This window comes from Oryza glaberrima, chromosome 6, assembly GCF_000147395.1.
Source record: "Oryza glaberrima chromosome 6, OglaRS2, whole genome shotgun sequence".
Taxonomy (NCBI): domain Eukaryota; kingdom Viridiplantae; phylum Streptophyta; class Magnoliopsida; order Poales; family Poaceae; genus Oryza; species Oryza glaberrima.
This window is the reverse complement of record NC_068331.1, coordinates 3,675,552-3,813,595: the sequence shown is the minus strand read 5'-3', so window position 1 is coordinate 3,813,595 and position 138,044 is coordinate 3,675,552. Positions and strand designations below refer to the sequence as shown.

Here is a 138,044-nt window from a genome sequence, read left to right as displayed (position 1 = left end):
GGCATTAGCTTTATAGAAAGCAGAGATTTGTAAATTTCTCGTATGATATCGGATGAAGTTAAAGTTTATATGAAAATTGTAGAGCTCGACGATATTTACAACTTTGTAGTTGATAACTTTTTCATTAAAATAATTGATGGGTCCTAATATTTATATTTATATCTGTATTTAGCCCCTTCCCGTGGGTTTTCACTAATCTGAAAATTAATATTGATTATTTGATGCTCTAAATAATTTTAAATGAATGTGTGGCTAAATACAAAATTATAGATCTCATCGATCCCTATAACTTTGATATAGAGTTTGTTTCTATCGGAGGTCTTTTAAAATATAGATCTGAGAATTTATAAAAATAAATCTAAGACATTCTAAGAAATATTTGGACCCATAAATTATTTTCATGAAAAAGTTATCAACTACAAAGTTGTAGATTTTGTCGAGCTATACAATTTTCATGTAAACTTTAACTTCATCCGACATCATATGAGAATTTTACAAATCGTATACTTGTTATGTGTTGCAGAAAATTTTACATTTAGAGGGCGAGATGGACCTAAATGCAAATATTTCTAAACCCCGTGCTGCCACATCACATAAATCGCCCTAATAGAGAACGGGAGGAGTATATTTTTGCAAATATTTGAAACGGTAATTTTTTAAAATCTTATAAAATAATATAAATATAAAAAGAATTCGGTCAACCACTCACCGTTGTATTCGGCCCAACACGGGAATCTTTTTCTGAACCCCGGCCATCAAAGAGGCCTTTTCAGCCCAATAAGTTAACTAATTTTGATCTGGATTTTACAACGATCTATTTTATTTGTTTTGAAACAATTTTACAACGATTATTTTGCAAGGAATTTTACAACGATTTTGAGACAAGACTGGGCTGCGAAGCAGGCCACAAGCTTCCCTCCGGGAAAAAAAAGAGCAGACTATAGGACCATAGCAATATAGTACTCCCTCCTCCATTCTATATTATAAATCATTGTGAGTTTATATTAAATAGTTTAATTAAATTTATAGAAAAAATGTAACAATGTTTTCAACACAAAACATATATACTAGATTTAATGAAACAAATTTGATATTGATGTTAATATACACTTTTTATTTATAAATTTAATTAAGTTTAAGGAAATTTAACTTTAGGACAAACCCAAAACTTAAGCAATTGCAAATTACCGCTAGAATATTGCAAGAGCTGTCATTTCAATGGCATTCTTGCAAAATATAAATAACTGGTGGCAAATTTTCAAATGCCCCAAACTTCTTATAATATGGAACAGGGGGACTACATTTCAACCCAAAAAACATGTTTAGAATATAAATGACCAGTGCAAATTTACAAATGCCTCAAACTTATTATAATATGGAACGGTGGGAGTAAATTTGAAACCAAAAAGCAGGTTTAGAATGCACCAGTTTCATTACAAAGCTAAGCACAAAACCATACAGTGCCAGTAATGTCGGATCGAGTGCACCCATCTGACAATAGTCCTTACGACACAATCTCATTCAGATTGTCAGATATTTTGACATTGTCGATGACTCGTGTCCCTCTCGCTAAAGTTTCGAAGAGCCCTGTTACGTAGTCCTTGGTCTTTACCTTGACATACTGCCTTGGCCTCTTCTCGTCATCCACCAGCTCCGGCACCGGCTCCAGCTCCTTCTCCGGATCCAGCGTGTAGAACATCGCCAACGACACCCGCTCCCTCTTGGCATTGGTCACCACCCTGTGCACCGGGCTCTTGAACAAACTATTGCTCATTATCTGCATTCATCGGGCAAAAAGAAGCATACAACAAATGTTATATGATGTACTCAAAATTTATCTTTTTTTTTGGGTCTAGCTACAACTTTATGCGTAACATGGTTCAGATTCTCAAAAACAATATTTTAGATATATTTGAGTTTCTCCCAAATTTGGTTGAAACTCTGTTCGGATCGCTTTAGAGTCAACTAAATTTTTGGTTTGAAATTTTAATTTTCCACGGTGGTGTTGCTAACAAGGATGCAGTTTCCATGGGCAACAACCTGTAAGCAATTTGCAAATATATACTCGTACCTCTATTCCATCCCCAACGTTGATGAGCAGAGCATTGGGGACGATGGGCACGTCATACCAGACGCCCTGTCTCAGCAACTGAAGCCCACTGACTGTATCATCGATGGCGACAATGGTGATCACCGATGCGTCAGAATGCGGCTTCAGGCCGAAGACATTGTCCGGCCTCGGGCAGCGAGGGTAGTAGTTGAACCTCGCGTAGGTCATGGCTTTCTCGTCGAACATGTCGACCAAGTATCCCTCGCTCAAGCCGAGCAGCTTGGCCAGCTTCTTCAGCACAAGGCTGGTGATCTCCCTGCACCTGACAGTGTACTCACGCAGGACATCTCTGAACATAAACAAGAAATTTCAGACAAACTGTATTGGCAAAACTTGACAGATTGACAGATTGACAGATTTTTATCATGCATGAAGATTGTGTTAGATGGATCTCCCTCCCCTTGAGCCCAACGGCTCAAGGGGGCCTTGACCCGCGCCCTGATCGGGGGCGCCCAGCCCAATGGCTGGTGGGCCCCGTCACACTGCGCCATATAAAAGGGGGTGGAGGCCGGGGCGGCACACGGTACGAGGTTTGCTGCCGCCGCCAACTCCACCCCACAAACCCAAATCCGATCGAGAGGGGGCCGCAGCCAGTGACGAGAAACGCCACCGCCGTCCCACGCCTCATTGCCGGGACATCTACGACCGCCACTGCCGCAGCCGTCATCGCCGTCGACCTCACCGGCACCGCATCCATGACAACCACGCGCGACGACGACGACGATGTCCAGCGCCTCTTCCTCTACGAACACCTCAACCGGTCGGTATCTAAACCCTCTCCCTTTCATCTACAATGTCGTTCTTCAATCCCAAATAGAACCACCCGACTAGATCTAACCTAGGTGATCCTAGTGCAAAGTCTAACAGATTGCAGATTGAGAAGTGGATTAATCATGGTTAGGAAGAAGATCTGTGCCTGAAAGGAGGAGGCTGTGTTGGCCAGAGGCTATGGGCTATCCGGGATTCAGGCTCAACGATGAGGTAGAACCGGTCGCACCAGTCCAGGATCTGTTTCTCTGACACGACCATGTCGTTGCCGTACCCTTCGATCCTGAAATCCTTGCCGTTCACCAGGTTGGAGTACTTCTGCTTCTCTTCCGGTGGGAGCTTGTAGAATCCTCTTGTCACATTGATCATCTCACTGAGAAAGTTCTCCTCCATTCCATGTCCAACAGCCTGGAGAAAAATGATATAATCAGATATCAAATCTTAATAACCCTGCACCTTATAGTACCAGAGGTAAAAAAAAAAATGATACTCCATCCGTTTCAGATTATAAGTCGTTTTGACTAACTAAATTTGTAGAAAAAACTAGTAATATATTCAACACAAGACAACTATATTATAAAAATTATATTCAATTATAGATTTAATGAAAATAATTTGATGTTATAATATTACTAAATTTGTCTATAAATTTGATCAAATTTGGAACAGTTTAACTTTAACTAAAGTCAAAATAACTTATAATATGAAACGAATGCAGTGGTACTTTTATTTACCATTGGAGGCAGACAGCCGGCTGAGGTCGACGATGGGGATGGGCTCAGGCATGTCGGAGCCGGCGATGGCAGGGCGGTCTTGCTCGCCGACCATGTACTGGCTCGGCGGCTCATGGACGCCGGCGGCGAGCTCCTGCACAATCGGTGGTATCTTGACAATGTTCCAGTGGTGGCCGTCAGCCATGGTTGTCTGAATGCGCAGTGCTTCTGTTTAGTCAGGTGATTCCTAGCCAGCCGGTTTTTATCTTATTTCGACATAGTTTTTGTGGCCATGAATGATGACAGAGTGAAATTGGTCAGGGTTTAGTCAAGATGAAAGATTTTATGTAAACAAGTTGGTAGGTCAGGGATGTGGGAAGACATGGTAGTGCCACTCATTAGTCAGAGAGGATCAAACACACGGTCCTTGTCATGATAGACACATGAACGGACCCATCGAATAAGCGAAACGGCATATTTGCAAACGAATAGTAATTTGTGAATAAAATTTTTATATACGTATTTTTAGCAATCTAAAATAAAAGCAAAGGTTGAAAAATAAACTTCGATAAAAAATCTTTAAATCAACTCCAATTTAAGATTGAAAATTCAAAATTTAGCTAATAAGCTGAAGTATAAGAAAAAGACACTCCGGCAGTAATATGGTATGGGTCGTTGAGCTTCACATCACTGTCAAATGTTTGTCTGCCGAGCCCATTGGCCTTGTTTGGCAGCCAGTTTTGCTGCAGCTGCAGCAGTTGAAAATCGCTGTAGCTTGCAGCCGTAGCTGCTGCCAAAAAATCTTATCCGAACACACCCATTATCAGCAGGGAGATTTTGCAGAGACATGCAACAATTACTCCCGCCTCCCAATTTTATTTTACTTACTACCTCCGTTCTAAATTAGTAGTCGCTTTGGCTTTTTTTTTTTGCAATGTTTGACTATTCGTCTTATTTGAAAAATTAGTGCAAATGTAAAACATGATAAGTCATAATTAAAGTACTTTTGATAATAAAGCAAGTCACAAACAAAATAAATAATAATTCCATAATTTTTTAAATAAGATGAATGATCAAACGTTACAACAAAAACTCAAAGCTATAAGAATTTTCGGACAGTGTTTTAGCAAATCTCACACTAAACTAGGAATCACGGCAAAATACATTGCTACCCTCATTATTTACATTCTAATTATCTTTCTTAAAGCAAGCATTAAAATTTTCTTGTGAGAGTACTGGTACTAATATGGCTATATCGATAAAAGTAGGAAAAAAAAAACATCTCCAATGTAGTTATAGTGTAATTACATTACAATTATACAATAATTACAATATAGTAACACTATAATATTAATGTCTAATTACAATACCATTAATAATATTATAGTTACATTTGAAAGTTTTTTTTGTTAAAAAAAACTTGCGACATGCTTTTAGCAATTCCCTCAAGGAAAAAAACATATTTATTTTCCCAGGAATACTTGCTACTGAAAGCTGCTGAGCTTGCAACAATCATGCTACTAGTACAAATCAGATCTTCAGGGAGTCGATGTATCTCTCTCTTCGAGAGAATTTTCCAATGATCCCGGCCCTGAACTCTCCGACGCTAACTTTCCTGTATCTTGCAGGCCGATTCTCATCCAGCAAACCAGCCGCCGGCCCAATGTCTTTCTCATCATTCACACTGTAAAACATGGCCAGTGAGATCCTGTCCTCCTCGGCGTTTGTCACCACCCTGTGCACTGGGCTCCTGAAGATGCCATTGCACAATACCTGCACATAAATTTTGCATCCAAATATGCATCAGGATTCAGAAACCTGGGTTTATCATCATATTACAGATGTTTCTGCAGATTCAGAGAGGAAGTATTTTGGATGCTAGATGCCAATTACCTCCATGGTGTCACCTAAGTTGATCAGCAATGTATGGGGAGCGACCTGAACATTGTACCACTTGCCATCCCTCTGAATTTGCAGGCCACCGACATCTTCGTCGACGAGAAGAATCGTCAAGAGGGAGCCGTCGGAGTGAGGCCTGACACCGAACACAAGGTCAGGCCTTGGACAGGGAGGGTAGTAGTTGAATCTTGCAAGTGCAGGAGCTTTGTTGAGTCGGTCGAAGAAGTAATCCTCATCAAGCTCAAGAAGCTTGGACATAGCCTGAATGATATCGTCTCTTATTCTTTTGGTTCCTGATGCGTACTCGTTCAGAACATCCCTGCAGAAGAAAAGGCTCTCTAATAGCTCAGTAAAACCATTTCTCGATACATCGTCAAGTTATTCTTTCTGAATTCAGACAACAATTCTTGTTACTTTGCTAGTGATACATGAACAACAAAAAACACTATCTTTTGCAAAAACAAAAAAAAGAATAGGAAGAAATTCAGACGTGTGTAAACTGGAAAGTAAAACATCGATCACTGTAAGGTGAGTAGGTGACCTGAAAGATTCAGGATGGTCAGGCCAGAAGGCAAGATTTCGCTCCTCCGTGGGTTCAACTCTGAGAAACAGCCGATCAGACCAGTCCAGGATCTGATCTTGGGTTACCACCCGGTCAGTTCCATACCCTTCCACCTGGAAGTTCTTGCCGTCGATCAAGTTGCTGAATTTTCGCTTCCGTTCGATCGGTTGGTTGAAGAACTCTCTTGCCAAGTTCAACACATCATCCATCAGAGAGGCTTCTACTCCATGGTTGGTAAGCTGGATCACACACAGCAAGGAAAATTGGAGAAATTGATACAAAGTAGCAAGTTTTTTATGAAGCAAAGTAGGATCACTGTGTTAGTAGCTGACCAGGAAGAAGCCCCAATTCTGCAGAGCCGCCCTGAGCTTGGCAACCTCGTCGGCGCCGGCTAGCCGGCTAAGATCAACGACGGGGATGGGCTCCGGCAGCTCGGCGGCGACCAGCTCGTCAGAACGGTCTTTCTCCCCAAGCACGTACTGACTCGGTGGCTCCTCGACGCCGGCCGCCGCCAGCTCTTGCACTATCGCCGGCGATCTCCATGACTCGTCAGCCATTAGTGTTCTTGTTCTTGGATCTTTCTTTGCTTAATTTTCTTCTTGCTTGAAAATAAAAAGGAGATCTTTCAGCTCATTTATAGCCTGCAAATATGTTGAATTGGATATACTTGGATGAAAATGGATTGACAAATTAGGCACGTGAATGGAATCTGCTTCTCAGCTACTATTCAACAGTAGAAGAAAGGATGCACAAAGCACAATGTACATGGTGGAAATAAAAGACACGTTGTAGATAAGATGTAGATGTAGATTGAGCTGAATAAAGGGATAGGTATTCAAACTGTTTGACATCGTGGAATCGAGCACAAGAAAGGGAACCTTCAAATTTATTTTTTGAAATTAAACCGAAGGTATTCAAACTGTTTAACATTGTGGAATTGGGCAGAAGAAAGGGACTGGTATTTCAAGTAGTTTGACATTGTGGAAGTGAGCTAGTACTGACTCCTGAGTTCTGAATGCCTGAATGGGGGAAAACAAGTTCCATTGCTTACCTTTTCTTATCTCCTTCTAGATATTTCAACTGGTGTAATATGGTGACACAAGATCTGCACCAGATAAACTATCTCTCGGTTTCTATCAATGGTTAGTAACAGGAGTAGTAACCTGGAGAGAGCTGCTATTCTGCTCGAAATCAACACAAAGTCAATTAGTCACTCATATCAATGGACAGAACACAATTCCTATCGAACAAAAGAAGATCAAACATAATAAAAGAAGATAAAGATGCATTATTTTCTAAAAGAAGATCGTTTTCGGAGTCTTGTCTCTGTGGTGTTGCCGACGCTTAGCGGGGGTCGTTTGGTGCTAGGCTTCACCCTCAGCGGTTTGTGCTTGGGTGGTAGCGCGTAGTGTGTGGTCATGCACCTTGGTGCATTATGATGTTTTTTCTTGTAACTTTTACTCCTTAATACATTCGGATGGCCTCCTTCGGCCTTCCCGGCGAAAATTATTTTCTAAAAGAAAAAAAAAAGATCAAGATGTGTAGATCAAGGGAAAAATCGAAAAACTCTGAAGCTGTCAAATGATTATGCTTGCCTTTTAGATGGTCCAACTGAAGTACTAGAATTCACAAGGCTCAGCTAAATGATTCTTGCCTTCACTTTCTTGCTGCCTTGCAAAGTGGTGGATGCTTCTCAAATATCAAGTACTAGCAGTCTTGCATCTGGCTCAGTTTCTTTCCAAGGATCTAGAAACAAGCAAAGAAAAAAAGTTAGTTGATTAGTCACAACCCATAACACTGACCAACTGTACTTCAATGAGTTATCTTCCACAAGGTTAGAATTTTAACCTAGCATGCAGAGCTCATCAAACTGTTTGGAGAAGTAGTACAAGTGCAAAACTCATCATTCATCCTCAGCAAACACAAAATGAAACCTCACAATAATATTTTTCTTTTCTGATAAACGCTACAGATCTGGATGGCATAATTACATGAGTATGCAACCATGTGACTCATACTCTACAATAATTCTTTTTTTCTGATAAACTTTACAGAGTACATATCACAATCACTATTTACTTTAACTGGCATAGTGACTCAGATCTTCACTGTGTCAATCACTCTTGTCCCTTGCAAGAAATGTTCAAAGAGCCCTGCAAGGTAGTCCATAATCTTCACCCTCTTGTATCTTGCCGGGTGCCTTTCATCGATCAGCTCAAGTGCTGGCTCAATCTCTTTCTCAAGATTCATAAAATAAAACAACACCACTGATATTCTCTCCTTTTCAGGATTTGTCATAACCCTATGCACTGAGCTCTTAAAAATCCCATTGCTCATTATCTGTACAAAAAAGAATGTGTAGTTCAGTGAATCAAGAACTTGGAGATGCATCATGGCACAACTTGAACATACTGGTAGAGACAAGCTCACAGTAAGTTCACCCACACACAAAAAAGGGGGAAGCTCACAGTGAGACAGTGAGTTTTAGCAAGAGCTAAGATAGAATGATGCAATGGTGACAAGAAAAACAGCATTCGTGGACAGATATATTTACCTCCATGTGATCTCCTAAGTTGATCAGCAAGGTGTGGGGTTTAGTTGGGACATCATACCAGACACCATCTTTAAGAACTTGTAGCCCATCAACGTCGTTATCAACCATAAGAATTGTAAGAATGGTTGCATCCGAATGAGGCTTGATGCCATAGACAAGATCAGGCCTTGGACACTGAGGGTAGTAGTTGAATCGAGCAATAGTGGTAGGCCTGTCAGAGAATTGTCTGACAAAGTAATCCTCGTCGAGTTTCAAGAGCTTTGCCATTGATGGAAGGAGACTGTTTTTAACTCCATCACATTTTATGAGAAACTCATCCAGAACATCCCTACATAAGAGTCAATTCACATAATGGGTTGGTACTGGCGAAAGTGTTTTATTGACATAATTTGAACTATAAATTTTGGGACAGAGGGAGTACTAAATTTTTGTGACACGTTGCAACCATAAACTGGGCCTTATAAGTTGTTTACCATCGCCGTAAACAAATCGTAAAACATCTCTGACACTGTGTTTGTGATATTACCTGAAAGATTCAGGATGCTTGGGCCAAACGGAAAGATTTCTCTCGTCTGCTGGATCTACTTTCAGATACAATCGATCCAACCAATCCAGGATTTGGGTATCAGATTTCACCTGGTCATTTCCATACCCTTCTAGCTGGAAATGCTTGCCGTCAATCAAGTTGGTGTATTTTTGCTTCTCTCCAAGAGGTTGTTGAAAAAACTCTCTTGACACATTCATCATGTTATCCATCAGAGCATCTTCTATGCCATGGTTAGTTACCTTAGAACACAATTGCAGATATAGAACATAAGCCACGACATCATGTTATTTACAGAAGCCAAGGCAGTTCAACAAAAATCTATCAAAGGTACACTGTGACTACTTATTACCATGAAAAGGCCCCAAGACTCCATCGCCTGCCGGAGTTTCACTGCCTCATTGGCATCGCCATCTGGTTGGGACAGGCGACCAAGGTCAACAATGGGAACTGATGCAGTGGCTGCAATGGTCGGTTGGTCTTCTCGTTGCACAATGTACTGTCTTGGCACAGCTTTGCTTCTCATGCCAGCAAGCTCCTGCACAAGTAGTGTTGATCTCACATCCTCCATGCTCCCTTCCATACGGATGTAGCTCAGGTACTGTCTCGGGACTTAGGTTGTTCAATGCTGTTGAGTTGATACGGAGAAGTTACTATATATGAGTCTGAGACCATGTACGAAAAAAGAGTAAAAATACTGCCATTGTTGCACAAGTGGTCATGTAATGAAAACAATTTATACCTGGTATAAAAAAATGCTGCAAGTTGCAACCAAATTGCTGAATTAACCAAAAAAAAAAGGCAATTTGACATTTATGGAGCAGAGTTAGGAACTGCCCAATAGTGGCTGACAATTAAGATTTAAATTCAAGCTCAACATCTGATTCCCTAACTTCAATATAAGCACCTAGAGCGCAGCTGTGTACTAGCCTGGAGTTGGCAGGCTGTTTGTTCTATCCTTAGGTAGTTGGGCTAATTTCTGGTGGCACAGCAACCTTGTTTGTTTATTTATTACTTGTAACCTCTCCTTGGTCTTAATTTGGGCGGCATACTTTTGCCGGACGATGAAAAATATAAGCACCTAGAAGAATAAAGATTCAATATACCATGTGAATCAGAAAACCACTCCATGTGTTACACAACATACAGCATGCCAACTTCAACTTGGGAGGTTGAGCAACCGATGATGCACAGCACAGGCCCTTAAATTTAAGCTTGTGATAACGTCCTTTCCAGAATAACTTAACATCTTGAAGGAGCATATTAACTGAACCTGGCAATCTCGCTTCTTTTTTATTTGTAAGTGGCGTATTTCACATCAAATTCTATGACACTCTTGTTTCTTTTTAATTTGAAAGTGGTGTACTTCATGACAATCTTGTTTCTTTTTATTTGAAAGTGGTGTAGTTCATGGCAATATTGTTCATCTTCTACTACTTTGAAAGTGGCATGGTTCATATCAAATTCTATGCAAGGAACCCTAATACTGGGTGCTGTTTTTTTTTTTTAAAAAAAATGAACGATTCTTGTTCCTACAGGATTTTTCTTCCTGTTTTTTGGATTGCACAAAATCAATCCTGAAAACATTGCACATTCGCACAGTACTAATCCCAAATAAATTTCCCCCAAACTTTTCAAAGAACAAAAAAAATTTAACCGAAGCTGCTTTAGCACAAACCTATCTCCCCGATTCCCCATCTGCGTAAGAAGATGGGATCGAGGCAACCGCGCCTCCTCCTCCGGTCACCGCCGCCATTGCCGCGAAATGGAACCGGTTGCTCGCCACCGCCGCCGCCGCCGCCGCCATAGTCCCACACGGCCACCACCTGCCGCCGCCGCCGAAGCCCCCCGACCCGACCTCCATCTCCGACGATGCTCCTCATTGCCGTCGCGCGGCCCAACTGCCGCCGCCGCGAGCCCGCGAGAGCCCAATAAGTGGTGGGCTTGCGAGTGGGCTTAGATGGGCCTTCCGGGCCGTCAATGGCGGCCTTGGAAAGAATGGCCCATGATCAAAACAGGCCTTTTTCACTTTTCAGTTCGATCTCCCCGTTCTTCACCAGCTCCGGACTCCGGTGAGCTTTTTCTTTTTTTTCCGGCAAATCCAACCTGAGATTGACGAAGTGTCGAAGGCACTACAGATACCTCGCTGTCGACGGGTACGTCGCCTACCGCTCCCATAGAGAGTCGAGCCCAAAAACTAAGGTGCTACTGAGACTCTTGTAACCACTAAATTACATGCTCTTTTGCGGCTCAGATGAGCTTTTGATCCAACCAAACCTGAAACTTTCCATCTCGAGTAAGATTTCATGACCATTTGATATTTTGATCGATGGATTTCTCTGCCCTGCAAAGGGACAAACAGAAGAAGTTGCAAACATCAATAATGAGGCGTTTGTACGCATCCAATCCACAACGATAATATCTCTATCGATGATGCAGATAAGGGAGATCGAGAGAGATCGATCGATAGCGATGCATAGATTGTGATCCTTCACAACGAAGAGTGGCGGCGGCGGCGCACTGGTGGACGGACACGGCGGCTCGCCGGACGAGGACGTACGCCGGCGACGCGTCAGTATTGCAGCCCCTCCTCATCTGGAAGGCTAGCTCGGCACGATTCTCTTATATTCCATATGGTATTAGTCATACAAGAACAAAAGATATGGCTTTCACATCAAATGTGGAATTTAGCTTAGCCGGCCAAAAATGGCATGCATGATTAGATCGAGCTGGATTTTTTTTAAAGGAATAATTATTTTGAGAACACAAGTGCACGTGCGTGCGATATTTTGCTTTTGCTCCTCAAATACCACTCAATTAATTATAAAAAATTCTAAAAATATATTATACAATACAACATTGATATAGTTGACCTACACACAACGAGAAACAGAATAACAAATTCAGCTACAAATAGTACTATAACTAAATTGTCGACAAGTGATACCCGCAGACATTTTATGAGGGTATTAGGGTACGTTGGAGCAAGGATCTACTTGATACGACATCAATCACGCATAAGACAAAGATTATACTGGTTCAGACCCTCATAAGAATAGCCATAATCCAAATTATATGGGATTATAAAGTAAACCACAAAGATTACAGTACAGAACGCTAGAACCGACAAGTACCGATTAGACCTTTGTTGAGATTGACTCAACGAGATCAACTGGCGGCTTGGCTTTGAGTCCTCTGATTGCTTCCGCTATGGCTGGTGGTAAGGTTATGATTCGATGATCCCGTACCCCTAAGGCCTTGTATTTATACCCCTAAGTGCCTTGGCCTCCAAGTAGAACTCGGAGAGGACTTTACATGTACGAGACCACAAAGTCTGTATCCCTTATGAATAGGAACCTTCTGTTCGGGGGAACAATTTCCTTGTACTTTAGCCAAATTCCTTATGATTAAGATAACCTTACAATATACTCCATCCGTCCCACAATATAAGAGATTTTGACATTACACTTGTACTGTTAGACCATTCGTCTTATTCAAAAATTTTTGAAATTATTATTTATTTTATTTGTGACTTACTTTATTATCCAAAGAACTTTGAACACAACTTTTTATTTTTTATATTTGCACAAATTTTTTGAATAAGACGAGTGGTCAAATAGTACAAGCAAAAAGTCAAAATCCCTTATATTATGGGATAGAGGGAGTACTTGAGAGTATGCTGTATTTGTACACTACGTAACCCCAAGGATAGGAGGTATGCCTTATCCGTAACTCCGACTTCAATACAAATGAACTCACTATGCTTTTGAGACGAAGTTTATGAACAAATGATGTCGTGCTCATCTAACCGTTCTCATTCCAATGAGAAGGTATCGAGTATGCGACAACACCTTCACAAAGAAAGGACCCATTATGAATTTGAATTGAAGTAAAAAAGAACTACCATAAACTGACCGCGAAAATCACACCGACAACTTCTCTCTCTTCCTCGAAACACAAACCGCCGGATGTGACCTATAAATTCTGATTGCGAAAACCATTTGGATTCCGTTTGCCCAAACTTTTCCATCTTCGTATGTTCTTGAGCTCTTGTAACTCCACCCGTCCAAAGAAACCCTAACCCTTGCATCTTCTCCCATCCTCATCAATCAAACGGATTTGGGAGAAACCACCGTCAACGTCGTAGACATGAAGAAGATGCAGATCGAAGGATCTTTGCTAGGGAAGAAAAACCTGGATAGATTGGAAGGAGGTACCGACCCTAATCCTACCTTAGGACAAATCGTTAGTCTTGAGGGCTTTGTTCAGTGCGATTTTTGCCTCCTCCTTTCGAATTTCTCTTTATTTTGAACTTTTACGGTATCCACCTACTACACCTTAACCTGAACTCTATTGCTTTCCTTAGCACCTTCGTCCATCTTTGCAAGGCGTACCTTGGGGTACAACCTTTCTTAGATCTGTTTAGGCATTTCTATGAGCTTCGGTGGACAGAGCTCGTAGAATCTCCGGCTATTGTAGTTTTTGTCTCCGAGATGGTATGAGGGTGGAATACATCCCCTTCAACTGCCACTCCTCATGAGGCTCGTGGAGGTCGAAATGGTTCTATCTCCACGTAGAACACTGCTCTCCTAGCCTTGACATCCTGAGTGAGAAGCTTGAAAAGACCCCCTCGTGGACGTCAAAACCTTCTTTGACCCCCCCCCCCCCTCCTTCAAATTCTTTGTAGACAAAATCCTTGAACTCCGAGGAAAGGGGTTGTCGGGGTATGAAGTCGCTAAAGACTTCATATGTCGTCATGTTCAACCACTTCAAGCTCGCACTCACCCCGTGTACGAGTACTCGGGAGTAGACGATGAGACACAAATCTCGGTTCGGGGTATACGTTCTCGTAACCCTCCAGATTCTCATGTGTCCCTACTTGATGTTTTTTGTTTCACAGAGCTGGACGACAACGCGATGGCTCGCGAATAGGTCACATGTTGATCGACACCCCTCCAGCCGTTGAGACTCTCCTCACCCCTATTCCCCCTCATCTCCCCCCTCCCAAGACAAAGATGTCGCCATCAACATAAGTGATCTCAGACTACCCTTACGTCTTCTCATGACAATGTTCGAAGAAGTGGTAATCTGAATTTTTTGCAGGCCCTACCCCTGATGGGACGTTATCGGCACACTTGTCAACCACAAGGGCAACGCTTCCTTGAAAGAGAAGGCGACAACGGAGCAGGCGACGACGGCAAGCGCCCCGAGTGGCAGCGAAACCAAAAGCTGGAGTAGTAAGGCCTTGTTTAGTTCCCAAAACAAAAACTTTTCACCCATCACATCGAATGTTTGGACATATGCATGGAGTATTAAATGTGGAAAAAAAACCAATTACACAGTTTGCGTGTAAATTACGAGATGAATCTTTTAAGCTTAATTGCGCCGTGATTTGATAATGTGGTGCTACAGTAAACATTTGCTAATGATGGATTAATTATGCTTAATAATTAATTCATCTCACAGTTTTCTAAACATTTGCTAATGATGGATTAATTATGCTTAATAATTAATTCATCTCACAGTTTTCTGGCAGAATCTGTAATTTGTTTTGTTATTAGACTACGTTTGATACTTCAAATGTGTGTCCGTATATCCGATGTGACAACCAAACCCAAAACTTTTCCCCAACTAAGCAAGGCCTAACCTGGACAGAGCTGCTATTCTGCTCGAAATCAACACAAAGTCAATTAGTCACTCATATCAATGGACAGAACACAAATCCTATCGAACAAAAGAAAAGATCAAACATAATAAAAGAAGATAAAGATGCATTATTTTCTAAAAGAAAAAAAGATCAAGATGTGTAGATTAAGGGAAAATTCGAAAAACTCTGAAGCTGTCAAATGATTATCCTTGCCTTTTAGATGGTCCAGCTGAAGTACTAGAATTCACAAGGCTCAGCTAAATGATTCTTGCCTTCACTTTCTTGCTGCCTTGCACAGCTCGTCAAACTGTTTGGAGAAATAGTACAAGTATACAACTCATCATTCATCCTCAGCAAACACAAAATGAAACCTCACAATAATAATTTTCTTTTCTGATAAACGCTACAGATCTGGATGACATAATTACATGAGTATGATACCATGTGACTCATACTAGTAATTTTATTTTCTAATAAACATTAAACTCTGCAGAGCATAGATCACAATGACGATATTTATTCTGACTGGCATAATGAGTATGAGAAGGTGTGACTCAGATCTTCACTGTGTCGATGACTCTTGTCCCTTGCAAGAAATGTTCAAAGAGCCCTGCAAGGTAGTCCATAATCTTCACCTTCTTGTATCTTGCCGGGTGCTTCTCATCGATCAGCTCAAGTGCTAGCTCAATCTCTTTCTCAAGATTCAGCAAATAAAACATCACAACTGATATCCTCTCCTTTTCAGGATTTGTTATAACCCTATGCACCGGGCTCTTAAAAATCCCATTGCTCATTATCTGTGCAAAAAAGAACGTGTGGTTCAGTGAATCAAGAACTTGGAGATTCTTCATGGCACAACTTGAACAGACTGGTACAGACAAGTTCACAGTAAGTTCACCCACACACAAAAAAGGGGGAAGCTCACAGTGAGACAGTGAGTTTTAGCAAGAGCTAAGACAGAATGATGCAATGGTGACAAGAAAAGCACCATTCGTGGACAGATATATTTACCTCCATGTGATCGCCTAAGTTGATCAGCAAGGTGTGAGGTTTAGTTGGGACATCATACCAGACACCACCTTTAAGAACTTGTAGCCCACCAACGTCGTTATCAACCATAAGAATTGTAAGAATGGTTGCACCAGAATAAGGCTTGATGCCATAGACAAGATCAGGCCTTGGACACTGAGGGTAGTAGTTGAATCGAGCAACAGTGGTAGGCCTGTCAGAGAATTGTCTGACAAAGTAATCCTCGTCGAGTTTCAAGAGCTTTGCCATTGATGGAAGGAGACTGTTTTTAACTCCATCACATTTTATGATAAACTCATCCAGAACATCCCTACATAAGAGTCAATTCATATTATGTATTGGTACTGGCGAAAGTGTTTTATTGGCATAATTTGAACTATAAATTTTGGGACGGAGGGAGTACTAAATTTTTGTGACACATTGCAACTATAAATTTTACTGTCGCTATAAAAAAATGTACAACATCACTGACAGTGTGTTTGTGATATTACCTGAAAGATTCAGGATGCTTGGGCCAAACGGAAAGATTTCTCTCGTCTGCTGGATCTACTTTCAGATACAATCGATCCAACCAATCTAGGATTTGGGTATCATATTTCACCTGGTCATTTCCATACCCTTCTGGCTGGAAATGCTTGCCGTCAATTAAGTTGGTGTATTTTTGCTTCTCTTCAAGAGGTTGGTGAAAAAACTCTCTCGACACATTCATCATGTCATCCATCAGAGCACCTTCTATGCCATGGTTAGTTACCTGAGAACACAGTTGCACATACGCAACATAAGCCACCACATCATGTTATTTACAGAAGCCAAGAAAGTTGAACAAGCCAAATCTCTCAAAAGATATTTACTCCGGTCCAGCAAAAAGTAGCTCGAGGTACCGGTACCTCACGGTATCAAATCGTTTTCGATCGTTGGATCTAACAATGCCCATCCTATCTAGTTAGATCCAACGATCGGAAACGATTTAGTACCGTGAGGTGCCGTTACCTCAAGGTACTTTTTGTTAGACCGGAGCAAATCTCTCTCAAAAAAATTTATTGTTACCAGAAAAAGGCCCCAGGTCTCCATCGCCTGCTGGAGTTTCACCACCTCATCTCTATTGTCATCTGGTTGGGACAGGCGACCAAGGTCAACAATGGGGATTGCTGCGGTGGCTGCAATGGCCAGATGGTCTTCTCGTTGCACAACATACTGCCTTGGCACAGCTTTTCTGCCCATGCCGGTAAACTCCTGCACAAGTTGTGTTGATCTCACTCCCTCCATGCTCTCTTCTATATGAATGTAGCTTAATTAGGTGTCTCAGGACTTAGGTTGTGCAATGTTGGGTTGATATGGAGAAGTTATATGAGTCTGAGACCATATGTATGAATAAGAGCACAAGACTGCAATTGTTGCACAAGTGGCCATGTAATGAAAACAATTTATACCTAATGAAGAAAGTTGCAACCAAAATATTGACTTTTTTTTTTAAAAAAAGAGAGGCAGTTTGAGATTTATGGAGCAGAGCTAGGAACTTGCCAATAGTGATTGATAACTAAGATTTAATAGTTTGGATGGCATACTTTTAATAGTTTGGATGGCATAGTTTTGCCGACCAGCAAAAAAATATAGAGAACTTTTACGGTACAATGTACTAGTATATACTGGCAATATATAGAAAGGCATATTAAGAATTTGATAGAAAATAAAATAACACTTTAGTACCTTTTGGTTCAGATTGAATCTAATTGGGAGTACCTGGTCCTGGATCTTATTGTGCACTAGGGGAGGAGCATCCTGAGCGCCATTTGATGACGAAACACGTGACGATAGCACGATTTGATGATATAATAATGAAGAAAAGACAAAATTACCCTTTCAAACTTTATACTGTAATCTAATTAACTAAAAAATCAAATCAATCTACACCGCTAGATCATATATACTTGCGTATATACTAGCAATATATTGTACCGTAAAAGTCCTCAAAATATAAGTACCTAGAGGTGTAGTATCACAAATGTGTTACACAACATACTACATGCCATGATGCCAATTTCAACTTGGGAAGTTGAGCAAACGATGATGCACAGCACAAGCCCTTAAATTTAAGCTTGTGATCATGCCATTGCCAGAATAACTTAACATCTTGAAGGAGCATATTAACTGAACCTGGCAATCTTGCTTCTTTTTTTTTTTTAATTTGGAAGTGGCATACTTCACATCAAATTCTATGATAATCCGGTTTCTTTTTTATTTGAAAGTGGGTATAGTTCATGACAATCTTGTTTCTTTTCTATTTCTTCAAATCAAATTCTATGCAAGGAACCCTAATACTGTACTAGGTGTTGTTTTCAAAAATTGGACGATTGTTGTTCTATAGGAATTTTCTTTTGTTTTCTGGATGGATTCACAAAATCAATCCCGACAACATTGCCACAGTACTAATCCCAATAAATCTCACCGTTCTTCACCGGCTCCGGTGAGCTCGATCCAAAGCGGAAGCTCTCCATCTCGAGTAAAGATCGATCCATCACCATTAATTGATTGATTTCGCCTTATCGGATCTCTGCAAAGGGACAAACAGGAGCAGTTGCAACATCAATAATGAGGCGTTTGTATGCATCCAATCCACAACGATATCTCGCGATGATGCAGATAAGGGAGATCAAGAGATGGCGATGGACGGACACACGGCGGCTCGCCGGACGAAGACGTACGCCCGCGACGCGTCAGTATTGCAGCCTAACTTACTTCCCGCTTACTAGTCACATGTCAGACATAAGTTAGAGGATCCCAATCCATTGCATCCCTGGCTCATCTGAAAGACGATTCTCTTATATATTAATCATATATACTATCATAAGAGTGATTTAAAACTCTCGAGGAGATATCTCCTCGTTATTTGCATATACCACTCAAATAGTTATAAAAAAATAACATGTGATATATCGTTCAATCTACAAGTCGTAACGAAAATAACAAATTAAATTACAACTAGTTAACGTACATGCGCAGTTAAATTTATTTTTTTTTTGTAACGTTTAAAAGTTATATTTGATCTTGCATGTTTGATCTTGTTGAGTTTTTTTTAAAAAAAATTCATAATAATTTAAATGATAATATAAACAACAAGAGGACGTTCCTCGAGAATCTTTATATTACTTTAAAAAAAGCGTGGTGGTGGTGGTGAGTCCTGCACAATCCAACGGCTCACGTTTTTTCTAGGATCCTCCCGCACATCCAACGCTCCTCCGTCAGCCCCCGTCGCTCCGCAGCTGCAGCCCAACCTAATCTCCTCCTCTCTTCCTCCCTTTCCCTCTTGCATTGCCTTCACTGCCGCCGTCATCGTCGCGTCTCCTCACCATCGGGATCAGACGTCGGCCAATCCCTCCTTGCCTCCATCCCCAATCCCCTCGCCAGCTCGCCCTCTTGCGCCTCCGCCAAGCGCATGCCACACCGGCGCCGCCTCGCCAAGCGTCACGACCTCCGTCCCCCGACGCCGCCACAACCCCAGGCGCCCATCCTCCGCCGCTCACCGTCGATCCCTCGTCATCGCTCCACCTCCACAGCGCAAATCCCCTCCCCGGAACCCCCTCCCCTTCCCACACACCACTCCCTCCTATCGACGCACCTTTATGCACGTCTCCCCACCTTTTGCCCGGTCGCCCCCGGAACGAATGGATGGATGCCTCCACGCTGCCGGTCATCGAAGCGCCCTGGCCACCTCCGCCATCGCGTCTTGCCCGTCTCCTCTGCGATCAGCCGTCCCACCCGGCGTCGACGCCTGGAGAGGCTCTCTCATTGCTCCTGTCGATGGCTGCCTCTGATACATTAGCTATGATATTGGTCCCGTCGATGTCTGCTACATCACCTATGATTTTGGGGTATGGAATAATTGATTTGTCTTGTGATGGTTGGGGATTCAGGTTTTGGATATTTTTTGTTTTCATTCCCTTCAGGCTAAGAAAGGAAGAAGTTTGTACTTATTCAGTGTTTCAGTATGTTGTATCTAGAACTACAAATACAGGATATGGTTGATGATCTGCAATTCTTCTTCACTATATACTGTCTGTGTTGATCTTTTAGATTGCCCAATTTGGTATTATCAGAAAATGCCATGAAGCCTTATATGTTTCTAAATTATCAGAAAATGTCCTTCAAAAAAATATTATGAGAAAATGAAATTGTTGTAAACATGTCTGCTCGTTTTCCATTGCCAAACAGACTCCATTTTGGACTCTTTTATTTAAAACAATATAGTATGTATTGTCCTGGTTATTACAACAAATCACTTGTTGCTCTCAAGTGCGAGATTTAGCCATCAAAGCTAGATGGAGTAAAAACATTTTGTTGTTTCCACCATCCTCTGCTTTTGGTAGATGGAGTAAAAACATTTTGTTTTTGTTGGCGGCATGCCATGAAGCACCTTCGGCCAGACCTGCCGAAACCACGGTACAAGCAAGGATTCAAGCCAAAGACGCCAAGACCATCCGGGCGAAGCCCCATGGCGAAAGCCATAAGCGAAGGTGGCGAAGGCTGGAAACCCGCGTCGGTACTCCGCAAGTAAAGGCGTCTCGGGCGAAGGTATCTTGGGCGAAGGGCATACGGCGAACTACAAAGACTTCGCCATGACGAGTTCGGCATCAAGGAGGCCCGGTAGGCCACCCCCGACCTTTAAGGCTCTTTCGCCCTAGACCAGGCCCAGCCTATCGGCCCATTAAAGGCCCATATATGCAAATGACACTATGTACCCATGTAAACGTCCCTCTCATAAGGGCAACCATGTAAAATCCCCTGTAAACCTAAACCCTAACAGCTGATATCCTGTAATGAGGCTATAAATAGACCCCTAGGGCCATGTAACGGGGGAATCTCCAAAAAATTTTATCAATCAATACATTTATTGCTTTTCCAACACAGTTGAGTAACCACGTCCTTCGACGTATGCGGTTGTCGTTTCGACAACAGCTTTAAACCTTCCTGATGGTTAATAAAGCTGTTTTTTGGTGATCCATTAAGCTAGCAGCACTTACGGTTCCCATGGACTGAAGATGCTGATTAAGTTTTCTCCCGCTCGCTGACAACACAGGTCTGGCTTTCCCTCGGCCAATCTTCCCCAACCTCCATCTCCAAGGTAGCATCACTATTTTCCCTTTCTTTTTATTTTCTTGTGTGTTAGCTCCTAGCCTCCTACAGACAGCTTTGGAATCTAGAGGCCCTATGGCTGTGTATCTTATGTTTACTCGATTTCTGCTCAAGATGTTTCCTCTTTTATTTTTAGATTTTAGGATTCCTGGTACCCTTACTGTTTTAGTTTTATTCAAGATGAAATTTCTCTCTTTTATATGCTCACAACGGATTACTACAGATTGAATTCCTGACACATTCATAGTTTGTATTTACAGACTGTTCCTTCATGGCAAGGAAGTGACGGTGTAGAAGTTGTAGAAGTGCAGGGAAAGCTAGGCAAATCAGTTGAGAGACCGAGCAGCTGAGCATTAGATGGATTTTGGGCACTACATGCCTTTGGCACTTCTTAAGCCATAGCCACAGTATTGATCAAGGAGCAGCCAAGCGGACTGTGGCTTAAGGTGATGCCCTCTGTACCTAATAAAGAACTGAGCTCCAGATTTGATACAGATCTTTTATTGCATAAAAATACTTCTGTATTCAGTTTGATTTCATGGAACATATGGATCAGGAATTACTATGTTATGCCAATTGTCGAATCCAGTTTTTTTTTTGGGTGCAAATTTCAGTTTGTCAAACCTTTTCTCGTTCTTTTCATGCCAGAGCAAGAAAGCATATGAGATGTGGATAAACAAATACATACACAATAGTATTTTGGTGACTTTATTTGGATGTAATATATCTTTCAATCCTAAGGAAATAGGATCTATTATTCTTCCAGCATTTACCTTCTTTCACATATAGTTAAAGTTTATTTTTTTTGTGCCATTAACTTGTGAAGGTTTAGAACTTAGAAAGTTAAGGTTTTCTTGATCAGTAGGCTGCCTTGAACTTCATAGATGGCATGACTATCCAACTTTATTATCCTAAACAATAGTATTGATCTGTTTCGAGCATATCCTGGTGGCAGTGAACAGTGTAGGAGACAATGTGCTCAGCTAGGCGTTCAGCATAGTATTGAGTGTAAGTTGAATAGCTTCATGTTTTGCATTCAACCTATTTGTTGTATTGCATCTAAGTAGTGAGTGTTAGTTCTTTATATTTCTGAAGACTAGGGTATGGATTATCTGGAGATTGTCACCAAAGTTTAGCATCTTTTTAAGTTTATAATCGATTCATATGAGATGTGATATCTTTGTTCTCTTTTTCTATGGTAGGGGCTAACAAAAGAGAGTGGATTTCATCCTATTATACTTGTGCTTAGCATCAGCTCACAGCATTCGCTGCAGTTATCAACAACTGGCTAAGTAAGGGAGAGCCGGCGACGCGTGACAAGCTCACGAGGAACAGGCAGCAAGTGCGTGGTGTGGGCTGCACGGCGAGGCACACAGTTTGCTCGAGTGGGCTGGCGCTGTGAGCTGCAGGGATGCGAGCTGTGGAAGAATGGATGACGTAGGACTGTGAATCCTGAATATTGGTGATGGTCCAATATTCAATGTAATCAAATGATGTTCAGTTTCTCACAAATTTACATTTTGTATTTTTCTTCTGTCAAACCAGATCGAGCTGTATAAGAAACAAAGTAAGGCAGATTTTTTTTGTTCAGAAACTTCTTTGCAGCAACTTACAATGTCGATACAACATTGTCTTTCTGAAACTTTTGTGTTCTCGTTGGTAATGTATGAAAAAATATATGAAGAATGGACATAGTTATTGTTTTTTTTATATCAAGGTTTTCTGTTGCAATCAAATTATACTTAATGCTTATATAACATCATTTTACCTGGTGATTTGAAATTGATGCATATTGTTTTCCCGTCGCAAGGCACGGGCACCCAACTAGTTTAGAATAGTTTCCCTACTATAAAAACCAAAGATATGGTTTTCACATCAAATTTGGAATTTAGCTTAGCCAAAAATAGCATGAATGCATGATTAGATCGTGCTGGACTTTTTATATTATAATTATTTTGAGGGCTCAAGTGCACGTGCGTGCGATATTTTGCTTTTGCTCCTCAAATACCACTCAAAATGTTTGACACCGTTGTCTTTTTAGTACGTGTTTGACCATTCGTCTTATTCAAAAAATCTAAGTAATTATTTATTCTTTTCATATCATTTGATTCATTGTTAAATATACTTTCATGTACACATATAGTTTTATATATTTCATAATTTTTTTTAATAAGACGAACGCTCAAACATGTGCTAAAAAGTCAACGGTGTCAAATATTTTGAAACGGATGGAGTATTACAGTACAGCATTGATACAGTTGATCTACACAACGAGAAAAACAGTAACAAATTCAGTTACAAACAGTACTATAACCAAATTTATACCTTCTTCGTGAGACTTTTCATATAAACTTCAGGTTTTTCATATTTTCGTATTATGACATATATTTAGAAATGTTTTGATGATATGCAAAGCAAAAAATATTGTTTTTTAGACAGAAGGCCAACGGCCCAGCTTATATTGAAAGCTAGAAGTTTTATATCACTAAGGGTTACCCAGTTCAACAGCAGCGCAAAATCAGGAGAAGTAGTTTTACTTACATCAGCTTTTTATAGTTGAAAACAGAGATGGCACGCAGGCCAAAACAAAAGTAACAAAGCCATCAGAGCCAGGGCAACATATCATCTAGAGATGGCAACAGGGAATTTACCGTCAGGGGTCACATCTGCGTCCCTGTCCTCGCGGTGAAAAAATTTCACCGTCCTCGCCCCCGCCAACCACGATGGGCAACATTTTGTCCATCCCTGTCACTATGCAATGAATTTATCCCCCACGGTTATCTCCGTCACCGCATGTTCTCACCTTGCTACGTCGTTGTCGGAGCTTATGGGGAACATAGAAGCCATAGAAAGTAGCCAGCAAGGGAGAGAAACGGTGCGGTAGCAGCAGAGATGGGGAAGGTTGTTGACTAGGGTTAGAAGTTATATATATATATATATATATATATATATATATATATATATATATATATATATATATATATATATATATATATATATATATATATATATATATATATATATATATATGGTTATTGGGCTTCGATTTTATAGGCCAAAAGAACTCATAAAGTCCAAAATAGGTCCTTAACTACAATGCACGCGGGTCACCGCGGGGGACGGGGACGGGGACGGGGAGTGGTGCACCGTCCCCACCCCCGCCATCCTCGATGGTGATGAGTTTTGTACACTGCATGTTCTCACCTTGCTACGTCGTTGTCGGAGCTTATGGGGAACATAGAAGCCATAGAAAGTAGCCAGCAAGGGAGAGAAACGGTGCAGTAGCAGTAGAGATGGGGAAGATTGTTGACTAGGGTTAGAAGTTACACACACACATATATATATATATATATATATTTATTGGGCTTCAATTTTATAGGCCAAAAGAACTCATAAAGTCCAAAATAGGTCCTTAACTACAATACACGCGGGTCACCGCAGGGGACGGGGAGGAGGACGGGGAGTGGTGCACCGTCCCCACCCCCGCCATCCTCAATGGTGATGAGTTTTGTACCATTGGATTCCCCGTGGATGGTAGATATCAACCACCATCTCTTAATGTGTGAATTCACTATGAGGAATCGGTGATCGTGTCACCACCGTGGGGAATCGGTGATCGGATCACCATTGCCATCTCTAATATCATCCCACACCAAATCTCAGCAACTGCGCAACAGCCATAATCTTCTCTTTCAGCTGCTCCAACTGGTTCCTTGGCGCCTTCCTTAGTCTACGCCACTATCTTAAAAAGAAAATCACTTAAAAAATCAGCGTAAGAGACGTAGAAGGGATTTTCTTCTTGAAAATCATGTCATTCCCGGTAAGCCAAAGTATACTAGATTTATGTCATGGCATCCCAACAAACTCTTCAAAAAACTCTTGAAATGAAGAGGAAGGGGCTCTCCAATCTAGTGAAAACGATGTGATCAGCATCCTCTGAGCAAGCAAAAAAATAATAATAATAATAATTACTTTGGTTGTAAACTGATTTAATTTCCCCTTATGTGGAGATCGTAAAAGATATAATTTTCATACCAAAGTGAACTTTATTTTCAACATCAACACAGTCGATACAGCACATTATTGATAGATTATTAGACTCACGTACGTCTCAACCACCCTACTCCAGTAAACACCAACCTGAACATCTATCTATTCCACATAATTTTTTAGATTAAGCATGCAGGACACGCGATTAATTAGCTAGATTCTTCCACACATCAAGCGCTGGTGGAGACGGCCGCCTCCTCCGGCTGCTGCTGCTGGTGCTCGACCTTGACCTTGAGGAAGTCGATGGTGCGCTCGCCGGCGGCGAACGCGTCCCAGAAGCCGTCGCCGAAGGCCTTCGCCTTGAGCTTCTTGTACATCGCCGGCCGCTCCTCGCCGACGAGCTCCTCCGACGGCGCCAGCTCCTTGTGCGGCTCCGGCTGGTAGAACATCACCACCGACATCCTCTCCCTCTCGCTCGTCACCACCCTGTGCACCGGCGCCATGAACACCCCATTGCTCATGATCTGCAACACCAAGCAATGCAAACAACTTAAATTTTTATTCAAGCAGATCTTTTTTTTAACTCAAATAGATATAAAAAATTAAGAAAATAGTAATATCAAATGGGATGACATAAATTTATAGAAAGACTAAATTTAATCTAGAACTAGAAAAGAAAAGAGAAATAATAAAATCAGCTAGTAAATGTAGATCGAATTTAAACTTCCATGTTTACGCATGGAGCCTCACTGTAGTGCTATCTACTGGTAGTAGAAATCAATTTAAAGTGTTAATTTCATTTGATTGAAGAGCTCAGATCTATTTATACCCACCCTAGTTAGCGGTAGTAGAAACGTGGAGGAGTATTAGAAAAAATAGATGCGAGGGCATAATCGTTATTTAGCAGTGACTAAACTTTTTTTTTCTTCTCTTTTTTTGGCTTTTTCGATGAAATATGAGCGATGCCAACACAATAAATGATCATATATCGATTTAGCCAGGAAAAACATAAATGACAAAGTAACTTCTAATCATTATAATAGTAAATTACTAATTATCCTTTATAATACTGATGGTATAATACCACCACTAGAAAGCACTCTTATGTATTACTAATTATCCTTTATAATATCACTCTTATGTATTATTATTATCAAAATCTATCTTACCAGATTTTATGAACTTTTTATAACTATTACCTCAATCTCGTCGCCGGCGACGACGAGGAGCTCGTTGGTGAGGACGGGAATGTCGAGCCAGCGGCCGTCCTTGAGCAGCTGGAGGCCGCCAACGTGCTTGTCGAGGAGGAGGACGGTGAGGACGGAGTTGTCCGTGTGGGGCTTGAGGCCGTACACGAGCTCCGGCCGCGGGCATGGCGGGTAGTAGGTGAACCGCGCGTACGTCGCCACCTTCTCTCCGACCTTGTCGGCGAAGAACTCCTCCTCGAACCCCAGCGACCTCGCCGTCGCGGCGAGCACGCGCCGGAACACCCGCTCGCTCCGCCGCGTGTACTCCTCCAGGAGTCCCCGGAGCGCCGCCGGGTGCTCCGGCCAGAACTCCAGCCGCCGCTCCTCCTCCGGCTGCACCTGGAGGTAGAGCCGGTCGCACCAATCGAGGATCTGCTCGTCGGTGTCCACGCGGTCGATGCCGTAGCCCTCGGGCTGGAACCTCTCGCCGCCGCCGCCGCCGTCGTCGGCGGCGACCACGTTGCTGTACCTCTCCTTCTCCTCCGGCGGGAGGTGGAAGAACTCCCGCGTCGCGGCGAGGATCTCGTCGAGGAACGGCTCCGGCATGCCGTGGCCGGTCACCGCGAAGAGCCCCCATGACTGGAGCGCCGACCGGAGCTTGGCCGCCTCGCCGCCGTCGTCCCCGCTCTCGGCGGCCAGTCGGCTCACGTCTATGGTGGGGATGGCGGCGAGCTCCCGCTCCGCCGCCTGCACGGCGCCGGTCGCCGCCACCGGGCGGTCCTTCTCCCTCAGCACGTACCTGCTCGGCGGCGCCCCGAGCTCACCGGCGGCGGCGAGGTCTTGCACCATCTGGCCCTGAGCTGGGTGCACCATGGTAGCTAGCTTAGCTGGATGTGTCTGTGACTGTGTGAGTGTGTGTTTGCTTCACTGACACGAATGAACTCTACTCATTAAGTATTTAAATAGCCTGGAGCGAGCTCTGCGATTTTTTTTTTTGATTACACGGTACACGCAAATCGTTAGCATGAGGTGTAGATGGAGGACAACACCACACAATTTCTTCTAAAACTTTGAGTACGTAACTATGGATTTTTATCCTTCGAGAGAATATCCTCCCATTATTTGCCTCTTATTATTTGCATTTTATCTAATTAGTTATCAAAAAAATCTAAAAAAGTTTGATACCATAGATTGATATGGCATATATCACTTCACAAACATGCAATATCAAATTTGACTTCTACAAGTTGCAACCAAAAGAATAAATTAAATTAAAAATATCTATATATCGTGCATTCACATCTATATTTGTTATTTTTTTTACAACTTGTAGAAGTTGTTTTAACTTACATATTTGTGGAGTGATATATTTCATATTAATCTATCTTTCTAATTTTTTTTTTATGTCTATTTAGGTGACATGCACAAAACAATGGGATATCCCTCCAGAGATGAAATCACTTTCCCATGTAAGGGGATATAATATTTGTTGGGACAGAAAAGCTTATCTCACCCATCAGCTCTTGTTGATATTATATTGCAGTTTGTTTAAAGTTATTTTCCAGTGTAGAATAATTGCCGGGTGATCTGTGCCATGATCCATACTGATCGTGAAATCGTCTTAAATAATTTCAATGGAACAAGGAAACACGTGCCAGGATTGCATTGTAGTGGCTGTGAATTGTCTACTTTGGCTGCAGCAGATCAATGCAGCCTGGCCTTCATTTTGTTTGCCACTGCACAAGATGACGATATTGGGGAATAAAACAAACTATAAAGGGAAAATTGGAACCATGCCATTATAATTTTGCAAAATTTGAGATATATCATCCTGACCCACATGTCATTGACTCATATGGGTCCTACATGTTATTGAGATACTGATGGCATAACTCAAACTTTGAAAAATTATAATGGCATGGTTCTAATTTACCCAATTATAAAATGAAGGATACAAATCAGGGTTGGATGTGGGGATGCCAATGAGAGGTAATAGTTGAAGAAGAAAAGGCCTAAACTTTGAACGGAAGTTTCTCTAGCACCCTGAATTTTGGTGTCAATAGATATGCATCTAACAATGAGCTTCACCAAACACAAGCTCAGCCTTCATAATTTTAAGTTTTCAACAAGGTGGTTTCTAGTTCACGTTTCTTCAAAAAGAGGGAACAAGAGTATAGGATTTTTTTACCACACTACTTCTAGACTTTCTGGCCGTTGGTAGGACATACATATCTTACGTGGATTAGTATAGTTTAGGATATTACTCTTTAAGTTTCTATTCCACTCTTATATTACTCATCAGAGTATAAAGGTCTCACTACCACAAATTAAAACACCTTATAGGTACCGATTTATTTAAAATCGGTATCTATTATCGTTTTTCACATCTGTAGAAAAATAAATATAGATAAAAATCGGCACCATACATAATGGTATTTGGTACTTCTGGTTGTCTTTATTAGATTTGGAATCCATTTGGAGATGTGCTTCATTGGATCTCACGGATTTGTCAATTTGTTTATGGCCTGCATGGCTCATGCGTAGATTTGCTGATTGGGGGCTGGTGCCATGTTGATTCTTTAATATTGTTCGATGGGATTAGCTCGTTAAAAAGGTTGAATGTGACATGGTAATTTAAGTAGGACTGACCGAGTGAGGACAAATTTTCTGTAACGCATGTACTCCCTTCATCCCATATCATAAGAAATTTTGATGGATATGATACATCTTATTACTACAAAGATATATACTTCCTCCATCTCATATTATTAGGGATTTTAGGTGGATGTAACATACGATATGGGACGAAGGGTGTAGCTTATTAGGAATAAATCTGTTGGACAAGCTTAATTACTGTGAGATTTCACTTCACTGTAAGTTTTTGAACGATGAACAAGACAAAGTTGTTGAATTATTCCGGTGGACCAGACGGATGAGATGATTTCTTCGGTGATGCGGTTGATGATGCTTTGCAATGGGGTAAATTGAACTCATATGGAAACTCACTTTTGATCAAATTATTTTCCTTCCAAATTTCCCAATTGGTTAGGATGGAGATTGATGTGTAACTCCATCTTTCTTTTCCTTTCCTTAATTTGCCGTGTGGGTGTCACCTCTGCTCCACAATGTTGCCAAGCAAAATGATGGCTTCCCAAATCGAAATCTCTAATACGCGATCGGTCGCCGGAATCTCAGCGCGGCGATCAGTGTTCATTCATTTTTTTTTCTAGGCTCGTGCACCTGCTCTCGTCTTTTCCACCGCTTTTTTTTTCTGATTTCTTTTTTTTTCTGTTTTCTCATGTGGTTTCCTTTTTGGCACCGCATTACTTTCCTATTTTAGTAAATTTTTGCACCTAAAGTTTGTACATCTTAAATTTACACATCTAAAGTTTACACATCTAAAGTTCATACACCTAGAGTTTATAGACCCAAAGTTTATAAGTTAAAAGTTTATATACTCGATTCAAATTTGAATTTAAATTCAAATATTTTTTATATATAGTACACGTAAAGTTTACACATCTAAAGTTTATCCATCTAAATTTTATAGATTCAAAGTTTATAAGTCAAAAGTTTACATATCCGATTCAAATTTGAATTTGAATTCAAATTTGAATCGGATATGTAAACTTCAGATCTATAAACTTTAGGTGTATAAACTTTAGATGTATAGAAATACTATATATAGAAAATATTTGAATTCAAATTCAAATTTGAATCGGGTATAATTCAAATTCAAATTTGAAACGGGTATATAAACTTTTGACTTATAAACTTTAGGTCTATAAACTTTAGGTGTATAGAAATACTATATATAGAAAATATTTGAATTCAAATTCAAATTTGAATCAGATATAATTCAAATTCAAATTTGAAACGAGTATATAAACTTTTGACTTATAAACTTTAGGCCTATAAACTTTAGGTGTATAAACTTTAGATGTATAGAAATACTATATATAAAAAATATTTGAATTCAAATTCAAATTTAAATCGGATATATAAACTTTTTACTTATAAACTTTGGGTCTCTAAATTTAAGATGTATAAACTTAAGGTGTATAAATTTTAGGTACATAAATTTACTAAAATATGAAAGTAATGCGGTGCCTAAAAAGAAAACCAGTGGAGGGAGGGAGGGGGTAGGGGGTGGCGAATCTGATCGCTACCCCCATTGCCAGGGCGATCGATCGCCCATTAGGGCTGCCCTTCCCAAATGGCTGGTAGGGGATTTTTAAAAAGATATTGTGTGTCTCCAGGTTTCATCCTTACTTTCAAACTAAACTACTATATTGGTATTCAATTTTAAAGTTTGATAAAATAAATCAGAAGTCTTATATATTTTTACCAAAGGGAATAGTACTATACTACTCCCTCCAGCAATAAAAGCGTAGTTTGACCATTCGAACATAAACTTTGATCATAAATTTCACTGTTATTGTTACAAAGTCGTAACCATAAGAGAGTAATTTCAAACATGATCCAATAAAATCAATCTTTTATGACAAAATCTAAATATTACTCAAAATTGGACGGTCAAACTACGTCTTATATTTCTAGATGGAAGCAATTAATAAATCACACATATGTATTTGCATGGCTAAATTTATACAGAAGTCTTTGATTAAACACATCTAATAATCGATTCATCTCTTTCCCACTTTTACAACTTTACTCAACCCTGCCCGATAGGTCCTCCGGTCTCGCCGTTTCTCAACTCCCTTGGGGCTGGATCACCGGCCGGTCACAATATATTGCTGTCAACTGAAGCAGCAACACAGAGAGATGAGAGCTGGATCGCTGGAGTCAGAAGAAGCTCCATGAAGCCAGGAATGCGAGAGAACGTGGGACATGCATTGCTAATAGAAAAAAAAAAGAAAAAGATGACTTTAGAAGGCTTCAAATTCTAAAATTAATGACCGTGATAGTTTCTTCTATATTATGTTCCTAGTTTTTATTTCACACAGTACAGGAGATAGTTTCTTCTATATTATGTTCCTATATATCTGTAATTAGGTTTGCATAGTAGCCACTCCTTTTTATTTGTTCTCAAAATGTAATGAGAACCCTTGAGAGCATATGCACCGTCTATGTGATTCAAAATGGTTATTTTTTTTCTTTTTTGGAAACTACTAGGCCATGTAAATCGTTATGTCTACATATTACCCACAAACCTAAAAACCAAAATTCTTATCATATGGTTAAAATCTAATTCCTTATTATTATATCTTTTACTTTCTCAAAAGGCGCAGTAGATCCGGCTCCTCTCCTAATTGAAGAAGCAAAAGGAGACGAATTCTAATCTTTTGAGTGGATATCCACCTGTTAGTTGTATGTGAACTAAATGGTTATAAGATTTTTTTAAAAAAATCAACAAAATAGATTAGTGTGTAATATTTCACTCTATAAATATATAAGTTTAAATTCGACTTCTAAATTTGTAAAATAATAATAATAAACTCTATCTATTATTCATATATTTATAGTCAACTTTTTTCTTTTTGCTACAACATCTAGAATTCGAATTTGAACTTGCATATTACATATATAGAAAAATTCATAACCATTTAGTTGACATTGGACGTTCACTCGAATGATTAAAAAAGTTTCCTGAAGCAAAATCGTCACCGACCCACGATGGTGCACAGTGAGAGTAGAACTATAAATCAGTGTAGCAAATACTGTGACTGGTCAAAAATTACAAAACAAATTGTAACATTTGGTAAACTCTATTCATCTTTCAAAGGGATATCCCCTTGTTTTTTACATGTCACTTAACATGTGATAAAAACATTTGAAAAAATTAATAAGATAGATAAATATGTGATATGTTACTACATAAACATGCATATTCAAATTCAACTTATATAAATAGAAATAAAAATAACAAATTTGACTCTGAATATAACATGTAATTTGCAATCAATTTTTTTCTAATTATATAAGTCCAATTTGAACTAGAATGACAAATCACATATTAATGAATCTTGCCAATTTTTTCATAAATTTTTAAACGTGATGCACACAATGAGAGTTTGTCCTCTTGATTGACAACAATCCATCTCTCGGTATCTTGTTACTTTTAAAGTAACGAAAGATTTGAACCATCCATTTTAGATCCATCTCCATGAGCTCCATGGCTATAAGTACTCATGCAAACCACGTCGATTAAGCAGAGGCTCAACAGATTGTCACACAGCTGATCGAGCTAGCTAGCTACCATGGTGCACCCAGCTCAGGGCCAGATGGTTCAGGACATTGCCGCCGCCGGCGACCTCACGGCGCCGCCGAGACGGTACGTGCTGAGGGAGGAGGACCGCCCGGCGACGACGGCCGGCGCCGTGGCCGCCATCCCCACCGTAGACATGAACCGCCTCGGCGAGCCTGGCGACGCCGACGCCGACGTCGAGGCCACCAAGCTCCGGGCGGCCCTCCAGTCGTGGGGCCTCTTCGCGGTGACCGGCCACGGCATGCCGGAGCCGTTCCTCGACGAGATCCTCGCCGCGACGAGGGGGTTCTTCCACCTGCCGCCGGAGGAGAAGGAGAGGTACAGCAACGTGGTCGTCGCCAACGACGGCGACGGCGGCGGCGAGAGGTTCCAGGCCGAGGGCTACGGCGTCGACCGCGTGGACACCGACGAGCAGATCCTCGACTGGTGCGACCGGCTCTACCTCCAGGTGCAGCCGGAGGAGGAGCGGCGGCTGGAGTTCTGGCCGGAGCACCCGGCGGCGCTCCGGGGACTCCTCGAGGAGTACACGCGGCGGAGCGAGCAGGTGTTCCGGCGGGTGCTCTCCGCCACGGCGAGGTCGCTGGGGTTCGGGGAGGAGTTCTTCGCCGACAAGGTCGGCGAGAGGGTGGCGACGTACGCGCGGTTCACCTACTACCCGCCATGCCCGCGGCCGGAGCTCGTGCACGGCCTCAAGCCCCACACCGACAACTCCGTCCTCACCGTCCTCCTCCTCGACAAGCACGTCGGCGGCCTCCAGCTGCTCAAGGACGGCCGCTGGCTCGACATTCCGGCGCTCACCCACGAGCTCCTCGTCGTCGCCGGCGAAGAGATCGAGGTACATCTATATGCATCAGGGATGGAAATTTCGGACTGAAATTTCCGCCGGTCATTTCGGACCCTCCGATACAATAATATTATTTTGACCGAAATTTTTTAATTTTTTTTGAATTTTAGTAATATTTATTTAAATTCAACTAAATTAAATTTTGGTTTAACCCTGACATGCATGCGCCACCTCGTGTACTATGAATCGAACAAAAAAAATGTACAGATCATGAGGCTGCTTTGGTGTGTGTACAGATCATGAGCAATGGGGTGTTCATGGCGCCGGTGCACAGGGTGGTGACGAGCGAGAGGGAGAGGGTGTCGGTGGTGATGTTCTACCAGCCGGAGCCGCACAAGGACCTGGCGCCGTCGGAGGAGCTCGTCGGCGAGGAGCGGCCGGCGCTGTACAAGAAGATCAAGGCCAAGGACTTCGGCGATGGCGTGTGGGACGCGTTCGCCGCCGGCGAGCGCACCATTGACATGCTCAAGGTCAAGATCGAGCAGGAGGAGGAGGCGGAGGAGGCGAACGTCTCCAACACGTACCTTTGATGAAAGCTGAGCTAGGCGTACGTGCATTGCAGGCTCTCGAAACATTGCATGATTAAACTGAAAAGTGATACAAATTGGATGTTCAAGTTGCTGTTTTATTTGGGAGTGGATTTTTATCTCTCGAGAGGATATCCCCTCGTTGTTTGCATGGTACTCAAATAGTTATGAATTTTTTTTAAAAAAATAGTAGATATATTAACATGTGATATATCATTCTACAAACATGCAAGGTCAAATTTAACTTCTACATCTCACAAAGAAAAAACAAATTAAACTACAACTAGTTAACGTATAGTTATAGTCAAATTTGTTTTTTTCGTTGCGAGATGTCGAAGTTGAATTTGAACTGTAGAGTGATATATCACATGTTAATACATCTTCTCAATTTTTTTCTTAACCATTTGAGTGACATGCAAACAACGAGGGATATTCTCTCGAGGGATAAAAAATAGTTTCCTGTTTTATTTAAAAATAAAAATTGGATGTTCTGTTATATATCGGTTGTGTCATGAACGATGAAATAAAGCTCACATCGAGTAAATCTAACAGTGGATTTCACTATCCTTCACGCGGTCTCGTTTGTTATTTTTATTTTTAAGGGGGTGTTTAGATTCATGGGTGTAAAGTTTTGGTGTGTCACATCGGATATACGGATAAACATTTGAAATATTAAATGTAGAATAATAACAAAACAAATTACAGATTCCGCATGTAAACTGTGAGATGAATTTATTAAGCCTAATTAATTCGTTATTAGCAAATGTTTACTGTAGCACCACATTGTCAAATCATGGAGCAATTACATTTAAAAGATTTGTCCAGCAATTTATACACAATCTGTGTAATTAGTTATTTTTTTCGTTTATATTTAATACTTCATGCATGTGTCCAAACATTCGATGTGACAGGGTGAAAAATTTTGCCAGGAGATCTAAACACCCCCTAAATGTGTATTTGATCCTTCATGCGGTCTCGTTTGTTATTTTTATTTTTAAATGTGTATTTGAACTTGTCTATTTATGGACAGATATGTCACGTACTCACGTACTAGCCTATATTATCTAATTGTTCTATAGTTTTTCATAACTATTTGAATAGGCATCCCGGAGACCTGAAACAACGTCCCATAACCATAAGATTTACCATGCTTCCTACTCCCTTTATTTCATATTATACTTCCTCCATCCTAAAATAAGTGCAGTTTTGCACTGTTTATATTCAACGTTTGACTATTTATCTTATTTAAAAAATATGATTAGTATTTTTATTGTTATTAGATGGTAAAACATGAATAATATTTTATGTGTGACTATTTTTTAAAAAAATTTATAAATTTTTCAAATAAGACGAACAGTCAAACGTTGGATTTTGGAACAGAGATAGTAAGTCGCTTTGACTTTTTTCTAATCAAATTTTGTTAAGTTTGACTAAGTCTATAGGAAAAAATTAGCAGTGTTTTATATAGCAAAATAATTTAATTAAATCTAGCATTGTATATATTTTTTATAATATGTTTGTTTTGTGTTATAAATTTAGTCAAACATAAATAAATTTAACTAGAAAAAAAAGTTAAAACGAATTAAATATGAAACGGAAGTAGTAGTAGTTAGGACTTCTCTCTCTCTCTTTGAAGTACAAAAGCGTCAGAATCAGTTGCTTAGCTTAATAAAGTACTCCTACTCCATATTATTTGACCTTGACGGTACGCTAATCGATCCATTTCACGCGACTTGTTGACCCTGCAGATTGTTTCAGTCATTTTCTAGTCGAAAATATTTGCCGGGCGATCTGCCATGATCTGTAGCGATCGTGATCGTCTTAAATCATTTCAATGGAAAGGCAACATGCTACCATTGTATTGCAGGTACAGTAAAAGCATCTACTTTGGCTGCAGCAGACGTAGCATGCGCTCCATTTGTTTGCCACTGCCCAAGAATCCAAGATAACATGCGTTAATCTTATGAGTTGAAGTGACAAATAGTGAAATGAAGGCTTCAATTGATGGCTGGATTTGGAGATTTCAACTAAAAAATAATAGCTCAAGATGAAAAGGCCAGCATATCCCCTAACTTCAAAGGGAAGTCCATCTAGCACCGTAAACTTGGCTTTGACAATAATTTCACAAGAAAACTCCACAAAAAATAAGCTCAGCTTTCATAATTTTTGTCAACTAGTTTTCCTACACTTGTACTAAGTATGGTGATAGGATCTAACAGCGTTTGAAATGATGATATATCTATTTTTCATTCACAGAAGCCGCTTGGTGTATACAAAATGGCAAAAATATACAGCGTCACCTCTTCATCAGGGCACCACCGTCAGAACCAGTCCTGCTGCTAACTCATGCGTGGGAACATACTTTCTCTGCAAACGGCAGTAGAATTACTGTATTAGCAAAGAAGTATCGCCATGAATTGTCCAGGGTAGGATAATGGATTCAGGAGGAGGGCTTTTACCTTGTCTAGAACTGCCACAGCACAAACGGTCGTCATCAACATAAGTAGTATTCAGCCCCATCATCCATGAACCTACTGATATGTCATCATGGGCATAGCTCTGTAGCGATGCACTGCATATCGAAGAGAAACAAATTGCTCAAATTTTGGTCAAATTTTGACTGCATATACTCCTATATTGACTAGAGATATCAATTGGTTACTGTTGTATTATTGATTATTGACAAAGAACATCTGGACAGTGTTCCTGCATCATCAAGATCATCAAATAGATGGCAGATGGCTAACATTTATATATCAGTTAGTCAGAACAGCATTTCAGTGGCCGGTTATTAATTCATAAATGCTAAAGACAGCATTAGTAACTTATATGAAATCCAGCGAATATAGCCTGTTTTCTGTAAATCACATATACAAGAGAAGACTCATGCAACAAAAAACTAATTTGTCGTTTGACCACCAAGAAAACATCATCATAATTGCAATATATATTCTGTATTAATTGAACTGATGCACTGCAATTGCTCAGAGGGGCCTGGTTGGTCACCAAAACTGGTTTAGCTTAGCATGACTCAAAGATAAAACAGGTGGATGCGCACCACTTACCTGTTTATGTTAATGTAGCGTGCCAAATTGTTAGAGAGGATAAACAAAGCACCAGAAGCATGGCGAAAATACCTGAGAATTAAAAATCACAGTGAACGGAAAAAAAGTGATACACTAGAGAGTTGAAGGAGCCAGAGAATGAAAACGCTGAAGAAACAGCAGAGAACACTTCTCATAGATACTAGTATCACCCAGGAAACACATCTATTTAAACTAGGCGTATTCCTTCACCAAACAAATAGAAATTACAAGCACAATGCAAATTAAGTCTAAATATAAAACAGATGGGCTTCACCAGATCTTTAAGACTCGTAAACCATTTGTGAATCAAGGAGAAACCGCTATTAGCATGAAAAGGAGTTATAATGACATCATCCGCTGCAAGCCATGCAAGGTTATACGAGTAGTTGGTAATATGAAAAAAAAATCATTCTTAGGTTTGCATTGAAGGCTGAAACTCAGTATCAGGAGGTTGAAATGTTTGTAGCCTCAATGCAGCATTAGACTCAGAAATCCAAATACTAAGAAAGAACATGAGATCAGTGCTTCATTCATAATGCCCATAAAACATGTAAGAACACCACTAGACACATAATTATTGCTAATCACCCAACACTAAGATGGATCTTAGGATAATAGACAAATGGCAAGGACCTTGAATATGTTAGTTTACTCACGTTTTTGAATCTCCAAACTTCCACCATTCAGGTTCATACCATTGTTGACCCCTGAAATTGAAGTTGATATCAAGTGGCTTCAATGACGGGTTAACAAAGGGCAAAGCAAGCCAATGTACTGAATGCAATATTATCCCTGAATACAACAATGACGCAATGCAATTAAGAGTGTGCAAGGTACATGTTTTCTCAATATCAAGCAATGGTAGCACCTAAGGTAAATAATGGGACTTAACAATTCAAAAACTATGATTCCTTGATTGGACCAAACATTCAGATGCTCAATGCATTCTACTACATTTACATAGCTTTGAAAGATGGAAGGATGTCAGCATGGAAGCATCACTGCTAAATGGATCCGCAAGGAAAACAATGGTACCTCCTCTTATGAAATGGACGGTCTAGTTGGTGTTAAACATATGCCATGCATGTTGTCTAAAATCTAAATAAATAAACACCTACTGATGATGGGAATGAAAGCACATACTCTTCACTTACGACACCTCCTGATTTCATGCAACCCATGTACAGTCCTTGGCTACTTCGACGGGCTTCAAGCATCTCAATTAATCCCGCTAATATATAGATTGCAATGAGTCAAAACATTAAGCCGAAATAAGCCATAGGTGTAATGTTTCAACAGAAAAGGAATTACCCAGGTCAAGGTTAATGTTGTCATCGACTTTCACATAGAACTCTGCGTCCCAAGCTTCAATTGCTGCACTGAAGAAAAACTTAACTTTGCTTGGTAACTCCTCTGCAGCTTCCTCATGACTTTCCTGTGTGACAATTTATTGACTATTTATGTCAAATTCAGTTCTCCATAAAGTGCAAGCAGTTTGTTCAAGATTTGACAATGTCACAAAAATGATTTTGATCTAAGCTGTATATCCAAATGTCAAATTAAAAACCGACATTTAGATGAATCAGGACAGTGAGTTAACTTAAAATAGGTACTGAACTGAAGGCCCAATACGGACGAGAATGTAAGATAGTCTTCCATGCCAGAAAACAACCAAGCAAAGCCAAAAGTCTTCTGCATGTACTACACTACTAATTTTTTGTGAAGGACAAATTGGAAAAATGATATTAAATGTTATCAGATCCTTACAAGAATCAAGAAATCTTTCGTCCGACGATTTTCATCATCGATGTTGCGGTCCAAGCTATCACCTCGATTTGCACTAAAGGACCAAACAGAACAATTTCAGTAGGAAAACTAAACATGAAGAAAAGCCTGAGAATGATATGGGGCGAATGATTGTCTAAGATGCTAGAGATGCTACATATAAGAGATATGGATCCAGAATAAAACCTCCGACCAATGACAAAACGAATAACCACACCCTTCTCCTCAAGCTTCTTCAGAGCATCACCTGAAATTTACAGTGAGGAAAAAGAACAATTACTCCTATAGTTGAAACCTTATAAGTAACATAGTTTGCATCAGCAATAGCTATTAGAAAAACAAAAATAAAGCTGCACTCCAACCAAATGTTATCAGGGCGCACACATTTTGTCGCCGTAAACTGGAAACTAAAAGAGCAAGAACAGCGAACCTCTCGGCATCCATGAGCCACGGAAGGTGTTCCTCTTGAGCCGGGAACCAAAACCAGTGTAAACTCCAATAACAGCAAGGAGCTTCTTCTTGTCAGAACTACCAGTAGCAGTTCCATTCCCCCACAGATATCCCTCGTTCTTCGCCTTCGTAAGGTCCATCTCTGCCTCCGCAATCTTCCTCCCTATCCCACTGCCACCAAACAACCCATTTCAAATCAGCAACTAAAATTCTGAATTCTGAATTCTTCTTCAGAGAGAGAGAGGGGAGAATTACATGCATCCTAGATTCCTCAGCTTGTCCTCCACCGACAGCACCTTCGGAAGCTGCAATTTAGGCGATACCATCACACGAACTGACAAATCAAGCGAAAAAAAAAAACGAGAAGTGGGTGGAGAGGGGGAGAGATCCGCACATTGCCGGAGCTCTTCTCGAGGAGACCAGACAGGATCATCCGCGTCTGCGCGTCCTGCCACAGCCTGCAAAAAAAAAATCAACGAAACAATCAGAACCTCCACGGAAATTCCCCGGATCTGAGCGCGCGTACGTACCGGCCGGCGACGTAGAGCCACGCGAGGCAGGAGAGGAAGGCCATGACGAGGGGGACCCTCCCCGAGGAGAGCGCGGCGGCGGCGGAGGCGGAGGAGGAGGGGGGGGGCTTGAAGCGGCGGTTCTCCCGCCGCATGGCGCTCGCCAGCGTCTCCATGGCGATCTGGTGGCGATCTCCTCTTCCTCCTCCCCCTCCCTACCAGCCGCCGCTGCCGCTACTAGAGAAGAAAAGCTTCGGACACACTGCAGCTCGCCTCCACCACTCGTAGGCCGACAAGAAGACGACGAATTCGGCCCAAATTTAACTCCATTTTTGCGAAGAAGATAAAAACGGGCCGAATTCAGCCCCAAATCCCACGCCATTCGCAAAATTGGGCCGAAATCAGAGAAAATTGGAGTAAGAGCCCGTTCACTTTGATGCCAAAAAAAACCTTACCAAATTTTGGCAAGTTGCCAAATTATATAGTTGCCAAAATTTGGCAGCAAACTAAATGTAGCCACTTTTTTTGGCAACTTTACCAAAATTTAGTAAGGTTGAAAATGGCACCAAAGTGAACAAGCCCTAAGTCTAATTGTCTCCCTCTCATGCTTATGAGTGAATCGCTCCCCTCAACCGTAAAATTGGGTATAATGTCTCCACTTCAAAAGCCGGTGCACACCAACATAAACCACTTCCTGAACCTCCAAAATAGTCAATTTGCACTGGTTTTTAAGATGGGAGAGACATTATCTGACAAAAATAGACTTATCCGCAAAAGAATCGGTTTGCTTTATATGGAAGAAATGTTATATCCGGTTTTGCGATTAAAGGGGCAAAATAGACTTATGGTCAAAATTCTACGCTGTGCTAATTTGGGCTGATTTAAGCCGAAGCCTACGCCGTTTGGGCTTGCCCGATGAGGCCCAACTCGCCGAATGCCCTACGAAACCAACCACACGAAGCCCGCGAGTTTTCCGTCACCTTCTACACTCGACCTCGCCGCCGGCAATGGCGATCCTCCTCCTCCGCCGACGCATCCACCGCGGCCACAAAACCCTCCTCCCGCGCGCCTTCTCCTCCTCCTCCTCCTCCTCCTTCTCCGGCGAGGGTAAGTTCCCGTCTCCAACGTCTGACCCCGCATCCGCCGATCAGCGCACCACCAAGCTCTCCTCCCACTTCGCCGAAATCCGCGGCCACCTCAACCCCACCCCTCCCTCCTCCCCGCCGCGCCGCATCCCCGCCTCACCGCCGCCCGACGATGTCCGCCGCAGCCTCCACCTCTTCCGCAACCCCCATCCCTCATCCGCCGCCGCCGCGAACCCCAGCCCCTCCTTCGCCGACGTCTTCCGCGCCAGGCCCGCCCCTCCGACCGGCCGCGCCACCGGAGCGGACGCCTTCCCCTTCAGCGCGCTCCGCGAGAGCTTGAACAAGAACCTGGGAACGAACCCCACGGCGTCGGCGGTGCCCCTCCCCGGCGCCGCCGCCGCCAACCCGACGGACTGGAGCTCCATCCTCTCCTCGCGGCAGAGACACGACGGGATGCCGCTGCCGGAGTCGGTGTTCGGGAGGGAAACGAGGGGGAACGCGAGGAGAGGCCGTGACGGCAAAGTGGAGGAGCAGCAGTTCATCCGGTTGTACAGCTGCAATGAGCTCGGCAAGAGGCTCAGTGAACTGCGGCCACCGGTGGGTAAGGATGGGAAGGAGTGGTTCTCCGTGGAGGAGCTGAGCCGGCGACTCAAGAAGCTGCGAGAGATGGACAGGGAGGAAAGGGCTCTGCAGTCCGGCCTGGGCACCGACGTGCTGCGGGATGCGATCGTGACGCTGCAGACCAAAGATCTGAAGACGAACAACTGTAATGATACATCGTGATTTTGCTGTTCTTGTTTAGTCGCCATTGGTGAATGCCTGATGAAACTGATGGATAACCTTTTTGTTACTGATGATGCTGTGGTTACATTTGGTTTGCTAGTGGCTGCAGCATCGGCTTTGATGGCCTTTGGCTCTCAGGCCACACCGGCGTACTTGCTGGGGAAACCGCAACAGGAGTTGGTGGAGAGGGTGAGCTGGAAGTGTTGTGCATTTGATGCATTTTGTTGTTTAGATTAGATGATGTGGTGCTGAGAATTGTCAGTTGATCTTTGCAGTACTTCCATCCCGATCATATGTCATCAGCGGAGAAGATGAAGCAGGAGCTCCAGAGTGTAAGGGATGAGTTCAAAATGTCTGAGAATGACTGTGGTTCTGCACGGGTTCAAGGTAATTTTTGTTTCTTCTGTAACCATAGAACTGTAAGAAACTGACATCTTAGTTATGAGGAGCTTTATATGTGATCATGTTCAGGTCTTTATGATCTTACATGAGAATTTGTGCTCACATCAAACACTCACTTGCCATCTATTAAAATTCATTACTCAAAAGGTACACGGTAAAGCACTGATATGTGTTGACTGGTGCAAATTTATGAGTAAGTTTCTTTTGACGTGTATTTGTTCCCCATGAGAAATGACAACGTGGTGTATACTTTTACAGTAGGGGTAGTTTTAAGGCTCAATTTTGTGTATTGAAGGTGTCGTGCAATAGGAGTTATTTGTTAATACTGATATTTAGGCCATCTATGTTTGACAATTTTTGAACTTTTTGTTGCAAACTTCTGCTGCCATTTGTTTAGTCACCATCTAAGTCATGTTCCATGCTTGGGTATGTTATGTTGAGTGTTGAGTGTGTGAATAAGCTATGTAATATGCACGTCACGTTTTAAAATCCTGAACCCAGTGGTTTAGTTATTACGAGTTTAGTTCTATAAGTTTTGGCTTTATATCCAAACTAGCTAATCTTGTCCTCTAAATTTCAAGTTCTCTTTTCCAAGCTTCTTTTTTAGCTCCCAATCTGTAATATAGTTTTTCTTGATTCAAAGAATTGAGTTCAGATTCATGATTTTTTATGATGCTTCCATAATAGATAGATTTCTCGGTAATTGCATGTGACTTTGAGGTGTTCACATTGGCTTGAAAAGTTCAGGCATACAACCAAAGGAACACACTAGGACAATTGCATCTCTTTAAGATTTCACATTCCTTCTCTTTTTTACCCAGAAAAACTTCCTTTGTTGTAATTGGTTTCAGAAAAAGGGAAACTCTGTCAGCAAGGCTTTAGATGAGCTTTTATCTCCATGCATGTTTATGACTTTATGTAAAATTTCCTCTTCCCTTCCACCTTTCTGGCTTGTAAGTACCTATTTTAGGCTTGTATATCTGCAATTGATGCCCGTCTATGTTTTGCAGTGGCACAACTTACCACAAAAATCAAGCATTTGTCAACTACTCTGCATAAGAAGGTGATCTTACATGACCATTTTCATACAGCATCACGGTTTACCTTGCCATAGATAGAATTTGCCGGGCTCGCCTGATTTTCTTCTGGTGAAAGTAATATGGGAACTTGACGTGTAATTCAGGACAAGCATTCCAGAAAGGGACTTCAAGAGATGGTGCAGAGGAGGAAGAAATACCTCAAATACTTGCGCAGAACCGAGTGGGATTCATACTGCCTTGTTTTGTCGAAACTGGGGCTTCGTGATGTGCCGGAGTACAAGCCTCCAGATTACAAGAGCAAGAGAAGCAGCAGCAGCAAGACCAAAGCCAAGAGAAAGATCAAGAGAAAAATGAAGGCATAAGATCTAATGGTAGATTTTTCTTCCCGTTGATTTGGATTTCGTGACTAGAAACCAATAGACAGAATAGAAGCCCAGGATAAGTGTAGATTGGTCTCCTGGTCACTGGGAGTAACTGTGTTTTATTTTGGAGTTGAGCAAATAATACCAACAATCAAGGTTGCGTTTCACGGATCATATTTTATAGAAGAAAAATGTTTGAAATACTTAGAATGCTCCTGATCTACTGACGATGATTCGTGATCTCAAATACTAATTTTTTGTTGATTCACTCGTATACTTTACTTCTACTAACATTTTTGTCTCATGGTAACTTATCAAGGGCCATCAATGTAGAGCTTGTTTATTTTGTTACCAATTCTAATATTACCAAATTTTGGCAATATCATATTTTGGTAAGTTTTACCAATGCTAAATTTTAGTAGCTGGATGTATTTAGCTTGATGTCTTCCAAATTTTGTTAGTGTTTTTGTTTGAGGAAAGTTTCAGAACCACCATATTTTAGTACGATGGAATTGGTAAGGTAATGGTTAGTTTGTTAACATATCAAAATTTGGTAGTGAATTTGTTAGGCAAGGTTTGGGTGGAGAAACGCCTAGGGATCTTTCGGCAAGCTCTACGAGGTGGTGAGGCTAGACAACCTAGATTCAAAGCCTCACCCTTTTAAATTATGAGTATTTGATATTAGGTCCTTCGCTAATATTCGCCGCGTCCTTTTTTTAGGCAAGGTTTGGGTGAGAGAATTGGATGAACAATCTAGTTACTTGCAACTTAAACCCAACATCCTGCTGAGTCACCTGCCTCCCTGCTAACTTCATCCCGCCTGCTGAACCGCATATGCTATGCACGCCGCCTTGTTCTGGTATTCTTGTCGAGCTCCGCCGCGGCGCCGCCGGCGCCGTGCATCCTCGGCGGCGATCGACGGAGATGGCGCCTCGGCTCAGCGTGAAGAAGTGCCTGATCATCCTCGCCCTCGCCGCCGCCGCGGCCATCGCCGGCTTCTTGTCCGTCGCCGCCGGCGCGGCTCGTCGCCGTTCTTCCTCCTCTTCTCCGGCGCGCCGGCTGTCGACTGGTCTCGCCGCGGTGCGTGTGGTTTTCGTGCACGCCATGGTGGAGAGTACGTTAGTGTGATGAGCTTTGTGCTTGTCTTTTTTTTCGTGTGTCATCAGGAGAGGGCACGGATGGCGATGGCGAGGGCGTCGCCGACCGTGGAGCGGGAGCTCGACGCGGCGCGAGCAGCGATACGCCGGGCGGCGGCGGCGGCGCGGCGGCGTGGACATGGTGATCTCGCCGGCGGCGAGGGCAAGAGCAGCAACGTCAGCTCGGCGAAGTGGCTGAGCTTCTTCGGCGACGCGGACCACGCTCGCCTGGAGCGCGTCTACCGCAACCCGGCGGCGTTCTACAGGTATAGTATATAACTGAAATCTGTCCGTACGCCGGCGCCGGCGACGAGCTGACATGTACGCCGCCGTGTTCTCTCCGGTGACGGGGAAGCAGGAGCTACGTGGAGATGGAGAGGCGGTTCAAGGTGTACGTGTACGAGGAAGGCGAGCCGCCGATCGCGCACGAGGGCCCGTGCAAGAACATCTACGCCGTCGAGGGCCGCTTCATCGAGGAGCTCGAGCTCATGGCGCCGCCGCCGCCGCCGCCGTGGCGCGCCGGCGGCGGCGGCGGCGGCGACGGCGTACGGACGTGGGACCCGGCGCGCGCGCACGCCTTCTTCCTGCCGCTGAGCGTGTCGCAGATGGTGCAGCTCGCGTACCGGCCGCTGTCGTACGACCTCTCGCCGCTCCGCGCCATCGTCGCCGACTACGTCGCCGTCGTCGCCTCCCGCCACCGCTTCTGGAACCGATCCGCCGGCGCCGACCACTTCATGCTCTCCTGCCACGACTGGGCAAGTGCAAATGATTTTTTTTTCCTTACTTTTTCAGAGAATTTTTTGTCCCAACACCAAATGATTTCTTTACAAATTCCGAAACATGTGCATATACTCCATCGGTTTCATTTTAAGTGCGGTCATGATTTTTCGCGTCCAAATTTAACCAAACATAAGTCACGAGTAAAGTACTATTTATATTTTATCATCTCTAAAAAATACTAATTATAAAAAAAAATTAAATAAAAATCTTATGGTTGCACTTAGAATGGAACAGAGGGAGTAATAAATTCAGTACATAGTGTGGAATGAAAAATAGAATAAAATGAGGGGGCATGGAAAGATCCGAAATTCTGGAAATTCGGGAAAATTTTATCCGTGAACATTTGAAATTTGAAAAAAGATCTGCCAAGTTCAACAAAATAAATGAACTTCCGAAATTTCCCGAATTTCGAAAATTTCAAACCGAATTTGATGTTGCACGTGCGTGCGTAGGGTCCGCACGCGTCGAGGGGGCACCCGGAGCTGTACGCGAACGCCATCCGCGCGCTCTGCAACGCCAACACGTCGGAGGGATTCCGGCCGGACAAGGACGTCAGCATCCCGGAGATCAACCTCTACGACGGCGACATGCCGCCGGAGCTCATGTCCCCGGCGCCGCCGCCGCCGCTGTCGTCGCGGCCGTTCCTGGCATTCTTCGCCGGCGGCCGGCACGGCCACGTCCGCAACCTCCTCCTCCGCCACTGGAAAGGCCGCGACCCGGCCGTCTTCCCCGTCTACGAGTACGACCTCCCCTCCATCCCCGTCTCCGTCTCCGGCGACGGCGACACCGACGCCGGCGGCGAGGGCGGCAACCCGTACTACTGGTACATGCGGCGGAGCAGGTTCTGCCTGTGCCCGAGCGGGCACGAGGTGGCGAGCCCGCGGGTGGTGGAGGCGATCCACGCCGGGTGCGTGCCGGTGGTGGTCGCCGACGGGTACGCGCCGCCGTTCGCCGACGTGCTGCGGTGGGAGGCGTTCTCCGTGGCGGTGGCGGTTGCCGACGTGCCAAGGCTGAGGGAGCTGCTGGAGCGGATCCCGGCGCCGGAGGTGGAGCGCCTCCGCGACGGCGTGCGGCTGGTGAAGCGCCATTTCATGCTGCACCAGCCGCCGGAGAGGCTCGACATGTTCCACATGATCCTGCACTCTGTCTGGCTCAGGAGGCTCAACCTTAGGCTGAACAGTCACTAACAATCTCTTGATCAGCAACCAAAGTAAATATGCCATTGAAAAAAATATAGGTGTAGAATCATCAGTTGCATTAGCACTCCATTTTTACTGAATACAACTTCATTAACCAGTTCTTAACATGTTTCTTGGCTTTCACATCTCAGAATTCAGAGGAAAAAACTTAGTATACTCCTTTAAATCACTTTGACCACGAAGTGTCTGAAAAACTTCCACAAACCATAATTGTAACTCCCTTACTAGTAGAAATATAAGAGGGAGTAGATAAAAGAGTATAAGATGCACGAAAAACACAAGATTAAGTTGAACTTGACAGAATGTAACACGGCTCAAAACTCAAGAGGTTCATCAGTAAGCATAATATCTCATATACCAAATGCAAATGTCTTCAGTTATCATTGTAGGGAATGTACCAAATCAGAAAGGAGCCAAGGATGGTTAGCGCCAACCACAGTAACAGCACATATAATGTATAAAAGGTATTGAAATCAGGAAATTCCATCAAACACAAGGGGAAACTCCTCTTGTCCTGAAATCTGCGAATTCCGGTCTTTTTGCCTTCTCATCCGATCCCCCAAACATCTGTTCTCGGAGGATTGTGTGGTCATCTTATTCTGTGAAATAGGACATGACGGTTCTAGGCTAACTATGATATCAAGATTAACAGTATTGACAAGCCTGACTTTGCTAATCTGAAGAACAATAGATAGATGGTGCTGGAAGATTGCTTGATATTTCAGCAGCTCACTACCTTCTCATCTCTCCATAGTATTGTGTTCTTGATTCACTGGGTTGCCAGATGGAAAACCAGTGGCAGCTAATACAGTAAGCCCAACAATTTGGCCAGTCATTTCACACCTATAAATTTTCAGCCGATTGTGATATAGACAATTCTACAACACAACAATCATCTTTTTCTAGGTAATCTAAATGCTGAATTTGATATATCAATGGTTGTTCGACACTTTGACTGTATAACAGTTGCAGGTTATCTTGCTAATACTAGATAGAAAAATTACACGACAATTTGGGTTGATTCTCAAATTAAACCATGGTAGAAAAGCACTGTCAGCAATTCTGCCAAACTATAATGACTCCTATCAGGAATTCAGGATCACAACTCAAACCAATAAATTCTAGGGATAGAGAAATACACCACATCCCAATACACGAAGATTAGCCCTTTGTGTTTCTGTCAGAAGCTGCATACTGAATTGGATGTCCAAGGTTTTTGGGCTCTATAAATATACTCCATATAATCACTAAGAAGGGTTCTTGCTGATAAGAAATAGGAAGATAACACACAACAATCTGGATCGATTTCAAACCATAGCTGATGGCAGCTCTTAAAGAAAATTTATACTAAATTCATCAACTGTTTACCATCACATGGATTAAACATCAACCGAATTGCGAGAACAAGAAGCAAACCATCTCAGTAGATCAAGCCTCAGGCGCCGGCTGCGAGAGGCCGGCCTTGGCGAGCAGCTTCCCCATCGCCTCAGGGGAGCACACCTGGTACTGCACCTCCCCGGTGCCGGACTGCAAGAACACCTCGGCGAGCTCCAGCTTCTCGGCGGTCAAGCTGGTCGAATCCATGGTCTTGCTAAGCACCTTGAGCGCGAGGGCAACGGCCTCCTCCCGTGTCAGGCCGTCGCGGTAGTCCTGCTTGAGCATGGACTGCGCCGCCTGGCTGTTGGCCCCGACGGCGGCGGCCTTCCAGCCGCTGTAGTTGCCGGAGGGGTCGCTCATGTAGAGCTGGAAGCCGTGGTGCTTGTCCCAGCCGGCGAAGAGGAAGGAGACGCCGAAGGGGCGGAGGCCGCCGAACTGGGTGTACCCCTGCTTGGTGTCGCAGAGGGATTGGACGAGCTGCTCGACGGGGATGGGCTCCTGGTAGGAGAGGGCGTAGCGCTGGGCGTGGAGGCGGGCGGTGTTGAGGAGGATGTTGGCGTCGGACATGATCCCGGCGACGGCGCAGGCGAGGTGGGAGTCGATCTTGTACATCTTCTCGGCGGAGCGCGAGGTCTGGAGGAGCTTGGAGGTCACCTTCTTCTCGCCGACGAGGACCACGCCGTCCGCCGCCAGGACGCCCAGGGCCGACCCGGCGTTCCCGATCGCCTCCATCGCGTACTCCACCTGGTAGAGCCGCCCCTCCGGCGAGAAGATCGTCGTGCGGCTGTCGTACCGGCGAGACATCGCGGCGGCGGCGGGTTGTTGCTGGGGATTCCGGCGGCGGAGGCGGAGGCGGAGGCGGCGAGAGATCTACTACTACTAATTCGGTTGAGATTTGAGGTTGTAGGTTAAAAAGGTTAAAAAGGGATTTCTTCCGGGGTCCAAGTAGAAAAACGACAGCCCAGATGGGCCGTCTGACTCTGAAAATGGGCCAGGCCCAGAGATTGTACCATGCCAGCAGGGCCTGCCAAATCGGCCCATTATCGTGAGGGCCCAGAGAACAACCGAGGCAGCAACAGAAATTTCCCCATGGTGAAGATAACGAAGCTACACGAGAGATCAAGCAGATGAACAGAAAAGATGATGTTTTACTTGGATAAACTAGTGTACGAGATTGACTCCTTGACACACCGAATGCACATTAATCGCACACATGGAATGCAAGCAAGGAGAAAAAAATGAACCTCACACTGAGACCAGAAAAGTGTGAGACCTGAAAACGGAGTGAACAACTCTAGAATTGCTCAGCGAATCAGTTGTTCCTCATAGAAAGCTATTTCCTGAGACAAACAAATGTAACTCTTCCTAACATTGATAATACTAATAATGAGATGGTAGCAGATATGTTGTGCACCTCACAGATACACAAACACCCGGATAATCAGTGCTTCAAAAGATGTAAGTGAAACAGTTAATTTGCTTTATTAAACAATTGCTTCAGTGACAGGAAATGCCACCATATGTAGCAAGCCGCAAAAACAAGTTTGCAAGTCATACATACTGGAGATGCATGGAACGATGGAAAACAGTATATGGACAACTATAACTGAACCAAAAATGTTATATCATTCTTGGATAATTTTAGATCATAAAAATTCCAAAAGTTGTGGCAATCTCTGCATGCTTCACATTTAGTATCTGTGGGATAGCTTCTCCTGCTCCTTGTAGTACATTGCATACCTGCATAGCCATCAAAATAGACCAGGTTATATTGTTTGTGATGCTGTCAAGAAAACTGATAGTCATCAATGTCAAGAAAACAGTGCTACTGCACACAAAGAAACACAAAAGAAAGTCATCAATTGTTTACAACGTGAATATTATACACACTCCACCATGTTCCTCCATCCTTGGATTGAAAAGAAGGCCTACTTGCCTTTCCCTCACGAAAGGCAAAAAGAGTGAATGCTGTCAGCGACTCGGTGTTCTAAAAGTTAGCGGGCGCCGGGTAGCCGCCGTGTTTAGCAATTAGATGGTGCAATAGGCGGCTAACATACCTAGAGTGCTCTTGTGTTCTTATTTTAGTGATATATTGTCTAGCATGTAATATGTTGCTAATCTCTTAAGAGTACCTAGGCAGCACTAGGAACTTAGAGGCCAGCCCTGCCAACCCAACTCCTCTTTTCAATTCAAGTTCTCAAAACATTTCAATCGTTAGGCTCATTGTTTTCACTAATTCACAATACGAGGTGAGGGTGTCCTGGTATTAGGAAAAACAAGCATGCCTATAACTGCCAGGAAAAAAAAAAGGTAACTTATCACTCATAGTACTTTGTTGGAAGAGCACTAAGAACCATGGAGCACCATATGATAAGATGCATCAATGGTCGAAACATAGCATATTGCATCTACTTAAGACAACTTCCCACAAATCCTATGGTACAAGGAAAACAAAACACCATTCAGATGGTCTTTCTTCAGGCTTCAACACATAGTGAGTTTACAACGCCAACAAGCTGTAACATGCAGTTTAACAAGTCCACATAAAGGTAAATCACTGAATAATCCATGTTTGAAAAATAGTATAATAGGCTAACTGACCATTCAGGTATTCATCCGAAGACATAATCTAGTTTTGCACATCTCAAGCTATAGGGGCATAGATTCTTCAGGAGACGTGTGAGTACCAAAGCTATAGGTGGCGCTCAAAACATTCAGTTTGGAAACAGTAACAAAGCCAATCAATATTAGAGGCACATTCAACTAAATAATACAGTACAAGAGAAGTATTTAGCCAACATGATTGCCGCAGCATCATGAACATATAGAATACCAAATCAATTTGGGTCTGGAACTCTCGATTGAAGCAGCAAAATGTTGTGAGAACAAATACAAATATAAGCTCACAGCAAATAATTTGCAGCGAGTCCACTGCTCCAAATTCTGCCTAACCTAATTGGGTCGACGGGGCACACGTTTCCCGAGTCAAATGACAACCCGATGCAACGTTGACACGCATCAATTCACGCGAAATCTGCACAATAATTCCGACGAAATGGGAGCAAATACAGAGAAACTCATCCCCGCATCGCAGACCTAACGAATCAACCGAAACCGCAACGAGAAGACCGATCCAACCAGAGCCACCGAAGCCTAACAACCCTAGATCCGCCCAGATCCACCGAAACCGCATGCGCGCGAGAGGAGGGGGGAGTGGAGGGAAGAGGATGGGGGAGGCGTACTCGTAGGTGCCGACGATGGGGGCGAGGAGGAGCGTGGCGGAGATCCAGTTCTCGGAGACCTTGTGGTGGATCTTGGTGGTGATGTCCTTCCACAGCCCCGGCATCACCTTCTGCTGGAACGGCGACAGCGCGTACACCACCGCCTTCATCCGCACCGGCGTCTTCCCCATCTTCCTCTCCCTCCCTCGCCGCCGCCGCCGCCTCGGTGGTGTGCTCCGGTGCGCTCGCCTCCGATCACCTCTACACGCCGATCGATCGATGGGCTTCTGGATTGTTCGTCAGCTAGGGTTCGGTATATAGATGGATAGAAGTCGTCGTGTGTTGGGCTATTGGGCTTTGGCCCAATCACAAACTTGGCCTCTTGGGCCTGGCCCAATTACACAGCGATTTTTTGAGTAAATTTCAGAAGAGCGAATTCTAATCTCTACCATGGCGAGAATGCAAACAACCAAATCGTAGATGTGAACTCTGAAGACCTTGATAAACGATACTGGTAGACCTAACTGTGCAGATGCGGTTTGGTAGCATGATTGTTCACTGGGAAAAAGAATTATATTAGTTTTTCGAAATCATTTTTAAAATGTAAGGTGTTTTGTTTTTGTCTTGAGTTAAACATCCTCAAGTTTAACCAAGTTTATAGAAAAACACCAAATTAATTTAATTATACCTACTATTGAATATGTTTAGAATGTTGCTATCTTTTTTTCATAAACTTGGTCACCTAAGACACCTTACCACTTGGAACTTGGCATTGATTCGCGTGGGAATTACAGTCAGTTCCCTATGAATTTCTGCATAGTTCTTGTATTCCAAACCTAGCATTAGAGTTCTCACTTCTTAGGATTGTTAACATATTTGTGAAATCCCTTGTTGCCTCACAAACAACTCAACAAGGTTGACCAAAGCTCACATGCAAATATGCAATGTAGACAAACAAGTTGCGTGCAAGGTAAGAGGCTAACATCCAATGGTATGTACAAACACTGTTCTTTCAATCCTTGCATCACTGTCAGTGGTTGCAAAATTGCAGTTCAAAGAAACCTTCTATAAATATCAATTGATTAAGACCATATCATGGTCAGTTGGTCACCATATGGTGTTAAAAAATTTGGGATAGATTGTCTTTATTCCCTCGATGACACAGCAGCTTATTGAGTTGACCAATGAATCAATCACCCACACAGATAGCACCCACATGACCACATCTACATCCCTAACGAACAGGAAGGGCACAGAATTCACAGGCTCTAAGCTGGACCAGACCGGAGAGCATGATCAAGATCCGCTATGAGGTCGTCGGCATCCTCAATTCCAACCGATATCCTGACTAGATCGTCGGTCAGGCCGCGCTCCTCACGAACCGCAGAAGGGATGCTGGCGTGTGACATGAAGCATGGCAGGCTAATGAGCGATTTCACACTTCCTGCATTTAGTTTTAATTTGGATTAGCAAGCAGGAACTGAAAACTTTGATAAGAAATGACTGGATCGGTTATATTGGCGCAGTTTCATCATGGTTTCTTAAAAACAATGACTCCTGATGATGTATGACAGCAGAACATTGAGAGAAGCAGAAATATGGGTTTGTCTGAATGCTCACCAAAGCTAACTGTTACATTGAAGTACTTTGTGGTCTCAACAACATGTTTTGAGAGAGCTAATGAACCAGTTAGGAAACTGAGAACTGAACCCGCTCCCTTTGCCTGCAAAAGGAAAGGGAAATGTTACAATCAAAAGTTATTAGGATGTTCTGAATCCAGTTCCAAGATGTCAATCCAAGGAAATATCCTAAATAGATAACTATCTAAAGCCACTTAATGTAAGGCAATTTGAAAACTACTCCAAAAAACAACCTGGGAATAGTGTAGAGATCGTCCAGGATGATCAGGAAGTCCTGCGTAGTTCACTTTCTTTACTCTTGGATGAGAAGCTAGAAATTCAGCAATCTTCTGAGCATTAGCCTGCCAATAATATAGGGGTGGTCCGTCTCTTCAGTTGAATAGATCACATTAATGCATATGTAAACATAAGGGTTTTGGAAACAGAAATATAATTAACAGAAGGCAGACTACAAAGTCTAATAAATTTTGTCGATACTCGATATGTATATTGAAATACATGTTATGGCACATGAAAGAAGTTACACCTGCTGCTTCTCCACCCGCAAAGCCATGGTTTTGATTCCTCTCAAACAAAGCCAGCAATCAAATGGTGCCAAACCTGATCCTTCAGCATTTTGTAGAAATGCAATCTCTTTAGCCAAGCTGTTGACAAATGAAACAGGTATTACATCACAGTTTCCATCAGCTTCAATTTTTAAAAGTCTACCAACTTCAAGGAATATTGAGTAGATGTATTCAGCAAGAAAAACAAAAGAGAAAGGAATTGCCCATTAGCATCCACCCTGGATATTCATGTCTATTCATGCCACCAGCAATAGATAGGAGAAGTGTAAAGTGAGGTCCATTTCAAGAAAAGTAGAAAAGGAGGGTAGTGAGAACTGAAGTACTGTTTGCCACCAGACACCAACATAATATTGAACAGCTTATAGACATGAAATGGGATAGATGAAATGGAGAAATTGCAAAAGAGTCAATATAATCGTTGAATGAAGAATTTAGAGCACACCTTTCACCCTTCACCGCAAGAATTCCAGCCATAAGATCGCTATGTCCAGCTATAAATTTGGTTGCTGAGTGCATAACAATATCTGCAGAGGAACAAGAGAATTATAGATGAAACTCTGTTGTCCTATGGGGATGCAAGGATGCTTGAAATGGAAACCTGTTGTTCTAGATAAGTAAATATACAATTATATACCTGCTCCAAGTTCTAGAGGACGGGAGAGCACAGGAGACATGATGCTGTTGTCTACTAAAACAAGAGCACCATGGTAATGAGCTATCTCTGCTATTTTCTGTGAAGCAACAAAAACAGTGGAAGGAATAAGAATACTACCTTAAAACCAAGGTGAAAAACATCTGGATGAAATAAAAATCTAGATATACGCTTCATGACCACCACATACATCGACCAAATCTTACCTTTATATCAGTAATTTGTAGACGGGGATTGGTGGGACTTTCAAGCCATACTAGTTTAGTCAAGGGCCCAATTGCAGAAGTTACCTCACTAGTTTTGGTTGTATCAATTCGTCTGTCACAAGAAAAAAAAATCATATAACGCTTGTAAGTGAGAATAAAGAGGCAACAACAAAATATAATCTTACTAAAAATATGGAGATAACACTAACTTTACTACAATCCCATGTCTCGGGGCAACTTGTGAGAGCAGACGGTCTGAGCCACCATATATGTCCTCTCCAGCAACTATTTCTTGTCCTGAGAATCATAGGTTTGACAAATAATTATATTCACAAATGCATACAGGATTCCATGGCAAGAACATGAGAAATATGGAACAGCAAAAAACATAACAATACCAGACTTAAGGAGGTGTGTTACTGCAGCTAGTGCTGCCATCCCACTGGTGAAGCAGAATGCCTGATCCGCCTTCTCAAGCTTAGCCATAAGGCTGAATATGTCCTCAAAATCATGAAACAATCAAGAAATGCATTTTTTTTTTCACCAGAGTAAAAAACGGATGAGAAATTGAGCTAACCTTTGGAGAACATCACGTGTAGGGTTACCACTTCTAGTGTAATCATAAGGTCCATTATCGGTTGCTGAAGGCTGCAAATTAACTTGCAGGAGTTAGTGTACTTGGAAATAGACAAGACAAAGTGCAAATTATGAACCACCATAAACTTAAAAGGTATAATTTAGTTCTTCACAACCAAATTGAATTGCAGATATTCCCACACTTTTTATCATTCTTAGCTGCATGTCATGATTCTTGTATAACTAGAGAATAGAGATCATTAGATCAATTAAGAATCATTTACATTATCAAGAAAGATAAAAAAGAAAGCACCACGTTCATTTTGGAGGCCCAAAAATTAACACATTAAACGGAGAAAAAGAAAAATATTTACACTGTTAGATCATGGTGGGTCCAAATCATAACAGTGGAGATTGATTGATATAATTGTATTAAGAACAATTATATCTATAGAAAGAAATAGAATTCTATCTTTAAAATCTATTGTATATAAAGTACAATGGTGTCAATAGAAATAGAAGCTAAAATTTGCATATTGGATCCTATTTTGCTTCTGAAATCTAGCTCTGCGCAATTTGCGCGGGAAAATCCACTAGTTCATGTGATTATCTATCCAAACATTCAATAGTTGCATTACAGTGGTATGCTTAAGGACAGCCAGGACAAAATGGCACAATAAACAAATCAAGATGCCGTAATTTGACAATTACAACGGACTCAAAGGGTCTAAAAAACTACAAAATCAGAAAACCAATTTTGTATGGCCAGCATTCGCACACATCAACAAATAGGTGCATTGAACTATTCACATTTCCACGAAATTGGATTTGTCTTCCAAAATAGATAAGTTCAAAACAGTTGCCTGCTGCCAATTTCCCCATAACTGCCTGACTGACTATCCATATCCTTCTCCAAACATTTCAAAATGAAAACTAGAACCCTAAAATGTTGAATCCTTACACACCACCTAATACGAATCATCAGCTATTCAGACATTACCGCAACTCTTCGTCTAATATATTGACGTGCGATCCTTTTTGCATGTTCACAAAAAAAAAAAAGACATTACCGCAACCTCATCACAAGCATTAACATGCATACCATTACAAAACAGCAATTGTAAGTGTATCACTACATTGACAGAACAATTGCGGAGGTATAATCCTCACTGGCTGCCACCATTTCTATCCCTAATTACCTGCTTAAACGTGGCCGTCTGGTACAGCGGCGTGCTCATAGACCCGAACCCATCGAACGAGTTCTCGAAGCTCGTCAGTATCGTCGCCACGCTAGGCTCCTTCATCTCCACATCTACACCCCCAAAAGCAAACACCACTCATCAGTTCCACCAAAACCACAACAAAAACCCCAAATCCCACAAAATCCCCCCACAAACCCACCGAAATCCGGAGCGGCGACGGCGCCCAGCGCCTCCGCGCCGACCGCGGACGCGCTCAGGTCGCCGCCGCCGTGGGAGTCGGCGATCGCCGCCGGCGCCTCCATGCGGCGAGAGAGCGTGAGGCGCGGGTGGTAGCTGAGGCGGAGGAGGGGTTGCGCTGAGCTGCCGCTAAGGTTCCGGGAAGGGTTCGGGGTGGGGCGGAGGTGGAAGAGGCGGCCGAGAGAGGTGGGGATTGCGGCGGCGCCGGCGGCGGCGGCGGCGCTCATGGTTGGCGATGTGTCGGAAGCGGGAGTGGATTTTGTTTGGTATCACTGTCATGTCGCTGCTTATTTTAAAATGATCTGGTAATTAATTCTTTTGTAAATCTTTAGGATTTGACATACAAAATACAATGCGGGTAATTAGTTACCTGATTTGTTTTTGCGCAACGATGAATCAGCATTTTTAATGTATTTAAAATTCTGATTCATCATTTCTCCAAATAATAATCTTGACTCATCATTTCGCCAAAAAAATCATAATTAATTAATACAGAATTACTGAGGATCGAGGGTTCATAATACCGAGCTTGCCGGTTACCCCGGGTGCAGTAACGGTGCCCGGGCTGTAATCTCACCAAATTTAAACAAAATTTCAAAAAAATGATTTTTTTTAATATTTTTTATTTTGATTTTCATGGTTTGTCGTGGTTACCACGCCTACCTTGTCCTCGGAAATTATAGATTTATAAAAGCATGTTCTTTTTAAAATTGTGTGATTGAAAAACAATGATCAGATATGTAGATCGAAATTCGAAAACTGTATTAATGTTCTCAATTTCTCTCATCAAAGAGTAAAAAGAAAAAAAAAACAGGGTATGTAGTATTTGCGGGTTAACCAATTAGTGCATTCATAAATATGGTATATCTGGACTAGCACCTACAATGCATTATCTATATGCAAAGTTCTGTAGGTAGGGATTTTTTTTTGGTATATTTGCCACTGAATCGATTAATGATCGTATCTCTATGATCTGTGAATGCATTGTATATTTATGTGCATACAATTTATTTACCCTTTTCAAATTAGGAGGTTGCTTCATAACTTTTGTTTCTTACAGAACTTATTATTTTTCATAAAATACAAGTCGGATACATACACACCATACTCACTGCCACCATAGTAAAAAAACAGACCAAAGGTCGCCCCGATCTGGTCGTCGGTTCACATGTTCATCGGTCAAACCGCCGGTTTTTTATTTTATTAATATTATATTTGATTTGCATTATTTTAAATATAGAATCATCACAAAATGGTGAAAATATGCATAAATAAACTAGTATTTCTATTATTATATGGCCACAACATAAAAAAACAAATGCGGTGTGGTAACATAATAGATTCATAATGCTATATTGTTAGGATAAATTAAAAATCGGTTCGATTTTTAAAAAACCTCTACCAGTTCATCGGTTCTAATAAAAACCGTCTGGTTCACTGTTTTTTACAGGTTTGATTGCAGGGGCGGTCTTTTTGTTGAACCGAGCCACTAAGGTCGCCGGTTCCGATTTTCCCGGTTCAACTGCCGGCCCAGCCCGGTTTTTTTACTATGACTGCCACACATTTCCACATGAGTTGAGGACCCTAACAACGAAACCATGCGCAGTTCGCTTCATAGCATATTTGTATGTGCATAGCTAGCTGATTTTTTTAGTAAAAACAACGTATTTGTATGTACATAGTTGTGTAACATACTTGTGTAGGAGTAGTTTGTATATTTAAAGTGTATAAACTTTATGGTATATTTATTTGGCAATGCTCCGGTGTGCTACTGGTACAGTAGAAATAATTTGAATCGTTCATTATTAATGGTAATTTGGTAATTTATTAATACAATGATTATGAATAACTTTATCATTTATATTTTTGCACGACTAGATCGATCCGTGGTCATTCATTGCACTAACATTGCTCATATTCCATCGGAAAAGCTAAAAAAGGAGGAAAAAGAGCTTCATCTGCTAAATGACGATTATACTGACTGCACCTTCTTTTTATAATAATGATCTTCCACGTTTCTACTATCGATAACTGCAGGATCTTTGTAGGAAGGGTGCTAGGCCCCATACCTTTCCATTCGTTAGAGTTTTGATTAATAGATCTAAACCATTTACACAATTTGTTGCTGATAGTGAGACGCCAAAGCTAAGGATCACACAATTTGTGTATGATGCATAAAAAGTGCAAAGCATTAGTATAGGATCTCATCCAGATTCAATGAATGCATTGAGGAAGGAAAGTTTTCCTTTGTGGTAACTGGTAAGTGATAACAATGTCCAGATTGGGATGGAATAAATCCATATTACAACTGATGAACCGAAGCTCTCATGTTCAAAAGTCTACTGAAACTTGAAATACCTTAGTATATATGTAGATTGTAAAATCAAAGGTGTTTTTGATTATTATTCTATGATGAACAATTAGGCATTAGAGATTATTGGTTTTGTTATTTGGAATTTATTCACGAAGTGGTTTTGGAGATGATTGGATTTACAGGTGATCGCAGGATTCTATCATTTTATGTGACCGGTCAGACCGGACTCTGGTAGCCGGTCAGACCGGCGGTGATCGAGCGGTCGGACCGGCCAGCCCACGGTCTGACCGGCCGACACTGTGTCGGTTTCGGTTTCGGGTTGTTTATTTGGATATCCGAGTTTATTTCATGATTATGACTTCTAGATGGATACTATACGTATGTAATACTATTGTTTGCTGCTAATGAGTCAAGTTAGAGATAGCTTGGTCTCGGAATATGGTTTCTTTGTTTGTTCCATGTGTAGGTGACTCGATGTCTCGGGAGAGTATTTGCGGTGATGGACCGGGAGTCGGCTTGGGGATAAGACGACGTCCGTGGTGGTCAAAGATCATGCGGGATACTTAGGCAAGAGTTGATGCACGTGGTTGATGGAGATTCCATATGGCATACGATGGAATTATTGTGTGCGTATGGGATGCGGAGTTAAATTTGAAATGAGTCCAAATTTGGTACAATTGGTTATGTAAAGTTTCTTTCTTGTACTAGTGGGTTTCCTAAGGTGTTTAGGACTCCTAGTATGAGTTTGGTTCGTGGCTTTAGGCTGCCTACCTCATGTATAAATAGAGGGGGAGCGTGAGGCTTCCCTGTATCGCTTTAGAGAGCAATAGAGTTGAGTTTTGAGTTAGGGTTTCGAGTTTAGTCGAAATTTTTGTAAGGAGTGCTGTTGGTGCACTTTGTAAACACAGAGAGAATCAATAAAGTCGTCATCCACTTTAAGAGTTCTTCGATTTGTGTTTACCGGGTTTCGGCGGTCTAACCGGTGATCTACCGGTGGCAAGCGGCGGTCAGACCGGCGGAAGCATGGCGGTCAAACCGGCGGCGACGACAGCAAGCGGCAGGCGATCTCGACGGTTAGACCGGTAGATCAACATCGGTCAGACCAGCGGCTTCGCTTCGGTCAGACCGGCTAATCTACGTTGGTCAGACCGATCTCATCGAAATTGAGGGTAACTTTTATTTCCGCTAAAAGTTTTCGGTTTTTGGGTATACCAACCATTCACTCCCCCTCTGGTTGGTTTGGTTCTTGTGATTCGATCCTACAAGTGGTATCAGAGCCTTGTTTTCTTCTTTGGATTTTTATCGATCTAGAGTTTTTGCCACGGCTACTCCCGCTAGGTTTTCAACTAAGCCTCATGTTTTCGATGGAACAGATTTTTCTCATTGGTGTAGTAGGATGCAATCTTATATTATGGCTGAAGATTATGATATTTGGAGAAAAGTTTCTCATGCTTATGTGATTCCTGAAGCTATTAATACTGCTGCTGAAAAAACTGCTTTTGAACAAAATTGCAAAGCTCGCAATATTCTTTTGAGTGGTATTTCTCATTCTGATTATGATCGTGTTGCTCATCTTCAAACTGCTCATGAGATTTGGGTTGCTTTGAGTAATTTTCATCAAGGAACAAATAACATTAAAGAGCTTCGTCGAGATCTTTTTAAAAAGGAGTACATTAAATTTGAGATGAAACCTGGAGAAGCTTTGGATGACTATCTTTCTAGGTTTAATAAAATTTTGAGTGATCTTAGATCTGTTGATTCTTCTTATGATGCTAATTATCCACAGTCTGAGATTTCTCGTCACTTTTTGAATGGTCTCGACATGTCTATTTGGGAGATGAAAGTTACATCTATTCAGGAGTCTGTTAACATGTCTACTTTGACTTTGGATTCACTTTATACTAAATTGAAAACACATGAGATGAATGTTCTTTCTCGCAAAGTTGATTCTAAATCAAGTGCTTTGGTTTCTTCTTCTTCTTCTTTGGATGTTGATACTTCTTCATCTAAGTCGTCTTTTCTTGCTGTTTTTAATGTCACATCCGATGATCAACTCGAACAAATCGAGGAGGAGGATTTGGCTTTGGTTGCTAACCGTATTACTCAAGCTATGAATAATGCCAGGAACAGGAAAAGAGGTGGTCCAAATCGTTGCTTTGAATATGGTTCAATTGATCATCTTCGTTCGCATTGTCCTAAGCTTGGGAGAGGCAAAAGAGAAGAAAAAGATGGTGAGAAGACCAACAAACAACAAGCCCAACAACAACAAGTCGAAGGGTTCTTTCCAAGGGAGGAAGACGGAGAATCTTAGGAAGGCTTTTCAACAAGTTTGCGCCGCCTTCGAGCCACTAAGTGATGTAGATGGTGAAAGTGGAGATGATGACAAGGGAAAGAACATCTCCGATATTTGCTTCATGGCGCGTGGTGAATCTGACACAGAGTATGAAGATAATGAGGTGAGTGCTTTTGAGGAAGCTATTAATATTCTGAGTGCAAAAAATAAAAAGTGTGAGAAGATGTATAAAAAACAAGAATTTATCATTGAATCTCTTAAATCTGAAATTGATAGGTTAAAATCTCTTATTCCTAATGATGATGATTGTGAAAATTGTGAGGTTTTAATGAATGAGATTTCAAAAATTAGAGATGTTAATGTTGCACATGATTTGAAAAATAGATCTTCTCTTGCTTGTAGTTTTGCTTTGCACACACGCACTTTGGATGAGTTGTTTTTAACCAAAAAGTTGTTACAAAAATATCAAATTGCTTTTCATGCTAGTTTGATGTTTAACATGATTTCTGCTAAAAAGTTAAAACAACCTCATGATGTTTTGGATTGCTCAACATGTAATTTGAATAAGATGAAACTAAAAGATGCTTTAGGTCGTGTTGAGTACATGGAAGATGTTGTGAAAAACAATGAAGTGCTTTCTTGCCCTAAATGTCGTAAAAGCAAAGGTGTCATGGTAGATTGTGAAAATTGTGCTAATTTGGAAAAAGAGGTTTCTTATTTGAAAAATTATTTGCTAAGATTTTCTGATGGTAAAAAGAACCTCAACATGTTTTTGGATCAATCAAAGGTTAGCACACATAACCATGGTTTAGGTTTTAATCCTTATGCTCATAATTCTAGTCATCCTCCTGTTGTGTTAGGTGTTGGTGCTAGAAGTGGTGAGATTTTGATTAAACATGATAATAATAAAACTGTGTTTAAATCTGCTGGTATCACGTCTACTATGAATGCATCTTCTTCAAAATCTAATGTTGTGCATGCAAAACCTCCTATTTTTGATTGTGTTGCTAAATCTTCTAGTTCTAACAATGTGTCTAAACAACGTGAAAAATATACTTGTTCTTTTTGTGGAAAAGATGGACATATTGTTGGTTTTTGTTTCAGATTAGCTCATAAACGGAAAAAGGAGAGAGAGATTGCTTTTGCAAAATCAAATTGGCAAAAATCGGGATTTCCCTCGAGGAAACCGGTCAGACCGCAGTGGGTCCCGCGGTCAGACCGGCGACCGGTCAGACCGGCTGAACAGCCTCGGTCAGACCGGGCACCGGTCGGACCGGCGGTACAGGAGCGGTCAGACCGGCCCCCAGTCAGACCGGCCACTGTACCTCGGTCAGACCGGCCTCGGAGGAATTTTTCTAAAAATTCTAAAATTGATTTTGCACGTGGATATATGCCTATTGGATCTTCTGGTCGTGTGTCTCAGTACTGGATTCCTAAATTTTTATTATCATCTAACCCCAGTACTGAGGCTTCGACTTCTGCTTGTGTGTAGGCTTTGGTGGCAAGAAAGGAGAACGTGTGGATCGTGGATTCCGGTTGTTCGCGGCACATGACCGGTGATAAAAATTGGTTCTCCTCCCTAAAGAACGCATCTAAGACTGAATCAATTATCTTTGGTGATGCTGCTACAAGTGCCGTTCTCGCTACAGGTTTGGTTAAGGTAAATGAAAAATTTGAATTGAAGAATGTAGCTTTGGTTGAGGACTTAAAGTACAATTTGCTTTTAGTTTCGCAAATTGTTGATGAAAATTTTGAGGTTCACTTTAAGAAAACTGGAAGTAAAGTTTTTGATTCTTGTGGTGATTCTGTGTTGAATATTTCTCGCTATGGAAGAGTGTTTAAAGCTGATTTTGAAAATCCTGTTTCACATGTGATAACATGTTTGGTTGCTAAGTTTGATAAAGATGTGATGTTTTGGCATCGTAGACTTGGACATGTTGGTTTTGATCATCTCACTAGGTTAAGTGGTTTGGATCTTGTTCGTGGTTTGCCTAAACTTAAGAAAGATCTTGATTTGGTTTGTACACCGTGTCGTCATGCTAAGATGGTTTCTACTTCACATGCTCCTATTGTTTCTGTGATGACGGATGCACCGGGACAGCTATTACATATGGACACTGTTGGTCCAGCTAGAGTGCAATATATTGGAGGAAAGTGGTATGTGTTGGTTATTGTTGACGATTTTTCTCGATATTCTTGGGTTTTCTTTATGGCAACTAAGGACGAAGCTTTTCAACACTTTCGTGGTTTGTTTCTTCGATTGGAGCTTGAATTTCCTGGTTCTTTGAAAAGAATTAGAAGTGATAACGGTGGTGAGTTTAAAAATGCTTCATTTGAACAATTTTGCAATGAAAGAGGTCTTGAACATGAATTTTCTTCTCCTCGTGTTCCTCAACAAAACGGTGTTGTTGAAAGGAAAAATCGTGTTTTGGTTGAGATGGCTAGAACGATGTTGGATGAGTATGTTATATTTTGGGCTGAAGCAATTAACACTGCATGTTATATTTCAAATCGGGTTTTCTTGAGATCTAAACTTGGAAAAACTTCTTATGAACTTCGATTTGGACATCAACCCAAAGTTTCACATTTGCGTGTTTTTGGTTGCAAGTGCTTTGTCTTGAAATCTGGAAATTTGGATAAGTTTGAGGCACGCCCTACCGATGGATTGTTTCTTGGTTACCCCGCACATACTAGTGGCTATCGTGTACTTATTTTGGGGACTAACAAAATCGTGGAGACTTGTGAAGTTTCTTTTGATGAGGCTAGTTCAGGTACTAGACCCGAAATTGCAGGTAGACTGTCACAGGTTCAGGGGGAGGATGGTCGTATTTTTGAAGACGAGAGCGACGACGACGATGATGACGAGGTCGGCTCGGCCGGTCAGACCGGGCGCCAGGCCGGTCAGACCGGCCCATGAGGAGCGGTCAGACCGGCCAGGGTCGTCAGGTTCGGGTATTGTTGATGCTGATCGAGATGGTCCTCCAGAAATTACTACTTCGACCAGTACTGATACAGAACGTGGATCAACTTCAGAAGTCGCTGCTCCTTTTCACATTCAACGACGACATCCGCCGGAACAAATTATTGGTAATATAGGTGAGCGGACTACAAGGTCTAAGGTAACGACTCATGATGTTTGTGCAAATTCTGCATTTGTTGCTTCTTTTGAACCCAAAGATGTATCACATGCATTAACTGATGAATCGTGGATTAACGCCATGCATGAAGAACTTGAAAATTTTGAGAGAAACAAAGTTTGAACTTTAGTTGAACCACCTTCTGGACATAATATTATTGGAACCAAGTGGGTTCTCAAAAATAAACAAAATGAGGATGGTTTGATTGTGAGAAATAAAGCTAGACTTGTTGCTCAAGGTTTTACTCAAGTTGAGGGTTTGGATTTTGATGAAACTTTTGCTCCTGTTGCTAGAATTGAGGCAATTAGACTTTTGTTGCCTTTTGCTGCTTCAAAAGGTTTTAAATTGTATTAAATGGATGTGAAAAGTGCTTTTCTAAATGGTTTTATATAGGAGGAAGTTTATATCAAACAACCACCAGGTTTTGAAAATCCTGATTTTCCCAACCATGTTTTTAAATTGTCTAAGGCTTTGTATGGTTTGAAACAAGCTCCTAGGGCATGGTATGATAGGCTTAAGAACTTTTTGCTTGTGAAAGGTTTTACAATGGGAAAGGTTGACAAAACGCTTTTTGTTCTTATGCATGGTGATAATCAACTTTTCGTTCAGATTTATGTGGATGATATTATCTTTGGTTGTTCAACTCACGCTTTGGTTGTAGATTTTGCTGAGACTATGTGCAGGGAATTTGAGATGAGCATGATGGGTGAGTTATCGTACTTTTTGGGATTGCAAATTAAGCATACACCTCAAGGTACTTTTGTGCATCAAACGAAGTATACGAAGAATCTTTTGAGACGGTTCAAGATGGAGAATTGCAAGCCAATTTCAACACCAATTGGTTCTACAGCTGTGTTGGATCCTGATGAAGATGGTGAAGCCGTTGATCAAAAGGAGTATAGAAGTATGATTGGATCTTTGTTGTATCTAACTGCTTCTAGGCCAGACATACAATTTGCTGTGTGTTTATGTGCGCGCTTTCAAGCTTCTCCTCGTGCTTCACATCGTCAAGCGGTCAAGCGAATAATGAGGTATTTGAATCATACACTTGAGTTTGGAATTTGGTATTCTACTTCATCTTCTATTTGCTTAAGTGGATATTCAGATGCTGATTTTGGAGGTTATAGAATTGATAGGAAAAGTACTAGTGGAACATGTCATTTTCTTGGTACATCATTGATTGCATGGTCTTCTAGGAAACAATCTAGTGTTGCTCAATCAACTGCTGAATCTGAATATGTTGCTGCTGCTAGTTGTTGTTCACAGATTCTTTGGCTTTTATCTACTTTGAAATATTATAGTCTTACTTTTGAGAAAGTACCTCTCTTTTGTGATAATACTAGTGCTATTAATATTGCTAAGAATCTTGTTCAACACTCACGCACAAAGCACATTGATATTCGTTTTCACTTTTTGAGGGATCATGTTGAGAAGGGAGATGTTGAGTTGCAGTTTTTGGACACGAAATTGCAAATTGCTGATATTTTCACTAAACCTTTGGATTCTAATCGCTTTGCTTTTCTTCGTGGTGAATTGGGCATAATTCATCCTTTTGGCATGGTTTGAGGGGGAGTTTGTACCTCATAGTTTTATCAAGCAAATAATATGACAATGAAAAAATTGAGAAAAGAGAGCTTTGTTTATGCATATGGTATTTTCTTGTGCATGCTAGCAATACTTTGAAGGTTTATTTGTCTCTAGCATAGCTTGTATGTATTCTAGTCTTTTCATGAGATTTAGATTTTGCTTTTAAGGGAGATGATGCATGACACTTAAATTCCATACTTGAATTAAGAAAATATGCAATGTTGATGCTAGCATATGGTTTGATTTATAAATGCTATATATATATATGCTTTATTGACTTGTTATTCCTCAAATAGCTTTAATTGCTCATTGTGAAAAAGAGAATAAAAATATAAAAAAATGAATACCGAATCCTTGGAAACAGTCTTGACGACAAGGACGTATTCGATGTGAGCAAAATAATGGGTGCCGAATCCCTGGAAACAGTCTTGACGACAGGGATGTACCCGGAATAAAAGAGAAAAATATGAGCACAAAGGCTCAAGAAAAGAATAAGTTGAAAAAAAAATTCTCTTGGTTATTTTGTGCTAAAGGTTATTTGAAAAAAAGTGATAAATGCAATAGGTATATGTGTTTAGTGTTTATTCTTCAATCTATGTGCTTGTTAAGATGTTGCATTATAAATTGTATGAATCATGAATTTTGATTGTTGATTCAAACTTAATTGTAAAATCTTTGGTTCATGGTTATACTTTAATGCATGCTTGTTCTGTTATAGATGGGTTCATCTTCTTTTTATTGCAACACATGACATGATATGCTATATGTATGCTAAGCTCTTGAACATTAATAAACATAATTCCTATGCTTGATGAAATCATTGTCAAAAGGGGGAGAAGTAATGTTAAAATTTTTGGATTTCTGGAGAAGCAAAGTGAATTTTTTGGAGAGTTGTTGAGAAGAGCATGTTTTTGGTTCAATTGGGAATTTCTTTCTTTTAAAAAGGGGGAGAAGTTTTTTTTGGATTTTTGAGCACGATGTGTACATTTGTACGAAGTGTGCTTTTTACCAAACAACAAAACATTTTTATGAGTTTGCCAATGTGTTCATCAAGGGGGAGATTGTAAAATCAAAGGTGTTTTTGATTATTATTCTGTGATGAACAATTGGGCATTGGAGATTATTGGTTTTGTTATTTGGAATTTATTCACGAAGTGGTTTTGGAGATGATTGGATTTACAGGTGATCGTAGGATTCTATCATTTTATGTGACCGGTCAGACCGGGCTCTGGTAGCCGGTCAGACCGGCGGTGATCGAGCGGTCGGACCGGCCAGCCCGCGGTCTAACCGGCCGACACTGTGTCGGTTTCGGTTTCGGGTTGTTTATTTGGATATCCGAGTTTATTTCATGATTATGACTTCTAGATGGATACTATACGTATGTAATACTATTGTTTGCTGCTAATGAGTCAAGTTGGAGATAGCTTGGTCTCGGAATATGGTTTCTTTGTTTGTTCCATGTGCAGGTGACTCGATGTCTCGGGAGAGTATTTGCGGTGATGGACCGGGAGTCGGCTTGGGGATAAGACGACGTCTGTGGTGGTCAAAGATCATGCGGGATACTTAGGCAAGAGTTGATGCACGTGGTTGATGGAGATTCCATATGGCATACGATGGAATTATTGTGTGCGTATGGGATGCGGAGTTAAATTTGGAATGAGTCCAAATTTGGTATAATTGGTTATGTAAAGTTTCTTTCTTGTACTAGTGGGTTTCCTAAGGTGTTTAGGACTCCTAGTATGAGTTTGGTTCGTGGCTTTAGGCTGCCTACCTCATGTATAAATAGAGGGGGAGCGTGAGGCTTCCCTGTATCGCTTTAGAGAGCAATAGAGTTGAGTTTTGAGTTAGGGTTTCGAGTTTAGTCGAAATTTTTGTAAGGAGTGCTGTTGGTGCACTTTGTAAACACAGAGAGAATCAATAAAGTCGTCATCCACTTTAAGAGTTCTTCGATTTGTGTTTACCGGGTTTCGGCGGTCTAACCGGTGATCTACCGGCGGTCAGACCGGCGGCAAGCGGCGGTCAGACTGGCGGGAGCACGGCGGTCAGACCGGCGGCGACGACAGCAAGCGGCAGGCGATCTCGACGGTTAGACCGGTAGATCAACACCGGTCAGACCGGCGGCTACGCTTCGGTCAGACCGGCTAATCTACGTCGGTCAAACCGATCTCATCGAAATTGAGGGTAACTTTTATTTCCGCTAAAAGTTTTCGGTTTTTGGTATACCAACCATTCACCCCTCTCTGATTGGCTTGGTTCTTGTGATTCGATCCTACACAGATATCCACGCGTGATGCCTCGAAGGATTTTAGGAGCCTGCCCTAGCTGCCATGCAGCTGCAGTTCTGGCGATTTAACAAGAACAGTTTAGGTCGGGTTAAATTATCCTAAAGCTTCAGGTTTGCAGTAAAGCACCATCGAAATACTCCAAGTTACAAGTTAATTACAAGAGTCTTCAGGTTGGTAAAGGCTTCAGGAGCAACTAACCAATTTACCAACAGAGACAAGTGTTCAGAACTGGAGACCATTTTCTTTTCTGAAGGAAAGTTCAGAACTGAAGAATGTGCAGGACAGCTCGCAGACAGTGTTTCGTTTCAGTGCTGTACACTTGATTGCCAATTGCTTTATTGCTTAGAAATAACGACCATTGCCTAAACATTCCATTCTAGATTCTGAACAAGTCATCGGAATCCAATGGCATTCGTCAGGCTTCTCCAGAACCAGCCAAGCAGTCATAATCAGGGTGTTCTTCACTTCTTCTAGACCAATTGACCAGAGATGGATGACTGGGATAGGCTACATGCATATCCTGAAAATGGGACAAGGATGTGGAAATCAAATGAATGGTGCTGCATTAATTTGACTGGGATTAATGTAGATTCAACAATCTGACTCTTCAGAGTGGATAGATGATGACTGCATCCACAGTATTCCATCCTTCTTGTGCTACATTAGCATGATCTAGCATTGATCACCATCATTATATTCAGAGGTAAAAAGCTTCAGACTTTTTACTAGGCTCGACAAAAGATTAAAACTTGCTATCTGAATAAAGTGACGGGGCATTCTATCTACTACTAGTCTACTACTACTGTAACTACAATCTTTATGCTTCAGACATGGTTGATGATGATAACACATGCAGATCAGATCATCACCTTTACTCACTCACAGGTGGAATAGTACTAGTACTTACAGACTATTAAGAATGATTAGGGGAGATGAGAAAGTTGGAACAAGAATCATTGTGCAAAAGTGTAAATTCAGAGCTAGCATAGCAATACTAGCATGCAAGCAGGGACAAGTTCATCAGAGAATGTCGGTAAACAGCACTGCACCCTGCTGCTCAATGGCCCTGTGCTGGTGCTTGTCTATTGCATGCACAGAAGATGCTTTACCCAATTCTGACTTTTGTGTCACTTTCATTTGTTGTTGTTTTTCTTTCTCTGCAGCTTCCTCCCCCACATTGTACTCAATCAACCATACACTGATCCCATCTCGTTTTCTTGACATTGTTTTGTTTATTCAGTTAATCATCTTGCCAACTCACATGCAAATTATGGGCAGGAGAGAGAGGAGACAACTGGAGTTAGGTAAAGATGGGGATTTTTGCATTCTAGACCCTGAATTTTCTGTTTCATTTTCAGGATGAGAGCACGGTTGTTTCAGTAGGTTCAACCGTTGGATTTAGCCCTTCCAAATCGTCTGTTTTCTTATTAAAATGTGTACATGGAGTACGGATATGTGCAATCACTCCATGTTTCAATGGGAATGCGATCTGAGAATAGGAACTAGTTAAATGGTGTAACAGGAAGATGAAAATGTGCGGAAAAAAAACAAGAACTAGGGAAATAATTTCGATAGAAAAGTAGTGTGAGAATGAAGTTGATGTGGAATGATTGAAGTATTAATTCTTTTAAAGTGTTAACTGGGTGGTGGAGAGAAATGTCATTGTCACTACTTTAAAAGCACCAGATGCATGATGAAGTGCAAAAGAGAGTTAGCAAAAAATGTATCCCTTCCTTCCTAGCCAAGTTAAAAAGTCCCTCTTAACAAGAACCACCAACCATCAACGATTATACAATGTCTACTTCGTCGCATAACTCCTCTACAAGATATGTCTTTTCTTTCTACGCAAATTTCAACAATTTTGTTGGTGTTCATACATCAAGCAAATGATCGCGGAATGTAGGGTCTATTTTAATGCACGCGCTTCATCGATTCAATAGATACTAAGCTCATTGTTAAAAAAAAGAATATACACATTTGAGATATTTTGTGAGTCGAATACTATTTATGCCAAAAGGAAATCCATAACTCTTACACAAATATTACAACCATTTTTTCATCCATCCACTTTGTATATCCTAAAATTAAAAGGACTTATCTGCAAATTTTGACAAGGAAAGAAGTCCAAACACTTGCATACTCCCAAATGGTGAAACGTGGAGCACTTGTCTGCAAAAAAGGCATGGAATTGGGAACTGTGAAGGAAAAGAAGAGAGAGAAGAAAAAAAAAAGAAAGTAGAGACAAGCCAATCCTACTCAGCAACCACAATCATTATTCCACTCTCTCCAACTGACGGCTACGGTGGTCTACTAATAAAGAAGCAGTATAGTGTTTAAGCAACCCATGGCCATGGCCGGATTAAACCAATTAATTAAGCAGCTAATCTCCGGGTAACCATGGGTAATTAACAACTAACCCACCTGCTAATCTAATCTAATCTAATCTTCCTCCTGCCGCTTCCGTATTCGTTGTCTCTCTCGTGCGTCACGGCTTCCTCTTTCCATGGGTGTCAGTTAATTAATCAGATAATGACCTATCCGTTTTGGTAAACACCTGGTTACCAGCTTGACAGAATGGCAGTGTTTCAGACACACGATAAACTTCCTTTTTCTGTTGGATGATGTTGATTTCTTTTAGGTGTCCGTGATCTTGGCTACTTTTATTTTTTTTTTTGGGTAGATTCGTATCACAAAGTTGTGTAAATTGTGATGACGTGGTAATATTTCCGGCAACATTTTCTTCGGAGTTTACGGTGTTTGAAGCATACGGAGCACTTCCCTGAAAATCAATACATCTCTCTTCAGAGTTCAGACTTCAGAGTGTTTGATTAACATTCAGAGTTTCCCATCACAATAATTTGTGTAAATTGTTGGCAAGATTTTCTTCAGAGTTTACAGTGTTTGACTAATCATTTCCGAGGAACATTTTCTTTGAAAAAAAAAACTTATTCAGAGTTTCAAGTGTTTTATTGACTATACATTCAGAGTTTGGAGAAAAACAATTAAGCAAATGAAAAAAAAATTTAGCAGCACATTCTTTATTTCGTTCTTTGATAAGTATCTAAAAAATTCAATTCATTTAAGCGAATATTTATCTCCACCGACGATAGCAGCAGGACGAGCCAATAAAATAAGAGGGCGGTGCAAAGAGGTGGAGGAGCAAAATTAATCAGGGCAATTAGACAACTGAAAAGCGAAGCTAAGGCGCGCTAATAATTGACCCCGGACTCTCTGATAGTACTACTTAATTAACTAATCGGAGCAAGGAAAATAGCAAACTATAGTTTAGCTACAACCACATGCGAAGAAGAAGATAGGAGAAAGGAGAGAGAAAATCGTGCTACAGATTTATATTCAGCTATAGTATAAGTATAATAAATTAAAGTGACACTAGATGATGTGTCAATTTTTAGAAGCTACAAGATAGCTATAGTATTAAGGGTCCGTTTGGTAGAGCTCTAACTCGTAAATTTAACTCTAGGAGTTGCATCTAGAATATAGTTATGAAGCAGCCAAAAATTCAGCTTCACCTCTCTAATTTATTTTACGAGAACACTCTACTTAGCTTCAGATGGAGCTGAAACTGTTTGGCCAAACTTAAGCCGTAACAAAAAAGACCCTAAGTTTAAACTAATCCTGCGCTAATCTTGTACGCTAATCCGTCTCTGGGCTGTGCATCCAGCGAGCGCCGTGCTTTGCTGTGCTGTGCGAGCAGTGAAGTGTGGCGGCTTTGTTTAATTGGGTATCGCGTCCCTGTCCGGCCACCGGGTGGTGGTTCGCGTCCGGGTTGGCCGAGCTGCGAGAGCGACCTCTCCTCCTCCTCTTCTCCTCCTCTTCCTCTTCTTCCTCGTCTCGTCTAGTTCTACATCGCCTTCCTATCGCCTCCGCTGCGGAAAGGCTCTCCCTTTCCGAGCTCTTCCCGAGCTCTCCTGCTTGTTCTTGGGGCCGGGGAAGATTCTTGCTGCTCTGAATCAGAGGTGGGTGCTGATACCTGCTTGCTCTTCTTGTTCTTGTTCGTCTTAATCCGAGCTCGTTTGGATTGGGAGAGAGGGCTAGCGTTGTAGGCGGATTGATTTTTGTTTGGGTTGTTGGGTAGTGGCAAGAACGTTTGCTTTTGGTGATTTTGGCGGCTCGAGCTCTGTTGAAAGTTACTTTTTTTTTTGGGTACATGGGGTGTCGTGAAAGTGAATGATAATATATTGTTTGTTTGTTTGTTTGTTCATTTGTTAGTTTGTTTTCCCGAGTTGAATTTGAAATTTTGGATGTTATTAATAGTGGTGTTCTTGCCGTTCTGACGGTTGCTGCTGGGCTTGTAGTCTCTGATTTGTGGCTGCGAAATTGGATCCAATCTTTTTTTTTTGGGGGAAAATTGGTGAGTTTTGGGATCAAATTAGGATCTTGTGAGAATATAAGCAGGTGAACTCTTGCATTCTTGCCCGCTTCAATCCCCAAAACTTGTGTTTGCTGCTGTCCTGGTATTTTTGACAAAGTTCTATTCTGACGTTTGAATTGTCCATTGCTTGGATTTAAAGCTTGGAATTTTTCTTCTTTTTTTTTCTCGAATAATATTCAGCTTTTAGGTGCTTTGCCGGAGAATTCGGACGCGATTCTTCCCTTGGCCAATCCCATTGAGAGATGCCATTCATGTTTCTGTCGATCCATTTCTTTTTTTGTTTGTTTTCTCCAGTAACCTTTCTGCAATCACAACAGCTCTACTTTTTTTCTCTATGTGGATGTCCTTGTGAATTTGCTCTGTAGGTGAGTAGTGTCTGCCTTGCTGGACATTGATGTGATTGATGGAGCATCTGTTGCCTAATCATTTTAGCTCAATTTGATCTGAGCTGGCGTTCAGTACATTTTGAAAGTTTATCCGTCCAGAGATTTCGGCGCTGTACGTTGCCTGTTTAATCACTTCTGTATACAGCTCATTTGGATCCAATTCCTTTAGCTGATGCCATCTGGATCCATTGTTATATCCTAAACAGTTTGTGATACAACTGTTTCGTTGCTGTTTGTTATTTCTGGTTGATGAATTTGAAGTGTAGATTTATTTGGATGGATCAAGATTTATTTAGAGCAGATAATCTCATTTGTAGTATGTTTGGTTCTTTGCTGCATATTCAGGTCAAGTAGTATATCATCTGTGAGTTAAGGAGGATGGCAGGAGTTGGCACTCAGCCGACGAGCCTCAGGAAGTACCTTGGAGCCCTCAAGGACACCACAACTGTGAGCTTGGCAAAAGTGAACAGTGATTATAAGGTCGAAAATTCTATCAATCCTCTGAAGAATGTTTGGAAATTCTCATGCTCAATTGCTTACTGTTATATGCTTTACTCCGCCGCGGGCTTAGCATTGTCTTTTTTCAAAACAGGAATTGGATATTGCAATTGTGAAGGCTACAAACCATGTTGAGCGTCCATCAAAGGAGAAGTACATAAGAGGTGGCATATCCTGTCTCTTAGCTGAAAGCTTGAAACACTAGTGCCAGTTCATAGCTGCATCTTTTCACTTGTGTTAATCTTTTTTAATTTTCATTGTTATATATAATTGAATATATAGTGTAGAAAACAATGAATTGTCCTGCTCCTGCTTAAAATTCAGTGATTTTTTGTTATGTAGTTTTTGTTGAATGAAATGGAGTATTATATTGGTTGGGCACTAATTTACCTTCAGACTGTCAAAACTTGCCTCATATTCATTTGTTTATTGGTTTGCAGAAATTTTTTATTCCATTTCTGCTTCAAGGCCACGAGCAGATGTAGCTTACTGCATCCATGCCCTTGCAAGACGTCTTTCCAAGACACGCAATTGGGCGGTATGTACCTTTTCTATAAGACTTTAGTGTTCTAACTAGAATGTAGTAGTGCTTCTTTCTGTCCAAGGAACCATTTTACACCAAGTATCTTCTCGTTCTGTCTAAGGAGCCTTTTTGTAACATTTTAAAATTTTGCATTTCTCTGTAGTTTATGGAGCTATGTTAAAATGGACTTTGGGAAACTATGAAAATATTTGTTGGCATTAGCTTCCTTTGTTACTGTCTCCATTTTCTTTGTAAAACAGATGGGTCTACGAGTTTAGTCCTTTTTCTTTAGAGTAGTTACAAAATGGTTTTTTGTTTAAATGCATGGTGGAATTGATGGTTTTTGAACTTTTTGAAGGATTGCCAAACTGCTATGTGATTAGAAGGATTAGTTTGCATTTAACGTTATTTGTTTTGTTTTATTGATAGTGCTTTTCCTGGGTGATGCACTGTAAAAAAAGTTATAAACTTATGAATATTCTTTGCTTCAATATTTATACCTCAGGTTGCATTGAAGACATTAATTGTCATACATCGCGCCCTTCGAGAGGTCGATCCCACTTTTCGTGAAGAGCTTATCAATTATGGCAGATCTAGGTCCCATATGCTAAACTTGGCCTACTTTAAGGATGATTCTAGTGCAGGAGGTACTAATTGACATTTTATTACTAGTGTTGTCACTTTTATAGCTGTATTAGACATTCTAACTCTGAACTATAATGACTATTTACTCTTATCTTGTTCAGCTTGGGATTTTTCTGCTTGGATACGCACTTATGCTTTATATTTAGAAGAGAGACTTGAATGTTTCCGAGTGCTGAAGTATGATGTGGAGACAGATCCTCCGGTATGTAATCCAATTACTACTCCTCTTGCTTATGCGAGGTTTTATCAAATTTTTATTTCTTTAAAACTTAAATGTAATTTCGCTGGAAGGAAACTGTGTTTAAACTTCATAACTACCTTGTAAGTTCCAATTTTAAGGTTTCCTCCTTTTCTCCTGGAAGACTCTGAGGAAGTAGATTGTGGAAGTAGATCTATCACCTTAGAAAACTCTAAAGGAGAGAAAGTGAATTTCAAAACCATAGTTAATCCCCCTTGGAAAGGAGCCCTAGTGCACGACATGGAAGTTTCCGAACTACAGAAGGTTACCTATTGCTAGAGAATATCCAGATATCTTCCAGAAGAGTTGACAGGCATGCCACCGCATAGGGACATGGAACATTGATTTATGTAATTGAAACTTTATCATGAGAGATGAGATTACAAGTGCCATGTTGCCAACGGTATTCTTTCTAACTTTCTGAAAATTCTGGTCTCTGCAGAAAACTCGGGATCTTGAAACTGGTGATTTGCTTGATCATCTGCCAGCATTACAGCAACTTCTTTTTCGGCTCCTTGCTTGCCAGGTAATTAGTTTTTGCCTACATATGATTTGAAATTTCACCACATTCCATCTTCATGTTCCACTGACAGGTTAAATTTGAATTACTGAATATTATTTTTGTAGCCACAAGGGGCATCATCTTACAATGTCATAATCCAGCATGCACTTTCAATGGTAAGTAGCATGAGTTAGCATGCTTGTTTCATTTTTAGTGCACAACATGATGGTCTTGGCATGAATGCTGACTTTGCTTGTGCATTACTGGAAGGTTGCTCTGGAAAGTGTTAAGATCTACACTGCTATTAGTGATGGTACAATTAATCTGGTTGACAAGGTGAGTTTTCTTATTAGTTATTCTAGTCATTCCAGATAAGTTTGTAAAATCTGCTATTCGCTAGCGATATTTCTTTACTTTTCTCATCTAACCTACGGATTATTCTCTATTACAGTTCTTTGAGATGCAAAGAAGTGATGCTGTTAGGGCACTTGATATATACAAAAGAGCAACTAACCAGGTGAAGTTCTGTCCCTCTACTGTTGATCCATTAATGAATTTGTTCAGTGGATTATTTTCACTTGCATGTAGCAATAAAAATCAAGGTTCTTTCTTAAGTTTAATTAATTAAGGACTTGGGTATGTGTTAGGGCTTCAGAAACTTAGAAGCTGATCGATTGAAGAATGTATGAGATAATTCACTTAATTGCTGTGAATAGATCAAATCTATTTACACTATTATGTTGTTTTATCCCTGACCAGTTTTTCCCCCCTTCAATGTTTGATTCATGACAAAGTGATAAAAAACAGTAGGACAGAGGCAGATAACAATCCATCTGAGCATCTTGCTTTCCTCCATGGTCTCTCCTTTGATCGAGGATTAGCTATGTGCACTTTTAAGCAACCTTGTCTCTAATTAAAATTTAGGTATCATATCTGTGATGGAATATGAAATTAAACTTAGAGCACAAGGTTTTTTTTTCACTTCAGCATCATCAGCTCTGTTGATGTTGATCTGTCTAAAACAGAAGTTCTGAACCACTGATATTAATCGTTGAATTATGTTGAAATAAGAACATTTAGGGCACTGTTGCTGCTTCACCTTTTAATTTCTTAAATTTGTTGCACAGGCTGAAAGACTATCAGAGTTTTATGAAGTGTGTAAAACGATACACATTGGGCGTGGTGAGAAGTTCTTAAAAATCGAACAGGTCTGACAGATATTCGATTTGCATGTATTTGTTGTTTGTTTTCCATTTTAGCAAGCTACTGATTATACTGAAATTTCTGCAGCCTCCAGCTTCATTCTTAGTAACCATGGAGGAATATGTGACAGAAGCTCCCACTGTAGCTCAAAAAGATAAGGTTCGAGAAATGTTGAAACTTGCTGATGTTTAGAGCTCAAATTAATGTGTTGATTGATTGTATCAGTACGTTATCAATCGAGAAGACGATGAATCTAGTTAGAACCATCTTATGCATGATTTTCTGCTCTTCAGGCTCCTTATTGAGTTTGCTTATCACACATCTTATCTGTGTTTAGGTACTGGCAATCGAATACAAGAAAGAGGCAGAGGAGGAAGAAAAGCCGGCATCGCCTCCTCCCGCTCCAGAGCCAGAACCAGAACAAGAACCAGAGCCAGAGCCTGAACCAGTAAAAGAGGAAGCACCTAAAGAGGAGCCAACAGATTTGCTGGTAACATTCTGTACTACTCACAAGAGGCCACTAATCCTGCATTGTCATGCTAATAACTCAATTTCTCTGCCAGGGTCTGAACGAACCGAACCCTGCCGCAGCCGAGATAGAGGAGAAGAATGCTTTAGCCCTTGCCATTGTTCCGATAGGTAAAATTCCCCACGAACGAAAACCGTTCAATTCTTTTGTCTCCACTAGAAGTTGATCGGTTGTAAGACATGCTTCTTTACTGTTCTTGCTTTTCTGTGGCAGATGATGTACCTAAAGTTGCACCTGCTCAAAATGGAGTCACTGGCTGGGAGCTGGCCCTTGTCACCACACCCAGCTCAAACGAAACTGCTATTACTTCAAGCAAGAAGCTGGTACTGAACCTGAACATTTTACCTTGACATGTAGCGAAATTCCAGATAGACGCAGCAACACTAGCATCATCCTTAGCTTGAAATGCCAGCGAATTTTCAGATAAATGCAGCAACAGTAGCATCATTCTTACCTTGAAATGCAGCAAATTTTCAGACAGATGAAGCAACAGTAGCATCATTCTTACCTTGAAATGCAGCAAAATTTCAGATAAATGCAGCAACAGTAGCATCATTTTTAATTTGAAATGCAACAAAATTTTCAGACAGATGAAGCAGCACTAGCATCATTCTTAATTTGAAATGCAGCAAAATTTTCAGACAGATGCAGCAACAACAAAAGCTAACCATCTCTGAAACTCTGAAATCTTTTCTTCAGGCTGGTGGACTGGACTTGCTCACGCTCGACAGCCTGTACGACGACGCGAACCGGAGAGCGAGCCAGCCGACGAGCTACAACCCATGGGATGTCAACCCCGGCGTCGCCGGCGCCGGCGCCGCCCCGATGATGCAGCAGCCGATGATGCACGACCCGTTCTACGCCTCCAGCGGCTACGCGGCGCCGCACAACGTGCAGATGGCCGCCATGGCGCAGCAGCAGCAGGCCTTCATGCTCCAGCAGCAGATGATGATGGCCGCCGCCGCCGCCGCCGCCGCGGCGCCCCCGCCTCAGGTGTTCCACCACCACCAGCAGCAGCAGCAGCATCTCCAGGCCAACCCGGCGAACCCGTTCGGCAACCCGTTCGCCGCCGCCGCAGCCGCCCACCACCCTTACGGCGCCGCCGCCGCCGCCGGCAACGGCTACACGGGGCTCATATGATGATCATCATCCAGCTCCGGCGATGTCGGTCGTCGTCGCACTACTTCCAATGTCGATTCTTTTTTGGCTCGAAAAGTTTGTAGCTTTCTCTCATTGTTGATGGTTTGTAGCACACACAGGTAGAAGAAGAAGAAGAATTCGGTGGTGTTCGTCCGATTCGGACACGTCACACGTAGGTGCTTGGGGTAATGTATGTACGTATGCATGTATGTATATGGGTATGGGTATTTTTGGTATTTCTTCATGTGCAGGTGGGTGATTCGGGATAAGATTAATTATTGGATTATTCATGGACATTGATCGAGTACGATTACATAATAATCAAAATGTGTCAATTCTTTGTAGTGTAACAATACTAGCAGTACCCATTCGTGTTATACTAGTAGTATCTCCTTCTGCAAATACCATCACTATTGACCAAGACAAAACACAACATAAATGCAAACGCACACTGCACATACAACTGATGAACACCTTCTGAAAAGCTTCTGAAAAGCTATTGATGGATACATCATCTACTATTAAAAAAATAATAAACTGTAAATATAAATACTCGAATACTCGTGTCGAGCTTAGGGCCTGTTTAGCACTCCAACGGTTGAAGCAGATGGATTCACTGGTTCAACCAAAAATCCCTAACCAATGGAGCTCACTTCCCATCTTGTACAAATTTTGGTACTAGCCCGTACAACAAAAGCTGACCCGTGACAAGATAGCGACACGATCGTGCGGTCAGCTAGCAGTAGAAAACATGTTCAGAACCTAGTACACTATACATAAATTATAATTATCGTACTCCCTCCGTGTCCCATTTTCAGTGCCGCTATTATTTTACGTTTACAACTTTAATTATCTGTTTTATTTAATTTCTTTTAAAAAAATTTAAAACATAAGATACATATAAAGTACTATTCATATTTTATCATCTCATAACAACAAAAATACTAATTATAATTTTTTTCAAATAAAATGAGCGATCAAAATTAGATACGGAAACTTATATTTGCACTTAAAATGGGACGGAGGGATTACCTACTACACATTTGTGTACATTTGTACCACACATATGTGAGCGTGTTCACGAGAAAGTTTGTGTACGCCGCTGACTTTGGTGTGCCAACGTGACAGCATCCATCCCCGTACCTGAAACCCTGTTCCTGGTCAGAGTCAGCCGCCGATTGACGGTCTCTGCACCACGTGGACGACGTGCGCCGTCGACGTCGTACGCGACACCCCCCTCGACGGCGACACGGCCACCCACAACCACCTCCACCACCGTAGTCCGTAGTCATCATCATGCCGTCACATACGCGGCCACGCCGCCGTGTGGCGCCTTTCCCCTCGCGGCGAGAGCGGCCGGGCGCCCGGGCCGGCACGTTTGCTGTGCGCGCGCGGGCACCGCCACGGCGCACCCGAAACCGAAAGCAACCCACGCCTCGCCACGGTTTCGTCGATAAAATTAGGTCTGTTTATTTTCCAAACAAAAAATTTTTCACCCCGTCATATCGAATGTTTAGACACATGTATAAATAAAGTAATTAGATATGAAAAAAAACTGCTTCATCCGTTTCACAATGTACGACTTTCTAGCATTGCTCACATTTATATAGATACTACTACCTCCGTCCCATAAAGAATGAATTTCTAGCTTTAAACCTTTGTCCCATAAAAATTGTATTTCTACTAATGTGGGACCCAGTAAACTGATTGCATTTCCTTGTAATCTTCTTTCCTTCCATCTTATTTCTAACCCATTGTCATGACATTCTTTTTAATCAAGTTTATATATGGAATGTGTGCATGTACTGTGTTCATTAAATAGATTATTTTAGTCATTTGTCTATCCTAATAATATGTCCTTAATTCTCTAGAAATTCAATTTTTATGGGACGGAGGTAGTAATGAATCTGTATATGAATGTATTATATATACAGATTCATTAGCATCTATATGAATGTGGGCAATGCTAGAAATTATTACATTATGAAACGAAGGAAGTAATTACACATATTGCGTGTAAATTGTTTGACAAATCTTTTAAACCTAATTGCGCCATGATTTGATAATGTGGTACTGCCGTAAACATTTACTAACGACTGATTAATTAGGCTTAATAAATTCATCTCGTAGTTTCTAGACGGAATCTATAAATTGTTTTGTTATTAGTCTACGTTTAATACTTCAAATGTGTGTTTGTATATCCTATGTGGTACGCCAAAAATTTTCATTTGCGAACTAAACATGCCCTTAGGCTATTTCCCCAACTTTCTTGACCCACATTTCTTTTTTTTGCGCATGCTTTTCAAACTACTAAACATTGTGTTTTTTTAAAAAAAATTCTATACAAAAGTTGCTTTAAAAATCGTATTAATCCATTTTTAAAAAAAACAAATACTTAATTAATCATGTGTTAATGAGTCGCTCCGATTTACGTGCGGGAGGTATTGGTTCCCAACATCAAAGAACAAACACGACCTTAAATCCAAATACTATACTTTCATATAAATATAAGTATAATTTGTATATAAATTTTAATATAATTCTAAGCAGTTAGATTTACTTCAAGTTTTATACAAACGGGGAAGAAAAAAAAACTAACACGTAAGGGGATTTGGTCCTCCGAACTTCACTTCGCGAAAGGTTACATACAAATTATGTACTCCCTGTCTAGATACACGGTGCTTCTAATTCTCTCTCATATTGCTATATTTTTAAAACTAATAAGAACTTTGTAATAACATTATAATTATATTATAGTAGTATTTTTTTAAAAAATTATGGATATAGAGAGTCCCATAGAGAGTCCGACTTGTTTCTCTCTCTTTTTGGGCAAGTCGCAATCATTGCCTTGTCCCGCACCCCACCCCCACCCCAACCCCGCAAGCAAATAAAGGAGGAAAACCCGCTCTTCCGCCGCCGCCGCCGCAGAGTCCCTCTTCCGCCGCCGCCGTCGCCGGAGCTCTAACCCTAGGGCGGAGGGATGGCGCGGGGGTTCCGCGGCGTCCGGGACGACCTCACCGAGCTAGGCCGCCACATCCTCGACATCGCCTGCTTCCTCCACCCGCTCCTCGGCCCCGCCCACCTCACCGTCGACTCCCCGCCCGCCACCCCCACCCACCGCCACCACCACCACCGCCGCTCCCCTTCCCCGCGCCCCGCCACGCCGCCCTCCCCCTCCATCCTCGCCGGCATCCTCGCCGACCTTGCCGAGATCGGCGGCTCCTTCACCGGTGGCTTCGCCCGCCGCGCCGCCCTCCCCGAACCTGCCTTCTCCTCCGCCTCCGCCTCCGCTTCCGCCACCACCGCGGAGTCCCCGCGCGCCGCTTCCTCCACGGCCTCCTCTCCTTCCCCTCCCCCTGCTGCCGCTGCCGCTGCTGATGTCGCTGATGACGTCGTCGGGGCGGCGCAGGCCCTTGCGGCGCGGCCCGAGGCGTGGATTGACTTCCCCGTGCTCGCGCTCGATGAGAGTAATGCTCGATTATCTATATACTTATGCTTGTTGCTAATTATGCATCCATCACGCACTGATTGCACCCCTGGTTTCGTGGTAGATGTGTTGGAAGTCGAGATGAGTGTAAAAAGTTGCTGATTCGGGATATATATTGGATTTCATGCTTGTGATTCTAGTGAAATTATGAGGCAAAAGTACTTCTCTTAGGAATTCATCTAGGATTATCTGAGGTTAGTATAAAGTTATGGTGTGGGGAATTATTGGGCCAAATTGAAAGAAATCAATTGCTCTACTCATCGAAGAGCATTCATTGCCATTATTAGAAAGTACAGAGTGTGGCAAGGCAAAAGAAATTATTTGAGTTGCTCAAATTTATAGCTAGGCAAAGAATAAACTAGATGCTTCATTATGGATTTGATGAATGGTTTAATGATAATAGCTATAACAGGGACAATCCAAATATATGCAGCAGGTATTACTTAATAAATGTTTATGTGGAAATACTGAGAGGTAAACATATCTTGTTTGTGCCGTGCTTTTTGCTGGTTCAGTTTCTAGCCATTGTTGCATTCACTTCTTAGGATCACTGAAGTTTTACAGAACCATACTGTAACTTTTGAAGATTTCAATTATGCTTTTGGAATCAGGATGTCTTTGAGTTGTTTTACTGAGCTCATCTTAGGAGAATCATTTGTGGCTGTTATTTAGCTCCGCGATATAAGTCTGTCTAAATGCCATACTTATTTACTGATTTTGCAATTCACAGATTCTATAATCTCCGATATCCAAAGGGATCATATGGAAGCCATTGAAAAACTTGTACCTGACTTAGCATCTCTGAGAGCTAGGCTCTGCCCTTCTTACATGGATATTGATGTATTCTGGAAGATCTACTTTACGCTGCTTGAGTCGAACCTTACTGAACATACTTCAGAGGTAAGTCTAGTAATTTATGCTTTTTTAGAAGTATACGCTACCTCTTATATTGTTTTATGTACCTGTGGTGTGACTTATTTTTTGTTGTATGCATTCCGAGTTTCCGACATTATATAATCTTGTGTGAATCACAATGGTTGCACCATTGCACCACATCGTGAATTAGAAAGTGAACATTTTCTAGCAGGATAGTCTTGTCTGAATCGCAATGGTTACACACACCATTGCACCAATGATCTTGTCTCAATCATACTAGGAGTCTAGGACTTAAACTTGGGAACCATGGTATTATTGAGAAACCATACAATGCTAGCAGGATAGTTGATGCATGCTGAGAGCCTGAGACAATTTCTTCCGTAAACAGGCAACAGCTCAGAGATGTGGGCCAGACATTAGTGTCATTTCAATTTAGTTCTGGATTTCTAATCTTGGTAGTCAATTCAGATACAATGGGAACAGATAGAAACTTGGATATAATCAGGGAATGCATTTTTTTCTTCGTGTTACTGCTTTCTTCACATGGTCTTAACATAAATGAGCATCATCTCCAATTGACAAGCAGCACATAATTGAGCTGGATTCTATAAAATTCTTGGGTGTTATTGTTGAAACATGATCATTGAAATTAGGTGGAATACTAGAGTATGAATTCGCTTTAGAATCTACATATCTCAGACTTGCGAATATGTTAGTGTTAAGCTGCACAAATCAATAAATCATGCACACTTTCACCGGTTGGTTGTAGGCATCAGGACACATCTGTATCTCACTATCTTGTATGAAATATAGCTTGTGTAATTGTGTTAGTTTTAAGCATCCCCTGGAGGCTTTCTACTCATCTTACAGTGAGGTGCTCCATGTGGATATAGTAACTATGATTTGGGTGTTAAGCGCAAAAGCAATATGCTGAGCTTTGTTTTGCAGATATGGTACTATTTTGCTTATTTATCGTGACCACCTGTACTTGCAGGTAGATGAGAATGTACCAGGTTCTGTTCATCACGTCAATGAGATAGAGTCTGATTCTGCGCCTAATGTTTGTGAGATTGAAAGTGTGAAAAGCACTCAAGAGGGTTATCAATCGCCAGATGATCGTGTGTTGATAAAAACAAGATCCAATCAAAGCATTGACCAATGGGTGTTTGCAAAGTCAAAATCTGAGCAAAGCATGGATCAGTGGTCCGAAATACCTTCGGATGTGGAATCTTCTAGAGATGGTAGAAGATACATTAGCGGTGAGGAGCTTAGCGACGCTGACAGTGCCCATATTGTTGTCATGGACAAATACATGGATTCACTTCTGTCAGATCGGAGGAGCCTCCACTATGCTAGCTCCTCAGTCCGGCGGGATTCAGTAAGAAGAAAACCTGCATCTTCTACTGACTATAGCCACCGGCCTCCACAACCAACTCCACCTGCTTCACTATCCAAGAAGGAATCATGGGATGTCATTGAGGATTCAGAGTTTGAGATACTTGACAGTTAATAACAGAGATCTCTGGGATCTCTCTGGCTGTTTATCCTTTTTATTATTTTTCTCTCTATTCCCTTACCCTTCACCTGCTTGTAAATGACGACCTTCAGGTGGTGTCAGTGCTCGTGGGAAAATTTCTCTACCATTATATTATTACAGTGTGCATATCACTATGTAAGTTGGGTATATCCCCTCATTCCATATGGTGTAACATAAAGAAAACTGTGATGGATCACCTGCCAAGGGTGAGACTATGGGTAAGTCTCCCACTGTACAAAATTCTGTGTCACATGTGGCTTCTATGCTGGGTTTCCGGAAGTTCTGTGCAGATTGCAGAGAATGCTAGGCCTCCTTCTGACTGCATGAATTTTGTATAACTTTTTTTTCATCAGGATCGATTCGATTTAATTTCTACAAACCTTGAAAAAGGAATTCATGTCCACTGAAGGAGGCCTTAAAACTTTGCACCTAATGCCAGAATCCAGAACAAAGCGTGTGCACGCGAGAAACAAGCTGTGTTTGATTCCATGGTTAACCTGGACTAGGATGTATGGCCACGTTGCTCGGCTGCGGCTGCGGCTGCGACGACGATGTCGGAAGGGTTCCCCTTACCATTTTCGGTGCGGTTACCAGACCCCGCGGTAACCGCGAGATATACCATGGTTTCAAAAACTGAAAAGATTACCGTGCATGGTAACCTCATGATAACCGTTCGGTTTTATAAACCCTAAACGCGCGGTTAGAATGCCCTGCGGCAGCTGCCTTGCCGTTGCTGGCTTCTTGTTCTTCGTCGTCCGGCAGCTGCATTTGGGTGTGAAACACTGTGTTCTTCGCTGTCTGGATTCAGTGGTGTAGCTAGAAAAATTTTTGAGCCCGAACTAAGCTTCACTATAACTATTATTTACTATGGAAATTTCATCATCAATTTATTTATGCAAAATTTGCTACAGGACACTTAAAAAACGTATAATTAGTTATAGGACATCACAAAGATGTGAATTGTCTATAGAACATTGCAAAAGAGTGGTAATTAGCTATTAGACACCGAAGATATTATTTTATTATTTCCGAACAACATGAAGAGAGAAACAATCAAAAAAGACTAAATTGCCCTATGTGGGCCAAGGATATCAGTCTCTCATCTATTTTCATGACCTCTTCCTCCCAACGAGACGCATCGCGCACAGTGCGGCGCCGACGCCATCCTTCTCCGCCGCTCCGGCGGGCTCGTACGTGAACGAGGCCTGGGCGTCGATGGCCCTGACGACGCCGACCGCGCACAGCAGCACAAGCAGCGCAATGTCGTAGCAGGCGCACGCCTTGTCATCACGCAGCGCCGCTCCAGCTCCTGCCGCGCCGCGCTCTCCGCCCGCGTCGTCGCCGCTCTCGCCGCCATCACCGCGGACACCCGCATCGTGCCCGCTCTGCCGCGCCGCGCCCTCGCCGCCGCTGCGGCAGCCCGATGTCGACTGTCGAGGACTAGAATGTGGAGCCGCAGGAGGAGGCGGCGGTGTCCAATAAGGCCGCGACCAGCGGCTTGGCTGGTTCAAGAGCACGCAGCGCAGCGGCGCCGCAGCAACCGGCGAGGATGACGACGCCAACGCGAGGTGGCAGCTGCTGCATCAACGTGCGGTGGTGCTACTTCATGGGCTCGTATCAGTACGTGCTCGCCGACGACAACCTGCACTGGAGCCTGGGCGATGGCATTCACTGGTCTCCGTCCCCTCTCTGCCTCTCTGCCTGGCCCAGGAGAAGATTTGAGGAAGCAAGCGAGCAGTGCGTGCATGCGTGAGGAGAGAGCGGCCAGGCTCAGCAGGGCTTCTCGCCGTGGCCGCCGCAGCCGACACCCGAGGCGGCTACTGCTGCTGCGAGGCCTGCTGCTCCGGGCGGAATCTAATGCGCTTGCGCCGCCGCCGCGCCAGACGGCGGCTTCTTGATGGCGTGCGACTCCAGCACAAGAAAAACGACGCGGGGGCATTTCGGTACTTTCAACGCTTTTTCTCTCTTCATTTCCATCGAAAATAATAAAATAATATCTCCGGTATCTAGTAGCTAATTACCACTCTTTTGTGGTGTCATATAGCCAATTCACATTTTTGAGGTGTTCCACAGCTAATTACACATTTTTTAAGTGCCATATAGCAAATTTTGCCATTTATTTAAGAATATTAAAATTTAATGGAGTTTTCACATGCGAGCCCGAATGGTTGCCTGCAGAGATGGCAATGGGTATGGACCCGACGGGTTTCCAGTCCCCGTACCCTCACCCATTGAAACTAAATCTGCCCACTACAAAACCCACACCCGCTCGCGGGTGAGAAATTTCCCCATACCCGCACCCGCACGGGTGATAGGTACCCACACTCGTTGCAACAATTTTAATTGTGCACAACAATAACTCAATAAGGTTAGCTGCAGTGATATGTACACACTAGGATTGAAAAACTAAGGCTCAAACAAACCATACAGGATACATACAGCCTGCCAGGCTGCCACATTGCAAAATCAACAGCAAGCCATGCAACCACATTGCAAAATCAACAATTATAATAAGATGATAATTCAAATAATGCATAACCTATTAACCAAACTCCAGGCATGCAACATCATTCCAAGCTCAAAGCATGCAGCAATATCATCATTCCAGCAAGTTTAATGACAACAAATCAACACATCAGCCTACTTGTCCACATCAGTCTAAAGCTCTAGAGTTCAACTCTTCAAGTGTTCACATACAGTGACACATACAAAATCATTACAACGAAAATGGCATAAGTAGTTCAATTCTTGCAGCCTCCTAGGATTTCCTCCAACAACATTCAAGTGTTCACACACAGTGAACATACGAAATCATTACAACCAAAATGACATAAGTAGTTCAATTCTTGCAGCCTCTCTAGGATTTCCTCCATCAACATCAATTCAATTCTTGAAAGCAAAATACATCCATCCTCTTCTAGTCTCAATTCTCAAATAGTAAGTTCCTACATAAGTAGTTCAGTACACAAAGTATAAGTCAAATTAGGGAGCAATTTATTTTTGGCTGTTACATAAGAGTGACACAAGTGAAATGACAGAGAAAGTTTTAGAGAGGAGTAAGCAATAACCTGAAGACCCTCTTGTATGTCTTGAAGACAAGACCAAAAGGAAGCTTGCTCTTTGTCCTTCTCATCAACTGCAAAACACAGAATTATAAAAGTAAATAATTTGTTTGTAGTTAAAAGGAAATTAACTAATTGCATAACAGCAAGTGCAAATTACACATACCTTTGTACTTGTTTCGAAGCCAGTCCTGTTGGCACATTAGAGCTTCTAACAACTTAGAAGTGAGCCGACTGCGATGCTCACTAAGAACTCTCCCACTAGTGCTAAAAGCTGATTCTGAAACAACTGTGCTAACATGAATTGTAAATATATCCCTTGCTATCCTCCTCAAAACAGGGAACCGAGTTCCAGCTACCTTCCACCAATCTAAAACATTGAAATTCTTTGTGCGACTGTCCACCAAATCCTCATCTAAGTAACGGTCTAGCTCACTTCCTATAGGTCTTTTGGTTGCAGCACGGGCACTAAGGCTGGAGAAATACCCGCCTTTGCCTTGGGAACCTTGTGGACTGGATCGGGGACGACTACACCGGAAAGGGGTTCCGTTACTTCGGTGATAGGAGGCAGCGGCGGAAGTGTCGCAGGAGACGCCAGCTTAACTCCTTTACCAGTGTTGTCTTGTGTACCCACCGGATCTTACGGTGGATGGTCAGTGGAGGTGGCGTCCCTTCGGACATTGTGTGGGTTAGTTGATGCGAGGCAAGGGAATTAGATATATAGCTGCAATGCAACAGTTAAGAACAAAGGGGAAGAGGATCACCAGTCGTCATCATTGCCGGAGCCGGAGCCTGCTGCCATGCTATGCTGGTGTGGGGATGGGAACAGGAATGACCGATTGGGATTTGGAGGGGACGAATGGAACAGACGATGCGGGAAAAAAATGTGGCGCCTCACGGTCACGGCCCTAGCCGGATCCAGTGACCTACTACCTCACTGCACCTGCGGCGGCGCTCCTGCCGAGAGCTGACCGAGCGTTCGTGCCCCAGGCGGCGACCGACGCGGTGGCTGTCCCGCCCCCAGGAGGCGGCGTCCCTCCCCAGGCGGCTACTGCCCGCACAGCGGCGCCCCTGCTAGTCCGCCCTCAGCGCCCCCCCTCCCACGCTGGCGGCTGCCCGCACGGTGGCGCCCCTGCTCCACCGGCGCGACCGAGACCGGCTGGCGGGCGGCGGCAGGTGCTGCGGTCGTGCGCGCCTGCGGGGTGTCGACGTGTCCTGCCGTCGTGTGCGTGCTCCCGTGCGCGGTGGCGCGCCGTGTGCATCCGTGCGGTGCGGCAGTGGCTTCGCCGCTTGGGTGATGGGGGGCAGCGGCTAAACGGCAGCAGGAGGGAGAGGAGAGGAGGAGAAGGGGAATAGGGTTTAGAGGAGTGAGGAAAAGAGTATTTATACCTAGGGTTTTGATGGTTGTGGGCCTTGGGCCATTTGCTTATTGGGCTAGGCCTACGGGTATTTTCAACCCACGGGTTAATGGGTTCGGGTGATAGGAGAACGTACCCACACCCGTACCCGATGGGTGAAGGTTTTGCCCATTGATGTACCCACGGGTATGATGTTTGGAACGTATATACACCCTAATAGAGTAGAAACCCAACGGGTTTCGGGTCGCGGGGCCTCGTTGCCATCTCTAGTTGCCTGGGCTAGCCGGGTGGTGGCTCCACCCCTGGAAGCTGCGCCGCCAGTCTCGAAGCTCCAGTCACGAGTCTCGAGACGCAACGAACGTTGAGAGAGAGACTGAGTTGGGCCGGGCCAGGAGCGGGAGAGGGGACCACAACTTAATTACACATTCCCACGTCATCGGTTTTTACTGAAAAAACCTCACGGCCCGTTTGGTTGGAGGGAGTTTTTAGGAGGGATTGGAAGTTTAGAGGGATGGGGCTATTAAGTGTTTTGTTTGGTTGGGAGACATGTGAATTTTGGTGGGATGGGGCAGGTAATTGGGAGGGAATTCCTCCTTTACTTTGTCTAAGCAAATCTCAGCCATCTGTTTTTATTAATGACCTAATCTCCAACTAAACTCCCTGTCAATTACCATCACCTCTACCAAACAAGATACTGGGATTAAAAATCAAATTTCCATCTTAATCTCATCATTAATTCCCTCGTGTAAACTCCTAATCCCTTTCTCTCAAGTTACCAAACAAGCTGTCAAAACTACCTATGCGTTAAAAACATATTACTTTATCAAAAGTTAATTGGAAAAAAACATATTTTTGTTGAAATTCGATGTAAATGGATGATGCTAATCCATATGCCTCACAGCTTGACGATGGATTCACTTATTTGAATTTCAAGTGTAATAGTGGACAATATGGACCACATAAATAGGTAGGTGGTGGTGACACCTTTGAGATATTTGAAAGAAGTGTTTGTAAATAAATTGGTAAAAACACACACAAACACTAAAAACGGCGTGTACTAGGTAATTAAATGTGAAGATGTGAATGTTATATTACATTCAAAATCGATATGTGCTCCATCCATCCCATAATATAAGGGATTTTGTTGGGATGTGATCCAGGTAATTAAATATGAAGATGTGAATGTTAGATTATATTCAAAATCGATATGTACTCTCTCCATCTCATAATATAAGGGATTTTGTTGGAATGTGATCCTAGTACTACGAATCACAACAAAATCCTTATATTATGGGACGGAGGAAATATATATAAAAATATACTACCTCCATTTAAAAAAAGCCAACTTAGAAAGAAATATGACCCTCCTAATACAATGAATTTAAACATTATGTCTAGATTCATTTTATTAGAAGAGGCGGGATAAGCCATCTTAGGTTGTTTTTTTTGGATGGAGTGAATATTTTATAAAATTTAATCATAAAGGGAGAGATGAGCTGAAGCATTGACCGAAACAACTCTTCCAATATTTGATCAAAGCCTGAATCGTGCTCGGATGAACGGGTAGAGTGACCAAGTATATGCAAGAGCTATAATAGATTTACACTTAAAAGAGAAGAAAAAAACAGTAATTTTGTCACATATTTTGTTCCAATCTTGTGAAGTCTCAGTCATGAGCATAGACGAAACTGTTGGGCGTCAGAGGTCGCAAACTCCATCGCGTCCCGAGCCAAAATATGCAACTCCGACCTGCCAGGCAAAGGCCGGTACAGGGCCACCTCGTCGGCGGCGAGCTTGAACGCCTCCGAGCCTCCGAGGGCTCGGGGCCTAAAAAAAAAAATTCATGCAACTGAAGGAGGCCCTAAAACTTTTTGCAAATAATGCCAGAATTAATCAAGGGCTTACAAATTCGCTTGAATTTCATCAAAATCATTGGAGCTCCCTCAGACTGCTAGGTTTACGTAGAATTTTGAAATTTCGAGCTCCCTTGAACCTATTGCTTTGTGCCAAATTTCAAAAGATAGTTTCACTTCCACCGCCTTACATTTCATTGCTTGCTTCTTCTCCACGCCGTGTTCGTCCCTCTCCGGCGAGCGGAGCGCGCGCCCCCTGGACCCCACGAGGACTTGATCCTCTCCGGCTCCGGCTGCGCCGCGACGCCGCCGCCGCCGCGATCGCACTCTTTGCCTTGGCGAGCTTGGCCCTCATCGCCTCCACCGCCGTTTCCATCTCGGCGAGCTCGTCCTTCACCTCGGCCAGCTCCTCCCGCGGCGTGGCCGCCTCCGCCGCGCCGGCGTCGCGCTCCCTCGCCCTCGCCTTCTCCTCCAGCTCCAGCGCGTAGCCCAGCGAGAACGCCACGTGGTTCGCCGCCTGCGCGCCATTGACGCAATCGATCAAACAGGTCAGCTACAGACCTCGCGCGCGTGCACGACGCACGCGAGAGCGAGAGACAAGCTAACCTGGAGCATGGCCACGTAGCTCGCCGCGACGACGTCGGCCGGCTTGGACGCCGCGAACGCGCGCTCCCGTCGCGCCGTGACGGCGCCCTGCAGCAGCTGCCTCGCCGCCTTCCAGCCACCCTCGTGTCCGTCGTCGTCGTCGTCCAGCTTCTTGAAGCCCGGTGGCGGTAGGCAAGCCGGGTAAAGCGCCGGCCACCCGCCGCCGCCGCCGCCGTGCCCGGATGGTCCCTCCTCTGCAATGGCGTCGTCGTCCACCATCTTCCTCTTCTTCTTCCTCGATGACGACGGTGCGCACGCCGGTCCGTCCAAATCAGGCTCGCTCTTCACATCCACCTCCTCTGCGGCCGCGGTTCCCTCATCATGGCATTGACAGACGCGTACGCCCGTTCGGATTTGAGAGTTCGCGGCGGCGGCGGCGGCGCGGTGATGTTCTTGGCAGCGGCGATGGAGTTGTACGTTGTGAGATCAATCAACGAGCTACCGCGAGCAAGAAGTAGCTTGGTCGCCATGTCCTTCTCAGCGGTGGTGAGCACCGGAGGGAAGTTGGCGTGCTTGCGAGGCTTCCCCCACCTCACGGGGCACGGCCATGGCGCCGGCGACGAGACGAGGATGAACTGCTCCTTCCACCACGGGTTCATCGTCACGTTGCTCAGGCGGGTGAAGAGCGAGCCAGTGGAGGCGGAGCCTCTGGCGCGGAAGGAGTACCAAGCCCCGGGCGGGAACCCGATCGCCGTGAAGAAGTGCCGGAACACGGTCAGCGGCGGCGGCGGCGGCGCCACGCCGGAGCGGCGGCAGAGCGCGAGGAAGCCGGCGAGGAGGCGCCACGCGTTGGGCGTGAGCTGGCTCGGCGCGAGCCCGAAGTGGGCGAGCACCGCGGCGAAGAACGGTTGCAGCGGTAGCCGCATCAGCCCTTCTTCCTCCATCGCCGCGACGTACACGAACGCCGCACCCGGCGGCGGCGGCGCGCACGCCGGGAGGTCGCCGGCGAGGAGCGCGGTGAAGCCGCGCGGGATGGAGCACCTCCCGGTGATGTCTCTCAGCGCGTCCGCCGTGCGCAGCCACGACGTTGTCTTCTCAGCCACGGTCAAAGCGCGCGCGCGGCCGCCGCCGCCGCCGGTGCTGGGCGAGCGGGCGCGGCCGAGGCGCGCGGCGGCCGGCGGCGACCACGACGACGAGGAGCGTGGAGAGGATGGCATGGCGAGCTGTGGTTGGGCTTCGCGAGGAAATACCAACCAACAGCGCGTACTACGTGCTGTGGTTGAGTGTCGCGCTTTGCACTTAATTTATGGGATTGAAATCCTTTGCCTATATTGAATCCACACGTGTCAATGATAAAGTCACATGATTTTAAAGACAGAGGATACTTATCCTAATTTATGGGGAACATTCCTACATCTCTCGTAATATGTCATTTCATTCATTTAAACACCATTCGTTTGTATATAAAAAAATCTAATTGAATTTAGTAAAAATTATACAATACATATACCACTTCATAAAATCTCAAGTCTTAATTCAAACCCATATTGAAAAATAATAATTAAAAAAGGACAAATCAATTGTTTGGTATTACTCAAACCTAAATTTCCTCCAATTCTTTTTAAAAAATATGTAGGTCAATTTTGAAATTGATTTTGGTGGAGTGATTAGTATTATTATGTTGTACATTATCAATTTTTAAAAGTAATTTTACAGCCAGTTGCACCAAATTTAAAAGAAAAATGTGTGCGATGAAACATTCGCCTTAAGGGATTACAATCAATCCATTTCCCAATTTATACACGGGAGATTGTTTTTTCAATCTCTTGAAGAGATATTTCCTTGTGTACATTAACATATTAAATAAATATAAATAATGATAAAAAAATGGGAAAAAAAAACTCTCTCTAGTTTCGCAACATAGGCCACAACCATAGATAATATAAGAGAATAACTATATAAAAACGTTCAAATATAACTCTAATATAATTGAAGTGTAATTATATTGTAATTATATTGTAAATATAATTACAATGTTACTCCTATGTAACAACAAGCGGCGCTCGGTTTCAAACTCACAGTGAGAGTATGATTCCCTAGCCCCACATGCGAAGAAAATGTCTTTCTCCCCTCGAAGCACATCTAATGGCTAAAAAATTAAAAGCTTCCCCTACCCGTTTTCTTTTATTAGCAGCTTAATTATTCGAGGAGGAAAAGAGTGAAGGTGGTGTGTCCAAGGGCCATGGTGGTGCGACAATCAACTCCATCGCCACATCTTGTAGCTTGGAGAGATGAACCGCGAGGGATGCCGCCATTACTGCTTCGTTGACCCGAGTTTATCCCAAATCTTCGCCTCATAGACTTGGCTAAGACCACTGTGGTTGGATCCGTTGGCCCGAGCTTACCCCACATCTTTGCATCATAGACTTGGCTATGACCATCGTGGTCAGATCCATTGGCCCGAGGATTCCTACCGTCGCAGAGCCTATAAGCCCTAAGCTGCCATTTGCCTGCTATTAACACCACTGAACAAGACATTCCACTGCTAGCCCACCTAAAAGCCGCTCTACCATCAAATAGATCCGGTCATTCCATCCCTCGATATGCAACACCGTAAGCTTATTCGCTAGGGTCGACGCCAAACTAACTTAGAACAAAGATAAAATGATACGGTTATTTCTATATACTACTTATTCGCTTTTATGGCCCTTTATGTAAAATTCTAGATTTTCCTAGAAATTAGAATATTGTACAAATTGGACTACAAAACTTGAGCTGCTGACATAGAAAAAAAATCCCTTATCAATCCTAAAGCCATCATCAATACGTTGGACAAGTACCAGTGGGTTGAACCGTGGTTCATAATTGCTCTCACTTTCACATTTCCACATCTGTCTCTTATTTTTTTTGTTAGGCTTGCTTGAGCTGTGGTTCGTAAATGCTCTTACTTTCACACTTTCATATTTGTTTCATATTTCCACATTTGTCGACTCTCCATTTCTTTAATTTACCTCTCCAGTTTCCCTCCCCATCATGAACCCAACACAACATTTGCACCAAAATGCGACTGCCCCCTGCAGCTACTCTGTTACCGTGCAACAAAAATACTGGAGACGTGTTAGTTGTCACGTTCATCCTTTCCCTACCATCCACGACAAAAAAAAACAGCTAAAGAGCAACGAAAGATAACATGGTTAGTATTTTCAGTTTGTAAACAGAGTTTACAGAACTCATTCCCCCCCTTCCAATTCCTTTTCACCAATTGCTCAGCACAGGGGAGTCTCCCTCTCCCAACTAGATAAAAAAAATGTTTTATCTTTAGAGGAATTCTATCTTTCCAAACTGCCCTCATTTCAATATCCCTAATACCCTTAAAAGTTAAAATTATGTACATTGATTTTGTGGTGAGCACCTTTTTTTTAGTATGAGGCCAATAAACCTTGTCTTTATCAGTCCACAACTGAGATTCCCCAATTACCTCTACAAGCTCCCCAACCTCTCTACCCTTTGTTCATCTAAATTTCTTCTAAACTCCAAGCTCCATTCTCCTTCTACCACCATATTCTTGACAGTAGCATTTTGATCATGACTAATTTCAAATAGATAACTTTCAAAGGTACATTATCACACCAAACATCCTTCCAAAAACTCACATCTCTCCCACTGTGCACTTTTTTTGTGACTAGCCTGGAAAGCCACTCTTTGCATTTCAACAAACCCATCCAAAATTGAGAGCCACCACTCCCATTCCTTGTGAAAAAAATTACAATTCCTCAAATATTTCCTTCTCAGTACCTCCAAGCAAACATCAGGTGCTCCACTTTCCAATTTCATAACCCATTTACTGAGTAAGCAAAGATTCATTGCTCTAGTATCCAAAAAACCCATTCCCCCAAACTCTTTGGGCTTGCACGGAGCATCCCATCTTATCATATGATATTTCTTTTTTCCCCAACCCCCTGCCAGTAAAAGTTCCCTCTAATTGTGTCCTTTTTTTTTGTGAAACCCCTCAAGCAAAAGGTAGAAAACCATAGCATACATGGGTGCACTAGACAAATATGAGTTAATCTTGATCTCCCTGCCGCCATAAGTCAAGTGGCAGCTCTTCCAAGACTGAAGTCTCTTCTCAACTTTCTGAAAGATTGGAGATAGGTCTCTCATCCCAATTCTGTCAACCCCCATAGGCAAACCCAAGTATGTGAAAGGCATCTTACCAATCTTACAATTTAGCATATTAGCAATTCTTAATCCCTCACTATCCTCCACCCCTATGACATATACATCACTTTTCTGATAATTAATCTTCATCCCTGACATCTCTTCATAGCAGAATAATAAGAACTTAAGGGCAAGGATGTTCTCATCAGAATTCTTAATGAATAGGATTGTATCATCAGCGTATTGAAGGTGAGTCAAACCCCCATCCACTAAGTTTGGAACCAGACCTTCAAGGACTCCCCATTCTTTGGCTTTATCCAAAATGGCAGCCAAGGCATCACCCACAAAATTGAAAAGGATAGGAGACAAGTGGTCTCCTTGCCTCAAACCCCTGTAAGTTTTGAAAAAATGTCCCTGTTTACTATTAATGTTAATACTCACTCTCCCATCTTCAGTTATATTTTTTATCCATCCCACCATTATGGAGTCAAAATTCTTTTTCTCCATGACCTCATACAAAAAATCCCATTTTACCCTGTCATAAGCCTTCTCAAAGTCAATTTTGAGGATAATCCCAATATCCCTTTTTATTTTTAACTCATACATCACCTCATGTAAAATAAAACAACCTTCTAAAATATTCCTTCTAGGTATAAAGGCAGTTTGAGACCAACTAATCACTTTGTTTGCCACTTCAATCATCCTAAAAGTCACATTTTGTAGATAGATGGGTCTATACTGTTTGATTGTGTTTGCATCGCTGATTTTTGGCAAAGGAGAAATCACCCCATAATTGATCATATCTATATCCAGCTTACTCATGTGTAAGTCATCTAACATCTCTTTAACTAAAACCCTTATATGAGGCCACACTTGTTTATAAAAACCCACAGGCAACCCATCAGGGCTAGAAGCTGTATTGTTTTTCATAGTCTTCATCACTTTGTCCACTTCATTTGAAGAGAAGGGTCTAACCATCTAAACTTTTTCCTTCTCAGCCAGTCTCAACTTATCTTGCCAGATTTCAGGACTTAGATGAACTTCCCTGCTTTCTTCTTTTCCAAACAAACCCTTATAATATGCATGTGTTGTTTAATTTGTGAGAGCTTTGTGATATTAACATCCCCTTAAGAGAAGATATGGCTTTTCCTTTTCCTTCCATTTGCAGGGCTTATAGAAAAAGGTTGTATTAGCATCTCCTTGTAAAATCAAGTTTCCCCTCCTCTTCTCTGCCACCAAATCTCCTCCTGAATGTAAATATTTTCCATCTCCTTTTCCATCTCATATCTGATTTTCCATTCACTGTCAAAAAGTCCACTGTCATATGTCTTGTTATCCAGCTCTACCAAAGCATTTTTCAATTCTTTCTTAGCACTGTTTAGATTAGCACTCCATCCCCTCAGTCATCTCCTCAAACAAGTGAGCAGAACATGCCAATAATCTAAAACCCGCTCTGCACTCTATAACCCTCAGCCATCTCCTCAAACAAGTGAGCAGAATAATCCAAAACCCCATCTGCACCCTATAAGGCCAATTAGATAGCATCTGCTCTTTAAAATCTATTGTAGAAACCAACCCATTTCAAATCTAAATACATTACCCCTACTCTCTCTTCATCCCTCGTAGTGAGGCGGCGGGTTTGGTAGCGAGTTCGTCCATGCGCAAGTTTCGCTTCGTTCTATGCTCAAGACAGCGAAGAAACTGTGCACGAAGGTGGAGAAGCATCACGAGAAAAAAACAACCGAGGGTAAGAACTGTGGATGTTGGTGCTGCCCGTCTACTCGAGCTTACCAGCACTGTTCGCGGGAGAATGTTTGATAGAAGTCACTCCATGTGTGTTGTCTTATCTAATCCCCGCTTTCTTGATTGCCTCAACATCAAGCAAGTTTGGTTAATTTAGTTAATTTGTTTATGATTGTGGGAGATGTTGAGAATGATAGACGATTTGTGTCAGGATTCCTTCTTGTTATTTGTGGTTTTGAGATGTTTTTGCTTTGCTCGAATTTTTCTTCACTCTTTTTGTGAATGAGATGGGCTGAAATGAATGAACTATGTTGAACGAGACTTTATAGTACTATGCTTAAAATGATTCACGAATATATTTTGGTTGGGTGCTTCAAATTTTAACTAGTAGGGGTTGTTTTGATGCTTTTTTAGGTTGCCAAACCTTTAGTACCTAAGATGTGGCATGCCATAAATATGGGTTAGGATATGGGAAAACATATATCCGCCCATATGTTCCGTATTATAAAATATGTATGAAAAATTATTATTGATTCACCTAAAAATATGATAAAAGATTGGTTAATAACTATTTTACATACTCACATGTAATATTGTATAATTTTTTCTTGATGTATCTCTTTTAATACTTCAATTACCTTATTATATTTAATATCTATGAATTAGAGATACAAATATATATCCGTTCTCGAATCCGATTGGAAGGAAATAATATGGGATAAGATACAGGATGAGTGATATATTATCTAACACTACCCGTATCCGGGCGGGTGGCGCCGGAGCGCGACGCCCTTCATGTCCTCCATGCCGCGCTCGTACCCCTCCAGCGCGTGCGCCGCGAGCTCCCGCCTGTGCTCGTCGGAGCGCAGGTACTCCTGCACCGCCGCCGCCTTCGCCGCCGCGAGCTCGCGCCGCGCCTTCTCCTCGAGCTCCTTCCGCACGGCGTCCGCCTCCGCGGCGGCGTCGCGCTCCCGCGCACGCAGCTTCTCCTCCAGCTCCAGCGCGTAGCCGAACGAGAACGACGCGTAGTTCGCCGCCTGCGCCAAACAACGACGACATGAATGAAGGCAAGTGCACGCGACGATTCTTGAGCGGTTCGCGTCAATGGCGGCCGCGGCGGAGGCGTACCTGAAGCAGTGTCAGGTAGCTCGACGCGACGACGTCGGAGGGCTTCGCCGCCGGAACCGGCGCTCCCGTGACGGCGTGACGATGGCCTGGAGCAGCTGCCGCGCGGCCTTCCAGTCGGCCGAGTCGCCGTCGTGCTTGTCGGGCACGTGCGCCGCGAAGCCCGGCGGCGGGGAACACATGCCGGAAGCCGACCACGACCACGAGCCGCCATGCGGAGCAGGCGGCGTCGGCGTCGGCGACGGCGGCGGGTTATTCTCCTCTGCTTCAAACCCCCTCTTCTTCCCGGACAACGGCGACCACCACGGCATGTCGCTCTCCGGCTCGGTCTTCACCTTCTGTGCGTTGAACTCGCCGGAGAAAGGAAACTTACCTTTAACACGAGCAGGACGAGGAGGCGGCGGCTGCGGTGGTGCGGCGCCGGCGATGTTGGAGGAGAACACCGCGGCGAGGTTGCTCTCGCAGAGATACGTCCTCAGATCAACCGCGGCGCCGCCATGCAAGTGCAGAAGCTTTCCCGCCAATTCCATCTCCTCGCCGCTGAGCACTGGCTCGGCGGTAGAGCTCTTGGACGGCGGCGGCCCGCCCCATCGCACTTGGCACGGCCATGGCGACGGCGACGACACGAAGAAGAAGCCTCCCTTCCACCCTTTGAGCTTGGGCAACCCCGTGAAGAGCACCCCGTCGGCGCCGGCGCCGCGCTTGCCCCGGAAGTGGTACCAGCCGTTCAGCTTGGACAAGAACAGCCTGAAGAAGCGCCGGAACACGGCGAGCGACGGCGGCGCGGCGGCGTGGTGGGAGAGCAGGAGGAACCCCGCCACGACGCGCCACCCGTTGGGCGTGATCTGGCTCGGCGCGACGCCGAGATGGCGGAGAAGCTCGCAGGCAAAGGGGTGCAGCGGGAGGCGCATCCCGGCCTCCAGCGCCCGCGCGTACACGCACGCGGCGCCCGGCGGCTGCGCCGAGCACGCGCGCAGGTCGCCGGCGGGGCGCGCGGCGAACTCCGCGGGACACCGTACTTCTTGCAGACGGCGTCGACCGCTTCCTGCGTGCGCAGAGACGAGGCGATGTGGTCGGCGACGGACCTCGGGAACGGGGAGTCGGCGGCGGCGGCGTCTGCGCGGCGGTGGTCGGGGTCGGTGGAGCGAGAGCGGAAGGCGTCGGCGTCGATGATCTCAACGGAGGACGACGGGGAGGAAGAGGAGGAATGCATCGTGTTTTGTGCGAGTTTTCTCAGTCCATCCAGCAACGGGGCATTCACTCCTGTGTCCCTGTCAAAACTTTTCACATCATATCAAATATTTAGGCATTTATGAAGTATTAAATATAAAAAAAATAACTGATTACACAGATTGCGTACAAATTGCAAAACAAATCTTTTAAACCTAATTGCTCTATGATTTAATAATATGATGCTATAGTAAACATTTGTTAATAACAGATTAATTAGGTTTAATAAATTCATCTCACAGTTTATAGGTAAAATCTATAATTTATTTTATTATTAAACTATATTTAATATTTTAAATATGTGTCCGTATAACCAATACAACACGACAAAAATTTTCACCCTACTCTAAACACAGCCGCAACCCCTGGAAACGAACATTATGCGGACCATCTCCGCTACTCCACCTGTAGAACTCGCTTTTCACATTAACCTCTCCTACTGTTTCTCCTCCTCCCTCTCGAACGGCAACGCACTCACATTTGGACCAAAATGGCAAAAGACCATCGCCCCCCTGCAACAAAAAAGGTCGAGACGTGTCAGTTGCCACGTTCCCCGTTCCCTCCCTCCAGCACACACTAGATGGACCTGCACAAAGAGGCCTCTCACAGTACAGCGTTCCCCTATCTCATTGAAGAGCCGGATCCAAGTTTCTCTGTATTTCCATAGTGCAAATAGCCTCATGAGTGACTTACTTTTTCGTTTCAGCCCCTGTAACTTTCCATGTCAGCTCTCATGTGTTTATAAATTTGCAAAGGAGTCCAAATTTTACAATAACCACCCTAAAATCGAGAGAAAAATATAAATCTCCACCCATACTACTATACCCAAATCCCCCAACTACTCCCTCACAGTCACGCCGGCTCTCTCAACCCTTCTCCCTCCGCCGGCGCCGGCTCCCCTCCTCCCTCCGCCGGCGCCGGCTCTCCTCTCCTCCGGCGAAGGACGGCGACGAACTCGGCGACGCGGGCGGGAGCGTGGGGCGGGAGACGGCGACGAGTTCGGTGGCGGTGGCGCGAGATCTCGCCAACCCCTCCACTTCTGGCTGGCGACGAGGGCGCGGAGGGCTGCAGCGGCGCGAGGGCTCACCGGCCCCTCCACCCCCGGCAGTGGCTCGACGACGGATCCGGCGCGGAGCGGAGCGTAGGGACGGCGACGATGTCCTCGATCTCATCTCCACGGCGCGGGAGCGGAGGACGGCGACGAACTCAGCGACACGGAGCAGAGCGCGGGGACGACGACGAGGTCGGCGACGCGGGGCGGGAGACAGCGAGGTCGGCGGCACAGGAGCGGGAGATGGCGACAATGTCGACGGCGCGGAAACGGGTGACGGCGACGAGCTCGGCGAACCGAAGCGGGGGACGGCGACGAGTTCGGCGGCGAGCTTGGCACCATGGATCTGGCAAGCTGTTCATTCCTCTCCGCCCGCTCCTCCCTCGCCATCGCCGCGAACCAACCTACCCTGCCGCTTTTTCCCATCCTTCGGTTTCTCCCCTTCCTCGTCGGCACTCGGCAGCATCGCCGGTGACTCCAAGCCCGCTCGATTGTTGGCATGGTGGTGAGAGTTGGCGGGGAAGAAGAGTAGAATGGGGAAGATTTGGGAGTAGCAGAGAGAGGGGACTGTTTGCTTTTTGCTTTTTTGGGCATGAGCAACTCTCACCCTAGCTAGGAGGCGTAAACCTCGCGAGGGCACGGGACCCACCTCCTTTTCTCCTCCACGTCAACGAAGCTATGCGCCACATCATTGCACTGTGAGAGGCCTAAGGGCATCCACAATGTGAGACACTCCTAGAGTGTCCTCACTAAGGGAAACTCAACTTGCAATGGAGGGTATCCCTAGATGGGCTCCTCAAAATATAAGGCAACTGGATGAAGACACTCAAACCCACAATGAGTGTCCCAACCAAAAAGCCCATATTTGGTATTTTCCTATACTACCCTTCCTTTATCCTCCAGCCTACCGACGACATTTTTCCCCCACCGCACCGACGCTTCTCTTCTCTCTCTCTCACGTGCGCATCGCCAATCTCTCCCCTCTCTCGCTCGCGTCGCCGTCCCCTCCATCCTCGCCCTCCCCAGCCACCGCCGTTGCCTCCCTCCTCGCCCTCGCCAGCTGTCGCCGCGCCGACAGCCTGCGCCCTCCCCAGCCACCGGCGCGCCGCCGACAGCTTGCGCCAGATCTGGTCGCCGCCGCCGCGCGAGGAAGCCCTCCGCCCGTCGCCGGCTGCGCGACGCGCGGTGGCCGGATCTGGTCGTCGCCGTCGCCTCTCTCCTCTCTCTCTATCTTGAGCCACCCGTCGTCACCTCTCCTTCTCTCTCGCCGGGCGCGGTGGCAGACGACGAGCGGCGCGGGGCCGGGCGCGGTGGCCGATGGCGAGCGGCGCGGGGTCGTCGCCGAGCAGTCTCCATCGCGGGGTCGTCGCCGGTCGTTGTCGTCACCAACTCCGTCTCCTCCCCACCGCCATGGGCCTCCCAGTCCCAGCGAAGAGGCCAAGGGTGAAAGGGGAAAAATCAGGTGCGGGAGCCGTGTCCTCAAGCCACGACGTCGCCCAACGCGTCCCCTAGCTCCATGGCTCGACGAAAAGCGACCGAGGAGCGGAGGGAGACGCGCCCCTCTGCTGGGGGACGGCATACGGACGGAGCGGCGACGGCCGTGAGCAGGGACACGCTCGGGGGTACCCATTGTGGATGGCCTAAGAAATTTCTCATCAGAGCAGGTACAATAGCATCTATTAGCCGGCTGTAAATATATTTTAATAAGACAAAAGATAAGAGAGAAGAGCAATGGGCTATAGATCTGTAGCCAGCTACAGCGTGGACTCCAAGACAGTGTGTGTATGACAGGTGGGACCATATATTAATAGTATAGTAAGCAGCTATTATATGAATTGGCTATAAATGAATTGGAGCTAGTAGTGAGCTATACTATAAGTATTAAACTTGCTCTCATTATTATACATGTCGCGAATGTTGCACAACGTCAAGAATTCAAGACTCCACCACATGGTTGTCTGAACTCTGAAAATCTCACAATTTTTATCGCTTCATTTACTCAACCATGTAACATAGTACAAAATTCAGACACAAGATGATTCGCTACAGATTTCTTTCCTATGTGAAATCATCTGCGATCCGGATGCACACCATCGATCAAGGCTTCACCCACCATTTGATTTCATCAATAAACAAAGGAGTCTGATTCCAAACAGCAGAGGGTTTGGTTGAGGTTCCACTAAACTGAACCTACATATTTTTCGTCATCCATATCTAAATATACAAAACTTCAGATGTTTACATCAAAATTTATCTCCAAATTCTTACAAACGTTTTCGTCGACTCGAAAACATCTTGCAAAAAGTGGTTGACAAGTGACACACCTATTATCCTATTGATCTGATCCTCTGACCCCTGTTCATAATTTTGCTGTGTACGGTACTCCCTCCGTCCCAAAAAAAATTACACCTATAAGAGGATGTGATATTTTCTAGTACAACGAATCTGGACAAAGAATTATCCAGATTCATTGTACTAGGGGATGTCACATCATTGTTTAGGTTGAGCTTTTTTTTTTGGGACGGAGGGAGTATGACTTGCGCTGAGTTTAGTTTCAAACTTTTTCTTCAAACTTTCAACTTTTCCATTACATCAAAACTTTTCTACACAGACAAACTTCTAACTTTTCCGTCGTATCATTCCAATTTCAATCAAACTTTCAATTTTGACGTGAACTAAACACACCCTTAAAAACTATCTATTTCTCATCACCTTTTATTTAGTGATACAGCTAAGAGTTGTAGAGCCGAGTTTAGTTTCCTACTTTGATGGCTAGCTAAAAATTTATGATCATTTTTACCTATGCTATTCAAATGCAACTATATTTTATGAAACTGTCGAGATGCAGATTAGGGTTTTAGGTCAGGGTTAAGGTCGGAGGGGGATAAGGGTGGGGGAAGATAGGGTTTTCCGAGGGCTAAGATGGATGGCCAAGAGCGACGAAGGACCGACAGTGGACAGTAGACACAGGTGAATGGCAAGGCGCTAGAACCATTAGGTTGGCAACTGACGGTGGGTCAGTGTTTGTGGCAAGGACAAATGACGACATGGGTTAGAAGGCAACGGCAGGGAGTCACAAAACACAGTTTTAGGGTGTAAGCACCTCGCCGTTGTAGGCTTGAGAAGAAGGAAAGTAGGGGATGGGAGACTGAGGGGGTCTCGCTGGCGCCGGAGTTAGGGGATCGAGTGCCTGCTCGACCGAGTCGTGGCGGCGGCGGAGTCAACTTGCATCAAAAGTATGATATTGTACGAATCATAATAAAGCGATATCTCGTGTAAGAAAAAATCCCATAAATAAATTAACGGAGAGAGCGGAGCGAACGCAGCAATGTGCAGGTGGTGCCAACTTGCAACCCAACCGCGGGACGGCGGCTCATAGAGTCATACTCATACCCAAGTGGTAGTAGTAATAGAATAAACGACCGACCGGCGTACGTCGTCAGCGTTCCAGCCCAAACACATTCCAACACCGCAATTCTACATTCTAAAGGTGGGCCCTACCCCCAGCTCAAAACACGCCCCCCCCGGTGGGCCCCATCCAGCCCACCCCATCCAACCTGTCTCCGCCAAATACTACTCCTCCCCCCAACCTTCTTCCTTTAATTTTTCCTTCTTTTCTTCTAATTATTATTAGTACTAATTCAACCTCCCCCTCGCCGCCGTCCTCCTCCTCCTCCTCCGCGTCCGCACGGCAGCCGGAGGCGGGAGGCGAGGCGAGGCGAGGCGCGCGGCGGAGATGGCGATCCTGTACGCGGTGGTGGCGCGCGGGACGGTGGTGCTGGCGGAGCACAGCGCGGCGGCGACCAACGCGGGCGCCGTGGCGCGGCAGGTCCTCGAGCGCCTCCCCGGCGGGGGAGCCGACAGCCACGTCTCCTACACGCAGGACCGCTACGTCTTCCACGCCAAGCGCACCGACGGCATCACCGCGCTCTGCATGGCCGACGAGGCCGCCGGACGTAAGCCCCCCCATCCCACCTCTCGCCGCGCCATGTATGGTGGGGGAATTTTTGAGTTTCGTTTGGGTGGGTTTCGGGCGGAATCGCGGGGATCCGTCCGGTGGAGTTGATTGCGGGGTTTGTCTGTATGCGCGTCTCCGATAGCTGCTGGCTTTGCAGTTGCAGGTGGTTCTCTTCGGGGATTGGTCATTGGTAGATTAGATCGGGAGTAGGGACAAACAGGGTTGGGATTGTGCGAGTCAGAGCTAGCCAATTGGCATCTGACAATAGATGGTACTTGACGAGTTGAGCTTTTCAGCTGGGTCTTGCAATTGCCTGATCAAACGAAATTCAATGCTTCAAAAGGCTCTTTTTGAGCTAGGAAGCAAGAGGAGAGCTGGGCTAGAGCAACCTTCCTAAACCAACAATAAATTTTAGTGCCTCTAAAGGTTGCGGTTTATGCGTGTTAAGAGTCGGATTTCTGACTTTCTGTATTGCGCAATCGACGCCTTTCACATTAAGCGTCACCTAAAACTAAATGGTTTGATAACCAACAGATTTGTCTGAGCATGGCTTGCTGCAGACTCTTTTTGTGCGGTATTACTATGTGAATGGCTTAATAGCGACTTATTAACTTCGTTCTGTTGTAGGGCGAATCCCCTTTGCGTTCCTTGAGGATATCCATGGAAGGTTCGTGAAGACATATGGCCGTGCTGCATTGACATCCCTTGCTTATGGCATGAATGATGAGTTCTCGAGGGTCTTGAGTCAGCAAATGGATTACTATTCGAATGACCCAAACGCAGACAGAATAAATCGTATGAGGGGTGAAATCAGTCAGGTATTGCTTCTGTTAAGTTGTTCATGTGTGAACATGACTTAAATCCATCATAATTTATTTGCATTTATATTCTGCAGTGCTATCCTGTAAAGCATTTTATCTGAAAAATTATAATAAGTATGCACTGCGTTTTCAAACATTGTAAGATAGAAGTGCAACGATCATGGATTCACACACAATATTTTTTTTGAAGTACACACAGTACTTGAAGCGTCATCATATTTACATTGCTTATTTTTACAAATACTGTGATTTTTGGTAAAACTACAACAAAAGCAGAGTCCTGTTCCTTCTATTAGAGAAGCATACTGTTGAGATCGCTTACAGCATTCAAAATGTTCACTCTTCATTACCCTCTCGCAGGTCCGTACTGTTATGATTGACAATATTGATAAAGTCCTTGAAAGAGGTGACCGTTTGGACATGTTGGTCGACAAGACTGCAAATATGCAAGGAAATACAATTCGTTTTAAACGACAAGCTCGCCGCTTCAGAAATACCACCTGGTGGAGAAATGTTAAACTCACGTATGTTATCTTCCTATAAAGAACATTTTGATACCCCATGTTAGCATGCACCTTGAGTTTTCCTTTTGTGTTTGCTAGTTGCTACCATCTTAGGTACTGTTGTTTGGTTTGTGAATTTATTTACACTGTATTTTACATCTGCAATGGACTTGGCTTAGTCCTGCTCCATAGTAACCTCACTCTATAATAATTTGATTGCTGGATATTGTGCCAAAAAATGCAGTAAAAAACAAAACCTTCCAAGGTTTTATGCAGCACAAATGATTGCTACTTTATGGATTGGTAACATGTTGTATGCAACAAATAAACGGTCGCTATAATTATTTTGGTGTTTAGTAGTTCTGCGTAATTTTGTATTTGTAAGATTCATGCATAAGTCCTTCTGGCTAAAGGAGAAGCAAGGTTTGGAAATCGAAGCAACTGTATTGATACGATTTGGAATGGTAACCATGTTATCGTGTGTAAATAAGGAGCCAAGGAGGACATTCTGGTTTCTGAAATCTGGTTTTACTTTTGGGGTTCTGGATAGTTTGTCAGTTTCTCATTTTCCTTTTGTTGCGTCAAGCAAGTGTCAGTTTCTCATTTTCCTTTTGTTGCGTCAAGCAGTGATGTGGCATAGCTCACACTTTCTGAAGATTTGTCCTTATATTAATGAGTTCTCAGATCTGTTTACTTGACTGCTGTTGTATCCTTTTCCATCTGCCTTCTGCAGAAACTAACATGGCTCACATTACTCCGTGTGCAGGATTGCGTTGATATTCCTCCTCACGGTAATAATATACGTTGTGCTCGTCTTTATGTGCCATGGCTTCACCTTGCCTACTTGTATTAGGTGAGATGCCATCCATGTCTTTGTGTGGTGTGCTGGTGAGTGCTGCTGAACTATTGCAACACCATTGCAATAGGTCAGGGTGGTTTTTGTGTAGAGATTACTATTTATTGTGTAATCATGCTGTGTTGATTGTGCAAACTCAATGAAAGATGTAATCTTTGCCCCCCATAAATCCGCCTATTTGGAGCTGTACGACCATGGGAATTCTACTATTACTCTATCAATATTCTTCGCTGCTGCTGCAGCTGCGTCTGCATACTGCGGCCCTTTGTGCTTGTACTTGTTTTCTGGCTACTTCTCTTGCTGTTGTGCGTGCAACTCACAAGTCACAACTCATATTTGTTTACATTGTACAAGGGAATTGTTAAAAAAACTGCTAAACAAACTTCCAAATTTAACTATAGTATAGTTATAGTGTAACTATAATATAATTATTATAGGATAATTGTAATATAATTACACTATAGGTACAATGCAGTGTATTGTAATATTTATATAACTTAGGTATAATTTTGTAATTTTGTTAAGTTATGGTGAAATTATATTGCAGTACACAGTATAGTAGATGAAAGTTTTCCTCGGCAGTTTTTTATTACTCCCTTGTACCAACGTGTTGAACGTGTACAGCTCAAATTTTACTTCAGTCACCTGTACTGTACATTGTACAAACGTGTCAAACTCAGGTAAAAAAACAGGCATAAGAATTGTGGTAAAAATCCTAACTGACATAACTGAAGTGTGGCACTAACAGAGTGAATGAATTGAAAAAAAGGTAAAAGAACAAGTCAGCATCCACTCTCAACATCTCGTGCAACACAAGCAGATATGACAAGATAATTCTGGGAGCTAGGGTGACAATAGTTCCAGGAAATTTTCCTTAATTTGCAGAAACGCTTAAACATATGGAAACTAACATCCAAAGATTCCAAACGACAAAAAAGGGGGGGGGGGGGGGGGGGGGGGGCAGTTCAGTGTCACTGCATAAGTTTGGTGCTCTGCTGAGTTCAAATACAGAAAAAAAAAAAGAAAATGGCGTTCTTGTGGACAAACTCCTCTGAACCGAAGTTAGGCTGCTGCTGCGTTGTGTAGCGAATGCACAATGCAGCATAGTCACCGGCTCACCGCAACTTCATCTATTCTCCAGGATCATGTTGGAGTCTGGCCACCTCTGCAGAGACAGCCGATCCGCTGAGCTTCTGCTGCGCGTTTTCGCTGCTCGAAGCGGAGGCGCTGAAGTTCTCGCCACACTCACTGGAAGAAGTGTTGAAGAAACCCGTCCTAGACTCCGAATTGGTCTCAAGATCAGTAACCATTCTATCAGCCGACAGCCCACTCTTGCTTCGGCTATCTTCAGCGCAGACGACGAAGGAACCTGAATTGGAGATTTCATGGGAAGATGATGATTCAGGTTCACCTTGAAGTTTCTGGTGTTGCTCTGCTTGCAGCAGGACTCCTGTCACTGGGTACATACTTTCACCGCCTTTCTGATCAAACGAATTCCTGTGCTCACTATCTCCATCACCTGCATTTGTATCAGAATATTCCAAAGCAGACGAAGTATCACCTGAACAACTGTGGTAATGTTGGTCCTGAGGGAGCATACTGACTTCCTGATGATCAGTGCTCACATTTTCTGAAGTTTGATCCAATAAGCTATTCTTGTTTGCACTATCTCCACAGCATTTAGCGAAGTTGTTAAGAGTTCCAGAGCTTTCAGGAATTGCTGCAGATATCTCAGAACAGTTTGTCACAAGTTGGTGCACTTCCTCCATATAATCAGAGCCCATACTTCTACAGGCCGCTGAATTGTTACTGTTGTTTCCAATATCACCATGAATAGACTCCACTGTGTCCATGGCCATTGCATTTTCTAGAGCCCACGTAGTATTACAGGGGCAGGTAACATAGCCACCATTTTCATCAAGAGAGAAACTGTTCTTACCAACTTCTCCAGCACACACTTGATCAGCATTAACTATTTCACAGCAGCTTGAAGCTATTCGGAGGGGTTCTTGCATGGGCACATGGGTCTCCAGAGAAGAACCCGCTACATTGCTATAAGCTTTGTCAAATGACACACTCTTCTTTTTTCCACAGTCTGAGTCTGCATCGATCTTATAGAGCATGTTCTCAGATTTTTCCTGAATCAACATGTTATCACCATGAAGAGCTTCACAGCAGTTCTGAACACTTGGGGATTGTTTCTCCTGCATTGGCATTTCAGTTTCCAGGTGATTACTGTCATTCCTAACAAAAGTACTCTTAGCAAGACAATCTTCATCATGATTGGGAAAGACATCCATGGTTTCAAAATTTTCCATGAGCAATATTTTATCACCGTTGATCACTCCATGGCAGCTCCTAACACTTTGCTTCTGTGTATCTTCAAGGGAACTTCTGGTTTCCAAATTACCAGAGGCCACCTGGCTCTTCGTTTCAATATTCAGACAAGTCTTCATGTTCCTACAGTTGCGCTTGGGCAATAAGTCCATACTTTCAGAATGTTCAAGAATCAATGATGTAACACCTGCAACTTCTTCACAGCAGTCTTGAATGTTCTTCTGTTGTTCATCTTGCAGGACTACCTTGGTTTGAAGACAAGCTCTAGCCATCTCAGCACATGTGTCTCTAGGTGACAAATAGATACTCTTGTCTTTACAGTTTCCATCAGATATCGCTAGCATATCCATATCTTCGGTGCCTTTAGGAACCAACACACCGCCACTCAGATACTCCTCTTGGGAGAAGGATGCATCTGCTAGCCGCCTCTTCTTCCGTGTTGCTTCTTCAACATTATCATTCTCATCACCGAAATCCTGGTCATCCTTACCACGCCGCTTCAAATCCAAAGAAGAATCATTTACTTCTTCTTTGGAATTGACTTCATTGCCATCATGAACTCCAGGAAACACTGGGGGTATATTCAGTTCTTTGTCATAGGGCCTGATCAATTTTCTAATAGCTTCAGGAACAAACAGCCTTTTGAACTCATTGCTTCTGCTATATTCTTTAGTACACATATCCCATTTGTTCCCATGTTCACAAAGCTCTAAACTTGTCTGAATATCGCTTGGTTTTCTACCAAAGGAATTGGTGGATCGACTACCATCATCCCAGACAAATGAATAATCCAAAGCTGGAATTCTTCTCAGCTTATTAACTTGATGTGTACCCAATACTCCATCTCTATCACATGGAAATGGCTTGCTCTGCTTTTTCCTCCACTGTTTTTTCCTCTGAGGAAGGTGACCGGAAGACATTGATGGGAATGCTTTGGCACTGGACTTCTTTCTTGGACCAAGAGTTCTAGGTTTCCCCAATAGTCGAGAAAACACACTTGATCGTCCTTCACTATCAGAACGGAGCTTGAAATTTACCACTGGTGGATAGCATTCATCTTCCTTTATAGCACAAGCTTGGTGGAAAGTACCGTGCTCTTCTGAGTCAATGGTACCTTGAGATTCTGAAGAGTAGCTCTCATCTTCAAGTAAATCAGATAGATCATCGATTCCCTCTAAAGTATTTTCCTCTTGTGGTAGTGGTATATAGTCATCACTAGACCTGTCATCCATTGCTTCTTGGCTAACGGGTACAGTGACAATGTCCGTATTTGCGCCAATGTGCAAGGGAAACCTTGAGCTGTCCTTGGACTTAACTGCACCAGAGGTGTATGGTTTCAGTCCTCTGTGCATTAATGGCATAGGATCAGCTAATTTGTGACTCAAGGTTGCTGCGCGTTCCCCATGAGTGGAGGAGGAACATGTTTGACAGGGGCTTTTGAATGAGCCATGCGAACTGCTGTTTGAACTGGACTGGATATCAGTTTGGTTGACCAGGGAAGACATTTCAGATTCTTTTGGAAGTTCATCCTGTAAGTTCTGATTTTGACGAGGCTGTAGTCTGTTCCTTGAAGAAAACAAGTGTAGAAGCCTTACTACCTGCACAAGAGAAACATTCTTAGGTAATTCAGAAGCTAAGTGAATCAATAGAATGGGATGTAGAGGCCAGGTTTTATTTAAATCCATTATCTAAAAAAAAAAGTGAATCAATAGAACACCAGAAAACTGTGGAACAAACCTGTTGATGTGACAAACCATATCTAAGCTTGTTTTTTGACGTAAAGTTATTCTGTATTGCATCATGAAGTTCACTTTCCATTAAAGGCTTGCAAAACCAAATCCTCTTGAAACGTATCTGGATTTAGTGAAATACCACAGGAGAAGAATTAGTACAATTCTTATAGTATGTCAGGAAGATCTATATCATATTTGCGATTGACATTTAAACATAGGAAGCAATAGATTAGTCATCTAGCTGTGAAATATAAAAATAAACAGACTATCTTAGACATTGCATTAAAATTTTAAGGTACCCTAGACAGTAATACAAGACAATTCTTGGTAAGCATCGGAAGTATTTGTAAATTGTACTCCCTCCGTATTTTAATGTATGACGCTGTTGACTTTATAACCAACGTTTGACCATTCGTCTTATTCAAATTTTTTATGCAAATATAAAAATACTTATGTCATGCTTAAAGAACATTTGATGATAAATCAAGTCACAATAAAATAAATTATAATTACATAAATTTTTTGAATAAGACGAAAGGTCAAACGTTTGTCAAAAAGTCAATGGCGTCATACATTAAAATATGGAGGGAGTACCTGACAAGGATACCGCTTTCCTGATGAGACATATGCATCGGGAATAATGTTCATTGATCCATCTGAAGTTGCTTCAAACACCCCATGAAGTTTATGCTGATCGGTGTCATACAAGAATAAAGTTGCACCAACTTTCACTTTCTGTATAAAATCAGCACAATGAGCATAAAGACCAAAAAGCTTTTTCTCAAAGCACTCCCTCCTGGTCAGGCGATTGCACAGAAAAATTGCACCATCATAAGTTGAACCCTCCTTGCTCTGTGCCTTGCCCATCCGAAAGTTCATTGGAATCCTTGATAACATGCAATGTTGACAACGTAAATAAGTCAGGAGACATTTGCATATGATTTCTTTGCTGCAGCAGGCATTGCACACAAAAACCACAAATATAATAGATAAAAACAGAAAGGGATGGCATGAACAATGAAGCCAATAGATTTGCAGACAAACTCAACTTGTTCTTTTAGTAAGTCAGCATGGGAAATGAAATAAAACTACAACAACAGCTCATACATGTCGAGATTCGCACAAACTAAGTACTAACCAGTAAAATCTTGCACACTTCCAAGCAAACACACTTGCAACTTGCAATAACAAAAAAAATCAGCAGATATACACAGGATTGGAGTTTCTTTTCTTTTGCTTATGAACTCTAACATGTCCAGCACCAAGAAAGACAACTTATGTTTACAGGAATCACATGTTTTAGACAAGCTATCTGACACTAAGAAACATCCATGCACTTTGGCTCAAAACCTCAAACTGTGAAACACGAATTGCTCAGAAAAAAAATGTGAAAAGGATAATATCGCAATTAAACTGAACACTCACTAGTTTAGCAACAGTTCTTTTCAGCCAACCAGTTGAGTAACCATTATCAAACAGGATCAAGAGCCATCACACTGAAGCAAGAACATAAGTGCACACAGATAATGATTGTACAAGCAACGGTTTATTAGCTTAGCACTGCTCCATATGCAACCAATTTCCATTTTCCATGACTAAGGCACACACTATCCTGCATAAATGCTTCATTACATTTCTTTGATGGACCATTTGTATATTTTGTGTATAACTAAACGCTGAGGTGGGCTGTTTTCTCTGAAAACAGATGCCTGGAGTTGTTTGTCACCATAAAATAAGTCTGAACTGAAAAAAAAAAGAAAAGTAAAGGATTTCCCTTGACATAGTGTATTAGCTAGGATCAAAATCTTGCAAACCTTCAAACAAACACCAATACACGCTTGCAACTTGCAAGGACAAGAGAATTCAACTGATACACACAAAATTGGACTTCCTTTTCTTTCGCATCCGAGATCTAACATGCCCAATACCAAGAAGACAATTTATGTTTACAGGAACCACAAGTTTTAGAAAAGTTATTTGGCACTAAGGAAAAAAAAAACAGCATCCATGTACTTTGGCTCAAAGCCTCAAAGTGAAGTACAGATTGCTGATTGCTCAACCACCCCCCCCCCCCCCCCCCCCCAAAAAAAAAGAAAAAAAAACCGGACAACTGAACATGATTTCGTCACACATTGAAGCTTTGTGAAATAATCTGCATCCTACACATCAGAATCAGACGAGCAATCCATCGACACCCCCACAAGTGTTGGTTTTGCTCTACCTATCCGCTGGGATGAGCTTTGCCAAAAACATGGCTTCTTTGATCTCGTGCAAAACGTGGCGTTCCTACCGAGTCCAAGATCATCAAGGAAAAAAAAAGAAACAAAATCACGCTACCTCAAAAAAGAAAGAAAAAAACTCACCACTATATTAGCTGTATCCCTTGTTCTTAGGTTCTTGCAAGGGTTTAGTGCCCAAGAAAGGCGAAACACAAATTCCCTTCCTACCAAGAACGATTTGAGGGGGTTTTCCTCCGCAAGAACCACGGCACTAGGAACAAGAAAACATCATCCAAACCAAAAAAGAACCACGGCACTATGAACAAGGGATTCGATTTCGATCATCCAACCGCAAGAACAGAAACCGCAGCGATGAACAAACAACAACGACAACACAGGCCGCAGACGGAGCAAACAAGAAATGGGAGCAGAAACACATCCATGGAGAAGGAGAGGCGAGAAAAAAAATACCACAAGGCAATGGAGGCGGCGGCGGGTCTGATCGTGCAATGCGGCGGCGAGATTATCGACGGGAGAAGGAGGAGGAGTTCTTGATGGCTTTGTTTCTTGGCGGTTTCTTCTCCTCCTCCTTTTGCTCTCTTCTGATCTTTTTATTCTCACTTGAGAGTTGAGACTTGAAGATGGTAAAAAGCAGGAGCAGAGCAGCTGGGAGGAGCAGAAGATGGCAGAGGCCTCCACTTTCTCTCTCCTCCAATTTCCACTTCAACAAAGTAGGAGTGATTTTTACATAAAATTTGGTTTTTGAAAAAGTGATTTGGAGAAATTTCAATTTCCACTTCAACAAAGTAGGAGTGATTTTTACATAAAATTTGGTTTTTGAAAAAGTGATTTGGAGAAATTTTGCTGTAGAAGATTACAAAAACTTTTTTGCGAATCTCTTTCTTTTGCAAAGTGTACTCCTGCATTGAGGGGCCCAGGAGTGTACAGAGGTGACAAGTGTAGCAAAGCTCTGAAGCCCAGCCACAAAGTACAGAAAAGTCCCTGAAATAAAGAGAAATCACAACTTGATCCCTGGAGAGTTCAGGCATTAGGGCTGAATTGGAAGCTCAAATCCCTCGTTGAAGTCCATTTGAAATTAGGAATTCTACGTCATTTTCGCAGAAATTTCACTGTGAAAGGTTCAATTTTGATGGTGCTTTGTTACTTGAGTTTTATGTAAATACATAATCACGATTAGAAATTTCTTCAGAAGATCTTCGGCTTTTCTCTGATCAAAACATAAACTGGTGCAGAACAGCTACGGTAGTCTTTTAAGAGGAAAAAAACCCAGCAGACTAGAGAAGATACGTTCATGAACAACACAAGTTTGTAAGTTTCGTCATCTTTATGACATGATCACATTCACAGGCTCACAGCTGAACATCACATCAACGAAAAAAAAAGAAAAAAAGAAACAGCAAACATCCATGATCCATGTAGATGCAGAAGAGTGCCCACGAAATGCCAGAAAAATCTCAGTTAAATATTGTGCTTGATTCTCCTTACAAAGTGAAAACAGCAAACATGCCATATTTACAGCAGCTAGCAATGTGAGGCGAAAGCATACTGATGCCATTCTAGGATTTACTACTACCTAGAAGTTCCCTCCAAGAAATTCCTCTCAAGGTGAGCATTGGTGCCAAACAAAAAAAAAACTACAGTTTAGCCAGTGAAAGACCCTTATCTTACTACCAGACTGCCAGTTCAACACTGAAAGGTTGTGCTTCTACTACTTTCATTCCTTGTCCGTGAGAAGTGTGCAGGTCAGCTTGATACCTGTTTGAGTCACCAGTGATTGACTATTGCTGGAGCAGCTATGGACACGATTAGTTCTAAGTGCTTCAGGCAAGGATAGGCCCATCAGCTTGATCTTTGCTGAAACATCTTCCCCCTTGCTCCGAGCCTTTTGAACCACGCAACCGACTTCTTGCTTTCCTTCTTCCGCAGATGATTCCCTTGTGTTACGTAGTTCAGCAAATGCAGTAGGCCTGTGCAATGATTTCTCAGAAGTAACTGAAATTTCTTCACCAGAGAAACTGAATGAAACCCTTTTCATGGTACAACCTCTCCTTGGGGATGATTGCTCATCAAACTCGACAATTGCCTTGCGTTTGCACCCCTTGCCACCCTTGGCCAAGCTTGATTGCCTCTCTTTCACATTGCGAGAAAAACCACTGTTTCGATCTGTTTCACATTCAGAATTGAGCCCTCGAATCAGCACATGTGAATGATGCCCATCATCGCCATTGAATTTTCCATTGAAAGGTTTGAGATCTTGATCCTCATAGCTGATGCAGCCCTCTAGTGTTGGATAGAAGCTTACAGTTTCCAAACTATCTGATGGATCTGCATCACCGTCAGAATTAGAATCATCTAGCTCAAGTGGTATATAATCAGGATTTGGCTCTAAGCTTTCTCCTTTGACATCTGGTGCTTTGAAGATCACAGACTTAAGTGGAGAGTGCAAAGGAGATTCATATTTGCAAGCATCATGCTTAGCATTCTGTTTGGTGTACAAGTAAGAACTGCGTGGCAATGAGAATCTGTTATTGCAAAACGTGGAAGACGAATGGCTAGAAAAGGTCTTGTTATGAGTGCGAGGACTGAACTCTCGGCCAAGATGAGCGAGAGAGATCTTGTAATCATATATAACTCTAGATTTTGGTTTCTGGTATGGCTGCAGTTCAATCCTCTTTGAAGCAAACAGGTGCACCAGATTTAAAACCTATACTACGAAAAAACTTGAATTAGCAGTAAGCAAGTTCTAGAGACACTAAAAGATAATCACGTCAGTATCACAAATTTCAAAACTTGACATAGCAAACCTGTTGGTACGATATACCAAAGAAGGACATTTGGGGATAGAGACAGTTTCCCTTGATGGCACTAGAAAACTCAGTTTCAGCGAGGGGCTTACAAAACCAAATTCTTCTGAAGAGAACCTGAATTTCATCCACAGGGTAAAAATAAAATAACCGTTATCAATGTTTCTCTGCATTTTAACTGTAAAAGCAGTCCTTAGTAACATCACTGGAAATACTTACCAAGAGGAAATCAAGAAGCAACAATTAAACATCGGAAAGAACATGACCCAGACTATGAGGACATATGAAACTTGGAGAGCGTAGCCAATAACTAAAGCAAACTTACCTGGGCTGGTCGGGGCTTCCTCAAAGAAGTAAATGCATTTGGAAGGATGTCCAGTGCTCCATTGGAGGTAGCTTCAAATACCCCGTAAAGTTTTCTTTCCCCAAGCTCAAACACAAAGAGAAGCATACCAACTCTGATCTTCTTTATGAAAGTTGCAGCGTAGCCTGGAAGCCCAAAAAGTTTCTTCTCGAAGAACTCCCTCTTAGTCATGTGATTGCAGATGATAATAGCACCACCATATACCCCTGGTTTGTTAAATCTGTTCAGATTGTCCGGTTGCAGATTCCTTTAAAAATGAAAGAGAAGATATTGAGGCAATGCAAAGCATCACTAATGGAGACCTGGTATATTCAAAGAACACTTACAGTTGCTATTGTCCAAAAAATATGGCAGTAACGACGAGCAAATCACTCACATTTAGACTTGGCAATTTAAAACAAATCAACAATGATCAGGACCGGAAGCCAACAGTGGCCAAATTAACAAAATAAAAAGCATAGAAGGTTCTAAGAAGTACCTCAGAAATTATACAACAAACATTAATCAGGTACAGCTACTACTATACTAGTGCTTCTCAGTCTCCAAAATTAGATGTTGCAAGAAAGCTGAAAGCAGGCATACAAACTGAAAAGGAAAAATACAAAAATGAAGAACGATGTGTTACAATTTATCCAGTAATTAAGATGGAAACTATTCACCCCATATTAATTACAGAAAAATCATCAAAATGGAACCAAAACCTCCCTAGATCCTGGTGTCCAGCCTCTTCTACGGGTACAGGCTACTGTCAGACCCTAAGTCTCCAAATTCGCTGCGTGATCCAACTAAACACATTAATGCGACCTGTATGATCTATGATAAAATTTCCACAAGCCACCATATACTTGCATGGATGCATCACAAACGAAGAAATCGTAAAGTGGACACCAACTAATTATAGAATCCGCGCAATCTCCATCAATTTTGATCCCCCTAGGGGCAGACACCCGTGATTCCACAACCCAATGTGGTGGTGCATTGTGTTGCCCACATATATTTGCCTGGATGCAGCACTAACCAAAACCGATACTAAAACATAGTGAGTTGCTAGCCACTTTTCTCCACCACAAGAAGTCAAGAAGCATCTAATTGAAGCAAAGCATCGATATCACCTACGAAGCATAAACTAGTAAACTATAAACAGGATGCATCCAACAACGCGCTGAATCAAGAAAGAACTAGGATTAGATGGCGCCTAGGGCTACTATTACTGGGCGCCATACCAAGGGCAGTGGTGAAACCCCCCTCCTCCTCCTCCTCCTCTCCCCTTCCCGCCGCCCTTGCCCCCCCTCCAGGTGGCGCGGCTCTCCGCCGCCACGGGCGTCCGCGGCTGGTGGTGGTGGTGATGCTTCTTCTTCCACACCATACGCCCCCCCGCGCCGCCGTGCTCCTCGCTCTTTCCCGCGTCTCCATTCCCCTCCTCCTCCTGCTGCTGCTGACCAACTTCTCCCTCGACCTCCCCGTCTTCCATCGCTTCCTCCGCCCCCACCCCCATATCCTCCTCCTCCGCCGCCACCGCCGTCGGCTCCCACCTCCCTTCCTCCTCCACCGCCGCCATCCCCGTCTCCTCTCCGCTCGCGTGTGCTGCTGTCTGCGCGCGTGCTAAAGCCGCTGCCTTGCGCACTGTGGTTTTTGCCTTCGAGAAGAAGAAGAAGAAGGCGACAAATGATTACTTAGTGGGCCGGGTCCAATGAGATCGCGGGTAAGAGATGAGGAATACAAATAGACTTATCCGAAGAGAAATATACTGTTCTGCCCAATTCCGCATCCGGCCCAACTAGGCCCACTAGAAACGGCCCTACTAATCCTCAAGGGATGGCCTGTTCTTTTTGGAGAACAGAATAATGGATTAAGGAAGTACCTATGCATCTTTCAAAAGATTTTTATGATCATATCAAATAGATTTTTAATCTTTGAATTAAAATCCGATAGACACAATGAAAAACAAAAAGCAACTAAGAAACACCATAATGGACACTAAATTACCATATCTTCAAGAAAAATACCAAATCCAATATAAATTTTAAAACTTACATGCAAAGATTCAAAAATTATACTGTAACTTACAAAAGTTACAATATAAGTTTCAGATAAGAAAAAATATTTCGAGTGAGATATAGCAAAATCGATGGATTAATGCAACACCTTCCCGAGCTTCTAAACGGTTTTGTTTTCGTAAAATACCTTTATATATGAATTTAGTAGAAAATTTATTTAAATAAAAATTCAACTTTATAATAATGGTTACAATATCATTCAGTATTCAGGGAAAAGAAAGGCATCAACTGTGAACAAAGAAGTATACTTTTTCTTGAAATTTTTAGAGCATTTTTTTTATTTTGATAGGAATATGCAGATTCCGAAATTTTCAAATCTCACAGGTCGAGATATATACATCGAGATTGTTTTCTGTATGGTTACGGTTTCACTTTTCATAGTTGCATTGAAGCACCTGGAGATAACACCTCAATTTACTCCCTTGAAGTTTTGATCAGTTGAGGTTCAAAGAAAAATTAAGCAGAGTGTCTTCCTCATCTGCAAATCATTCAGGTAAATTGGCAGTTAAACAAAGAACTCCAAATCCTAATAGAACAGAAGTTAATCCTAGCATCCTATCCTATCGAGAGAGCCGCAAACAGTCTGAGCAACCTTTTTAACGGAGTAGACAATAAGGACCATCTATTCAGTAAGTAACCCCATCACCTTACTTTTCACCCGGTTACTCATTCTTATCTAAGCAAGGGAGTCGCAGATTAAAATTTCCATTTACTGAGACCGTTAAAAAAGGTACTATTCAGTAATGTACCAGTCTGTTCGAGTAACATTTACATGTATGGAGGATTACAGTTACAGGAGTATAGCATATGAACACTAAGGTACACAAATTATCACTTTCTGACTGAAGTAGTATGTCCATTCCAATTCATCGCATATGGTGCCTGAAAGAACGAATTCAAGCTTGAGTGCTGTCAAATTATCAAATTCATAGTGGACTGTTCAAGCTGAAGGAAGATGGGCTCACCTTAGTGTTTCTTTCGTCCCACGACGGACTTTGCAGCGGATAGTCGGGAGACCTAGGCGCTGGTGAGCCTCATAGCGGTGACATCCAGAAAAACCTGAAGATAATGCAGGAGAGTTTTCAGCAAAAGGGAAACGGTTCTGTGTTTGAAATGGCGAGGAAAGAGTTTACAAGTTGGGAATGTCAGGACTACTAACCATAGTAGACTCCATCGACCTCCAGTACGTCAATCTGCAATATTCAAGAATTGAACCCTTAAGTACAACTAAAAAGTAACGCCATAATATTAGCAGTTTAAGTTATTGAGCACCAATTTCTGTACACTACAGGTTATTCGGATCCCCAGTTCTCAACAAGACACTCCAGTATGATTGATCTGGAGGATAACAAGCCTGTCAACTAAGCCAAGAAAAGCTCATTTTTAAGGGAATTGGAGGGCTGCCTGTCCCACCAAGCCTTGTATTTTTTTTTCTTGAGCTTAATGAAAGCGTGAGGGGCCACTGCAAGTAGCAACTGACTACAATGTCACAGTTGCAATCCCCCCTCTTCAGATTAATCTAGATACGATGTGAAATATATGGAAGTGTGAGAACACACTCACGTAAAAATGAGATGAATGCTAGTTCATATAACTAAAACTGGTCCCAAACGATATATCAAGTAAAGATAAGAATTCTCAAATCAACTACTCTTTCCCATATGTAAGCAAATTGGGATCTAATTTGGCACAAGCCAATTTATGAGGAAATATCACATGAAGTTCAGTTGACTTAGCAAAAGATTTTTTTTTTCTTTTTTGGCTTAGTTTCATCTAATAGCAAACTGCAGTGTATTCACTAAAGGTGGATCAGGTACAAGCATGATTCTGGAATTCAGAAATAAGTAAATTACCCTGTACTGATTACAAACCAAAATGTTCAATTCAGCAGAATCCTTCATTACTAGATCATGAATTAACCAAACAAGTGGTACCTGTGTGGACAGGAAAGTGATAAAGCATAAAGGTACTAGAGATACCCACAGGTACTTGGAGGCCAATGACACGGATACTGTCCATGAGTTCTTGCACCTTGGTTGGATCATTGGCACGTGTCCGCATCAGTGGCCTCCTAATCTTGTCCAGTGGAATTTCCATCACCACAGGGCCTTTCTTCTCTGAGTCACTTAGGGAGGATGGAACAGCTGCACCTACATCATGAAATTTTTGAATCCAGTTCTGCATTCAGCTTTAATCCAAAGCTCGAAATGAACCCCCAGCCTCCCACTTACAAGAATTTCCTAGACAAGAAAAAGAAAAGGTCGAATAGCTCATTTTACATTCTACTAGATGATTAGCCTTTAATTCCCATGCTATGTATTCAGATTCATGATACTTAATTCTTAACAATCCTAATCACACAACCCAAATGCAGTTCTTCGATGTGTCATAACACAACGAATGGGAAATTTCTGAACTGAATTGATGAACCGTGATTCCACTGTTTTTGAAATGGGAAATTAGGGCACACCCAGACACCCTTGCATAGACCCATCAGGATTGAACTGAATTGCGCAGAACACAAAATCTAACTCCCCTTTTCTGAATTTTCTGGAGCTGAAGTGATGAACCATGACTCCGCTGTTCTTGAAATGGGAAATCAAGGGCACACCCTTCCATAGACCCATCAGGACTAGTCCCAAAACCTTACTTATACACATTTCACTACTCCTTGCATCGACCGCATCAAGTTCTTGGTTTCCAATCCCTCACCCTAAACTAAACTACACACCACTGGTTGCAAAAGGGAATACGAATGCAACGACGAAGCGGACCAAGAACCTACCATTGGAGGACGAAGCGGAGAAGGCGAGGCCGCCGCCGCCGCCCTTCCCGCTCCTTCCCCGGAGGGGGACAGCGCTGGGCGCCGCAGGGCCGCGGAGGAGGAACCCGGACGCCGCCATGGTCTTCACCAAATCCAAGCTCGAGCTCGCCGCCATTCTTGGTCGCCACCAGGTTCTTTGATCTCCCGAGAGGAAGAGAGAGCGTAACGTGTCAGAGTGTCGCATCGATCTGTACCACAAGAACTATTTGGGCCTCGTCTCGATGGGCCTCAGCCTTGGCCCATCCACATGTATGGGCCGTAGTTTTGGCCCAGTGGAACGATTGGTACCTTTTGGGCCGGAGCAGTGGATGCTTTGGTTCGTACGTCGAGATGATTGGGCCTATGGGCCAAGAAGATACTCCCTTGTGATACAACGTTTGACTCTTCGTCTTATTTAAAATTCTTTTATAATTAGTATATTTTTAATGATAAAAGATGAATAGTATTTTATGCGTGACTAATATTGTTTAATTTTTTTCATAAATTTTTCAAACAAGACGGATGGTCAAACGTTGGACACAGAAACCAAAAAATAAAGTCTTTGTGGGACGGATGGAGTAATTGCGATGTTATGTAGGCTACGTCTGTGTTAGTTTCAACTACAATAGAGAGAAAAGTCCCTCGTTCATATTTTCAGAACTGTTAAATGATGTATTTTTAAAAAAAGTATTATAGAAAATTTTTATAGAAAAGTTATTTTAAAAATCATATTAATCTATTTTCTAAGTTTAAAATAATTAATACTAAGGTAATTTTATACTAATTCGCACCTTGTTTTCATATCTTCTCAATCTTCTCCTTTTATCTCTTAAACACACACTAATTACACCAAATACCTCTTATTGATAATGATATTGCAATTTTTTAAAAGAAAGTCCAAATAACCCCCCTAAACATTAGATGGAAGTCCGTCTAGCTAGCACCTGAACTTTAAAACCGGATATTCAACCCCTAAACTTTACAATATTGTTTATATAACCCCCGAGGTGGTTTTGCATAGTGGTTTTATCTAAGCTATATATAAGTTGGATGGGTTTGATCACATGTCATGCACTTTGGACATATATATTAAAATTTTGACGTAAGTTATTCTTTTTTCTTCTTATTAGCTCTTATTTATAAGCAAGGACCAACATAATAATAGCATGATATCACTGTATAAGGATAAATTGATAACTTATGACTGATGATATGCAAATATGTTATATTAGTTATTCAAAATTGTTTGTTTAAGGTTCTAAAATATACAAAACTATCATCCAAAACCACCTTAGGGGGTAATATGGATGGTATCGCAAAGTTCAGCGGGGGTTAGATGTCCGGTTTCAAAGTTCAGGGTGCTAGATGGACTTCTATCTAAAGTTTAGGAGGGGGGGGGGGGTATTTGGACTTTTTCCTTTTATTTATTATGACTAAACAAAGAAACATTTAGAGATTTTACATGTATAAATTTGTTGTTGTATGATTTATTATTTTATGCAAAATAATTTAGTCGTTTATTGTAAGATTGCATGCACATCTTTATTCCAATACGAGATATTCACATTTAGTGACTTTCTTATTAAACATTTATTATAGTTTTGGGTTTTGATGCATTTAATACAATTTTAAATTCATTCACAAATCAGTATTGCATTTATTTGTTCTCTCTTTATGAATCCATCCTCTTGGATATGTATGTAGGGATAGAGACTTTTAAAGCCTCGTAGAAATCAAATCAACACATCTATTTGTGGCATTTATATATGTGTATCCTGTCAATTGGTATTAATACACGAAATCTTGGAACCTTGTGGAGAGGCATTTAAAGAAAAGAATATCATATAGAGGCTGCACCGCTGATCACAATACTTCTAGTACTCCTTTTTGTCAACTGTACATGTTTATATATATATATATATATATATATATATATATATATATATATATATATATATATATATATATATATGTATGTATATATATGTATGTATGTATGTATGCTAGCTTTCCTCCGTCACTCAGTGCTTTTAAATATTTATGAATAATTGTCATATACTAAAGAAAATATTAAGTATTAATAAATGAAAAAATGTATTTATTAATAAATACAATGAAAATATGTATTAATAATTGGCATACATCCTACAATGGAAACCTTTCATTTATGCATGCATGTATGAACTTCATTTACGGAACATATAGGAAAATATGCTTAGAACAGAAACCTGTGTTCAAGGCATATTAACGAAAACCACTAGTGTTTGTTCACAAATATATTTTGATAATTCAACGACCAAGTATCGTCACAAAACATATTGACAAAGCAATCCTTTTTTTCCATTTATGAATGCATGCAGTAAGAACTTCATTTATGGACATGGCACCTATATAGCAAAACTTGTTTAGAATAGGAACCTATGTACTGTGGCAGAGTAACAAAAACCACTTGTATTTGTTCAAATATATTTTTAATAATTCAACGGTTAGGTGTCTATCTCCTCACACATTTAATAGTAGACATACATACCATAGAAAACATATTAAGAATGTATATTTGCATTTATACATGCATCCAATAACTTCATTTATAGACCTGGACACATATAATAAAACCTGACTAGAATGGAAACATGTGTACCAAGAAAGAGCTGCGGAAACCACTGATATTAAGAGTTTGAATAATTCTAAACAAATACTAGTGGTTTTACTACTCTAGCTTAGCACATGTTTTTAATCGATGCAGGTTTTGTTATATATACATATGTGCTCCGTCCATAAACGAGGTTCTTAATTACATTGAAACATAAATGTGTTGTTGCAAGGACTCGAACCTGCACCCTGCTCATCACCGCAGCCTACCTACCACTGAGCTAGTGCAAGTTTTGATATCTAAAATAAATTTACACCCTAGTTCTATTGTAACTAAAGTATAACTACACTATAATTACACCATATATAGTTAGAGTGAAAATTTTCCCCTACCTAAAATTTATTGATTGTGCTATAGGTAGACTCGACATAAATGAAAATATTTTTCTCAATACGTTTTATGTAGTACATTCAATCCATTCACAAAGAACACTATATTCAAAGACACATTTAGACATGTTTTTTTTTCATTATGTAAATACACATAGACGAGTCTATACTTGATTTATTTTAGAAGAATGCACAACTCTACACATTCATACAAACTTTGTATTTCCCATAATAATTGCATGAAATTTCATAAATCAAGAGTATGTGTCGCTCAAGGGACATGAAAAATGAGTTTCCACCGTGTTTTTTGTGCCGAGGCTGAGTGGCAAAAATGACTAGTATTTATTCATAAATATATTTTTAATAATTCAGTAGTAAAGTGTCTATCCTCTCTACACATTTAATATGAGGTATATATACCACAGAAAGCATATCAAGAAAAAAATATTTACATTTATACACGTTTGCAGGAACTTCATTTATGAACCAAGCATATCATATATAATAAAACCTGGCTTGAATGGAAACCTATGTGCGGACTTAGCAATGGAAACCACTAGTATCAAGAGTATTAACAATTCTAAACAAATACCAGTGGTTTTTCTACTCTACCTTAGCACACAGGTTTTTATTCCACGCAGGTTTTTGCTTTATATATGTGAAGAAAAACGTAGCGCAAACCATATATATAGTGTAAACCAAGAAAGTACCAAAGAATAAAAAATAGAAATTACCGAAGAATAAAAAATGTACGTCCGAGATTTGTCCACGTAACCACCATGAGTAAAACTTTTGTAAGTTCAAGTGCCTTAATTTGGTTTCGGTGATTAATGACAAATCTAATTATATGAGACTAACGTTTTTATGAGTCTTTCTTTGACTAGTTGTGGACCCCCGTTTTTATAACAGGAATCATTCGTGTAAACAGTACCATTTCCCTGGATCAAGTAGTCTGGTACACACGAGTTCATAGCTGAAATACCCAAAAGCACATACACGAGAGTCCAGTGCTAATTATTACATCATAAGCCCGCAGGCATTCTCTTAAATCATCGAACCGAGCGGTCTGGAATACATCCAAAAGCAGAAATAGATGAGGCAGCGGAATTCAGGCAGCGGCATGCCATTGCCACAGGCAACGACCGTAACTAAGACCTACTGAGCGCCATCGTCTTCTTCTCCCTCCTGGTAGTAGGCATAGGGATCCTCCGAAGCTTCATCTCCCGCTTCTGATTAATTTTATATTTGCAAGGGTGAGTACCAACCGTACTCAGCAAGCCACCATAGCAAGAAATGCACATGATAGGGGTATTCAAAGGATAGCTATGGTTCCTTTGCGCAAAGCCAGTTTTGTAATTCTTTTCGCAAGCCTAAGACCTAGCACAGACTAATCAAATTTTAGTACCAGTGTTCATATTAAACAATGACGGTTCTGTCCACCATCCATTGTGATCCCAAGGATAGCTTCCCGCCATTGAGTCGTCATGGTTTTCTGAGGACGTCCACCTTCCTTCCTCTTAGGAAGTGGCTCCATCAGCATAAAAATCATCATGCAATATCCCATCCCACACAAGTTAAGAATTTAGAGTCTAGCCAAGTGTAATACATGTCCCGGTGCTCAATAACCGCGAGCACGGCTATTCGAATAGATTTGGTTTACTCACACTGCAGTGGATGTACACTTTACCCACACTCCGCAACTGCCCAACACATGAGCCTCGTCCCAACACATGAGACGCGTCACGGCAAAGCTTTTCGATAACCTCGCATTGGCAGTACCCGCTCCATGAACTTAAATCCTCATGCACTCTAGGTGTCCATGTTTCTAGCAGTGAGAGGAGTTCTGGCGCTCCCGGGAAAGAGAAGTCTCACACACATATTAAATTATAGTTCAAGTTAAGTTCTCTCTCTCACACACTCATGGCAGTCCTACCAATGGCGACACCGATGTAGGGCACGCCTCTCGGCCCTACCTCAACGGCTGTCCCATCGTAGCGCACCTGCCTCACTTAGGGGTGAACCATCTATGCAGGGATACTGCCTCCGCTCGGCTATCTAATCCGCTAGGTCTATACCCATTCGAGAAGTACGGTTGTACGGGGGTCGTTTCATGCTTAACTTCATGGCTCGGTCCTTAATTGACCGGGGACGGTACTAGCCTTTTCCAGATACCACCCAAATCCTCCGTCCGCCCCAGTCGAAAATAGTTGTTTAGTTTTATTTTTTTTTTCTTTTCACAAATCATGTCATCAATATTATGGCAATGTAGCGCTCATGTCTCCACATGCCGCATCTCAATTACCTTCCCAAAGGTAATTGCCCAAGCATATAGCATTTGATAAATATGAGTATGCATAATTCTGGAATAGCATTTCTAAGCAATTGTCATAATTGACTAGGGACTCATACGTAAACATGGTTACGAAGGAATAAGGGCAAACAATAATCAAGGCATGGCATAATCACAAGTAGGATGTTCATCATTGCATGCGATTTTATTTGTAAACAAAATAATTTCGCAATTGGGATCAACATGTTCAAGGAATAGTGATGACTTGCCTTGCTCAAGGTCTTGCGGGTCTTGGTCCTCGCTTGGATCCGCAACTCTCTCGGGCTCTACAAGTACGTGCGAAGAATCGATTTTGAATTCGGTTAGAATTCAAGTAAAATCCAAATAAATCCAAGTGGGAGTCGAGCGCGTAAGTCAATTCTTTTATATTAACTTTACTATTCGCGAACTAAGGCAAACCCAATTTCGATTCAAACTATTTTGCGGGTATAAATATTTTGTTGTCATAAGTTTTTAATTTAATCTACCCGAGCATTATATCCATATAATAGGTTAGAAATTTCTATCGCGAGCTAAATATCGGACGGAATCCTAGAAATATTGTACGATTTAATTTAGTCTATGACTAAATGAGTAAATATAATACACGGGTAAAATCCCTAGTAGTTAAAACCGAATTTCTACCGTGAATCGATTACTTATAGGGATTACCCAAAAATAATCTATAATAATCTATAAGAATTCATCTATTTGTTTAGTTATTATCTACATTTAAACTACTACCGCGAATTGATTTCTTGTAGAAATTACCAAGAATAATCCATAATTTATATTAAATTTCGCAATTCTACGACTATAACTAATCTATAACTAAGTTCTAATTATTTTAAATTTTCTAAACTTCCCTAATCTCCCTCTAATTTCCTATCTATTTCCCTTTTCTTTTTCCTTCCTTTCTTTTTCTTTTCTTTTTTTTCTTTCTCTCTCTCTTTTCTTTTCTTTTTCCTTCTCTCTCTTTTCTTTTCTTTTTCCTTCTCTCTCTCTCTTTTTTTTTTCTCTCTGCCGGCCTCTCTTTTCCTCTCCCTCTCTCTCTCTCGGCTCTCTCCCACCCGAGCGGCGGCGGCGGTGGACGCGAGGGGGAAGGAGGGCGGCTCACCGGCGGCGGCAGCGGCGACGGTGGCGCACGGCGGCGCGGGAGCGGCGGCACGGGAACGGCGGCGGGCCGGCACGGGAACGGCGGCGCGGCGACACGGGAACGGCGGCGCGGCGACACGAGAGCGGCGGCGCAGTGGAGAGGGAAGAGGGGAGGAAGGGTGAGATGGGGTGGGGAAAATGGGGAGAGGGTGGAGTTTTATAGGGGAGAGGAGGGGAAAGAAAGAGAAGGGAAGGGGCGACGCGACGGCGGCGCGGCGGCGCGGGGCGCGAGGCGGCGACGGGACGCACGGCGACGGGACGTCGACGGCGGCGGCGACAGCGGCGGCGCGCGGCTCGGGGCGGGACGCGACGGGAGGTGACGCGACGGTAGCGCGGCGCGGCGGCGACGGGGCGAGACGACGGGCGAGCGGCGATGGGACGGGCGGGCGGCTCGGGGCGCGAGGCAGCACGGTACGGGGTGACGCGACGGCTGCGGCGACTCGCGATGTGACAGCGGTGGCGGCGGCGCGCGGCGACGGGACGGCGCGCGGCGCGGCGCGGGGCGCGGAGCAGCGACGGCGACGGCTCGGCAGCGACGACGTGACGGCGGGCGGCAGCAGCGGCGATGGGACGGCGCGACGGGATGGCGGCGAGCGACGCGGACGACGGGACGCACGCGCGGCGCGAGGCGGGACGCGACGGCGACGGCGCGGCAACGGCGATGGGATGGCGACGGCGATATGCGGTGATGGCGACGGCGCGCGACGGCAGGCGACGATGGCGACGGCGTGCGGCGGCTCAAGGCGCGAGGCGGCGGCACGGAGCTCGAGGCCGACGGCGACGCGGCGGTGACGATGGCGACGGCGGCGCGGCGGGCGAGCGGGGCGCGGGCGAGCAGGGCGCGGGCAAGCGGGGCGCGGGCGAGCGGCGCGTGCGGCAGGGGAAGGGGCGGGGCTAGGGGAACCATGTCGAGCACCTAGAGGCTAATGAACAGTGTAGTTTCCTATTTTCCCGATTTTAGCCCATTTTCTATTTAAATTTGATTCCATAATTCCTAGTTTTTGTATATAGGAAGTTTAATCAATATTTGTGTTATTTTAACTAATGAATCCACCCTAGATTAATATTACTCATATTTTATTTTTATATAATTTATTTGAGTTTTAATTAGGGTTAATTCTTATCCCATCGTATTTAAATTTAATTGATCCAAATATGGTCGCGATAATATTTTATTTATTTCTATCCACACCTAATCTTTATTTTAATTTATATTTATTTTACCAACTTGTTTTTATGGTTTATTCCTAACTAACTATTCTTTACTCACGGTTAATAAACTTCGAGATCAAATCCAAATAAAATAGGCGAATAGGATCGGCATGATGCAATTAATTTAAAAAGTTTTTGAAAATCCGTATTTTTAGAGTTTAGATTTTTGTCGGTCGAATTTTCAGGGTGTTACACTAGTCTTATTTGGATATGAAAGTAAAAATGATGTAAGGTATGTATTAAACTTCACATATTCTAACTTGGTCTCTCTTGTGGATCCAAAATATAGTGTGAGCTCTCTCATTGATCTTGATTGATTATGTGCATATGCATTCCTTCATATCCATATGTATGCACATCTTGAGGGGGAGCTTATTCTATATTTTGTTCATTATAAGATCTCTACCTTGATTTGAAATTATCTTTCATCTCATCTCTTTGTATTGTTTATATCGGATTATTATCTATCACAAAAGAGAGAAAAGATTGAAAGATCTTGGATTAAACAATTTGTGTAATTGTTACTTTGGTGATAGATGATAAACCGATGTTTATGGGATTAACCTCTCTTTTACATAAGTTTTCAACAAGGTTATTTCCCGATAATGAGATGTGGTAGATATGCATTCTTTGGTGATGGACCTTAATCATGACAAGGATGAAATTCATGGAGATAAAGCGATATGTATCACTTCTTATCTCCTACTTTTTGATAGGTTCATATATATGATTTCCATGTTATTGTTATATAAGTGTGAGACTAATGTTTACTTGAGTCTTATCTTATTTAGTCTCCTTTACATTGAGAACATGGAGATCATGAAGGTATGTGTTTTTTTGTTTATCTTCATCATTACTACATATGCCTTCTCTATGTGTATAGGATAAACCCCCATTGGTTCTTCTTTACTTATGCATACACTTGTCTCTCTTGTATATTTCTTTGTATGCATATACTTAGGGGGAGCAAATCCTATACATTTATTGTGCATGTTTTAGATCCATGTTGTTCACCTATTATTTATATCGGATCTTTGCACTTGAGCTTGCATACGAGTATATGACACTTGTGATGTTAATGAATACTCAACAAACATATCCATATCTTTCATATGCAACCGGTTGGTCATCAAGTGAAGGATGACAACCGATTTGTTGAGACTAATGTTCTCCTTTAAGATGTGAAAAGGAATAGGTCCCACTATGATGAGGCTAATGGATGACACAATGGGTTAATGATCACCAAGCCAAGGACATCGCCATGTTGGCAAGAATGAAATCAAGCTTGTGATGAGAAGAAAGTCTTGACAAATGATGGTAAATACCTTGGTATAAACATGGTTGAATCAAATGGTCACAAGTGTTGATCTCGACTCAAGCTTGACCCCAAGATGGATGGTGCAAGGCAAAGGTATAATGTAGCTAAGAATGTTTTCTTAGTCTTTTCCCGGTCTTGGTGTTTGGTGTAGACCGAATTTGCTAGATAGGCATCGTACTATCAAGAGGTGTCTATGAAGCAAGCTTGTGGATGATCTTGTGCCATATTAGTTCATATGCATGTAGGTGTATTTGGTGGGCTTGTCTAGCCAAGTGTGGTGAGTTTTCTCAAGTCCTAAACAAAAAGAGATGTGGGCAAATCCTATAGGTTTGGGTAGCCTCATGTGGTTATGTCCGGTGGAGTATCCTTTGGAGTGTGAGCCCTTTCTCCCTGAGAAATGTTGCGTTTCTTGGATGGATTGTTCATGGGTTGGATAGCCCTTTGAATAACCTTTCCATAAAGTCCAAGAACGCCAAATTCCGAGACCCGAGTCAAGAGATATCGTCGTTTTACTAACGGTCGGTTGAGCTAAAAAGTGACCTGCGATCTGACCGTGGGCCTTAGGCCGGTCTGACCGGGCCTGTTAGCCGGTCTGACCGGCGTGGTAAGGCCAGTCTGACCGGCCCCACTGGTTTGTTGCCCTGGTCTGGTTTTTGGTGGCGATACAGAGCCGCAACCGGTCAGACCGAGCCGACGGCGGTCTGACCGAGCCGTGGACGGTCTGACCGGCCACTACACTGCAGTCAGACCGGCCAGGTTGAGTGGGCTCAATGATTGCCCTATTTTCTAGCCGTTACAAAGTAGTCCGGTCTGACCGGCCTCATAACGGCGGTCTGACCGGCAGAGCACAAAGTTGGGGATTTCGGTTCCAACGGCTAGTTTTGGTGGTTGGGGGTATATATACCCACTCCCCAGCAGCAAGGGTAAGGTTTTGGCACTCCATTGCATTATTTTGAACCCTTGCAAGAGCTCTCACACCCTTGTGCACTTAGTTTATCTAGTGAGGTGTTAGAGAGTGAGTTAAGCCAATCCAAGTGCATTGCTTCATTGTTTTAGCTAGTGTGGCACTTAATCATCCTCGGCAAGCATCCTAGACTTGTTACTCTTGGAGGTTGCCGCCTCCTAGACGGCTTGTGTAGGTGTTGCCCGGTGACCTCTCCGAGGAGATTGTGGAGGAGGCCCAGCGCCGTTTGTGAGTGGTTTGGAGTTCACCACCTTCGGAGTGAAGGAAGAACTACCCCGAGTGATCGAGGCTTGGGTAGTCCTCTCTGTGGGCCGGCTCCCGCCTTGCCCACCCCTTGACGAAGGTGGCGTGCGGTGGCTTCGTGGTTGAGCGGTGGAGTTGGGCTCGCCTCAACGGGGATTAGGAAACCGGCGAGTTTCCGAACCTCGGTAAAAAATTCCTTGTCTCTTGTCTCATTTATTTGTTGCATTTACATTTGTGCTATTTACATTCATAGAGACATATTTGAGCCCATATCACCTAGGTTTGCAAAACTTAACTTAGTTGCTTAGTTAACCTTGCACCTTACCTTGCCTAGCAACTTAAGGTTAGTTTTGTTTAAGTGCCATTAAGTTTTAAAACCGCCTATTCACCCCCCTCTAGTCGGCCTCCTTGATCCTACAACTTTTACTCACAAATTTAATCATCAGTATAATTTGTTGTTCTATGATTTATTATTTTATACAAAATAATTTAGTCTTTTATTGTAAGATGACATGCACATATTTATTCCAATATGAGATATTCACATTTAATATTTTTTTATAAAACATTTACTACAACAAAAACCTCATATAGGGCACTTTTGTAGAGGCGTTTTGCAAATTGCTTCTAAGATCAGAAGTTTTATAGTGTAGAGACACTTTATAGAGGCACTTTAAAAATTGCCTAGAAAACTTTTACTTTAGAGACCTTTTTTAGCTCAGTATGTTAGATTTTATCTTGTAGAGGCATTTTTTCGGCACTATAAAATGCGTCTAATATGTAAAGGCATTTTGTTGAGACATTTTAAACTATGTAGAGACACTTTTTAGAATGAAAATGCGTATTAAATAACTAAATATAAGTAACTAAAGGAAAATACCTATAAGTAATGACATAGAGTTGAGTTGGTTAGTGCATTGAAAATTAAAATGATCTAACCAAGAGATCTTGAGTTCAAGGCTTGACAATAGCGAGGAAATTGTTTTATTCTCTTTTTTGGACTGGTTTTATATGTTTGGTTTTATATGTTTGTGGTACAATTTAATGTCTCTAGAAAATGCATCTACCATCTTATAGACATTTCATAAAATGTCTCTTCGTTTGTAGAGACAATTCACCATAAGACACTTATTAGACATTTTTTAAAATGCCTCTACATTGTTCTAAAGGCATTTGAAAAGTGCCTCTACAACACTAGAAAAATGTCTCTACAAAGCATTTTTCTTGTAGTGAATATATGTGAAGAAAAACGTAGCACAAACCATATATATAGTGTAAACCTAGAAAGTACCAAAGAATAAAAAATAGAAATTACCGAAGAATAAAAAATGTATGTCCGAGATTTGTCCACGTAACCACCATGAGTAAAACTTTTACTCACAAATTTAATCATCAGTATAATTTGTTGTTCTATGATTTATTATTTTATACAAAATAATTTAGTCTTTTATTGTAAGATGACATGCACATATTTATTCCATTGTGAGATATTCGCATTTAATGATTTTTTTATAAAACATTTATTGTAGTTTTGGGTTTTGATGCATTTAATACAATTTTAAATCCATTCAAAAATCTGTACTGCATTTATTTGTTCTCTCTATGTGAATCCATCCTCCTGATATATATGTAGGGGATAGAGACTTTTAAAGCATTATAGAAATCACATCAACACATCTATTTGTGGCATTTATATATGTGTATCATGTAAATTGATATTAATAGAGGAAATCTTAGAACCTTGTGGAAAGGCATCTAAAGAAAAAAAAAATCATATAGTGCTGCACCTCGAATCTGATCACAATACTTCTCGATGCACCTGGTAAAAAAAAAACTTCTCGATGCACCCTTTTGTCAACTGTGCATATTTTAGTATATATATACGTATGCTAGCTTTCCTCCGACCTTTAGTACATTAAAATATTTATTAATAATTGTCATATACCAATTGAAATACAAAGTGTGTGTCTAGAATGGAAACCTTTCATGCATGTATGAACTTCATTTATGGGGCATATACGAAAACCTGTGTGTGAGGGAGAGCAACGAAAACATTTCAATAATTCTTGTTTGGAATAGGAACCAGTGTGCTGAGGCAGAGGGGCGAAAACCACTGGTATTTGTTCATAAATATATATTTTTTAGTAATTTAGCGGTTAGGTATCTATCTCCTTGCACATTTAATATAATAGGCATATATACCATGGAAACATATAAAAAAACTTTGCATTTATACACGTATCCAATAATTTCATTTATAGAAGAAGCACACAAATAATAAAACCTGCATGGTGTGGAAACTTGTATACCAAGGCAGAGGGGCGAAAACCACTGATATTCAGTGGTTTTTCAATATCATTGGTTTTCGCCGCTCTGTCTCGGTACACTGGTTTCCACTCCATGCAGGTTTTGCTATATATATGTGCTCCATCCATAAATGAGGTTCTTACACAAAAACATAAATGGATAGTTGTAAGGACTCAATACTCAAACCCACACCCTCTTACTCATTTGTGCAACCTATCTACTACTAAGCTAGTTCAAGTTTTGATATCTAAAATAAATTTACACCCTAGTTATACTTAGTTACACTATAATTACACCAATAGTTAGAGTAAAAGGTTTCCCCCTAAAAATTATCGAATGTGCTATAGGTAGACCAACATAAAGGAAAATTTTATTTTCTTAATTAGTTTTTTTGTGGTATATTCAATTCATCCATCAAGATCACTATATTCAAAGTCACTTTTAGACACTTTTTATTCATTTTCTAAATATCGAGACTATACTTGACTTATCGTGGAACTATAGGTAACTCTACACAACCACACATACTTTGTATTTCCTATAACAATCGCATGAAATTTCATAAACCAAGAGTATGTGTCTCTCAAGGGACATGAAAAATGAGTTTCCAATGTGTTTTTTTGCTGAGGCAGACTGGCAAAAACCACGTGTATTTATTCATAAATACATTTTTAATAATTCGGTAGTAAGTTGTCTATCCCCAGCCTCTACACATTTAATAGGAGGTATGTATGTGTGTGTGTGTGTATATGTGTGTGTGTACCATAAAAAACATATCAACAAAAAATATTTGCATATATACACATAGGCAAGAACTTTATTTATGGACCAAGCACATATATACTAAAAACAGCCTCGAAAGGAAACCTATGTGCCAACTGAGTGGCAGAAACCACTAGTATCAAGAGTTTTAATAATTCTAAACAAATACATGTAGTTTTTCTACTCTACCTTACACACATGTTTTTATTCCATACAGGTTTTGCGATATATATGTGGGGAAAATATATAGTGCAAACCATATATTGCAAACATGGGAAGTACTAAAAAATAAAAAAAAAATGGACATCTTAGATTTGTCAGCGTCACCATGAGTAAACTTTTTGCTCACATATTTAACTAAATACGAGTAAAATTTTTAATGCGAGTAAAAGTTTTACTCATACTGATTCGAACAAATCTCCTACACCCACTTTTATATCAGACGATAGTTTCAAGGTTTACCCCACATATGTGGTATGTGCTACGTAATTTTCTATGAATGTGCTCAATCTATCTCATTTAAATGAGGTTCTTACATGCAAACACAAACGAAAACATATTTTTTTCTCCATATGTTTTTTGTGCTATATTCAATCCATCAGTCAAGAACACATTTAAAGACACGTTTAGTCATGTTTTTTTTAAGTTTTCAAAATACTCAGAGATAAGTCTATACTTGAATTATATATCCAAGAACAGTGCACAACTCTACACAATCATACTCTATATTTCCCATAACAATTGCATGAAATTTCATAAATGAAAAAGAACATGTCTCTCAAGAGACATGCATGAAAATGAGTTTCTGTTGTGTTTTGTTCTGTACTGCCGAAAGCAAAGATAGCATATTGTCAGTTTGTCTCTCTGATGCACCCTTCACATGAGTGAAGCATAATACATAGTCAACTCTTTGAAGAAACCAAAGATATGTCACGTACTTGTGTCCATGAAGAGGTCTTTGAGAGTATGTGTATTGTACAAAGGCAACAAATTGAAACATGCTCGTAAAACTAAAATATTACTTTCTCTGTTTTAAAATAATTAACTATTGTGCTACTTATGGCCGTATTCTAGGGGGAGGTAAATGATTTAAATGTCCCTACTAAATGAGAAAGACACTTTTGGCCAAATTTTGAGAGGAAGTAAATGACCTAGATACCCCTATTAAATAAGAGTTGTTTGGAAGTGGGGGTAGTTGGGAGTATGTGAAATTATTTATTAGGGTCACACATGTGTTGCATGCATACTGTCTTTATAGCTTAATTGCATAAGCTCAATCTCCTACATTTGTTGCATGCCCGGTGCCGAATTGGTTGTGCATTGCTCTCTAACTCTCTGCATCGAAGTACTTTTGGTAACAATCACACATTTATGGAGCATATACAAAAACCAGTGTGTAAGGCAGAGCAACGAAAACATTTTAATAATTCTTGTTTGGAATAGGAACCAATGTGTTGAGGTAGAGTGGCGAAAACCACTGGTATTTGTTCATAAATATTTTTTTAATAATTTAGCAGTTAGGTGTCTATCTCCTTGCACATTTAATATAATAGGCATATATACCATGGAAACATATAAAAAAAATCTTTGCATTTATACACACACCCAATAATTTCATTTATGGAAGAAGCACACAAATAGTAAAACTTGCATGGTGTGGAAACTTGTATACCAAGACAAAGCGGCGAAAAACACTAGTATTTAGTGGTTCCCGCCACTCTGTCTCGGCACACAGGTTTCCACTCCATGTAGGTTTTGCTATATATATGTGCTCCATCCATAAATGAGGTTTTTACACACAAACATAAGTGGATAGTTGCAAGGACTCAAACCCACACCCTCTTACTCATTTGCACAACCAATCTACCACTGAGCTAGTTCAAGTTTTGATATCTAAAATAAATTTACACCCTAGTTATATTAGTTACACTATAATTACACCATAGTTAGAGTAAAAGGTTTCTCCCTAAAAATTATCGAATGTGGTTTAGGTAGACCAACATAAATGAAACATTTTTTTTCTCAATTAGTTTTTTTTGGTATATTTAATCCATCTAGCAAGATCACTATATTCAAAGTCACATTTAGACTTTTTTTTTGGTCATTTTCTAAATACGCAGATATCAAGTCTATACTCTATACTTGACTTAACGTAGAACTATAAGTAACTCCACACAACCACACATACTTTGTATTTCCCATAACAATCGCATGAAATTTCGTAAACCAAGAGTATGTGTCAGTCAAGAGACATGAAAATGAGTTTCTACTGTGTTTTTTGTGCCCAGGCAGAGTGGCAAAAACCAATGTCCTGGTTCACCACCTCACCGTCGCCGCTGTTCATCGCCACCGCCCCCTCCTTCATAGGAGCACCACCAAACACCATGCCATTGTTGTTGTTCAAAATGGGCATGCCCAAGTTGTCGTTCGCGAGGCCAAAAGTAGGGTGGACGACGGCGGCGGCGGTGGCGCCGGCGTCCTGCAGCTGCGCCGTCGTCTCAACCGTGAGATTAACGTACAAGTCGATTACCTCAACCATGGTCCTCGACGGGAACGTCGCCTGGAGCTTCCTCATAATGCGGCAGTGCTTCGTGTCGCCGGTGCTGTTGCTGCTACCGGCGCTGGAGTTGTAGGCGTTGCTGACCCTAGCGATGACCGACCTCGCCTCCCCCAGCTCCGCCGCCGTCCACTCCATGCCAAACCCTAGTTATACTTAGTTACACTATAATTACACCATAGTTAGAGTAAAAGGTTCCCCCCTAAAAATTATCGAATGTGGTATAGGTAGACCAACACAAATGAAAAGTTTTTTTTCTCAATTAGTTTTTCTGTGGTATATTCAATCCATCCCACAAGATCACTATATTCAAAGTCACATTTAGACTTTTTTGTCATTTTCTAAATACGCAGATATCGAGTCTATACTTGATTTATCGTACAACTATAAGTAACTCCACACAACCACACATACTTTGTATTTCCCATAACAATCGCTTGAAATTTCATAAACCAAGAGTATGTGTCTCTCAATAGACATGAAAATGAGTTTCTACAATGTTTTTTGTGCTGAGGCAGAGTGGCAAAAATCAATAGTATTTATTCATAAATAGATTTTTAATAATTCATTAGTAAGGTGTCTATCTCCGGCCTCTACACATTTAATAGGAGGTATATATACCGAAAAAAACATATCAAGAAAAACATATTCGCATTTATACATGCAAGCAAGAACTTTATTTATGGACTAAGCATGTGTGTGTATGTGTGTGTGTATAAGTAACAACTGCTTCGAAAGGAAACCTGTGTGCCAATTGAGCGGCAGAAACCACTAGTACTATCAAGAGTTTTAATAATTCTAAACAAATAAATGTGTTTTTGTTACTCTACCTTACACACATATTTTTATTCCATATAGGTTTTGCGGTATGTTTGTGGGAAAAATATGTAGTGCAAACCATATATTGCAAACATGGAAAGTACTAAAGAACAAATAATTGGACATCTAAGATTTGTCAATGTCACCACGAGTAAACTTTTTACTCACATATTTAACTAATTATGAGTAAAATTTTTAAGGGGAGTAAAAATTTTACTCATGGTGATGTGAACAAATCTCCGACACCCATTTTTAGATCTGACGATAGTTTTCTAGGTTTACCCTACATATGTGGTTTGTGCTACATAATTTTCTCTTAATGTGCTCAATCTATCTCATTTAAATGAGGTTCTTACCCTACATATGTGGTTTGTGCTACATAATTTTCTCTTAATGTGCTCAATCTATCTCATTTAAATGAGGTTCTTACATGCAAACACAAATAAAAAGATTTTTTTCTCAGTAAGTTTTTTGTGCTATGTTCAATCCATCGGTCAAGAACACTTTCAAAGACACATTTAGGCTGTGTTCAGACGCCCATTTTCCCAACCCATCTCCCTCGTTTTCCGCGCACACACTTTTCAAACTGCTACACAATGTGTTTTCTGTAAAAAGTTTCTATACAAAAGTTGCTTAAAAAATCAAATTAATCCATTTTTGAAAAAAAATCTAATACTACCTCCGTTTTTTAATAGATGAAGCCGTTGACTTTTTCTCACATGTTTGACCATTCGTCTTATTCAAAAAATTTATATAATTATAATTTATTTTGTTATAAGTTGTCTTATCACTCATAATATTTTAAGTGTGATTTATATCTTATACATTTGCATAAAAATTTTGAATAAGACGAATGGTCAAGCATGTGAGAAAAAAAATCAACGGTGTCATCTATTAAAAAATGGAGGGAGTACTTAATTAATCACGCGCTAATGGATCGCTCCATTTTCCGTGCTACTGTTCCAAGTTGGGAACAACCCATGGCGAACACAGCCTTAGTCATTTTTTTTAGTTTTCTAAATACGCAGAGATCACTCTATACTAAAATTACATATTGAAGAACAATACACAACTCTACACAATCATACTCTACATTTCCCATAACAAGTGCATGAAATTTCATAAATGAAATGAGCGGGTCTCTCAAGAGGAATG

General features: G+C 42.3%; 17 protein-coding genes, 1 long non-coding RNA gene and 1 pseudogene across 23 annotated transcripts; 6 read left to right on the top strand and 13 right to left on the bottom strand.

Annotated features, from left to right (window-relative positions):
- Positions 1–1,261: 1,261 nt before the first annotated feature.
- Positions 1,262–3,836, bottom strand: LOC127778123 (protein SRG1-like). The gene is made up of 4 exons (XM_052304779.1): positions 3,613–3,836; positions 3,027–3,286; positions 2,072–2,399; positions 1,262–1,777 (listed from the first exon to the last, which is right to left on the bottom strand). The coding sequence occupies exons 1-4, from the start codon at positions 3,724–3,726 to the stop codon at positions 1,505–1,507; spliced, it is 975 nt and encodes a 324-aa protein (XP_052160739.1). The 5' UTR covers positions 3,727–3,836; the 3' UTR covers positions 1,262–1,504.
- A 1,045-nt stretch (positions 3,837–4,881) lies between these two features.
- LOC127777111 (protein SRG1-like) lies at positions 4,882–7,564 on the bottom strand. Of its 3 annotated transcripts, none has more exons than XM_052303621.1 (5): positions 7,104–7,564; positions 6,385–6,693; positions 6,032–6,291; positions 5,485–5,809; positions 4,882–5,364 (listed from the first exon to the last, which is right to left on the bottom strand). In XM_052303621.1, the coding sequence occupies exons 2-5, from the start codon at positions 6,607–6,609 to the stop codon at positions 5,122–5,124; spliced, it is 1,053 nt and encodes a 350-aa protein (XP_052159581.1). In that variant the 5' UTR covers positions 6,610–6,693; positions 7,104–7,564; the 3' UTR covers positions 4,882–5,121. The 3 variants fall into 3 exon arrangements, with proteins under 3 accessions (XP_052159581.1, XP_052159583.1, XP_052159582.1); XM_052303623.1 differs by having other exon boundaries at positions 6,385–6,654; XM_052303622.1 differs by lacking the exon at positions 7,104–7,564 and having other exon boundaries at positions 6,385–6,743.
- Positions 7,565–7,647: 83 nt separating this feature from the next.
- LOC127777110 (protein SRG1-like) lies at positions 7,648–17,053 on the bottom strand. Of its 3 annotated transcripts, none has more exons than XM_052303618.1 (6): positions 10,829–11,049; positions 9,503–9,815; positions 9,133–9,392; positions 8,607–8,934; positions 7,901–8,392; positions 7,648–7,798 (listed from the first exon to the last, which is right to left on the bottom strand). In XM_052303618.1, exons 2-5 carry the CDS (start codon positions 9,731–9,733, stop codon positions 8,150–8,152), a joined length of 1,062 nt encoding a protein of 353 aa, XP_052159578.1. In that variant the 5' UTR covers positions 9,734–9,815; positions 10,829–11,049; the 3' UTR covers positions 7,648–7,798; positions 7,901–8,149. The 3 variants fall into 3 exon arrangements, with proteins under 3 accessions (XP_052159578.1, XP_052159577.1, XP_052159580.1); XM_052303617.1 differs by having other exon boundaries at positions 9,503–9,778; positions 10,829–11,048; XM_052303620.1 differs by lacking the exons at positions 9,133–9,392; positions 9,503–9,815; positions 10,829–11,049 and adding exons at positions 16,318–16,577; positions 16,874–17,053.
- A 7,908-nt stretch (positions 17,054–24,961) lies between these two features.
- Positions 24,962–27,049, bottom strand: LOC127777109 (protein SRG1-like). Its single transcript, XM_052303616.1, has 2 exons — positions 26,146–27,049; positions 24,962–25,470 (listed from the first exon to the last, which is right to left on the bottom strand). The coding sequence occupies exons 1-2, from the start codon at positions 27,004–27,006 to the stop codon at positions 25,177–25,179; spliced, it is 1,155 nt and encodes a 384-aa protein (XP_052159576.1). The 5' UTR covers positions 27,007–27,049; the 3' UTR covers positions 24,962–25,176.
- A 5,305-nt stretch (positions 27,050–32,354) lies between these two features.
- On the top strand, positions 32,355–33,736 carry LOC127776294 (protein SRG1-like). The gene is made up of 2 exons (XM_052302654.1): positions 32,355–33,197; positions 33,443–33,736. The coding sequence occupies exons 1-2, from the start codon at positions 32,355–32,357 to the stop codon at positions 33,734–33,736; spliced, it is 1,137 nt and encodes a 378-aa protein (XP_052158614.1).
- A 1,551-nt stretch (positions 33,737–35,287) lies between these two features.
- On the bottom strand, positions 35,288–39,819 carry LOC127777364 (hydroxyproline O-galactosyltransferase HPGT2-like). The gene is made up of 13 exons (XM_052303944.1): positions 39,585–39,819; positions 39,449–39,512; positions 39,310–39,359; positions 39,035–39,225; positions 38,791–38,851; positions 38,587–38,659; positions 38,131–38,254; positions 37,963–38,050; positions 37,476–37,526; positions 36,799–36,870; positions 36,193–36,305; positions 36,034–36,100; positions 35,288–35,661 (listed from the first exon to the last, which is right to left on the bottom strand). Exons 1-12 carry the CDS (start codon positions 39,737–39,739, stop codon positions 36,078–36,080), a joined length of 1,065 nt encoding a protein of 354 aa, XP_052159904.1. The 5' UTR covers positions 39,740–39,819; the 3' UTR covers positions 35,288–35,661; positions 36,034–36,077.
- Positions 39,820–40,514: 695 nt separating this feature from the next.
- Positions 40,515–43,469, top strand: LOC127776433 (uncharacterized). The gene is made up of 5 exons (XM_052302793.1): positions 40,515–41,414; positions 41,532–41,620; positions 41,707–41,818; positions 42,844–42,896; positions 43,017–43,469. Exons 1-5 carry the CDS (start codon positions 40,571–40,573, stop codon positions 43,233–43,235), a joined length of 1,317 nt encoding a protein of 438 aa, XP_052158753.1. The 5' UTR covers positions 40,515–40,570; the 3' UTR covers positions 43,236–43,469.
- A 214-nt stretch (positions 43,470–43,683) lies between these two features.
- On the top strand, positions 43,684–46,539 carry LOC127776435 (probable glycosyltransferase At5g25310). The gene is made up of 4 exons (XM_052302795.1): positions 43,684–44,315; positions 44,402–44,637; positions 44,730–45,126; positions 45,604–46,539. Exons 1-4 carry the CDS (start codon positions 44,070–44,072, stop codon positions 46,336–46,338), a joined length of 1,614 nt encoding a protein of 537 aa, XP_052158755.1. The 5' UTR covers positions 43,684–44,069; the 3' UTR covers positions 46,339–46,539.
- A 1,114-nt stretch (positions 46,540–47,653) lies between these two features.
- On the bottom strand, positions 47,654–48,628 carry LOC127776434 (proteasome subunit alpha type-4-2-like). The gene has a single exon (XM_052302794.1). The coding sequence runs from the start codon at positions 48,529–48,531 to the stop codon at positions 47,779–47,781; it is 753 nt and encodes a 250-aa protein (XP_052158754.1). The 5' UTR covers positions 48,532–48,628; the 3' UTR covers positions 47,654–47,778.
- Positions 48,629–51,982: 3,354 nt separating this feature from the next.
- Positions 51,983–56,298, bottom strand: LOC127775634 (cystathionine beta-lyase, chloroplastic). The gene is made up of 12 exons (XM_052301911.1): positions 55,990–56,298; positions 55,788–55,900; positions 54,590–54,660; positions 54,411–54,502; positions 54,222–54,309; positions 54,013–54,124; positions 53,789–53,885; positions 53,597–53,678; positions 53,115–53,232; positions 52,822–52,929; positions 52,569–52,671; positions 51,983–52,392 (listed from the first exon to the last, which is right to left on the bottom strand). The coding sequence occupies exons 1-12, from the start codon at positions 56,252–56,254 to the stop codon at positions 52,217–52,219; spliced, it is 1,425 nt and encodes a 474-aa protein (XP_052157871.1). The 5' UTR covers positions 56,255–56,298; the 3' UTR covers positions 51,983–52,216.
- Positions 56,299–71,400: 15,102 nt separating this feature from the next.
- On the top strand, positions 71,401–78,064 carry LOC127776853 (putative clathrin assembly protein At5g35200). Its single transcript, XM_052303414.1, has 16 exons — positions 71,401–71,620; positions 72,768–72,902; positions 73,015–73,084; positions 73,361–73,458; positions 73,949–74,090; positions 74,190–74,290; positions 74,769–74,852; positions 74,954–75,004; positions 75,099–75,164; positions 75,280–75,345; positions 75,956–76,036; positions 76,119–76,190; positions 76,369–76,521; positions 76,595–76,670; positions 76,774–76,883; positions 77,260–78,064. The coding sequence occupies exons 2-16, from the start codon at positions 72,801–72,803 to the stop codon at positions 77,698–77,700; spliced, it is 1,713 nt and encodes a 570-aa protein (XP_052159374.1). The 5' UTR covers positions 71,401–71,620; positions 72,768–72,800; the 3' UTR covers positions 77,701–78,064.
- Positions 78,065–80,570: 2,506 nt separating this feature from the next.
- Positions 80,571–83,883, top strand: LOC127775643 (uncharacterized). Its single transcript, XM_052301924.1, has 3 exons — positions 80,571–81,167; positions 81,918–82,087; positions 83,058–83,883. Exons 1-3 carry the CDS (start codon positions 80,681–80,683, stop codon positions 83,571–83,573), a joined length of 1,173 nt encoding a protein of 390 aa, XP_052157884.1. The 5' UTR covers positions 80,571–80,680; the 3' UTR covers positions 83,574–83,883.
- Positions 83,884–86,122: 2,239 nt separating this feature from the next.
- LOC127775853 (uncharacterized) lies at positions 86,123–87,999 on the bottom strand. Its single transcript, XR_008018047.1, has 3 exons — positions 86,829–87,999; positions 86,669–86,736; positions 86,123–86,545 (listed from the first exon to the last, which is right to left on the bottom strand). It is a non-coding gene; the product is annotated as an uncharacterized LOC127775853 (long non-coding RNA).
- A 1,981-nt stretch (positions 88,000–89,980) lies between these two features.
- LOC127776291 (uncharacterized) lies at positions 89,981–91,675 on the bottom strand. Its single transcript, XM_052302651.1, has 4 exons — positions 91,274–91,675; positions 90,961–91,099; positions 90,480–90,817; positions 89,981–90,390 (listed from the first exon to the last, which is right to left on the bottom strand). Exons 1-4 carry the CDS (start codon positions 91,673–91,675, stop codon positions 90,061–90,063), a joined length of 1,209 nt encoding a protein of 402 aa, XP_052158611.1. The 3' UTR covers positions 89,981–90,060.
- Positions 91,676–97,057: 5,382 nt separating this feature from the next.
- Positions 97,058–98,697, bottom strand: LOC127777854 (uncharacterized; annotated as a pseudogene).
- A 4,684-nt stretch (positions 98,698–103,381) lies between these two features.
- LOC127776569 (vesicle-associated membrane protein 711-like) lies at positions 103,382–106,156 on the top strand. Its single transcript, XM_052302985.1, has 4 exons — positions 103,382–103,721; positions 104,351–104,541; positions 104,905–105,068; positions 105,814–106,156. Exons 1-4 carry the CDS (start codon positions 103,502–103,504, stop codon positions 105,902–105,904), a joined length of 666 nt encoding a protein of 221 aa, XP_052158945.1. The 5' UTR covers positions 103,382–103,501; the 3' UTR covers positions 105,905–106,156.
- Positions 106,157–106,269: 113 nt separating this feature from the next.
- Positions 106,270–112,830, bottom strand: LOC127776568 (uncharacterized). The gene is made up of 4 exons (XM_052302984.1): positions 112,664–112,830; positions 110,568–110,859; positions 109,978–110,094; positions 106,270–109,838 (listed from the first exon to the last, which is right to left on the bottom strand). The coding sequence occupies exons 2-4, from the start codon at positions 110,850–110,852 to the stop codon at positions 107,034–107,036; spliced, it is 3,207 nt and encodes a 1,068-aa protein (XP_052158944.1). The 5' UTR covers positions 110,853–110,859; positions 112,664–112,830; the 3' UTR covers positions 106,270–107,033.
- A 565-nt stretch (positions 112,831–113,395) lies between these two features.
- LOC127775609 (uncharacterized) lies at positions 113,396–116,988 on the bottom strand. The gene is made up of 4 exons (XM_052301873.1): positions 116,605–116,988; positions 115,343–115,628; positions 115,018–115,134; positions 113,396–114,917 (listed from the first exon to the last, which is right to left on the bottom strand). Exons 1-4 carry the CDS (start codon positions 116,937–116,939, stop codon positions 113,928–113,930), a joined length of 1,728 nt encoding a protein of 575 aa, XP_052157833.1. The 5' UTR covers positions 116,940–116,988; the 3' UTR covers positions 113,396–113,927.
- A 1,135-nt stretch (positions 116,989–118,123) lies between these two features.
- Positions 118,124–120,424, bottom strand: LOC127775893 (sulfiredoxin, chloroplastic/mitochondrial). 2 transcript variants are annotated; one of them, XM_052302203.1, is made up of 5 exons: positions 120,224–120,424; positions 119,422–119,588; positions 118,598–118,631; positions 118,404–118,497; positions 118,124–118,320 (listed from the first exon to the last, which is right to left on the bottom strand). In XM_052302203.1, exons 1-5 carry the CDS (start codon positions 120,375–120,377, stop codon positions 118,305–118,307), a joined length of 465 nt encoding a protein of 154 aa, XP_052158163.1. In that variant the 5' UTR covers positions 120,378–120,424; the 3' UTR covers positions 118,124–118,304. The 2 variants fall into 2 exon arrangements, with proteins under 2 accessions (XP_052158163.1, XP_052158164.1); XM_052302204.1 differs by having other exon boundaries at positions 119,422–119,582.
- Between the last annotated feature and the right edge of the window lie 17,620 nt (positions 120,425–138,044).

Bases quoted from the DNA above. Each gene is read 5' to 3' on its own strand.
- LOC127778123 (XM_052304779.1), bottom strand. From the start codon at position 3,726: ATGAGCCGCCGAGCCAGTACATGGTCGGCGAGCAAGACCGCCCTGCCA. The intron at 3,287-3,612 runs GTAAATAAAAGT...ATTTTTCTCCAG, and splicing joins CCGGCTGTCTGCCTCCAATG to GCTGTTGGACATGGAATGGA. The intron at 2,400-3,026 runs GCACAGATCTTC...GTTTATGTTCAG, and splicing joins ACACAGCCTCCTCCTTTCAG to AGATGTCCTGCGTGAGTACA.
- LOC127777111 (XM_052303621.1), bottom strand. From the start codon at position 6,609: ATGGCTGACGAGTCATGGAGATCGCCGGCGATAGTGCAAGAGCTGGCG. The intron at 6,292-6,384 runs GTCAGCTACTAA...TGTGTGATCCAG, and splicing joins AGAATTGGGGCTTCTTCCTG to CTTACCAACCATGGAGTAGA. The intron at 5,810-6,031 runs GTCACCTACTCA...TTTCTTCTGCAG, and splicing joins GACCATCCTGAATCTTTCAG to GGATGTTCTGAACGAGTACG.
- LOC127777110 (XM_052303618.1), bottom strand. From the start codon at position 9,733: ATGGAAGGGAGCATGGAGGATGTGAGATCAACACTACTTGTGCAGGAG. The intron at 9,393-9,502 runs GTAATAAGTAGT...TTGTGTTCTAAG, and splicing joins AGTCTTGGGGCCTTTTCATG to GTAACTAACCATGGCATAGA. The intron at 8,935-9,132 runs GTAATATCACAA...ACTCTTATGTAG, and splicing joins AAGCATCCTGAATCTTTCAG to GGATGTTCTGGATGAGTTTC.
- LOC127777109 (XM_052303616.1), bottom strand. From the start codon at position 27,006: ATGGTGCACCCAGCTCAGGGCCAGATGGTGCAAGACCTCGCCGCCGCC. The intron at 25,471-26,145 runs GTAATAGTTATA...TTGGTGTTGCAG, and splicing joins TCGCCGGCGACGAGATTGAG to ATCATGAGCAATGGGGTGTT.
- LOC127776294 (XM_052302654.1), top strand. From the start codon at position 32,355: ATGGTGCACCCAGCTCAGGGCCAGATGGTTCAGGACATTGCCGCCGCC. The intron at 33,198-33,442 runs GTACATCTATAT...GTGTGTGTACAG, and splicing joins TCGCCGGCGAAGAGATCGAG to ATCATGAGCAATGGGGTGTT.
- LOC127777364 (XM_052303944.1), bottom strand. From the start codon at position 39,739: ATGGAGACGCTGGCGAGCGCCATGCGGCGGGAGAACCGCCGCTTCAAG. The intron at 38,255-38,586 runs GTAAGGATCTGA...ATTGTCACACAG, and splicing joins CGAAAGATTTCTTGATTCTT to GAAAGTCATGAGGAAGCTGC. The intron at 36,306-36,798 runs GTAAGTGGTGCG...TTCGATATGCAG, and splicing joins CGCTACATTAACATAAACAG to TGCATCGCTACAGAGCTATG.
- LOC127776433 (XM_052302793.1), top strand. From the start codon at position 40,571: ATGGCGATCCTCCTCCTCCGCCGACGCATCCACCGCGGCCACAAAACC. The intron at 41,621-41,706 runs GTGAGCTGGAAG...TGATCTTTGCAG, and splicing joins AACAGGAGTTGGTGGAGAGG to TACTTCCATCCCGATCATAT. The intron at 41,819-42,843 runs GTAATTTTTGTT...TATGTTTTGCAG, and splicing joins TGGTTCTGCACGGGTTCAAG to TGGCACAACTTACCACAAAA.
- LOC127776435 (XM_052302795.1), top strand. From the start codon at position 44,070: ATGCTATGCACGCCGCCTTGTTCTGGTATTCTTGTCGAGCTCCGCCGC. The intron at 44,638-44,729 runs GTATAGTATATA...ACGGGGAAGCAG, and splicing joins AACCCGGCGGCGTTCTACAG to GAGCTACGTGGAGATGGAGA. The intron at 45,127-45,603 runs GCAAGTGCAAAT...GTGCGTGCGTAG, and splicing joins TGCTCTCCTGCCACGACTGG to GGTCCGCACGCGTCGAGGGG.
- LOC127776434 (XM_052302794.1), bottom strand. From the start codon at position 48,531: ATGTCTCGCCGGTACGACAGCCGCACGACGATCTTCTCGCCGGAGGGG.
- LOC127775634 (XM_052301911.1), bottom strand. From the start codon at position 56,254: ATGAGCGCCGCCGCCGCCGCCGGCGCCGCCGCAATCCCCACCTCTCTC. The intron at 52,930-53,114 runs GTGTAACTTCTT...TATTATTGGCAG, and splicing joins TGCGGGTGGAGAAGCAGCAG to GCTAATGCTCAGAAGATTGC. The intron at 52,672-52,821 runs GTTGTTTTTTGG...TTCCTTTTGCAG, and splicing joins GATCTCTACACTATTCCCAG to GCAAAGGGAGCGGGTTCAGT.
- LOC127776853 (XM_052303414.1), top strand. From the start codon at position 72,801: ATGGCAGGAGTTGGCACTCAGCCGACGAGCCTCAGGAAGTACCTTGGA. The intron at 74,853-74,953 runs GTAATTAGTTTT...TTATTTTTGTAG, and splicing joins TTCGGCTCCTTGCTTGCCAG to CCACAAGGGGCATCATCTTA. The intron at 75,005-75,098 runs GTAAGTAGCATG...CATTACTGGAAG, and splicing joins TCCAGCATGCACTTTCAATG to GTTGCTCTGGAAAGTGTTAA.
- LOC127775643 (XM_052301924.1), top strand. From the start codon at position 80,681: ATGGCGCGGGGGTTCCGCGGCGTCCGGGACGACCTCACCGAGCTAGGC. The intron at 81,168-81,917 runs GTAATGCTCGAT...TGCAATTCACAG, and splicing joins CGTGCTCGCGCTCGATGAGA to ATTCTATAATCTCCGATATC. The intron at 82,088-83,057 runs GTAAGTCTAGTA...CTGTACTTGCAG, and splicing joins TTACTGAACATACTTCAGAG to GTAGATGAGAATGTACCAGG.
- LOC127776291 (XM_052302651.1), bottom strand. From the start codon at position 91,675: ATGCCATCCTCTCCACGCTCCTCGTCGTCGTGGTCGCCGCCGGCCGCC. The intron at 90,818-90,960 runs GTAGCTCGTTGA...CCGCGGCCGCAG, and splicing joins CAAGCTACTTCTTGCTCGCG to AGGAGGTGGATGTGAAGAGC. The intron at 90,391-90,479 runs GTTAGCTTGTCT...AATGGCGCGCAG, and splicing joins GCTACGTGGCCATGCTCCAG to GCGGCGAACCACGTGGCGTT.
- LOC127776569 (XM_052302985.1), top strand. From the start codon at position 103,502: ATGGCGATCCTGTACGCGGTGGTGGCGCGCGGGACGGTGGTGCTGGCG. The intron at 104,542-104,904 runs GTATTGCTTCTG...ACCCTCTCGCAG, and splicing joins TGAGGGGTGAAATCAGTCAG to GTCCGTACTGTTATGATTGA. The intron at 105,069-105,813 runs GTATGTTATCTT...CTCCGTGTGCAG, and splicing joins TGGAGAAATGTTAAACTCAC to GATTGCGTTGATATTCCTCC.
- LOC127776568 (XM_052302984.1), bottom strand. From the start codon at position 110,852: ATGAACTTTCGGATGGGCAAGGCACAGAGCAAGGAGGGTTCAACTTAT. The intron at 110,095-110,567 runs GTACTCCCTCCA...CACTAAATCCAG, and splicing joins GAAAGCGGTATCCTTGTCAG to ATACGTTTCAAGAGGATTTG. The intron at 109,839-109,977 runs GTTTGTTCCACA...TCTCTTGTGCAG, and splicing joins ATGGTTTGTCACATCAACAG to GTAGTAAGGCTTCTACACTT.
- LOC127775609 (XM_052301873.1), bottom strand. From the start codon at position 116,939: ATGGCGGCGGTGGAGGAGGAAGGGAGGTGGGAGCCGACGGCGGTGGCG. The intron at 115,135-115,342 runs GTAAGTTTGCTT...GATGAAATTCAG, and splicing joins GGAAGCCCCGACCAGCCCAG to GTTCTCTTCAGAAGAATTTG. The intron at 114,918-115,017 runs GTTTGCTATGTC...TTCGTAGTATAG, and splicing joins TTGGTATATCGTACCAACAG to GTTTTAAATCTGGTGCACCT.
- LOC127775893 (XM_052302203.1), bottom strand. From the start codon at position 120,377: ATGGCGGCGAGCTCGAGCTTGGATTTGGTGAAGACCATGGCGGCGTCC. The intron at 119,589-120,223 runs GTAGGTTCTTGG...TTCATGATGTAG, and splicing joins CTCCGCTTCGTCCTCCAATG to GTGCAGCTGTTCCATCCTCC. The intron at 118,632-119,421 runs GTGGGTATCTCT...TGAATATTGCAG, and splicing joins TCATTGGCCTCCAAGTACCT to ATTGACGTACTGGAGGTCGA.